The following is a 119,871-nucleotide window of genomic DNA, read 5'->3' as shown; positions in this document are numbered from 1 at the left end:
TAAGTGCTAAAGAGCTTCATTCTCTTCTGCCTATAACTTTATACATTATACACCATGACTGCCTTCAGGTTTCTTAAGCCTAGTAATCATATGGTCAAGAAATGTGCTTCAGCATGATTCAATTCTTCTAGCCCTATGAGCTTAATTTATGAAATAGTATATGCCATTTTCATTTGCTTACATTGCAATCTATGTTCAAACAGCAGTTGTGGTGGAAGTATTTAAATCTTTAACTACAATTTAAAAATAACCCATTAAAATAAAAGTCCTGCATGAAATAAAGGTATCATCAACACAAAAAAATAGAATAAAAGACTGCACATCATTATATACATTACTGCATTATAATTATTGATGCATTAACATTTCTTTCTTTCTTTCTTTCTTTCTTTCTTTCTTTCTTTCTTTCTTTCTTTCTTTCTCTCCACCACTGTCATACAGTTGCTATACATAATATAATATAATATAATATAATATAATATAATATAATATATTATAATATAATATAATAATAAAATTCATTTTAGACTCCTGGAAACAGCAGCACAAAACAATTTCAGCACATGGTCTATGTGATGATATAACATGAGCTTCAGTAGTGGAATAAATAAATAAATAAATAAATAAATAAATAAACTAAAGAAATATGGGATATCTAATATGTATATCTACAATACAGTATTCACTATATATATAGTATACTAAAATAATATAATAGCGTTTAAATGAATATTATATTATATTATATTATATTGTATATGGTGTTGTATTATATTATATTATATTATATTATATTATATTATTTTATGTTATATTATATGATATTATATTACATATATATTATTGTTTATTATAATATATTACATTATTTTATGTTATATCAAATTATATTGTTTTATATAATATATGAATATAATATTATATTATATTATATTATATTATATTATTTTATATTATATTATATTATATTATATTATATTATATTATTTTATATTATATTATATTATATTATATTATATTATATTATATTATATTATATTATGCTGTATTGTATCATATTATGTTACTAAATGAAGGTAGTATAAATATGACTGTAAGCTCTGTGATGACGTATGTTCCTCTTTACCACGTGGTGCTGATGACGCCTCCCGCCGTTGAACAAGCAGCACAACAAGGAAGTGTTCAGAGTCCAGTTCAACCCGTTTGGACGAAACGACTTTCCGAGCAAATGTCTACCCTGTAGTACAGGTAGGTAATGCTCCAAACCCGTGTTAATACTCGGTGAGAATTAATTTCTCATTCCTTCGCCAGAATAAAACACAGTTGCGATAAACTGCAGCTTCAGTGTTTAAACATGGCAACTGGTTTCACTTTCCAGTCTGGGGAAATGTATATAGCCACGTTCATGAACTACGGGATCACTGCGCAGTTAAAAATAACAGCAACAGAGCGACTGTAACTCTATTTGTGAACTGCTTAGGAAATAGATTATTGTAACAATAACACCACCGTTAAATTTAGCTCCTACAGTATAGTAGCTGTAAAAAAAAAAAACAGGCCGAGCTTCCTGTTCTCCAGCTCTGAACCTGACAGTGCTAGGTAGGCCATGATCTCTGTCACACAGGCTCATGTCCATAGTTTCTCCACGTAAATATGAATAAATACTTAAAGTGGCTTCAGACAGGGAATGTTGATGTTTTACTATTAAGTCCTAACGTTTAAACGAGCAGAACTATGACTACTACTGTAAAAAGTACGTTGTGTATGAGAAAGTATGTGTAACTAAGACTTATTCTTTCTGTGGTTATAAGAGAGAACACAGTCTGATCTTTCCCTGTTGTTTAGTGGCTGATCATATTATACTTCATAAAGATCAATGACATGTTGTAATGTATGTGAAGCAATGTTAAATTAAAGTTAATAAAAACATAATGTTTCCAATAGCAATTTTCTGTTAAACTGCCATGCATAGCGCAATTTCATTGTATAATTTATCAATTAAATTATATGTAATAAAAAAAGGTTCAAGTAGAGGACTGAGTAACGATAGTATTAGTGGTACTACTGTGAGTAGTTATCACAGTATTATCGTGTCATCAATATGTTCAGACATTATTCAAATATTACTGGACATGGTAAAAAGTTTATGGTCAATCAGACACTTGATAACTTTAATTTTACAAATGCATCTATGGCTTAGGTAATGAAGAGGTGATGAGGATGCCGTACAGTGACAGCTTTAAGTGTCATTCATGTAAACATTAGAAACTCTGAGCAATGATATGTTCATATTAGAATTTTGACATATGGTATTATATGTAGTGCTGCATTATTTACACTGGAATAAAATGTATGAATATGTCAGAAAATGGGGAATAATACTCCACATCAATTTTCCAAAACCCAAAGATGTTCAGTTTACAGTTACATGCCACAGTGCAAAATAGGGTTATGTGTAGAAGTCAGGCTACAGCTTTCCCACAGAGCCAGAAAGCTGTAAACAAATGATTTGAACCACTTTAACTAGTATGTTAAAACTGTATGTGTTTTACAGGATGTCTGTTGAAAGCGTGGAGGACAGGACGGTGGAGGTGCTGGCGCTGCCCCCAGGAGTGGATGAGGAGCTGCTCTTTCTGTACTTTGAGAATAGGCGGCGCTCTGGGGGAGGTCAACTTGTCTCTGTGGAGAAGAAGGGTGATACTGCTGTACTGGTGTTTGAAGAAGCCGTGGGTAAGTGGCAACATAGAGTGTATTTGTCTGACGTATTTTGCAAGTCTGGGCACATATTCGCACATTTTATTTGTTAGCCTTAAATTTAGCTGCTTCTAAAATCTTTAATGTGCATCGTCGAAATTACCTAAAAATAGTGTTCTTCTGATATCGATAGCCGTATTGGAAATGCCTCTAATACTGCCTAAAATGACGAATCGGTATCGGCACTTGAGTCTATGCACTGATCTGATACCTCGTAGCTATTTTCCCTGAAGAAGGATCCTAGTTAACAGACTTTTTTACAGCACAAGTAGCCGATAAACATAAAATTCATGTTAGTAGATTTGTGCTTGTTAGTATTTTTGTCTGTTTGTTCATGTTTTACAAAGGGCTTTTAAAGCCAGGCCATAAAACAATGATAGCAATCATATCCCATCTATACAGGGTTAGTAGTACACATCTGTTAAAAAATAATAATAAATGTGATGGCTTTAAAGTTAAGTTTGTTGGTTAAATAAGTTAAAGAAAGTGAGCTTACTCTATATTGGATCCGCTAACTGTCTTGTCTTCATATTTATATAAGCTTCTACAATTTTATAAAACATAAAAAAATTGCCTCCCTACAATGACCCAGATGCCCTATCAGTGTAAAAGCTTTTAAGCATACATTCTTCTTAAGCACCAAAGTAGACATTAAACATTTAACCCCTCAAATGATAAACACTACTTAAAGAAAGCATTACTGTAACAAAAATTCTCCACAAAAGCATTGAATGGAAACAGCGTAATGATTTATTATTGACATACAGAATGCTAACTTTGCCTTCACTTCTGCTCCGATCATTTTGACAGCTGCTGCCCAAGTGCTGTCTAAAGGGCACCATGTTCTGCATAATGTAGAGCTGAGTGTGAGAAAGCCTGCCTCTAAGGACCCATGTAGACTGCTGCTGAAGGGGATCCACCCCACCACCTTCACTGACATGATAGAGCTCTATGTGGAGAACATGCTGAACCTGAACGTGAATGAGTACACTCTGCATCCCTCACCGGGGAGAGATCTCATCCTCATTCACCTCAGCCAACCCCTCTCGGAAGGTACATTAAAGGCACATGTTTTCTTTTTGTCTTAAAATCACTAATGTTTTTGTTTCCAAATGTTCAACATTGTCATTTTCTTTCATGGCATTGTTTAAGATATATCTTTTGTTTTATAGATTTCCAAAACCTTAGTGCAAAAATCTCCAAGAGGAAACTTTCTGGGGCCAAGGTGACCCTTGAACAGATTGAGCAAACTGACTCCATCCTTGTGAAGAACCTGAACCCTGGCACCACTCCAGATACGCTCACATTGTACTTTGAGACCAAGGTTGGTGGGAATCCGAAGGTGAAGGAGGTCACAATGCTTTCAGAGGGTACAGCCAAGGTGTCCTTTGTCAATTATGACTGTAAGTGTTGTATTATACAACCTTTTAAACAGTTTTTTTCACGGTAGTTTTTTTTATTTAACAAAATGTCTGCATTTCTTTTACCAGCTATTGGCTCTGTCCTTGAACACCCGCACAAACTGGAAGGCGCCGATCTTGTGGTGATGCCATACTTTGATTTTCTTCAACCTATACAAAGTTTAACACCACAAGACTCTGCTGTTGGAAGCCAAGATATGGCTGAGAGCAGTTTCGAGGATTTGATTGATATGGAGACTAGTCCTGCCACGGTGGACAGTGCAAACAGCCAGTCCTCCGCTCAAACTGCCCCGGAGCCCCTCGTCGCCCCTGAGCCAATAGAGGACGTAGCAGAGGAAGTCATGGAGGATCAACCGGAGGAAGAAGATAAACTGTCAACCCATATTGCTATCACTGAGCCAGAAAAGCTTGCTTTGTTTCAGCTCGGCACCTTTCAACAGGACATGACTGAAAAGGCTCACCCAAATGTCACCATCCAAATCAAAGACAATGGCGTGTACATTGAAGGTACTGACAGACAGACATTTGAGCAGATAGAACACTCCATCTTGGACTATTTTGACAAAATGGCTGGGGCTCATTTCACCCTCGAGAAGGAAAATGCTCAGTTCCTCGCAAGAAAAGATGTAAAAGAGCGACTTCTGCAAACCATAAATCAAACAGGGTCACCTACTATGTACACTGTATCAGACTGCGACATTGTGGTAACCTCCTTATCCCAGGACTCGGCTAACCAGGCTTGTAGCTTTTTGAAATCCCAGGTGGCTCACTTCAGCATGCCGGTGGACCCGCAGTATGAAGGGATTTTTTGTTGCAGAGAATGGTCTCAGTTCCTGAAGGCTCTGGGTTTCTCCTCTGCGAAGGTGTCAGAACGAGGGGGGAATATTGATGTGTTGACTCTGAAAGGGATGGAGAGTGAGAAGCGCACTGCAATCCTGGAGTTTCTTAGCACACCTATTGAAAGGGAGACAGTCCTCTCTATGCAGCCAGGCATGCTGAAATACATCCAGATCCATTGTCATCAGCTACTGGCTGACATGGACCAAGTGTCTATCTTTCCGCTAGAAGAAGAGCATTTTTGCGGGTTAAAGGTATGTATTGCATCAGTATCACATGTAGAAGCAGAGATTATTGACTGCAGGACATTTTTCAAGCTTCTGTTTTAGTAATTTCTGCTGCCATTTTAACATTGTCTTAAAAGTTTGTAGGTCCATCAGATTGTTTTATCGTTTGTTATCTTGTTTTTAATGTACCTGATAGATCCATGGCCAGGTGGTTGCTTGTCAAATGGCTGAGGAGGTGTTGCAAGGTGTCATCTCCTCTATCTGCACCAGAACCATCACAGTGAACGCTCCAGGAGTGACCCGGTTTTTGCATGATAAGGAGTGCAAAAGCATCCTAAAAGAGATGGAGACAAAGTTTACGGTCTATATCAACCCAAAGCATGTTCCCTGGGAGCCGCTGCCGCGCCAGGTAATGATGGAACAAAGAAAGAGCTTTCTTTGTTTTCTTTGTATCCTTCTGTGTTTTTGGAGCTAGATATGCAACTTCATCCCTCTACGCTTCCTCCAAGCAGGCCATTTATATTGGTTGTCATTCATCTTGATGAGCTGTCTAACTTGAAGCCTTATCCAGCATAGCCTGAGGCTGAGTTTACCAGCATACACAACAAAGAAGTGAAACACTGGTGTTTACTGTTTCCCAGCAAGTCCTGCCTGCTAGATGTTTTAACTTCACTGTGCTTCGTTTTCTAACTGCTGCTTTATCATCCCGAGCTCAACACATATGAAATAATACTTATACTCACAAACGTCAAAACAGTTATAGAGACAGATTAATAATTTGTAACATATTGTGTTAAATTAAAAAAAACATACTTCTTTTTTTCTTACTACATTTAACTAGTTTTAACTACATTATTGCTTGCCATTTTCCAAAGCATGCCCATTTTAAAGATTGATGAATGCAATGTCTGACCCTCCAGTCACCGGTTTCAATTCATGCTTGCATGAGAATCATTTTAGTTGACTTAGTTCTGTTTCATTTCTGTCAAAATGAAGTCCTGAAATGAATCAGTTATAGTGTAAGTAGTAGCTGACTAAATGTTGAAACTCGATGAACACCACACAATGAAAATGTCACTTTGTCCTGAGCCAATTAGCAAGCTTGAGTAATGTGCCAATCGCTGCATTTTTTTCCTTGGAATAGTTTTACATTGCAGGAGATATTCTTATTTGCTGTCGTTCTGACAGAGTCACTGCGCCAGGCCGAGAAGAAATAGTTCCAGCACATAACTCTCCTTAAAACTACAACTTGTTTGGTACTTGTTGAACAAAGAAGATGTAGCATGTTATTTAGTGAACTTGAGAGGTGGCTGAGGGTGGATTTTGTTTTCCTTTAGGACAGAGTAAGGCTAGCTGTATTGACCCGCTTCCAGTTTTTCTGCTAAGCTATGCTATTTGGCCATTTGCTCCATATTTTTGGGACAGATTTGAGTGGTATTGATCTCATCTAACTCTCTGCAAGAAAACAGATAAGCATTTCAGCATTTTCCTTTAATGGCAGTGTGTGTTTATAAAGCCTAATCCCTTTCCGGTCCTTTGCATGCTGTGAGTTATTGCACTTCAGGCGCCCTAACTGATTAAAATGCGTTGTCACACTATGTTGAAACACATCCTAACTGAGGATACCTTATGAATGAACAGCATTCTGCAGTATTAATGAAAAATCATCATCTTCAAATGTGAAGTAAATCAGGCTACTCTGCTGCAGAAACATTTTGTCTTCACAGAAACATTCTGTTTATTATTTCAGGACATTTTTGAAGCTGCATGGATGATGATGTCACACAAAAACTTCCAGAGAGTGTCTTTGGATGATTCTGCACAGGAGTTAAATTCAGATTCAATGCAAACTGATCAGAATGGAGCTTCGGGCGGAGGTAATCAATAATTTCAATTATAACTGAAAACATTTCTCATATATCCCTGATTACAAAAAAGTTGGGAAGCTGTGTAAAACATGAAAAACCCGGAATGTGAAGATTTTGCTCTTCGTTTTTTGAAGATGGGTCAGAGATTGGGAAAGTTTAGGGATGCTCATAATACACCTGTTTGGAACATTCCTCAGGCAAACTGCTTAATTGTTAACAGGGGATAGTATCATGATCGGGTATGAAAGGGGCAACCTCGAAAAGGCTCAGTCGTTCACAAGCAAGTATGGGGCGAGGTTCACCTGATTGTATAAAGGATATTACTACATGGGCTCAGGAACAATTAATAAAACCATTGTTGGTGAACACAGTTAATTTGCAAGTAATTGAACTCTGTTTTACACAGTGTCCCAACTGTTTCAGGATTGGGGTTATATTTCTGTGCAGTTTCAAACAATCTGTGTTGTCTCTTTGTAGGCCTTTTAGAGGAGGCGAAGAAAATTGTCTCAGCCGTTAATGAGGAGGATGTGTCTGCTCCAGACCAACTTGATGACATGGATAACCTGGACCTGTACACAGCAGATGAACCAGCCAGCCAGACAGACCAGGGCTCGGATGGATTAACTGACGATGCTTCAGAGCCCTTAAATTTCGTGGAAACTACGAGTGGGTTAATGGTGTTGAAGGATGGATTTCTGTTCCTCCCTCCCGGTCCCAAACAGCCTTCCAAAAAAACCCAACCTTCCTGTAGAGACCTTGAAGAAGACGCCCAACTTTCTCTAGCCATCCAGTACTCTATGGAGTCGGGCCCTTGGTCCCTCGAGGATGAGGAGGAACAGTTGCAAAAAGCCTTGGAGCTGTCCAAGAAAATGATGCAATGTGAAGAATCTTCTGGTAGTACTGACAAGGGCACAAGAACGGAACAGCCGAAAAAGGGCATCAATATGTCTTTACAGGACACCATCAAGGCAGCCAACACCCTACAGCTGTTTGTGTTTGCAGGTTATAGTTGTGACCTGATTCGGGTGGACATAGCCTTCGGGAAGAAGGTCAGCCAGAGGCAGGTGGAAGAGAAACTGGAGCACAGGACTGTGAAGAACTTGTCCGAGTACCACAGGAATTGTCTGGAGTTGATCAAGAGGAAGCACGCAGTCGAGATTCAGATTCAGGGCACCATAATCACAGTTTCTGGCTTCAAGGACTTTGTGACCGAAGCACTGTGTGATGTAAAGCTCCTGCTGGAGAAAATGTCCAATGGTGTATCTGACAAGGAGATCCTGAGAGCTGTCCAGTGGGTGTTTCATGACCCGGTCACTTCAGATACGACCCCGTATTCACCTGATGCTACAGTGTTCATCGAGAATGTTTGGAGGTTGAAGCTGAAAAAGATGGATATCTTGTTAGACAATCAGCCCCACACCATAAACTTTGAGAAGATGCAAGAACACAACATAGCTTCAGGGAAATCTGTGAAAATTGCCAGGAAGTTGGTTAATTTAGAGGATTTGGTCGAGGGTGTACCAGGTAAAGTGGACTTTATAGTGTTCTTGTGTTTTCTGTAGAATGATCTGCTTATAAAGCCCAAAATCAACTAAATGTAGTGAAAGATTGTCAGACAAGTCAGGATTATAATTGAATGCACCATTTTAGGCAACATCCAAATGTTGGAAGAAGTTGGCTAACTAATGCAGACACAAAGCTTCTATCTTGATAACATCAACTTTTTTCTCGAATGCATGTCTTTTGTCTTTGTTAGAAACCAAAACGGAAAAGCTATTGGACTTCATTGTCTTGAGTTTAATGTTCACTCTCGAATTAAATGTCAAACTAAACTTAAAGCTTCCAGTTTCCATTAGCTAGCTATATTTGTTCGGCCTGGATTACACTCTGAATGCGTACATTGACAACTGTGGACATCCGACCCAGTCGTCAGAATACATAATGCTAGTACATTCCTGCTAAATCACACATAAGCTAAAACTTAACGTTTCTTTATATTAGAAATTTAGGCAAAATGTATCTTGCCACAACACTGTTCTTATGCTCTGGTGGGTTTAGGCGTTTGGAAAATGTAATGTTTGGAAGTATCTATGGTTTGCAGAAACACTAACTGCTGAACCATAAATGGTAAAAGGACTATAGTGTTTTTCCAGTCCACTAACAGCTCAAAGCGCTTTACAAGACTTGTCACATTCACCCATTCACACCCGCTCCATGGGAACATTTCACAGATGCACAGATGTATTCAGTAGCCTGTTGTAGAGGAGTAGAGGTACATGGTTTTATGTACAGACCCGATGTGTACACCCTCTGATGAAGACATTTATCATATTTACAGAGTATAATTATTACTACGATTACTAAAATTGTACTCCATTTTACTAATTTTGATAACAGTTGTTTTTGTGAACAGTTATATCGATGACCCATCTGATCGTCTGTTACCGACTGAAAACTGAATCCTTTGTTTACAGAAGAGGAATTCTCTCTGCTGTCAAACCTGCCTGAAGCATCCAAAGTGGACGAGGAATCTGATGAATTTCAGAATGTGGTGAAGAGCTTCTATGAGACCATACAGGAGTACCACAGCAAAATCAGAATCATACAGGTGAAAAAATGAGCTATATATATTTCAAACAAATTATTTGGCGTGTCTGTATTAACACAGTTTTTTCTCCAGGTGGAGAAGCTGATGAATCGACTGCTGTACAATCAGTACAAGTTGAAGAAGGCGAGCGTACTGCAGCGCGCCACGTATCCGGTAATCGAACAGACTCTCTACCATGGCACAAGCGAGTCGAGTGTGAAGGAGATCTGCGTTCATGGATTCAACAGAAGCTTCTGTGGAAAGAATGGTATGTTTTTAATACTTACGTTCTCTCGCCTGACTCAATTTGTCTCATCTTGGGTATTCATTTCTGACATCTTGTTTTCTCCACACAGCCACCGTCTATGGTCAGGGGGTGTATTTTGCTGTGAACTCTGCGCTGTCTGTCCAGGATCAGTATTCACCCCCAAACACAGACGGATACAAGTATATTTTTGTGTCAAAGGTTCTAACGGGAGACTACACTAAAGGCTGCCATTCGATGAAGACGGCCCCGCTGAAGGAGACTGGTGACATTCCCCTCAGATATGACAGCGTGACTGATGACATCACTAAGCCGACAATGTTTGTCATCTTCAATGACACACAGGCTTTTCCTGAGTATCTCATAACATGTCAGAGAATCCACCGCTGAGAGAGAGAAAGGATTACTGGTCAGATCATAATCATCATAGTTTCTGCCTTGATTAAAAGTGTATTTGATTTATAAAGGGCTGATGTGTTGTAGTGCACAGTTGATATTTTGACTTTCCCGATCATCATGACCATTCAAACACCTTCTTCAGTTTAGTGAAGTTTGATCAAGAGAAACTCAAACAGCTAAACCCAATAAGGCTCATCGTGCCACATCTTTAAATAGGTGTTACTCAGCAGTTATTGCATGGCAGTTATTTGATCTCTATAAAGAGATATCTTCATATGAATGCATCTGAGTAGTATTGACAAGTCGCATTTGAGCCACATTGGTTGGTGGCTTCTTATTAGCTTTTTAAAACGTTCATCTGCATTCATATGCAGATATTTGTAATAAAGATGAGCTAAATTGGTGTCAGCAGTAGCTGATGAAATCCTAGATTGCTAATCGGACTGTAAACAATGACAAGCACACTGAGGAGGAACTCTTGGCCCACACATCCGTTATCTGGATATCTGCTAGCCTCAGGCAGCAGATAGGCCTCAGAACATTGGCCGTTGCACTGAGGGGTTGACTGGGGATTTGCTCACACACTTCAGCGTTTATTGTCCTTGCTTAAACTTGCAAGCATCCAAAATATGTTGAATTTATGACTTTAAAACACATATTGCACATATTTCTTGATATCCCTCAACTCATGTAATTGTATTGATATGAATGTAACTGTTTTGATTTGCAATTCTTTAGCTCGCCGACAATGCTAAATACTCTGATGTCCAACTATAGTTACCACAAACTATACACATAGATTTGAAATGAGAATATGGCCTAAAGTATATATATTTATTTGCTTTTGGGTTCAGCTTTTTGAATTTCCCTGACCTGTGGTCCACTGATCTACCCTGAAGAAAATGTTATTGAGAAGATGATCACCATGTTTACAAAAGAAGTAAAACTTAGGCCTAGATTGAAAATAAGCGTAATTATACTTAATCCTAATACAACTAATTCAGATTTTTTTTATGATCTATAATCCATTGTAAATTTGGCGCCTTGTGCATCAATCCCATTTAGTACGCACTTTAAAGAATGTGTATTATTATTTTAATAAATTAAAATCCGTGAGTTAACCTTTGTGTATCGTGTACAGAACATGATGGGTCTTGATAGCCACCTTCCAGTTGCCCTCACTTAGTGCGATAACACGAAGTGTAGTGTTTGTGGACATCATGATTGACCGACAGTGCCTGTTTGGGTGTTTTTTTTTTTCATTAATGAAGTACTTTGATTGCAGATCTTTGGGTTTCCTTATGTTTGTGATTTGTGCCCAGAAATGTTTTTACCAAAGATCTCATTTTTTTGTTTTGTTTGTTTTTGTTATTATAAAACATTAAGAATTTGCAGTCGCAAGAAAGAGCATCATTATTTTTAAGAAAAATAAAGCTTCTTAAAATGAAAAACCATTAGGAGTTTCTTGGGAGTGTTTTTTTTGGGATCAGCCATTGGTGAGCTGCATTTTAAAGGCTCGTGCTCTTGGTCATCTAAAAATGTCTGGCCTACCATATGGAATATTTGCTTAGATTGTATGATGAAATTATTGCACACAGCAAGCCACCAAAAGTGGAAAAAGAGTAACGGATTATTCAACTGCTAGTTTACACTTCTGTATTGCAGAAGTATAATTCTGCATAAATGTAAAGCTGCATTGTGCCTTTTGTTTCACTACTGTTATGAGTTAATAACTTTAACATTTTTGCCACAGTAAAACATTTTTACCAGGTTGAAAATGTGCAATTATTAATTAATTAATTAATTAATTATTGTGTCACTTGTGTGCAATGCGTGTCAAGGTCAACACAAAGACAACACTTTTTTAGTGCACCACACTTCAGTAGTTTTCTATAGAAATGCAACTGAATTTAAAGGAATTGTAACAGAACAGAGACGTCGATCATTTAAAGATTAGTTTATGTTGGCCTATATTTTGTCCTTGCTAAATTTCTCCAAATAAACTGAGACAAAATTATCCTGACTCTTTCGAGGGACCTCTGAACTCAAGAGAAACTGATGGTTCTGGCCCATCACATAATAAAGCCAAGAAAAGGCAAATAAATAAATAAAAAAATAAAATGGCCAAGTGTGATCAAACTAGTTGACTTCAGCTTCCAGCAAGATTTTAAACTGTAGGGGGCAGCAGCAGACCTTCGAGTAACTAGTCCGCCGGAAATAGAAAAGGCGAAGAAGACTGGAGCTCCCATAACACAACACGGCAACTAACTGCTAGCTTACCTAGCTATTGCATAGCTATCTTAAGTTAGTAACCCACACAACATGACACCTTAAATGTACAAAGAGGAAGGAACAATAAAGCTGCAGACTCTGATAACGTGTTTCATATAGGTACGTTCACAAGTTTAATTGACAATTTGCACAAATATGCCATAAAACTATCAGGTGCAGGCGCTGTGCCATGCCAGCTAACATGCTAGCTACTAATAGGAACGTTAGAGTGTTGCTAAGATAGCTAACGTTACCGGCTTTAGCATACGCTCGTTTTCTGAAGCTAACAGCTAACAGAGACGCACACTGATCATAACAACATGACTGAATGGCTACTGCTACATACATTATATTGTGTTTTTAAATATACGCTAGCTAAAAGCGAGAATATTGATTATGTGGCTAACTAGTTGCCAAGGCTCAAACTCCAACGTTATCTTTGGTAAATTACAAGCTAGTTAGCATTTGTTTATTATGGAAACAATTTGGAATTCAGTAATAATATGTGGCTATAAAGTAAAGCTAAACTTTTTCTGAATGATGATGCTTTTGCACTGAGTAACTTCATCTTTGGTTAGCATTGTTTCCCGCTGCTAGCCAGTTGACTTACCACTAGCCGAGTTTACTCTTGAGGAAGAAGAACAACGTCTGGTTAAGTGTTTGGTTAATTCTGTGAATCTTAATCAAGCAGCAGCTCTCAACATGAAATCAGTAGATGTTGACATGAATGGTCTCACCTGTCAGATGCTCAGGGGAACCTTCCAGGATGTATGCAGTGTACAGACAAGCACACACCCCCACTGCAGTGGAGTTTTCTGTCTACTGCAACTTCATATCCAGCAAGGAGAAGAACTTGGTCGTTGCTGGAACATCTCAGCTGTTTGTCTACAGGATTATCCACGATGTGGAGGTAACCATAAGTCTCCATATTTCATTGTGTCAAGTTTTGAAATACAACCATTAAAAGCTTTTCATGATATGTATATTTCTGTCATAATTTCAGAGTACGTCAAAGGCTGACAAGTCTTCAGGTACATCCAGACTTCATACTCAAAGTACTGTTAAAGAATGATATTAATTTAATGTCAGAGTGAATTTGCGATCTGACTTCACTCTTTCCTCCTTCAGATTCCAAATCTCGTAAGGAGAAGCTGGAGCAGGTGGCCTCCTTCTCTCTCTTTGGCAATGTCATGTCCATGGCCAGTGTGCAGCTTGTTGGAGCCAGCAGAGATGCGCTCCTTCTCAGTTTCAAAGATGCCAAGGTATCATTGTTCAAGCCGTGCACTGCCTAACTGCATTTTTAACAGCCTGAAATTATGTTTGACTGACCTCTGGGTGTGTTTGTCCTCTCTCCAGTTGTCTGTAGTGGAGTACGACCCTGGGACACATGACCTCAAGACGCTGTCTCTTCATTTCTTTGAGGAGCCAGAGCTCAGAGTATGTACAGTAGAAACAAGAACACAGTAAATATCTGAAAACTCAAACTAGATGTTGACGTGCTCAAGTGAATGAATTGCTTAACTGATTTGGCCTCTTTTCTACATTTTCAGGATGGTTTTGTACAGAATGTACATATTCCCATTGTCCGTGTAGATCCAGAGAATCGCTGTGCTGTGATGCTTGTATATGGCACCCAGCTGGTGGTGTTGCCATTCAGGAAGGACACTCTAACTGATGAACAGGAGGGTGGAGTTGGAGAAGGGTAAGCCTGCAGTTCACTCTGCGTTCTGCTTATTAATGTCTTTTAGTGGCCTCACTGAACCATAAATACTTACATGTTGATTCCCCAGTTGGACTGAAAACTTATCTTGAATATGTTGGAGTCAAATGTTTATATTGTAGTAGCACTATGTTTATCCATGGTTCGAAGAATAAAACAAAACGATGGAACATGCCACTTTATTAAAATGTTCGACTACTTTCTGACGACGAAAAGAACAGACTCCAGGCATGTACGTGTAATTGTCTAATTTTGAGCATCTCTTGTCTCTGTATTGCATCTACAGACCTAAATCCAGCTTCCTGCCCAGCTACATCATTGACGTCCGCGAGCTGGATGAGAAGCTGCTCAACATCATCGACATGAAGTTCCTCCACGGCTATTATGAGCCCACGTTGCTCATCCTTTTTGAGCCCAACCAGACATGGCCTGGGTCAGTCCACATTATCAGCTATAACCACAACCTTTTTTTGTTTCATTCAAACAAAAGATATATTGACAAGGTTGTCTTGAACACATGGTTTTGGTTTGCCACAAATAAATCTAACTTTACGTTTCTAAGTATGCCAGATTTGATTTCATGTTTAACTTGTGTTTTTGGATCACTCTGCCAGGCGTGTGGCCGTGCGTCAGGACACCTGCAGCATCGTCGCCATCTCCCTCAACATAATGCAGAAGGTTCACCCTGTCATCTGGTCCCTCAGTAATCTGCCTTTTGACTGTACGCAGGTCATGGCTGTTCCCAAGCCTATCGGTGAGCTCAGTCAATTCTCTCTTCTGTCACTATTTATGTACAGTGTGGTCACTAAAGCTCTCAGTTCTCCGTAGAGATCTTTTCTGATTGAAAAGGGTGGATATGAATATACACTATGATGAAGTGTGTTGTGCTGTTGCTCCTCTGATCACATACCAAATCTTTTTAGGTGGTGTGGTGGTGTTTGCTGTGAATTCATTGCTGTATCTGAACCAGAGTGTTCCACCATATGGAGTTTCTCTCAATTCTCAGACGAATGGGACGACAGCCTTCCCTCTGCGTAAGTGTGATCGTCTGCAATTCTATCTGGACACCTGGACTTAACATACCTTTCATATTTTGTGATGCTCATCACTGGATGACATATTTTGGCTACCCAGGTGTACAGGAAGAAGTGAAGATCACACTCGACTGTTCCCAGTCTGACTTTATTGCCTATGACAAGATGGTCATCTCTTTGAAAGGAGGAGAAATGTAAGTCATTGTTAATACCACCAGGATGTACATGAGCGATGCTGGCAGTTTATGATTCTTCACTAGCTGTTGTTGTCTTGCAGTTACGTGTTGACCCTCATTACTGACGGCATGAGAAGCGTACGGGCTTTCCATTTCGACAAAGCTGCTGCCAGCGTCCTGACAACCTGTGTAAGTAGCAACAGGGTCTGATGAGACAGGAAGTCGCTATCTCAAAGGGGCAGTTAACTCCAAAATCAAAAGTACAGGTTTTTTTCTCTTACCGGTAGTGTTATTAATCCATCCAGATTGTTTTGGTGTAGGTGGTAGAGCTTTGGAGGTATCAGCCAAAGAGATGTCTGCCTTCTCTCCAATATAATGGAACTAGATGGCAGATCTCAGCTTGTTGTGCTCAAGGCTCCAAAAAAATGTCCCATTCAAAAAAATACCCTTTTTTTCTTTCTGTTCCTGTGAACAAACAGAAAATGCTGGAGGGGTTGAGGATGAGGTTTTGAAAGCTAATGCCAGCACTTTTTAAAGCAGCAGAATGCCATAGAAATGTCCATTTTTACACCAAAAGTATATTAGCAGGGCGATGATCAGACTTCACTCAAAACCTGTAGGTAGTTTCTTATATCTGGCGGACCTTTTGGGGTATTCAGTAAATACTGAATATATACGAAGTCCGTCAGCTTTTGGAGGATTTAGAACAGACAGTCTGTCACAGTAATGCCTCACACTCTGGGCTCTCCTCCAGATGGTTACCATGGAGCCCGGCTACCTTTTCTTGGGCTCCCGCCTCGGAAACTCTCTGCTGCTCAAATACACCGAGAAACTTCAGGAGACGCCACCTGAGGAGGGCAAAGAAAAGCTGGACAAAGAAAAAGAGAAGGAGAAGGATAAAGATAAACCGGTACGTTAGTGATTTTGTTGTGAAACAACATTGAAATCCATCTTTATTTTCCCTTTCTCTTGTGTGGTTGCAGCCATTAATTTTGATACTGAGCTTGACAGCTTTTCAGAGTAAATGTCAGAAGGAATACCATCTTGTTTGACAGCTTGTCTGCCAATAAAACTAAATCATCATCTCTAATGAATTCCAGGAAGAACCACCAAGCAAAAAGAAGCGAGTAGAATCTTCCACCAACTGGACGGGTATGGTCAGATTTTATTTATGACATGTTCCAGAAATGTGTGTGTGATCTGCCAATCTGTGTTTTCACTCTACTTCTTTGTTTTGCCAGATGAGGTGGATGAGATAGAAGTGTACGGAAGTGAGGCCCAGTCAGGCACTCAGCTGGCCACCTACTCCTTTGAGGTTAAAAAATAAATAAATAGCAAAAGCTTAGTTGCCTTTTATGTCTTTGTGTGAAACTGACCCAGGGTCTTCTGTGTTTTCATCCAGGTGTGTGACAGCATACTCAACATTGGACCTTGTGCAATGGCCTCCATGGGTGAACCTGCTTTCTTGTCTGAAGAGGTACACACAGTAAAACTTCCTAATGTCTGTTACCGAGCATTTATTCTCTCAACAATTGTATTTTAAGGTTTCTGACTTCTTCTTCCCCACAGTTCCAGAGCAACCCCGAGCCCGACCTGGAGGTCGTTGTGTGCTCTGGCTTTGGCAAGAACGGTGCACTGTCTGTGCTTCAGGTAATTCCCCCCACTGATGTTATTTGTTGTTGTAATGCATGTGTAGCTGGTTTGATATGTGCATGATAAATGTAACTGCACCATCCTAAAACCTGTGGTCGCGAGGGCCGTCTGCCACAGGTCCAGTGATGGTGCTACAGTGAAGTCTGGGTCTACCAGGGCTGCCTCAGAGATCGACGGAGTAGCCTGTAAACACCCCAGACACAAGCTGACTTGCTCACAGTTCAAATACTCTTGGGATTTGTAACACTAGCATGTTGTGGGGTATAAATACAAGAGTCTAAAACCTGGAAATGTGCTTTGATTGGTTTCCATTCTGTTCTCAGAGAAGCATCCGACCCCAAGTAGTCACCACGTTTGAGTTGCCAGGCTGCCACGACATGTGGACAGTCATCTCAAGTGAAGTCAAGGAAGACAAAAAAGTACTGTGGAAGCTTCATGATTTCCCTCTAATGAATGTTCACTATGTTCATTCCTATGGTAGCACCTTTTCTTTGCAGTAAGATCTTTGTTGATCCTTTCCCAGGCTGTAAAAAGCGATGATTCAGAGGACGGGGCAGAGACAGAGACCGGCGAGGATGGTGAAGAGGGAGAGAAAGACAAAGAGGAGAAGGAGAAAGAGGTGGAGGAGAAGACAGAGCCTCAGCTGGAGGATGATACGAAGAAGCACGGCTTTCTCATTCTGAGCAGAGAGGATTCAACCATGGTAAAAACACACATCAATGCACATCTTAGCTCAACAATCAACAATTTTGATTGTTGAGCTGTTTAATTCTCGGGAAAACAAACCTACTAAACCAAATCTATTATATCATTTGGATGTTTTCTAATGGAACCAAACTGATTGTGTGTTGTTGTGTAGATCCTTCAGACAGGTCAGGAGATCATGGAGCTGGACACCAGTGGTTTTGCCACCCAGGGACCAACTGTGTTTGCCGGAAACATCGGTGACAACAAGTACATCATCCAAGTGTCCCCCATGGGTATCCGGCTGCTGGAAGGAGGTAAAATAGTATAAATAATATAAATATTTTACATTTGCTTGTTGCATTAGCAAACAATAAGGGAGTAAAGGAGAATACATGTATAATATTAAAGCTAATTTAAAGGTATTAGATATAGTAACAGTCTGTTTCTCTTTTCTCTTTCTCAGTGACACAGCTCCACTTCATCCCCGTGGACCTGGGCTCTCCCATAGTGCATTGCTCTGTGGCAGACCCTTACGTGGTCATCATGACAGCAGAGGGTGTGGTCACCATGTTTGTGCTGAAGACTGATTCCTACATGGGGAAGACACATCGGCTGGCCCTGCAGAAACCACAGATCCCCACTGTGAGTGAACCATCAGCACAGTACTCCTTTTTCTTTACCAAATCTGCCCCCTGCTGGCCAAACTGAAGCTTTGAACTAGAGTAGCTGGTCCTGTTGTTCAGTCCTGAGCTTCAGTAATGGCAACACACAAATGCACAGCATCATTAAACTCCCTCATTCAGAAACTAGATTCACAACATTCACTTAATAGCTTGTATCAGTAATTACCTTGTTTAAAACTGCCTCTCATTCAACAGCAATCCCGTGTGATCGCACTGTGTGCGTACAGAGATGTCAGTGGGATGTTCACCACAGAAAACAAAGCTAACTCCTCTGTTAAAGAGGACACCATCATTAGGAGTCAGTCTGAAGCAGAGACCATCATCCAGGACCTCAGGTGAGAGCATCACCTCCATCCTGAAACATGCAACCATTCCCAACATGTCCTGATTATTGATTGATGGACTGATTGTTGTTAAATCGGTGTGCAGTAACGCAGTGGATGATGAGGAGGAAATGCTGTACGGAGACTCAAACGCCAGTGCGGCGCCTTCGAAGGATGAATTCGGCCGCAGCTACATGGGAGCAGGGGCTTTTGGGAGTGACGGAAGCTCGAGCAAAGCAGAGCCCAGCCACTGGTGCATGATCACCAGGGAGAATGGTGTAATGGAGGTATGAACTATATGTTATATCAGAGGATTATATGAACTATGATAATCACTATCAAAGTGCTGTTTCCATACTTCCTTTTTTCACACTCCTTTGTTTTAATTTGATCAGATTTACCAGCTCCCAGACTGGCGACTGGTGTTCCTGGTGAAGAACTTCCCAGTTGGTCAGAGAGTGCTGGTGGACAGTTCGTCTGGCCAATCGGCAACACAAGGGGAAGGTAAAAAAGAGGAAGTGACACGTCAAGGAGAGATCCCACTGGTCAAAGAGGTGTCTTTGGTTTCACTCGGTTACAATCACAGCAGACCATATTTACTGGTGAGTGTTTTAGTGCTTCATACAGAGAAAATCAAAAGAAACTGACATTGAATGAAAGCCGTGTATGACAAAATGTTTTCTTGTTCTAGGTCCACGTTGAACAGGAGCTTCTGATCTATGAAGCGTTCCCGTATGATCAGCAGCAGCCACAGAACAACCTGAAAGTGCGCTTCAAAAAAGTAAGAGCTCAGACCAATGAACATACACTAAATCAAGACAAGTTTGAACGAAGTGAGTCTTTACTGTGCTACTTTCCTCTGCTCAGGTGCCCCACAACATTAACTTCAGAGAGAAGAAATCAAAGCTGAAGAAAGATAAGAAAGCAGAGAGCGGGGCCACAGAGGAGAGCTCAGCTGCCAAAAGTCGGATCGCCAGATTCAGATACTTTGAGGACATCTCTGGATACTCAGGGGTAAGGAACGGGTTTTTTTAATACAGATATCAGAACTTAATAATGCTCTTTGATTTGCCAAATGACTGTCCACATTTCCTCGTTGTCCCAGGTGTTTATCTGTGGTCCGTCTCCTCACTGGATGCTGGTCACGTCACGTGGAGCTATGAGGCTTCACCCCATGAGCATTGATGGCTCCATCGAGTCTTTCTCACCCTTCCATAACATCAACTGTCCCAAAGGTTTCCTCTACTTCAACAAACAGGTACACAGAGGACACACTGTCACCTTGGTATTGGTAGAGTAGGTATTCTTATGTCACTCTAAAGGGAAACAAAAATACAACTTAGATCTGTTATTAAATGATCAAATGATTATTATTATTTGTAGTCGTAGTCGTAATATCTTGGACTTTAGTAGACTTATTTGGTTTTCTGGGGCTTTTAAAGCCTGGCAGGAATAAGAATGTAGAGACACTGAAACAAATAATCTATAAACACTGACCACTTTTTGTGCAGTGTTGAAAGTAATTAGTGGCCTCAAATTACATACTACAGATCACTTCAAAAATGCTAGTATTTTGTTACCTTTCGTAAACCCTTATAAATTGAACTCCAAATGGGAAGAAAAGATACAATTTAATTAAAAATAAACTTTAATGATATAATCATATTAAAGTAACAATCCTAGTTTTATGTTCAGGGCTTTAGTATGAAGTGTTTCAACTGGATCTGTCTGTGAGATGGTCAACCAGCATTCCACTTAGAGGATGAGCTGGTCGCCATAGCTAGATAAAACCAACGACTAGCAGCACGTAATAATGGACACACACCTCACCCTGACATGCTATCTAGCTCTGAAACACCGTTAGACTCAGGTAGAAGCCCGGTAAAACACGAAAACATCGACCTGAACCAGCAAAGAATAAACTAAAATTAGATTTTCCAAAATCCTCCACGCTTGGTGACTACCTTGCAGCTGCATCAGAGAGCAGATAAATGAAAATCCAGACTTCAGGCTATTTGAGGAACTCAAATTAATAATAATTTTCACAGGGAAGAAAGCAAGAATGTTACATAGGGCACCAGGGGTGTTTGTAAAGGGCTGGCCCATGCAACTCAATATGTTTGGTCTGCCTCCTGACAGACATGGTGTTATTGGAGCTTCTATTATTGGTCACGCTTCCCATAGTGAGATAGTGAGTGAGATTTGAAAGAGAACATGTTTTGTGACCGACAGTGAGTTGATTCTGCTATGGATAAAGATGAAGCCAGAGACACAAATCAGAGCTTCAGCAAATTAAAAAAGCAACAGTTATCTGTAATTTCTTATTCCTCAGGCAGTCTTCAGTGTGTGTGTCTGTGTGTATTTCCCACAGGGCGAGCTGAGGATCAGCGTCCTGCCCACCTACCTGTCCTACGATGCCCCTTGGCCTGTCCGAAAGATCCCACTGAGGTGCACCGTCCACTACGTCTCCTACCACGTCGAGTCCAAGGCAAGGCTCCTCTCACTCAGCCCACACAGCACCAGGGGCACCAGAGCAGCGACGTGACACAAATTCAAGCTGAAACACATTCCCTGGACACACACACACACACCTCCACTTGCATAACGCGATGCAAAATAAAAGCGCATCGATCAAGAGGCTTTGAAAAAGTTTGAGATGAAAGCCCTCTGGCCTGAAAGTTTTTCGTACTGCTAGAGAAAAAAAATCAATGAGGGTGACTTTGAAGGGATTAGCCTTTGATGTAAAGTTTTCTGTGTGATTTTGGCTTCTTCCCTGTTAGGTGTATGCTGTGTGCACCAGTGTGAAAGAGCTCTGCACACGCATCCCCAGGATGACTGGAGAGGAGAAGGAGTACGAAACCATAGAACGAGGTCAGACATGAACACACACAGACGCACATGCGCGCACACATACATACTCACAGCCCTGTCAGGTGAACTGAAGTACTTGTTCAACAAGACCACCTGCCACGAATATAAAAACAGAATTAAAATAAAATACTGAAATTAATTTTCCGACCGTTTGTTGTTTCATAGTTATATATATTATATTTGTTTCACTATTTCAACTGTTTCTTTCTTCTAGCTAACCATTTGAACTGTTTATTAATTACTTACAGCCACCTTTAAACCTCTTAACCATGAGTTTTAGGTACTATTTTAACCATTTAATGTATTACTTTTAGCTATTTCAACTATTTGTTTCTTTTAGCTCGCTCTTTCAAGAATTTATCAATTTCTTTTATCTCATTATTTCAACTATATGCTTTCTTTAGCTACGTACTTCAACCATTTATGCATTGCTCTTATATTTTCCTAAGCTAGCTATTTTAACCATTTATTCATTCTGTTATCTGACTATATTACAGCTGTTTGTTTCCTTTAGCTGCCTATTTCAACAATTTTATCAATGTATTTTAATTAATTATTTCAGTACTTGTTTCCTTTAGCCATTTCAACCTTTTATCCAGCTCTTTTAGAGAACTATTTCAAGTATTTATTTCTTTCATATTCATATTCATATTCAATATTAATTTATTTTCTTTATTATTTCAATTATTCGTTTCCTTTAGCTTAATATTTGTTTCTTTTAGCTATTTGTAACCATATCCGACTGTTTCCCACTTGAACACAAATATGTGTATATATTACTGATGTTTCTCTTCTGTCGCCCTGCAGATGAACGTTACATTAATCCTCAGCAGGAGAAGTTCTCCATCCAGCTCATCTCTCCAGTCAGCTGGGAGGCCATTCCAAACACGCGGTAAAAGCTGTTTTCTTTATATATCTCACCCCTTTGCAAAACAAGAGTGCTCCTTGCAAAATCAATAAGAAAGTCTTGTTTTAATAGACATTAGGCACCTATGAATAAAGAGGTCCACACTTTTGTTTTCTCATTTTCTCTGCACTGGCTCATCTCAGTGGAGGCTTTGTGCAGCTTCTAAAGAATTGCTGGGATTAATTGAAAATCCTGGGTCATTTATCCTGAGTTGTAGACAATTAGTGTAGTCTCACATGGCTGCCTTCCCTCATTTCAGGAGGGTCAGTTGGAAATGTCAGGTCATTTGTACAAGTCCCTGGTCATTTAGTTTCTCCGCATAATCGTTCCACCACCACTGTGAGGCTTTTCTGCAAGGAGCCAAAGCACTAAAGTCAGTCTGGCTTGCAGAATTCCAGCATAATACTGTATGTAAACTAAATGAGGTACTGTAGTCTCTGTTTCACTATCTTAACTCTAACTTAGCCTTTCTTCTTACTGAGATGTATTATTAAGCTGAGACAGCAAAGGCTTGGCACTTGTAAACAGAGTGAATTTGAGTCACCTACTTTGCTAACTGGAGCATCCTGTTGGTTCTTAAGCCTGTAAAAACACAGAGCCTCTTAAATATGACGTCCACACTCAAGCATCCATTTTTTTCCTTCAATATTTCCTGTTACGCTTTCAGCACCACCCGACCAATAAAGGCAAAATGCAGAAGAGGAGGGCTTCTTCTCTACCACTGCTTTTTTCCTTGCTTGTTGTCGTCCTGCAGTGTCAGCAACCCTTGTACTGTGTAATGCCCCTCTTTTATTGTGATGAGTCATAATGAGGTCACCTTAAAAATAACGCAGGATGCAGCACTTTTTCCACACAGATGCTTGTGTTTGCCCTTTGTCCATATTTGTTTTTCCACATTCATTTTATGAATTCATTTTAATAAATTTTCAGTATGCAATAAACTGTTAACTGAAGAAATTCAAGGTCAAATCAATATGAAACTCAACAAAATATATATAATAGTGTACAGCCTATCCTCACTGACTTAAAATAATAGAAACAACAGTTCAACAGCCCCACAAACTGCCTACCCCAAGCAGATAAAAAAATACAATTAAAAAAGTGTGAGAAATTGAAGATTATGGGGTCAAGCCCCCCAAGCAGGTTTTGCTCTTGATATATTATCAAACTAACATTATGCCCCCATTGATGTGAATGCACTACCATCTTGAAACAACTGATCCTATCGACTGTACATGTTTTTTAGTGCTCTGACGCCATTCATTTGTCTTTCAAATTTTAGCTTGTCTGCTTTAAAAGTGGGAATGTGTCATGTTTAAGTTGACACCTCCTGTTTGTGATCACCTTCGGCCTACGTTCGAGCAAATATATGAATTGTTTTCTAAAATTGTGTTCATGGTTAAGGACTAACAGAATTTAAAGAAAACAAAAGACTTTCTTCTACAACAGTCTGACAAACATTGACTGCTTTTTACAAAGCGGCACTGATTTTATCAGTTCTCCTGCAAAGCATCCGGATCAGCTGGTCAGCTTACTGTTACCAGATGTACAGTATGTTTGATTATGTGTTTAAAACAATGTATCATAACAGATTTCAGTAAAATTCACCATTTGTGAAGGAGACAAACTTAATAAGCTGTCCCCTCTCTGTCTGCATAAGGTTTGACCTGGAGGAGTGGGAACATGTGACCTGTATGAAGACGGTGGCTCTGAGGAGTCAGGAGACGGTGTCTGGACTGAAGGGCTACATCGCAGCAGGGACCTGCCTGATGCAGGGGGAGGAGGTCACCTGCAGGGGCCGGGTGAGCAGCACATAGCAACAATTTCACTACCGAACTAACTTCTTTCTTTGTAAGAAATGGTGACAATAAGAGACGGAAACATCTGCTGATGGCTTGACGTTTGATTCTTGTGTTCAGATTGTGATCCTGGATGTGATTGAGGTGGTGCCAGAGCCAGGCCAGCCGCTCACCAAGAACAAGTTCAAAGTGCTGTATGAGAAGGAACAGAAGGGACCGGTGACGGCTATGTGCCACTGCAACGGATACCTGGTGTCGGCCATCGGACAGAAGGTATCTCAGCATAACTCGCAGAATTCACAGAACTGGAATCAGAAAAACACCTTGAAATTAACTTAAACATTAAATTCTTTCATTTCTGCCCTAAACTGATAACAAAACTTGGACGAAATTTTGACTTAAAACTAAAGACAAATCAACTGATGCCGCTTTTCCACCAAAAATAAGCAGGTCTACACAGGATTTTAAACGCGGGTCAACCCGCAAAAATGTGCCCTCAAATTTGACCCCAAATACGTCAGAATTTAGCGTGTTCACCTGGGTCTTACGTTTACATCAAAGCTGATCCGAGCCGAGGTGATTAAAAAAAACCTGTGTCTACTGCCGAGTCAATTGACCCGGGTCTAAATGCAGAGTTTACACATGCCCATATCACACAAGAGCCCTATCTTAGCGGGTTTAAGTGGGATTTTTGACCAGTGGAAAGGGGTATTAATGTTGCGGGTAAATATGTAGAAATGAGGTGTAACTTCCTCGATGTCCCTGCAGATCTTCCTGTGGGTCTTGAAGGACAACGACCTGACGGGTATGGCCTTCATCGACACTCAGCTCTACATCCACCAGATGTTCAGCATCAAGAACTTCATCTTGGCCGCAGATCTGATGAAGAGCATCTCGCTGCTCCGCTACCAGGAGGAGAGCAAGACGCTGTCGCTCGTCAGCAGGGTGAGGAAATGACACCACTGAAACAGTCATTTTCTGTATCATTATTACAAAAGGGATCGTTTTGTTGATGAACATATTTTCTTCAGTATCAAAGACAGTTTTCAATTATAGCAGACATTTAAGTGTACCCTTTTCCAGTTAGAAGTTTGGACCCAAACAATCAGGTTTCAGTGTTGTATTTACTTACTATAACGTGCGGCGTGCAGAAAACCTAGTGGAGTATTATTGGTTAAGATGTACAAGTAAGTGTTGATGGTGTGTCTCCTGCCTGTGGGTGTTTGGATTCAGTTGTGTCTCAGGGACTGTATCTGTCTGTAATTGTTTTCTCATTGTTTTGCTGACAGGATGCAAAGCCCCTGGAGGTTTACAGCATTGAATTCATGGTGGATAACAACCAGCTTGGCTTCCTGGGTAATGTTTGTTAAGCCTTTACGACTAAATTCAATACAATTCTGCAAACCCTTGTTCTCATGACCCTTTATTTTTTTTTCCTTTTAGTGTCCGATCGGGACAAGAACCTCTATGTTTACATGTATTTACCTGAAGGTATGTGATAATGTTGGTACATGCGATGCAAATGTCATGTAACTCTGCATCAAACGGAATCCACTCATGTAATGTGTTGTCTGCGTTTGCAGCTAAGGAGAGCTTTGGAGGAATGCGCCTGCTGAGGCGAGCTGACTTCAACGCTGGAGCCAACATTAACACTTTCTGGCGGATGCCGTGCAGAGGAACCCTGGACACGGGCAGCAAAAAGTCTCTGACCTGGGACAACAAGCACATAACGTGGTTTGGTACGTGTCACGTCTTAGCTAACAGTTTTATTAGAGTCGAGTGAGTTGCGTCTCGACATGACCATTTGTGATTGAATCTCACTTCCCAACTCTATATGCAAAAAAAAACCATGTAGATCTCTGGGACGAGTGATCCGATGGATTCTTGCACAAAGAAAGAAAGAACTTGTATAACATTTGCAGAATTTACAAGAAATCCCCCCAAAACTAAGAGCTTGTCAGACAGCATTTAATTGCTGAATTAAGGCAATGATAAACATGGACACATTTTGTATTTCCAGTTAGCCTTGAATCATTGAGTTAGGCAGAAGTGTATAAAGTGATATCTTGATATGATCATATCATCACATCAATACACTTCCACTAAGATGAGATAAGATAATATTGAATTATTGCTTATTCCTATTGGACACACATTTAGTTGGTGATTACAGAATTTGGAACACAGTCTGGTTCATTGGGGAAAGATATTATATAATGTGTATTTCAAGAAATGTGTTCGTCATGCTTTGAAAGATCAAATTTTCTAGTTTAATCAGGCTTTTCTAAATCACGTGGAAATGAGAAGATTGGAGTTTTCATGTTAGATATTTATTTGGGATTATAAGCACAGTTGGCAGGAAGGAAGTGGTGAATTAAAACCAGATACACCTACAGCCGATAATTAGAGTAACATTATTTATGATATCTTCAGGCTGGAACAAATGACCTTTTCTATTCAACTGCAACAGAACAAGTGTATGAAAACATGGGAAAGTTGGATTGTGTACATTAATCTAATACAACCGTCATTTGTTTAATTTGAATTAGTTATAATTTCCTGTAAAGTGATTTGACTGTGCTGAAGGCGTGCCCCAGCAGTTTAGTTCTCTTTATTAAGTTTGGTTTTTGATTTTGTATTTGATTTTCTATGTTGTACCTGTATTTTTATTTACTTTATTGATCCTTATCTGCTTCTTTCATTCTGTTGTTTTACCCTCTGTTACAACTGTATCTTACAGAAGGTACTTACAAGATATTGAGTCCTATAGAAATGATTGCATTGTTTGGACCTTGGTTCAACTCAATAAAAAGATAATAAAAAAAAAGGAAATTCGAGAATTGGAAAGAAATCTTGAAATTCAGCTTCAAATTCCCAAATGTTAAATGTAGACTAAACCTGTTTTTTTGTGTCCTTTCCCCCTCAGCAACCCTAGACGGAGGCATGGGCTTGCTCCTCCCCATGCAGGAGAAGACTTATCGCCGTCTGCTGATGTTGCAAAATGCTCTCAACACTATGCTGCCTCATCACGCTGGTCTGAACCCAAAGGCCTTCAGGTATATATCTACGTTCAGTAGGCTACTTGTCACATATTAGTGGCCACTATTGGGATCATGTATCACACGTAATTTAGTATGAGTGACAGATTGTGTAATTTTATAGTCGATATAACTGACTCTTTGTCTTTGGTCCAGAATGATGCACTCTGACAGACGATGCCTGCAGAACGCTGTGAGAAACATCCTGGATGGAGAACTCCTCAACAAGTACTTGTACCTCAGCACGATGGAGCGCAGTGAGCTGGCCAAGAAGATCGGTACCACTCAGGACATAGTAAGTACACAGACAGAGGAGAGGATGCAGTGAAGTCAGTCCTCTTACTCTGATGTCCCTCTCATTTTACCCTCCTTTCATCACCAGATCCTGGACGACCTCCTGGAGATGGACAGAGTCACAGCTCACTTCTGAGAGCCACATTCCCACGTCTCGTCCACTGAACGCTCTTTTTATACCGAAAGGAGAAATGTTTTTTCTTTGTGCAAACCTGATTTGTTTTTCTTACTTGTTCGATGAAAAAAGAGGGCAGCCATGTTTTCTTAGGATATTTTGTATAAAACAAAAATCAGTAAAAAGTAATTTACACAAGTCTTGTGTGTGTGTGTGTTTATTGAGCTTGAAGTGAATAAGACAGGAATAATTCAGAAAAGGAGGTAGAACATTTTATTAATATCGTTAAATTAACTTAAAAACATTTGTTGAGGTGGCACTGGACCTGAAAGGAGTGTACTCCTGCTCAACTCAGGAGACAAAAACACTGACAGGGTAGCTTTCATCCAATTAACACTCAACAGAAAGAGTTAATCCAACACAAACATCCATTCTTGTATCACAGACTGATTAACATGTATCTAGAATCTACTGCTGTCATTAAAGCTGCAGTGTAGTTTCAGACCAACCCATAAAACAGTTATATTGTAGTTTCTTTTTTTTTCTTTACAGCTGAGGTGCAGTTATTACACATTACTCCTGAATACATCGGCTGTTTGATTTATTGCTCAGCCAGAATGCTGCAGCTGCTACAAATAATCGTCTCCCGGAATAAATGTCACCATTTTTTATTTTTTTTAAAACAAACTGCAGCTTAAAATATCTCATTAGAATTTCAAAACAATTTGCTGTACTAAAATTACACTAAAAAAAAGTTATAATAATTTAATTAAAATGACAGGAAGTTTACTCCGGAGTGGGTTTGGTGCTTTACAGTCCTGCAGTTCAGTTCTAAAGAAGTCTGACACCAGAGATCACGGTGATTTGGTTTGGAAACGCGCCCACACTGGAGCAGCACCATTACTGACAGCTTTCTGAGCTGCTACAGTACTGAAAGGCTCCCTGCTGACAGATTGCATGAACTTCTGCTACTCTGATCCTTCAGAGTGCGACATGTGTGCGCTATCTCAGGTACTCGTACATCTCTGCGTCCAAAGATATGAAGCCAAAGTACGACAGCATGCTCAGGAAAGAGCGCGTCACACTCATGGATGCCATCTCCCACCTGTAAACGAGTCGTGCCGTTAATATTCTGAGGCTCCAACCACAAAACATGATTTGTATGACTGATGCAAACTGAGTCTTTACCTCAGGGCCAGTTCAAACTTGAGGCTCTCCCACGTCGTCCTCACCCAGCTGAAGACCCAGAGCTGGGGCAGCATCCCTGTCCGCTCTGCCTGGATCCTCCCCCAGCCTCGCACCGCACTAAATGACAGGAGGGACATCGGCTCTGTATTCAAGATTCCTTACTGCAGTGCCACATCAACATAACTGATTGAAATTTGTCTTGGTGAGCTCAAACACAGAAAAGCTACACATTCATAAAATACATTAAAAGAGTATGAACAGATAAGAAATACAATCAAAGTCATAAATAAAGCACCTGCAGGGTGATTAACCTACAGGTGCTTGTGTGTTGAGTGTAACAGGCGGCTGCACTCACCTCTTGGCCATGACGAAGTAGCGGTCCACCGGAGCTCCCAGAGAGATGTTGATGCTTCGGACCGTGTTGATGTTGCGGAAGACGAGCAGCATGGGCCGAGGCATCGACTTGAGCACCTGCATGATGCTGTCGAAGCGGTGGCTGGCCATCTGGCGCATGTAGGCCGTCTCCTCTCGACTCAGGATGTTGGACAGACCCAGCTGCCGCATGTTGATGGGGCGCTGCAGCAGCATCTCGCAGAACAGGAAGTACTCTGCAGAGCGAATTAGGAGAAGTCTGATTATTGTTTTATTGTGAGACGGCAACACCGAGTAGATAACTGATGACATACTGTACGGGTCACTGTCCTCACCTTTGACACCGAGTGCATTGGAGTACTTTTCCATTGCTGCCTCATCTCTCAGGACTATGGACCTCCACAGTTTACAAAGGGCCACTCTGTCACTGGAGTAAAAGGTCACAGTTAGAGCTCCTAGCACAGCATTCTTAGATGTTTTTTACTAAACAGACTAAACCTCAGTCTTACCGTTGACTGAGGTATTCATACAAGCCGTGGTCCAGGAGCACCAGCTCTGCCTTGTTATCAGGACCTCGTCTCACTAGAACTGCCAACAAAAAGAAACTGTTAGCATGGAACGACCTGATGGATCAAGTCAGACTTGCAGAATCAGCATCCTCTTTTAATCGCTTCTGATAGCTTACTTTATATATCATTATATAGAGGGAGAGAGATGGGATTGTCACTGATGCTCAATACTAATAATGACTTTCTGTCACACCCACCATTTCCAGGGTGAGGATCAGCGTGGATGAAACCAGTGTAGAATATTTGTTCAGCGAATGTTCGGATCAGTTTATCTGCAGTCTGAAAAACAAATATTTGATGAGGTGTTTGAGACAGCATTTCTATAACAACACTCCAGTCTGAGCGTGTTGTGTAGAGTGCATCAACTCACATCTTTCAAACTTAATCCTTGTCTTTTGATTTCTTCCACATTGTTGATTTTGCAACCGTTGCAGAACTCTGCTGTCAACACTCTCTTTGAAAAGAAGAGAAAATAATGGCAAAGCTTTAGCCAAGAACAGGATGAAGTCTCTTTATGTGGTACTATTAACAATAACATCCTCACCTTACTTGTCAGCTCCCAGAAGACTTTGGGAACAGTAACAAAGCTGAAGTGTTTCAGCTCCTCTGCACACCTCTCAGAATTCTTGCCCTCGTTCTCAAAGTCCAGCTCTTGAGCCAACGTACCCTTCAAGTCCTACAGAAAGTCCAAAAAATCCTATTATTGACTTTGTCTACACGCAGTCATTTAGCTTAACATCTTCACCCCGTACTTTTACAGTAGGTTAGTCAAGAAACACAACTATTTCCCGACCTTAAGCACCCATCTGAATCCAAAGCTGGGGTGCATGAATTTGACAATATCCAGGAGGATCTCCAATGTTCTGATATCACCATCAAACCGATCCCTGAGGTCGATGTACTGCACCTGTGGGGACCCGAAGTGAACACAGCAGGCTGTTAAATGATTGTGTTGAACATTTTGGTCAGTCCACAGTCTAAAAGCAAAACGATTCATGACTAGACTTTTTTCATGCAACTTTAAGATTCCCCCCTACTGAAAGTGAGAAACACGGCAACTTTTTCAAGGTTGGTTGGTACTAAAAACTAGCATCAGTGTGATTTAAAACTTGCATTGAGTCCTGGATTTGTGTAAACTATTCAATATGATCCATCGCTTTAGAGTTCTGTAACAGAGTGGCCGAGCCAAAACAATGGCGAAAATGGAACTACAGGGATTCAGCAGGTTAAGATCCATTTCACGTCCTGGCAAAAGAAAACAAAATCAGCCCCCGCCCCATTACTTGTAATGTAAATTCATTTATTCATATTCAACTGTACATGACTGCACAGAACTGAGTCCATGCAACTTTAATGCTTTCATACCCAGTTCCTAATCTGAGTATTTTCTTGCACAAGCAGACTTCAAGTTAATTATTTTTAACAGGCTTCCGCCAAACACTAAAATACAGTCTTCTCAAGCTCCATCTTGTTGAACTTGCACCTACACATATTAGTTGAAAGTAATACTGACAGAAACCATTTTAACTTATTACTTCTAAAGGTAGCCTCTTCTATTTCATCACATTGAGACAAAATAACTGGGTGTGGCCCGCCCGATACATTTGTGGTTACCAGCCCAGACAGTGTCGCCAGGTGATATTTTTCACCTTGTGAGTCTGAGTGCACAATGAGTCATCATGGCTAAATGTTTTCCTTGAGATACCTATTGTAGCAGGAATTAACACAGATGTGGTTTTGAGGTCTTTGCCAGGTGTTTATGTCTGTCCGTCTGTCCGTTGACAGATTTTTGTGAAATGAAATGAAGCCCGAGGTAGAAGATGGGCGCAGTCTGTACCATCAGGTCCGACTACTGAAGTAATAATGAAGTGATACATCTACTTAGTACTCATGGTCACAATGTGAACATGTAGACCATCTCGCAGCTGGAAAATATAACCCCAAAACACATTTAAAAGTTAATCTTAAAGGGGCAATATGTAAGATTTTTTGTTGAAAAATTAACTAGGATTATCATCAGAATGTGAGTAAATAGCAGTTTCTGACATTATGATGTCTGTATTGTTTTGCAGAGATATCTACTGAAGTAAGCATGCTAACCAGCTAGCTCCTGCCCATCCTGGTCCAAAGCCCACATGGGTGCGGTGTGAACATGAACACTCCCCTGGTCCCTAAGCTTCCAGTCTAAACTGCTAGCTGCAGGGCTAACTGAGCTAACTAGCTAAGGGCAGCTAGAGTTAGCAGCAGTAGTTCAGCAGTTACTCTGGTGATATGCTGCCCCCCACTTGTGTGGAGTATGAATTTGACAGGTGGCCAATTCATAAATATTGCACTTTTAAGTTAATGCAACTTCGTAAAGGTAAAGTTTACTGCATATTCCAGTCAATCTTTGAGACCACCATGGCCACCAAAATCCATTTAAGACACTTTAAGGCCTAAAATTTTGATTATTTTTGCAGAAACCCTGAAATAAGTTGTGGTCTCAGAATCAGTGCTCACCTTCACAGCGACAGGAGTCCCGTCAAACAGTTCTGCTTTATGAACCTGAGCCAGGCTGGCAGCAGCGATGGGCTCATGGTCAAATGTTTTAAAAAGCTGCTCTGGAGTTTTGTTGAAGTCTTCTTGGAAGAGAGCGTCCACCTATCACAGAGACAAACACAGTCCTGAGAAAATTCAAACAGTCCAAGGTCCATGAACCTTGTGCCTTGTTTGTATTGCGGTTCTCACCTCTTTGTACCTCCTGTTCAAGGCCTTGTCTTCTAGTATTTGCAGGGTGCGGATGTACTCGGGGGGTAGGAGGTGGTTGAAGGAACACAGACCTTGGCCAAGCTTGATGTATATTCCTCCGTTCCTTATGGCTCCTTCCACCATGCACTCTGCTGCCCTCTGATGGCAGGCTGACATCTCAGCCAAGTAGGATGGGCTGCTCTAGCAGGGGAGGACAGCAGTAAGACAAGATTGTACAGAAGCAGCAGTAAACCTGTGGTGTTGTTCTTTATTTCTGGGTGCACACGAGATGTGGAAGGAAATGAACTGGGGACGTGTTATGACACTTAGATCCCAAAGACACACAAAAATATGTGTGTTAATCATTGAAAGTAAGTACACTTCGTCTCTTCCTGGAGTTGCAACATCTTGGGAGACGATCCCAGCTGACATTGGGCGAGCGGTGGGGTACACCCTAGATAGGTCGCCAGTTCATCACAGGGCTGACATACAGGGACAAACAACCATTCACACTCACATTAACACCTACGGACAATTTACAGTAACCGATTAACCTAACTTTTTGCATGAGAGAATGCAACTAACTGTGATTACTGATTGTTCTGTCTGACAACAGAAAATGTATAAAACAGAGAAAAAACAGATAGTCACATCTGAGAAGCAGGAACTTAAAATGTTCAGTAATATTGCAATTGTTGTCAATTAATTTCCTGTCAGTCAACTAATCAGACAATTATAATGCAGCTAAAAACATAGTAATTGACTGATCATTTCAACATCAACTGATTTAGGGTTCCACATGTGTCCCAGGATCTTTCGCTGAATCTAAACAGAAAATCTAAAAAAGATTCTCAATAGCAGAGAATCTCCAGAACCCAGCTCCTCAAATGCCTCATCATCCACCCAAATTCAACTAATATCGCACCAGTGATAAGAAAGGCATGAAATTGCTTGTGTTTTTTTTTTAAATGCCATTTGAAGCAATCAGCAAGTGCCTAAAAACAATGGAACGATTTATCATCCTTCCATGTCCAGCAGGAGCGTGACATCTACAAACAAACTGATTAAACCTTCCTCCAACCATTTTCATGACATGGAACTTACCTCATCCAGGCCCCGAACAGCCACATTGGTGGTCCACCAGTAATCCACAGAGATAAAGATTCCCACAGAGAGAGATCTGAGGACGCACAGATAAGAGGCTCGCTGTGACTTCAAAAGGGTTTCACTTGTGACGTGACATGAACAGGAATGTGAGCGATTCACAACACTACCCACCAGTCCGGTTTCACACACTCGAATGGTGGTCACACAAATCATGTTTTTATCTAAAAATGAATCTCACAGATTCATCTCATAACTGACTGACTGACTGCAATATACCTGTAACTCATATTGTAATGTGGCTAATGTGATCTAACTTTAAACAGAGCCACTGATATTACTGAGTCACTTCACTGTTACAATTGCTTGATAAATGTTAAAACATTAGTGTAACTCGTAGACGGGGTTGTTGCTGTACTGCCAAAGGTACATGGTCTTACTTTAAAGTGCGTGTAAAGCAGCAAAAAAAATGTGTTATGAGTTTGTCACACCACAGTTACATGCATCATTGACCACTGAGCCAAATTTGAAAGATTAAAAAAATTGCTAAGTATATAAAATTAGGTCTCAAAATCATGGAAAAACAAGCACTTCTCTCTGCTGTGAAACGCTGGGGGCGTGTCAGTTAGAGGCACTGAAACCACGCCCACCGCGGGAGGGGAGCCCTCTGTGTACTGCACAAGGACGTAGCCTAGCAACAATGGAAGCTAGTGCTAGCAGCATCGTCTGAAGGACCCAGCACTACCTGTTTGAGCCATCAGAGCCAGAAACTGACTCTGAGTCCGACACTGATAGTGCTCAGCCTCATTCCTCACAGGCTCCATCAGAATGGTAATTTATTTCCCAGTAATTTAAACCCCAGTCTACATATAATTCCTTGTCATAGCTATATTGGTGCACATAAAATATTACCTGTGGATTATCATTGTGCTGTCAGATGGACTCGCTCAGGGAATCAGGCCAAATCATGTCATGATTAAATGCAATAACATTTGCTAACATTACATGGGCACGATGTAAAATCACTTTCAGGATTTGCACCTTCAGCAAAATGCATTTAATTAAACGAATACAATATTTATAACATAAGCACACACTTACACTGGCGGGCACGTAATGCCGGTGGCGGAGATGAGAGCACCTACTTTCGGCGGGACAGAGAGGATCGGTGGCGGGCAACACTATGTGCCCGCCACCGATCCTCTCTGTCCCCGGCTTGCATCCTCCCGTCCCGCCGAAAGCGGCTGCTACCATCACGGCCACCGGCATTATGTGCCCGCCACCGGAGATGAGAGCACCTGCCGTCGGTGGCGGGCACGTAGTGCCGGTGGCGTGATGGTAGCAGCCGCTGTCGGCGGGACTGAGGGAATCGGTGGCGGGCACGTAGTGCCGGTGGCCGTGATGGTAGCAGCCGCTGTCGGCAGGACGGGAGGATGCAAGCCGGGACGGAGAAGATCGTGGCGGGCATGTAATGCCGGTGGCGGAGATGAGAGCACCTGCTGTCAGCGGGACAGAGAGGATCGGTGGCGGGCACATCCTCTCCGTCCGCCGACAGCGGCTGCTACCATCACGGCCACCGGCATTACGTGCCCGCCACCGACAGCAGGTGCTCTCTCTCCGGTGGCCGTGATGGTAGCAGCCGCTGTCGGCGGACGGAGAGGCTCGGTGGCGGGCACGTAATGCCGGTGGCCGTGCTGTAACTATCGGGGGTAATGTGGACACTGCAGAGACTGGTGTTGGTGGTGATTTTGAACTCTCCACAGTAGCTCCTCTTGACAACATCGATCCACCATTTCCTTACGTTGTCTCGGTAGGAGACTTAAATAGGCTAACTGAGCCGTTACCCTGGCCTGCACACTGTGGCATCCAGGAAAGATGCATGAGCTACGTGGAGGAGACATGACTGGTTAGCTAGCTGCAAACTATCATAAGCGATGCTATCCGAGACTCGAGAGCTAGCGGAAAACCACCGAAGCTAATGCACTGAACGTATTTATACTGCTTCCGCAGCAGGGCGGGGTTTATGCTAATCATAGCCGCGTTACGATTTCTGACCCGCCCATTAAATCCTGAACACAGAAATGTTGAAATACAGTTTGGCAGCCTAGCTCCATAACTAAATTATAAATGGCTGAATGGCTTTTTACATGTTTTAAGGAAATACATTTATAACCTATTTAATGTGTTTAGAAGAAAATGGCTGAATTTGCTTTACACGGACTTTAAGTATGTGAATGGATGGAAGGATTTCATAAAGTCATCAGAGTAACAGGCAGCCTTATACTGCATAAATGATGACAAAGATACAGACTAACCTGCACAGGCGACCAAATCCTTCAATGACAATCCTCATCTTCCTCCTCTTTCTTGGTTCTGACACTGCGTACTGGACACCCACTGCCACAGGTACACCGACAGAGAGGCCAACAAGTGTCTTCCATAACAGCCCTCTGCGCTTACCTTCCCTGGAGGCAGGAGACAGTCCCATTCATCAAGACTGCAACATCATTACGGGGAAGTTAATCTGTGATCGCGGTTTGTCGCTATTTGGTACCTGAGTGAACTGAAGGATCTGACTGGTCGCAGCGGGGAGCCGGGAAGCGGGTATCTTCGGAGCAGAGCCATGTGATGCAGACACAACCTTAACTACAGAGGGAAACAAGGGCTGTATGAAATATGACTGTGACTGTTGCATTGTTTACAATTCGTCACCAATGGACGAGCCACTTGAAGTAGCTTGTCCGATCAGCATAGCCATCTAGTTGGCTATATTACTCTATTGGTTTGGTCACGTAGAGAAAGTATGGAAACAGAAGGAAAGGGACGTGAAATACTGTAATCTCTACTGTTCAATCTTGATTCAGCTGAAAAGGTAGATTGTGGACCCAGATCGCCCATCCCTACTCTCAGTCTGACACCATATTAACCAGAAACCTGTGGACACATTACAAGGTTTCGGACAGACAGTGAACCCTGGCTCTACCACTCTCATAGTGTTGGCTTATTTTTTAACAGAAACATCTCCTATGTAAACTACTTTTACACCCTGTCATGCTCTGGAGGACATCATGTTCACCACACCGAGTCCAAGAATGTAAAAACCCTGCAAACTTCAACAGTTGTTGCTTTTCCAGTCAGTCACATAAAAGAGCTTAAAAAGAGGCTTGTCACTTAGCAATTGGCCATGAACATTAACATTAAAACAACACTGCATGCAGTGTTTTTACAGCCGCAGAGTGACAACACCATTGTTTCTATGAAAAGTGTGCTAACTGTGCTGTAATGAGCAGGCAGCAATAAAACACATTCATGTTCCCATTTACAAGAGCTGCAAATTTCCTGCTGGGCTTGTCAGCAGCAACTGTGTTTCACTAAAGAGTATTACTGTTATTACGATCTGGATCACACACTGTTATTCATTAAAATAAAATGCTCTTGTTTGGAGAACAGGGTTGTTGGCAATCAATCCCCTTCCCATAATTCTCACTTACAGAGTCTATTTACTCCGATTAGCCCACTGATGTGTCTCACACTGCACTTAGCCCCAGGCTAAAGGAGCTAATAGCCCTGCAGAGACTCAGCCCAGGGCTAAGAGTTGACCCTGGGATAACCAACCCAGGGTTAACCTTAGCCCAGGGCTTTATGATTCATAATGCAATTCTACTCAACCTGGGTTAAAAGTCTGTTGGAACACGCAGCTAATGTTAACATTCAAGAAGTTGTGTGATTACTCCGTTTACTGAAGCCGTTTCACACTGGCAGCCTGTGTTAGCTGATTTTCAGGGAATAACCCCACAAACTCGAGGCTAACTAGCCAGTGAGCCCTGGGCTAAAGTCGGGGTTAGCCACCTTTGGAAGGTGCCAGGACTGTGCCAGTGTGAACACTTTCTTAGCCTGGCCCTAACCCCAGCGCCAGGATAAGGGAGCTGTTAACCCCAAGCTAAGAAAGCTTGTGATTCCAGTCAGTGTGAAACGGAGCTTAAGTAACCAGAGTAGTCACACGACATTTTGAATGTTATCATTAGCTGCGTTTAACCCAGGGCTAGTATAAAAGCAGTGTGAATCGTATAGCCCTGGGCTTAGGTTAACCTTGTTGACATTATTACTTTCTCCATTTTATGTTTTAGAATAGTTTGTGTTTATTCCAAAGTCTTGTGCTTGTTCTGATTGCTTCTCCCTGCAGGATCCAAATCTTTCTGGTGCTGCTGTGATGGTTTCCCCACAATTAGAGTGGAACTATTGATCATTTCAATTATTGATTAATCTGAAAGTTATTTTCTTGACCAATCACTTGATGTTGATTGTATGGTCAATACAAATGATAAAAAGTTGAAAAAAACTCTTAGTTTTTTAAACTTCGTATCACTTATTTTATCTGACCAACAGTCCAAAACCCAAAGAGCATCATTGCAGAATTATATAAAACAGAGAAAAGCAGCAATTGCTCACAATCGGGACTAATAGGCCTATTATTTTCATAAATAATCCATTCATTATTTAGTCCATAAAATGTGTTTGCACACAGTCACGTCTTCAAATGACTTATTTTGTCAAGCCAACAGTCCGAAACTCAAAGACTCTTCATTCACTGTCACAAATGTTGAATGTGAATTGTTGCAGCTCTACATGTAACATGTCAAAGTGTCTTTTTAAACCTTTGGTTGGACACAAGCTCATGGATGTTTGGTAAATCCTTCGACTGCCAAAATGCGACCGTCACCTTCTTTTGACAGATTTTTCAATCTGATTTCTCAAGATCTGAGGCAAATCAAATCAAAATCAGGCCCAGTAGTGTTGAGTAACAGCAGGAAAAAGTGAGTGTGTGTGTGTGTGTGTGTGTGTGTGTGTGTGTGCGTGTGTGTGTGTGTGTGTGTGGGTTGGGGTGGTCCTAGATCAAGGCCAATATGACAGGCCGGGGTACTTTGTTGTTTTCGTTCGCTGTCTGCATCTGAGGGACAAAATGTCTCCAGTGTTGACAAATTGATGTACAGATAGCAGTGATGTCAGGGACCAGAGCACTGACATATCAAACAAACTCTGTGTCACTCACACACTGAGAAAAACAAGTCTGAAGCGTGTTTCCCATCACCACGGTGAATAACACAACAGTGAACAGGAGCAAAAGTCAGCTGATATTTGGTCTAATCCCATTCACACTCATATTGTGGGAGCGTGTGACTGATTGTTGCTGTTAAACTAAGTTCCAGTTCCCAACTGTAATGTGAAATACAGCTGTGTAACCTTGACAAATATACTCCTTTAAATATTCCAGTTCGTCTTTTACACAAAATAGCTCACAGCATTATCTCTGTGCCCTTGCAACAGTCCACTGGTATCTACTGCTAACATGACCGGCTAATTACAGTTATCGTAGCTAGCTGCTGGTCAAGCCGCTAACTTAAGCTAACGCTACTATCAAACTAATCGGAAATTATATAGAAATGTCGTTTATTTACCACTCTGTTCGTCTCCCCTGTCATGTTTCCTGGGATAGTACCAAGGTTCCTCTCACTGTGATGAATTGGTGTCCAGAGTGTCCTTCCTGTTGAGATTGTAGCCGTCTAGTGGAGCCACCTCCTTCATTAATCAGCACATAGCCACGAGCATTAGCCAAAGACTACGAGAGCGAGAGGGTGCGCTCCCAACTTCTTACTTCCGCTTTCGTTTAAATCTTGTTATTTAGTCAAAATACTTTTTCGGGGGTCATTGAGAGCTTCATTTGTCTACAGGTCTGTTTGTTTTCTCTGTAGAGACACTCAAATACATGGAGCATGGAGTGTACAATCGTTAAAATCAGCATCAACAGTTTATTAATTGTTCATTATAATTATGAGTTTGAGTTATTCTTTGAAAAAATAAAAATAGGCTAGTGGTGAGTTAGTGAATATATTTTATTAGTGTAGTTGAAAACTACTGGTAAAATAGTTGTTAAGGCATTGTTGAATGTGGTTCTATTTCATTATTCTGCTTTTAAATGGAAAATTAATTGATGAATTATTACATGGATTCTATCTGAAAGTTTATTTCTCTTTTGTGATCACTTAAAGATCTCCTGTAGACATTCTAAGGCATATAAAGTACTAAATAATAATAACAATAATAGATATTTTTTGTTTTATATGGTATAGCCACAAAAAAAGTTCATTTACCAACTTCAAGTCTTTAAACCACATCTAATCCTTCTCCCGTACTGAAAAAAAAAGTACAGAAAAACTGGTAGTTACATGATGTGCACTGGACATCACACTTGTGTAATTTTGATACATATTACATATGCATATTACATTAAATGCATAGGCTACTGATACAATATTGGCTTCCAAAATAGTTGGGATGTGACAAAAGTTGTGCTCATGTTAATATCTTCATCTCATAATTAAGGCAAGCACAGAAAAACTCCCCTCTGGAGCAGATGCATTTAAAACTTCACAGCGAAGCTTCACAATGACACTTCAAAGTGAAGTAACAACAAGCAACGCTCACTGTTCGAAACAAACAAACAAAAAGCATTTTTTTAAATAACATTTAGTGAGACTAATTAAAGAAAGTCCAACCCGACCGAGGGGTAAATGCCCCTGACAGAGTGGGTGAAATTTAAAGTGAAGTTTGTTAGGTGGGCAGAGATGCATCTTGGTGGAGGACTCTCTGGTAGGAGGTGCCTAATGATGCGTCATTGGTTATACGGAGTGGTTCGAGGCATGCCCTTGTACTTTTTATTGTACCTAATTGTTTAAAATGTATCCCCCCCAAAAATGATATGACCTTGAAGAGTCAGTAATGTAGGCTGTAACAAGAGTGCCATTGCTTATAATAATGACGCACCTAGTGAGCCTGTTACCACCAAAGATGCCACATGAGATATGCTGAAGTATTATTTCTAAGTTTCATCATCTTACATCACTTAGGTCTCTGTGGGCTCCACAGTCCTCATCTCAAGCTTTATGGAAAGTAGTTATACCAGGTTGTTTTTTCTTTGCTACTAGAGTCGATTTTAAGAGTTCATTCATAGAGATCATTATGACCAGATTTTGTTTCTCGTGTTAAAAGACAATACATTATTACCAAATGTAAAAATGTTTTTTTGCGGCTGTCGCAAGTGCATCGCTGTCAGTGTGTACAGAATAACAGCGTATCAAATGACACAGATTCAGCCAGCACGAAACCGGAAACATGAATCGGCCTTCAAAATAAAGGTTGAAAAATAGTTCACTCGCACCCAACAGATATAGTAACTGATCATAACAACAAGCATTCGGACTCAAATCAACCAATGGGATGATTAGATAACGTATGTGAAACTGTAGTTGTAAAAAAGGAAAAAGAAAAAAAAAGAAAACGTGTTAATAAACCACATGGCTCAAGTATTTCACGAAGGCTTTTATTTTGAAAGCAGAGTGGACGGTGTGTTTTGCTGTAGCAGGCTGCATGGTCCACCGGATGCAGTGGCGACCCGTGTCGCTGCAGTGTTGCGCTTTCCTGTTTACGGGCGGGAAGAGCGAACGTAGCTGACTGTGGAAGCTACTGGGTTTAAATTGGCAGCACATTTGTTTTAATTTTCCTCCATGCTAATGGTTTGCACGTTTTAATGATACACGGGGCACTGCGAGCTCTTGTGGATACCTTTTAGGCGGGCCGTTGCTGAAAACTAGAGGGATTTTTTGAGAGTGCGGGGCAGATGGAGGATCCTCCTGCAGATTCTGGCGGTGGTGGCGGCGGTGCAGCAGCGGAGGGCCCCGCGGTGCAGGTGGCAGATATCTGCTGGCCGACCGGGGCTCTCCCTCTACGGCTCCTAGAGTGGAAAGTCAAACCCGGGTCTCTAATTAACGTGGACTCCGTGCTAGCACTGTGCGCTCCCATACCTCAGGAGAAGGGGGCAGAGGCTGCCAGGCTGCCAGAGAAGAAGGTGAAATCGGACCGTGCTGGAGTAGTCAAGGAGCTATGCTGTCAACTTGGACAAGTCATACCCCCGGGGTGAGTCACTCTGCTTGCTATAGCTAACTATGTTCACTGACCCAACCATTGCCGGGAAAGGCTACAGGCAGCATGTCAGCTGTAGTTTTGGTACCGCTTTGCCAGCTTCAGACTTAACCCGCAGTGCAACGTTAGCTAGCTAACGAGCTAACATTGCTACATATAGGTGCTAAGTTAACGTTAGCTTGTTTGCTAGCTGTACTCAAATCACCCACGGCACTTGCTCGTGTCAAGTCAGTCAAAACAAACAAGGAGACTTTGGGCCAGAGCTTTCAAAATAAAAGTGTATTTAGTTAGATAGTCTGTTTCTGGACCTTTTCGGATTTGCAAACGTGTTGGAAATGAAAACCAGTCGCAAGCAGAGATTAAGTAAACATTATATGATGTCTTGAACTGTCACTTGAATGTACGTGCAGTCAAGTTTACAGGCTTAACATTATTTTACGCTTTTATTTTGAAGGCAAAATCACGTGAAGCGCCGTCTCGTTGTGTTTGCCTTGACGCAGCCGCTCCTCGCGTGCACGGAGTGTGTACATGCTGTGTAGGTTGACAGGTGGAGGACTGGCCCGAGTCTCCCGATGTCCCAGTGAATCTAACACGGCCGTCGTTCCCTCCTGCTTCCTCCTCACCGCCTTTTATTTCAGAGCGACAGTAGATGTGTTTTACAACAGCTGCGTAGGAACAAACGAGCACATATTTTAATTATCACTACTTGGCGTCACTTGTCTTTTTTTGCTTTTGGTCTTAAAATTGCTAGTCAGTGAAGTGTACCTAATATAAAATACGTTGTATATTTGTATGTAAAATTTGAGTTTTTGATTAACATTTAAACACCTCTGATTTCAAAGTTAAAATGATTTGCTGCCATACCGCTGAGAGAAGGGCTTGTGCTGCCTTCAGGTGCGGCTTGTAAAACTCCTACACCTCAGTTTGAAAACCCATCATGCTTGTTGCGATTGTAAAGTGCCCTCAGACTGAAATAATATCAAAATAGGCCATGTTTCAAAAGCTTCTGCTTTTAAAAATCAGTTGGAATTTGGTCTGGCAAGCAACAAAGCAATTACACACAACAGAGAGTGATTAGCTATTGTAATGTTTTTAAAAAGGGCATTATCAACTGTGTGGATTACAAAACAAAGCGACCGACTGCATTATGTCAAGCTATTTATTAAAGTACAGTCATGCTTGCTGGATTTACAACTTGTTCTCAAAGTAATAACTCAGTAATAGCATTTGTCAGTTGGCAAATTGCTACTATAAAGATTCAAGGCTCACACCTTATCTGTGAGGTACAAATGCTAAAACATGAGACATCAAATCAACTTATACCTAGCCCTTGCATGCCACAAAGCAAGCAAGTGAGCAGAAAGATGGAACCACTGTACTATTGCTGGTTTACAGAAAAGTATTTACACTAATGTTTCTTGTCTTTTTTTTCCAGGGGTGTCATCGTCAGAATAGAAGAATGCAGCCATCCAATAGTTATGAAGGGTTTATGTGCTGAATGTGGCCAGGACCTGACTCAGTAAGGAAATGCAAACACTTCTAACTTTTTTTTATTACACTTACTCATGATGTGTTGGACACTTTTGCTCACACATTGACCCTGACACTGCGCTGATTGCAGAACACCCAAACCAAAAGAATGTAAAAGTAGATGCTTACAATATCACACTGTCATTTAGTAAACAAAACAATTTAGAGCTGATTAGACTTTGTCTTTGTAAGCATGTTACATTCCTGTGACAGACAAAATATGTCTGACCCAAAGTATTTGTGGTGGATCCTGTATTATTTAACACCATCAGGGGGCACCAGATATCATACAGGGAGAGCTGAGTAAAACTCAGGTCATAAATCAAGCGCTCCCCCTCTGCACTGTCTCTGCTGTCAGTTTGATAGAGATGTAAAATTTACAGCTGTCAGTTAGACTCCAAGACATGCTGAATTTATCACAGATTTTACATAAAGAAACATAGTTCCTGACCGTGCATTATTATTGTGAGGGAAATGTGTGGCTGCTATTAAAAATGATTGCCTATTACTGAAATAGTAAACAGCATGTTATTTTATTACATGATTTATGTATTGATAGACCAAACGGTGAGTCTGAAAGAGCTTAAAACTGCCAACAATCAGACTAATCACTTGCTCACTGGAGTACATTTTGGGCTCACTAAGAATGTTTTCTCAAATCAAACCACTATCAGCTGCTGTTTGACAAAATTTGATTTGCATGTTTGTGAAAGCTGCTTTTCTTCTCAGTCACAATGTGTTCAAGGACTAAGAGATACACATACCACAAAATTCATGACTCCCACTCTTCTTCTTTTTTTTCCCTTCTCAGGCTGCAGAGCACAAATGGGAACCAGCAAACTCCCATCTCCACAGCAACGGTCTCCATGGTGCACAGTGTTCCCGAGCTGATGGTCAGCTCAGAGGTGAGTCTCATGCAGGAGATACCTGGAAGACTGGGTTAGTGGGGCAGATATACCTTACATGCATCCCATTATAAGACCTGTGTGTGCATGTGCATTGCTCTTGAAGCTCAGTGCATTTGGTCTTTATAATGCATTTCCAAGATATTATATATAAACTGTTTTTGATTGTTCAGATATTTTGTATCATCAAATGCAATACATTTTCATGCAGAAAAATGTAACAAATACTCACTGTTTCCTGGGGAATTGTAGGTATTTCAGGGTTAATCAGCTTAAAAAGCATTAGCCACAGCAGAAGCACGTAACTTTCAGATTAAAACAAATGATAATAATAAAGTTGTGCATAAGAAAAGTTTAGGTCAAGGTTTCCATAGACAACTAAATTAAATTAAGCAGCAAATGTGTAATCATATATTGCAAATTCTGTATTTTACCATATCAAAGGTGGATGTAAATGATGTGTCTTATTCCCTCCAAAATCAAGGCCAGGGCAACAGCTGACCCCGTAACTTACTTGCATCCATGAACTAGTTAAATTCAATCCAGTTAGATACAACTTTATAACCCTGTTAGCCCTGGCAGTGCCCTACCAAGGAATACCCATGCACCCAAAATGGGGGGGAAACCATTAATAACATAGCTAAAAGGGACCAAAAGATGTAAGCTTAAAACCATAATCGAAATTCTAGTGATAAATACTTTAGTAATAAATAATTATGTAAAAAGCACTGTGTTGTTGCTCACTTTTTCTGACAGTCTGTTCGTTATCTTTATTCGCTCCAACAGCAAGCAGAACAGCTGGGCAGAGAAGACCAGCAGAGACTCCACCGGAACAAAAAGCTGGTCCTGATGGTAGATCTGGACCAGACGCTGATCCACACCACTGAACAGCACTGCCAGCGTATGTCTAATAAGGTATTATCCCATCACATCACTCCTCTGTACTGTCATCACTGTGATGAAGAGGCGCATTCAGTGTCTCACCTCAAACCGGATTTTATGCATCAAGAATAAATGTTTAACATCAAGCTGTACAGATTTGAGGCTTTGTATTGACATGAATAAACCTGTCTGAGAGGAACCTAAGGGTGAGTCCTGGAGGTATCTTGTCAACAAACAAACAACAGTTTTTATATTCATTGCAGGCCTAACATGTACAGCAAATGCACAATTATTTCCTCTTAAAATATTTGTAAGGCTGAATATTAAAAATGTTTTAAGACGTGAAGGATTGTTAAGTAGTTTGGTGCATTGCTACATTTATTAGCATGTTACCATCAGCAACTGTCAATGAGTGCTATAGGGTGAAATAAACATCAAGATGTAAATTGCACCGCCTACATCCTCATGCATATTCACGATACAAACATTGCTCTGAAGTGCTACTAGTAGTGAAAACCTTAATCTTAATCTGTAAATTGCATGAGGTAAAATGTATGTACTTGTGTTAGCCTGATACCAGTCTAACATGCAGCCTTGATGTTGGCAACACGCTGCTAGTAAGTGTGAAAGTGTGTATTATAAGTTTGCGTCTCCCCTCTCTCTATGGCAGTTGGCTTTTCACCCCACCTTTGAATGGCCATTCATGATAACTATAATCCCTTTTGGTTTCTGATGAGCATAATAGAGCTGTCTGAGTTTCTGACACACAGGAGGTGGATGGATTCAGAATTATTATTCTGTGCTAGATCAGAGGGCTGTCTGCCAGTATAATGGCAAAGCTTCAGTAGAAGTGACAATGTGTTAAGAACACGCTGTAATCTCCCCCCAGGGTCACTCCATTTATCATTAGAATAAGGTCTAGTTGTAATTCCGTAAAAGCACAGAACAGTTATTAAACCAAAGCTCTTATTCAAAGTCGTCCTTTAAGAGCAGATGTTGACGACAAAATCTGCTTATTAACTGTTTGTCACAGTTAACACTCTTGTTGTTTCCTCCAGGGCATTTTCCACTTCCAGCTCGGGCGAGGAGAGCCAATGCTCCACACACGACTACGCCCACACTGCAAGGAATTCCTGGAGAAAATCGCCAAACTCTATGAGTTACACGTCTTCACATTCGGGAGCCGCCTTTACGCACACACCATTGCCGGTAATGGACTCATTGTTTTACATTTTACAGCACGTTTCCCACATTATAGGCCCTGATTACACAAACCCAAACAGTTTTATTGAAATTAAAATGCCATAGAATGAAAACTATTTCAAGTTTGAATTTAGGGAAACTCTTGGTCTGCTACTTGTACTGCCTGTTTGTGTCCATAAGAGGGAAGTATCTGCTCATGTTCTGGGTTCAGCTGATGTTATGTTGGTTCACTGGTGTATATCTAATGTCTCCTGGTATCATTTGCAAGCAGCAGGGATGCTAAAATTTAAAATGCATGTAAAGCCAGTTAATGTTGTGCATTAACATTTTGGATGCTCTCCTGCTAAATGTGCAGCTTTACAACACAATCGTCAAATTCCAGCTTAGTTTTGCAGCATTTGTAGGAGCTGACTGATGAAAATATTTCAGTTTATGATTCAAGGCTGGATTATATTGAAGTGTAGATAGTGTGTTTATAGGCTGTCTCTTTGGTATGCAGGCTGCAATTTTTCATCATACTGTATATAATAGCAGCAGCAGCAGCCCCTGTCCAGCACCGTTCTGCCTCCATATGATGAATGTTTAATGCATTTTGAATTGGATTTTACTACTGGCCCTGATTCAGGGAGGTCGGCAGGTTTCAGAGCAGCGCTCAAGTTATTGACGTCTTCTGTTGTGGGTAAAGGAGACTCTGGCCAGGCTGTCTTGTTCTATCTTTGTCCAAGTTTTCATCAAACTGTTTATTTCTTTTCAGGCATAGTAAGAAAGCCAGAGAAAGTTAGGTTTTTCAATCTTGATTCCATGAGAAAATACTGGAGAGAAAGTAGTGAAGATGTTTTAAAATAGAAGAAAGTGCTCATTTCTTTGGAGGTGGATCATTTTGTTAATGTGGCGCAGAAATAGTGTAGAAATGAAACGGCATATTTGAATGCAAGTGCTGTAGTAGATTGTACTACATACATTCCTTCTGCAGCCTTAGAGAGGTACTTTATGATTTCTCATTTAGCATTCAAATATGCATCTCTTTTTCCTCATTTTACCCTGTTCTCTTTTTCAGGCTTCCTGGATCCTGAAAAGAAGCTTTTCTCTCATCGGATCCTTTCTCGAGACGAATGCATTGATCCTTTCTCCAAGACGGGGAATCTTAGGTGGGAATTGCCTTCTGCTAAAGATGACAACTAGATCGATCGTTGGCAGTTTAGTCTGTGGTGACCCTGCACCTGTCCACTTTCTAGACATTATTTCAGTCTTTTTTTACTTTTCTAAGCTTGTGTAACCATCTGTCTATGTCGTCAGTGACTGCAGATGAACACAAAGAGAGAGAGATCTATTATTCTCTTTCAGTGTCACTTTGAAAGGTTGTCTTTGACATCTCCTTGCAAATAAAAAAAAATTGGATGGATGATGTAAGAAATTGATGCGCCCCTTATTTTTATTCATAGCTAAACACACAATCTGTCACTGCAACGTCACCACAGCCAAAGAAGCATGAATAATGTCCTCAAAGTGTTTATCTGTAAAAGTTCGGACATCTGTCAAAAAGCTCCTCAGTCTTACTGGTGTCTTCTGCATAATTCTCCTGACAGGAATCTTTTCCCTTGTGGTGACTCGATGGTCTGCATTATCGATGACCGAGAGGATGTGTGGAAGTTTGCACCGAACCTCATCACTGTGAAGAAATACATCTACTTCCAGGGCACGGGGGACATCAACGCTCCTCCTGGATCACGGGAAGCTCAGATGGCAAAGAAAGGTACAGTGGACACACATCTTTGATAACAAACTGCCTGTTTATGCAACGCTGAGGGTCAAATGGACAACAACGACTGCGCTGTCCAATGAGTCGTTTCCAGTACTGTGCACATTCCCCCGAGAGACACTTTTAGCTAAGGTTAACAAGCAAGTCAGTCACTGAGCTAGGGCTGCTCTCATAGTTCACAGTGCTAATGCTGAATGTTTCAGTCATTTATTCTGTTTAGTTGGAAATGGTGTCAGAGGTCCGTGTCAGTGAGGAACAGGACAGTAAACTCTGCGCCTCGAGGTGAATTGCAAGTAGCTTTAACTGAATCAGACATAGTATTTTTTTTGTACATTTATTTACGTACAAAATATTTTTTTCAAATGTCTGTCAGTTGAACATACACGGTTTTGTTAGTTAATTTTGTTTTATAACATGGCCACTGAGAATGCCTTATACTGATTGGCTGGCAGGTGAATACTGCTAATCATACAGTATAACCATATACAAATGATCTATCTTGTTCTTTGATTAATGTGCCAGTAATTAACAAAAAATAATACAGCAGCATCACTGCCTGGTCTGAGTAGCGCATGCGTAAGGGCGTCATCGCCATATTGAACAGCTGTGTACAGCAACACCTTGGACAAATCACATGCAGAACTTCATTCAAATTTGTGATTTTTTTAGTTCTGATTACATGTGCAAATAATAATTTTGGGTTGCATGGTTGCCTGTCATAGCATCGTATTTATTTCAATTTTCATGTCACTTTTATTGTGCACTGTCCAAATATATCGACGAATTGTGCTGTGATGCTTTGGCAATATGGGTTCTGAAACTTCCATGTCAATAGAGCTCCTTTGAATAGAATTGAATTAAATTGTATTAAAAAAATGCTATGCTACACCAGGCAACCATGCTCCGCTGTCCAATTTAATCATAAGCAAATGTTATCGTGATCATAAACTCACTCAACAAATTTCTGATTATGTTGCTGTTCAATGTGTGGCTTGTTCAAGGGGTGTTGCCATACCTGACTCTCCAAGGTGGCAGACAAACTGGCGCATGCCTTACCTTAAATGATGCAACTACTCAGATCTGGGAAGTGACAAGCAGCTGTGAGGTTTGGCTAAATAGCTTAGAGTGAAGGTGAATACTTGTGAAACCAATGAACTACAATAAACAAATACTGTAGTTCCTAAACAAATTTCTTTTAAAATACGTTTTATGATTGTGTGAATCCTAACATCTGAATAAATTAGCAGTAGGAGGAAGAAAAAGATGGTTTTAAACATTTAACAGTGGATCTTAGAGCTGCAGGGGAAATGGATAATAAATAAATAACATACTATTTACATTTATATTAGGTATTAGGTAAATGATTGCTTTATTAGGGTATTCATTTATCATTTATTATTGAGAGCCACTCAGGATCCAGACAGTATATAATACCCATCAACGCTGCATTGATGTGCAGCCGACATCCTGAGTTCACATGATGAGCCTACACACCACTATGCACAAAGCTCTTTATGAGTTAAATGTACCTATCAATGGACAAGGATACCGTCTTATAGGCTTCCTATACTTTCACCTTTGTATGTCCTCCTGTGTTGTACTCACAAGGGAATCCTCTCAAAGACACACTGTTGTTCCCTTCATTATTATAGCAGGAAACAAGCTGCGTGGAGCCAGCCAGTGTGTCTCCTTTGGGACTGTTGCAGGACCCCCCTCATTTACACCCACTCCCGGTTGTCACATCAATTAATGATAACTCCTGGTTGTACTGATCCCATGTTACAACAGCTGCCAGGCTCACTAATGGCCCTTGTGTTGTTGATAAATACAAAGATAGAATAGAGTTGTCGAAACACAAGCTTCAATTTGCCTAAGGCAGATTTGGTCCAATGCAAATTCAGATCTTGATATATGACATTGTTTTGCCTAGGGCAGCTCTCTTGCTGCTTTGCAAGGCAAATAGATACAATTATCTGTACATGTTCCAGTAATCTCTATCACATGAACAACAAGCAGACATTTACATATGGGATTTGACTAAATCAGAAGTTCTCTTGGTGGCTGCCTGTGTGATTTGTATTACTACTATTTACAGTTGCACCTGTTTATCTGAATCATAAACTGTATACAGTATGTAAATTTCATTTATCTAGGAAGTCACATTGAGATTCTCTTACGAGTGCCGCCTAGCCAACACAGGGTCAAATAGCAGCAACTAACGCATGACAGGACTACATCAAATCTTATCAACAAACAATAATACATTTCAAAATAAAGTGCATAAACAAGGCAACATTAACTAGTCATATGTGAAGCAACTGCAGCCAGCAGTGACCCCTTAACACAAATATGTTATGAAATACATAGATATTTTTATTCGTAACATGTGGAGCCATGAAATGAATATGGAATAGATATTTTGAAATGAGAATAATTTTCATTGGTGGTCAAGACAAAACTAACAATTGTACTGTTGTCCTACTAAGTTGGGAAGAGAAGCATCACTCAACGACACAATGTAGCGACTTGACTCTAAAGCTAGTTTAATTTGACTAGCTTAACATGACAAGCTAAACGTGAGCTAGAATCATTCATAACTGCATGGAAAGGTCTGCTAATAAGGCTAGAATTCAAGAAGGCACGTGTACGGCTTGTTTATCATTGCCACAGTGGAGCAGCACAAGAAGCTGAGGGTTGAGGGCCATTAAAACCAAAACAATGAGCTGAGTGGCACTAAAACGCTCCATAGAGCTGAGAAAACGTTGAGACTTTGGTGATAACTCTTTGTGGGTTAATCCCTGTCACATCACACACTGTCATTTGGTGTGTTGTTATTAGAAAATTTCGAAACAAAAAAATAATTGCAGCTTTAAGCACACTTAAAAACGGTAAATTCTATGTGCCACTACTATATTTTTGAATGCAGAGGGGGCTTGTTGACAACTTTCACTAAGACCATTTGAATCATTATGTGCTGTTGAATATTATATCACTCAATGTATCAATCCATAAGCTGAGCCACTGCACTGTAGACGGTCGACACTTCTTGATATTGAGATCCTGCAAAAATGTAAGTCTTAAAAGGGAACTTTGTTTTTGAGAATGTATTAAACGCTGTAGAAAAGTTTTGCCCACAGTCTAATTCGCTGCTTTCTTGTTCTGAAGGCTGGTGTCCACTGGCCCGTGTCTGCCCTAGCGTGCTGTGCCTGCTCAGATTATTTAGCTGCCCTCTCTTGTTCGTCTAGCCCTGTGCTTCTGTGTGATGCAGAGTTTACAGTACATCTTTCTATATCATTCAGAAATGACAGGATACTTTGCCTCCAAAACACAATTCTTATTTGTCAAGTTTGACTTTCTCAGAATCAGTACCACTGTCATGTGGATTATTCTGTGTTGTTGACACGTTATCGCTCGATTGTATTTCATGCTCAAATAGAGTCACTTGCACTGGAGTGACTCAGTGTACCAAGATCACTCTGATTTGCCTTAGAAGAAGATTTTACACGAAGAGGTGTGTGCCAACAGGGGCCGCCAGACCAGCTCCTTGGGTTATCCCCTGGGTGAAATGTACTAGTGTGAAATGTTAGGAAGGTCATTGCCAAGAGATTAATAATCACAGGGTCACAGACCTTCCAGAAAGCATTAACGCTCAGTTCATGATGAAATGGGCCATCATCATCACTGCTGATGAGGTTATATGGTCTTGATAGATCGTGGTAGTCATGATAGAGCATTTAAAAGATGAGTTTGTTGAAGTTTGCTTGCTAGAAATGTGGGTCCTAAATTTTACTTGAATGTATCAAAATCGGTTTTATATTATCACGGTGAGTCATAGGTGGTGAGTTAAGGTTAAGTTTGAACAAAATGTAGTGAAAGGTTATCAGAGAAGTCGAAATTATAACTGAATACATAAAAGGAGTGATCAAGGAAATAAATAGCTTTATTCTTTTCCCTCTAACATCCTATTGCTTAAAAAACAACAAATAAAAAATCAAAAGCCAGGGCAGATACTAAAATTTAAATCATCCATACACTGTTTACTATGTTGCTTCACTCTCAATATAAAATTAATAATCACATGAACAAACTGTGTAAAATATATAAATGAGCCAACTTGTGAAATAATAATAATAATAATAATAATAATAATAATAATGATAATAATGATAAATAAGAAATTATTAAATTTAACTCATTTTAATCCTTTAATCTATAGCAGCTCTTGCTGTCACCTCACCTATTGATTCTGATGCATGTGTCCTTGAATACTGTGTGATCACCTTGTCTTGTTCCAGCAGGAGGCCCGTCGAGTCGATCAGCAGAGAGCACAGAACCAGTAGGGACACTTGGTGCCGATGAGCAAAATAATGGCCCCAGGAAAAGGGCGAAAGACATTTCTGGAAAGGAAGAGTCTACAGCATCTCAATCTTCTCAGGGAGTACCAACAAATGAACGGACACATCCAACAGGGGTTGTGGAAGATGAATCGGGGAAAGGTAAAAGCTCGCAGACTGAGGTGGAGTCTGGGGCGAGGTCGAGGGAAACTCAGGTGGGTGACGGAACAAATGTCAAGGAAGATGATAGTAACAGGACACTGGTGACACAAGAGGCACAGGGCAGTGCAAACTCATCAGCACCGGGACATGAGTCCAATAACTTGGACTTTGACCTTTCCAGTGACAGCGACAATGATTCCATTACAGAAAAGCCTCCGTCATCAGAGAGTGATAGTGAAGGCAAGTCTTGCCAGGCAAAGAAATCTGGGCAGGATGGAGTCACGCAAGAGCATGGAGATGGGGCAAGGGAGGGGGACGGTAAAGGTCGAAGTGACGGTGAACCCAGCTCTGATGCAGCAGAACCTTCAGGAGTTCTTCTCCCTGACCCTGAGCTGGGTAATGGCTGTTCTGATAGGAGAGAGCCAGAAACAGAGTCTCAGAATAGTGAACAATCTGGGGTCACTATGGGGGAGGAGCTGCTGGACCAGAGTATGGAGGAGGAGGAGGAGGAGGAGGAAGAGGAAGCTGATATCGACCAGGACGATCACCTGATCTACCTGGAGGAAGTGCTGGAAAGGATCCATGCAGAGTACTACGCACGTTACGAGACCTACCTGAGGAAGGAGGCCTCTGAAACGCCGGACATCCGCAAGATTGTCCCGGAGCTGAAAAGCAAGACACTGGAGGGCACAATGATAGTGTTCAGTGGCCTGTACCCAACAAATTACCCCATGGAGAGAACCCGGGAGTCCTACCATGCCAAAGCACTGGGGGCTAAGATTGGCAAGAGTCTGATTCTGAGCTCCCAAGATCCCATTCGGACGACGCATCTCATCGCAGCAAGAGCTGGTATGTAGAAATGTATGTATGCTGTTGACCAAGCATACAGCAGTAGCCGTAATAAGGTCAAATCTGACATTGAATTGGTCTTTCCAAACTTTCATGCTATTTTTCTCAAACATAGTTTTTAACCACAATTCCTATTCAGAGCATGTTTGTTCCTTTTGCAGAATATATTTGAGGTATTTTTGTTGCCGTGTGCCAGAATCACTCAACTGATGCAAAGAAAGGTCTGCTAATGAGGCTTGAATTCAAGAAGAGTCATGTACAGCTCATTTAAATGCCAGGCTTACTGACACATTGGCAGATTTGTGTTAAGTGAGCCTTGTCAGAACTTTGGTCGAGCCGAGATAATTGAGATTTAATACACTGTCATCACAATTACTGCATCTCGTAGGTCTGCAGTTCTAGGAAAATGCTGGTGTGATGAGCTCTGGTTAACATATGACAATAATGCTGTAGGAATATACCACTGCAGACACCTTGGCTAAATTCATAGCACCAGCAGCAACAGCAGTTGGAAAAAATCGATTTTCTAAATGTTCATTAACAGCATGATGTTGACAGAATTAAAAAGGCCAAACTCAACTGCAAGGGCAGAGCAGCACCCGGACAATTTACAGTGCGCACATGCTAAAGCTATCTTGTAGTTCATCTTCAAAAAAGGGGTTTAAGGACACCAGTGAATGGTTGAGCACACAGTAAACTGGAGCAAGGGACTAAAAATACTGCCCCCTAATCTATTCATCCACCCACAAATCGATGCCAAATCAAAAATCGATTCTGAATTTAATCGTACAGGCAAGAAATTGAATCTGCCAAAGATTCTCACCCCCTCAAAAGTGAGGATGATATCAATGAGATACATTTGAGCATAATTGCATCTGAGAATCATCTCCTGTGAGTCTGTCATTTAGGTCGGCAGCATGAATCCAGCACAGGAATGCACAATAATGTTTATTGTGTAATGGTAGTATTGTGTATTTATCAGTTTATTTATTTGTTTACAGAATGTAAATACATTGAATGGCTATTGCAGAAAATTACATAAGTATTATTAAAAATGGGGGGTGGTTTCATAGAAGTCTGAGGTATTATAACTTCTGTGACAACTTCTGTATGTTAACATATTTGTAAGAAAAATGTATTTTTGAGTCTCACTCCTAAGTCGTCAAAACAGACGCTTTGGGATGGCAGCCAGCCCATCCTACAATCCCAAAGCGTTCTGACAAGTTGGAAAACCCAGAGCTTCATTATTTGATGAGTTGGAAATGAGACTCAGAAATCAGCTTTTCTTACAAATAGGGGCTTTAAGGTTGTATTGTATTGTTGCCGGGTGCCCCAGCTGTGGATCTGGACCTTGCTGCTACTTACCGGTCAGCTTGTTTTGAAGTTATCCTGTGAACTAATAGCCTAAATTGATTCATGCAGCTGTAAATAATTATGCTTCAAATTGATTTAGGTATAGTTCCTTGAGACAGCTCCTTTTCTGTAATTAGGCCCACTTGATTGAGGGGAACACAGTTCACTGCACTCTGACATTAGAGAACCATGTGAATGCTGGTGGCAGTGTTTGTGAAAAATGGATAACTTGAGGGCTAGTTTGTTGAGCTGATTATAATGAGGCTGAAAATAATGTACTGCCTTGACAGTCATGTGCCCAACCCATCATGTGTAAACCTGTTGTTTGTAAAATGTCCTGTTTTGCTTTGAGTGCTGATGAGGCCAGTTGTTTATTAAGCACCCTTCATACATTCTTGTCATCAACTAATAGTGCTGTCGTGTCGGCAGAGACGTGCATCATGCTTTCATACATTTTCTGGTAGTTGACGAGATACGAACAATACAGCTTCTGCTCAGCTTAGAAAATGGTTATTCTATCTGAAGAGCACCAAAGACTGCATTCACTCCTCTATTGTTGCTTGTCCCGTTTACCTTCTGAAAACAAACACAGGAAGTGGCACCGTTGCCTTGGGAGCCATCCCGGCTGAGAGCAGCACTTGGCAATCACTCATGTTGTACATCAGAAGGAGAGAAAAATCAGCCAAAGATGAAATCAGGACAATATAAGCAGCATGGCTCTTAGTCTGGAAAGAGCTGCTAAAAATGTCCATTGTGTTGTCAGAACAGCACATTTGACAGGTTTTTATCAGGTCCATGTCACAAAAGTATCATGTGCATATGTTTGTGCTATGTTTCACATTGTGTTCACTCAATGAGTGGCTACAGATACACAGTAACGAAGCTTTTTCAACAACATGCTTTGCATTTCGGTGGGATCCATTTTCTTTCTTGTGGACAGAATTATGAGTTGTGGCAGCCAAAAAGTTACTGTTCACGGATTCAGATGGGCACACAAGTCATCATTCTGTTTTTAATACACAGACTGATCTTAGAAATTATTTTTCTTTATTTTTTGTTGATAAACCACATTTTTCCCCTTAGTTATTTTTTTGCCATGCTAGTGGAATATCTCGGTCAAACACTTTGTTCCAGGCTGAAATATCTCAACCAACTGAACAGGACATGTGCACAAGCACTGGGTGTCAATATGTGAACAGTATGCCATCGTTAGCCATGCATGACCAAAATAACCTGGGGTTAATGAGCTTCTAGACTTTCTTTGTGTCAAACATCAATAGGTCTTACTCAAGCACAAACATTGCACTCACCCAAAACAACATAAAAAACACTGAGTTGGCAGAAAAGTGTAAGGACAGTGACTCAACTGACATTTTAGTTTTTATCTTTCTAATAATATTGACCAAGCAATTATTTCCTCTGTTTTCTTCCAGCAAAGACAGCCTCATCATTGATCTCAATTATTCACCAGTGCCTGTGTTTGTGTATTTGGTTAATAGCTTTTGACCACGAGGTCGAAGCCTGTTCCTAATTTTGACCTTTTTCCTTGCTCATTCCTGTCACCCAGGCACCGAGAAGGTTCGCCAGGCACAAGGCTGCAAGCACCTCCATGTTGTCAACCCTGACTGGCTGTGGAGCTGTCTGGAGCGCTGGGAGAGGGTGGAGGAGCAGCTGTACCCACTGAAGGAGGACTACTCCAAAACGCCACGGTAAAGGAGCAGTTGTCTTAAAAGCCAACCCAAACCTTGTAGATGTGAACCTAATGTATGAACTGCAATACATCAAAACCTTTCTTGAAGATAATTCCAAGTCTGACATCTTTTTCTTGCCTGTTATAGGAGCAACAGTCCTGCAGCATTCCTTGACCATCTAGGCTCCCTGCAGAAGCCTATTTTCCATCCAGCTGCCATCCACCACAGACCTCCACCTCCAGCGCCTGAGGTTCGGACCTACGACCCCGTCACAGGGAAGCTGATCCGAAGGGGCCCTCAGGTTTCACGGCCACCGCCCTACTCCCAGCCATCAGGGTCCTTGTTGCTGTCTGATAAGAGAGAGCAAACTTGTCTCAGGTAACAGCAGAAGTGGAGCAGTGTATTATAATGATAAAATATTGTTCAACAGCCACACTACTTCACTGTACATCAGCCGTAAGCTAGCAAGCAATGGCACACACTGACGGTGTGTGTGTGTCTGTGTGTTTGAATACAATCCAGCCCCTCACTAAACTCAGCACTCCCCAGAAACCCTTTCCCCCTCTCCTCTCTGTAATGCCATTTGTGGAATAAAGTACATTTCCCCTCCAGCTCAAGCAATCAACAATACAGTACATAAACACCCGACAATGGAGGTCGTCTGCAAATCAATGCTGTAGTCAGGTTGATAAATGGGAGTGAAGATAAATCCGCTTTTTTAATCCCAAAATTTAAAAAGTGATCTCTGAGCTATTTTGCCGTCGTCAAATGACTCCGGATCAGAGGCAGAATCTGATGAGACTCCGGCTGTTTAGTCCTTCAGAAGGTCTGACTCTGCACCTGAATCTCTCCTCCAGAGCTGGCTGGCTCTGAGAAGCTGACACACACCTGAATTTTTTGCTGAAAATGGATTATTTTCGACTCTTGGTGTTGGTGTCATTTGCGTTGCATCATGATGTTGATATCTCCGATCACAAAGCTCATCTAGAGCCACAAAAGACATTACATGTGACATTGCAGTTTCCACGAGTTGTACTGCTTAGTCATGGCTAAACTGATAATCAGTTGGAATTACAACCATAAAGTTAATTTTCTATCGTCAAAAAAATCGTGACGTTACTATTGCATTTTCTCTTCTTCACTTTCAACTTTTGTTGCTGACAGAAATAGCAGGCATCCCATTGCACTGTATCCAGAAAAAACCCTGTGGCTCCTGCAGAACTATAGCATGTAAAATCGTGAGAGTTATGCTATCGACGTTTCTCTGTTTAGTACTGACTGCAGAATCGCTCATAACAGATCTTAAATGTATGGATCTTTCCTCTGGGCCTCATTTCCATCCCTCCCTTCTCTGTAAACTAAAACAGCTGTTGGTGTGGTGTAACACTGCTTTGAATTGACAGGAATTACCCTCAACGGAGACATGCAGCAGCTTCAAATATCAACTGAGGCACAATAAAGCCCCCAACAAAGCTTTTATTGTATGGATTGTTTATAGCATTTGGTGACGAGGGAAACCTGTCAACCCGGAGTGCGTAGTGTAGCTCCCAGACGAGCCTCCAAGCTTGGGTTGTGTTATTTTTATCTGCATGCTGGGCCATAAATAAAGGCACAATAAAATTCAGGGTAGTTTATACAACAAGGGATGAATTCTCTTCAGCAGTGTGAAATACTAACCTTAAAATACGTTTCATACTCATTCAGTCATATAAATATTAGATTTTCCAGCCATGTTCTCATTTAATTTCCACCAACAGTTTGATGTGACAGGTGAAAGAAAAGCTTCACACTTCCTCAAAGTCACCTCTGTGCTCTTTCACTCCAGTCGTCATTCGTCAGTCAGTCACAGATGCAAATGAAGAGTGTATATTTGTTTGTCATTGGAGCTGTGGCCACACTGTTCCTCACTTAACACCAGAGTAATAAAAGCTTACTTTAGGCATCGTTTTACTAGACAGTCACGGTGGCTTCAAATGTTTTGAAATGTCTATGATGATACTCTAATTAATAATCACAAGCATAAAATTGGCCCACATAATTAATGGATTGGAGGCAGCGTGCAGTTTTCTGGGAGTTGCGTGAACTTGGATTAAATCATCAAAGAAGATCTGTTCAATTAAGCACTGCCAAGTGAAAGTGTGGAAACTTCCTCTTCGCACTTGCATAAGATTTACATTTAAAGGGCCCTCGTTAGAGAGAGTAAGCCTTTGCACGTCTCATCGTTGGTTCCCAGCCACAACTTTCACTCTCACCGTGTTCTCTACATCCACAAATTGTCTGTGTTGTGAATAATGTGCTGATTACAGTATGCAAAACGTTGGCGAATGAGCACTGTTTCCTTTCGGTTCCTGTGAACTGTAACACTAGAATGCATATAGAAATAGAACAAGCAAAGCAGCAGGGAAACAATGTACTCTGCTGTTATCTTGACTGTAAAAAATAAACAAAACAAAAGCAAGTGATTATTATTCTTTGTCAGACTATGTGAGGATCGATCAATTTTCAGATACATAGGCACGTTTCTTTATTGACTTTGTTAATAATTTGTCAGTTTAAATCATTTAAAAAAAAGATTTTTAACGAACATCAAGAAACTTTTAGCTAGTAATAAAAGAGTCTCTATTTACTACTGATGCTACATGGCCTTCATAGGTAAACAGGACAAGCACTGAGATCACTTGGTTGGATAAGTCATAAAATGAAAACTATTTTTTATGATGCTGAATTGAGGTATCTCGCAGCCTGAGGAAAGAAGCTATTGTGCTGCCTGGTGGTACGGTACACTGCTTAAAGTTGACTCCATATTATTATCTTACATAACCAGAAATAGATGCAGTAGTAGATGCAACAGTCCCCTTTAATTCAATCAAGGCTAATCCTCTCTGTATCACTCTAAATTTTAAACCACCCCAACCGCTTAAGCATAATTTGAGCTCACCAGATCTAGTATCCACATCAAACTGTAGTCCCTCATAGGTAACAGCCACCTAAATATGCCAGATTTTTCATCCATATCCATGTATCATTGAGATTTAACGAATATATCAAGAAACACCCCATCTTGCAATGTTAAAGTGAGAAAAAATCCCTGGATTCCGCCTCTTTATCTGGATCGGCACCAAAAGTTAATGGGCACTATTCTGGTCCAAGATCCATCCTCAGTCCAAGTTTTGGTGGAAATCCGTTCAGTAGTTTTTCTGTAATCCTGCTGACAAACCAACCAACAAACGGACAAGGGTGAAAACATAACCTCCTTTAGTGGAGGTAATATGGCAACTGATATAAAATCATATAAATACTAACTTAGGAGGATTATTACAGTATCAAATAGGAATACGAAGATAGGAGTATGAAGACAAGTCTAAACAACTCTTGAGCTACTAATTATATTGACACAATAGATCAAAATCTGCCATCCTTATCTTTCTGTCTACTTGGGTAACTAGCTAGCTAGTCCACCTATTTGACTGCACCGAGGGAGTTTACACTCATGGTGTTTTATGCTCATGTATTTGTTATTGTACAACAGGGGAACTTCAAAGAGTCAGCAAGATGACGCAGCAGGGTCGAGCCAAGATGACGAGCAGCCTGGACCGTCTCGTCGGAAACGACAGCTGAGCATGTCAGAAACTATGCCTCTGTACACGCTTTGCAAGGAGGACCTGGAGAGTATGGACAAAGAGGTAAGGAGGGCGGGAGTGACCATTACTGCTACAAAAAGAAAAGAATGAGAAGAAATGTCCAGAAAGGTTTGGACATCAATTAGTTAGTGAGTCTTATATGTTGATAAGGTTAACGGCTCATTTATTTGTCACCAGGGATGCAAAACAAAAGAGTTTAAGTCTGTTTATGCTACATAAGAGAAACAAAACAAACTATTTTATGGAGTGGAGTGTGGGTGATGAATTGAGTCTCACAGCCTGAGGAAATAAGCTGCTCAGTAGTCTGGCTGAATTTCTTGTGGTAATTTGCCCACAGTGGCAGATATTATGTGGCCAAAAATGAGGCACTCAGCAGAGACTGTATATACAGTTAGTGAGGAATTCAAGTACTCTTGTCTCAGCGGTGAGTCTGTGCTCTTAGATTTCCCTTGCAACCTCACAGCAGGGGATAAGTGCATTCACCTGCAACATTATTGCTCTGCATTGGGGGGCCAAACTGTGCACAATCAAACAAGCTTTGTCGATGCCGCATTAAACATCTTGATTTTCAGAAGTCTTGCTGTGTTGCGTGTGTAGATTCAAAGCTCCTGCATAAATTTTCCTTTTCAGTTGAACTCCTCTTTCGCTCTTTCGTTCCTGTTCTTAACTTTGTCTGATTTGAAAGCTTTCCAATCTGCCTTCTTTTGTTGTGCTGGTGAGGCTGTAATGAAGTATTTATTTACCAACTCAGCACTTACTACTCGCTTATTCCACAATAAAAATCTGTCACTGTACAAACCGCTGGCACTTTTATTAGTAAGCGGTTGCATGGCGTGTTGACCAAGGTTAGTGGTCAGTTGCTATACATCGACACTTACTTCATAAGAAAAGTGTTGGGGGTATTTGTGGTGCTGTGTCGGGTTGACTGCTATCCTGTGCCTGTGTTTTTCACATTATCCCATCTTGTCATTTGTAAGTGCAACTTATTGATAGGTTGGAGAACTTTTTTTGAGAGATTGGCTCTCCCTGCATTGTCATTTATGGATGAGATGGTGTAGAGGGATGAAATGAAATCGCAGTTGAATACAATTTATCAGGCAGCTTTAGGTAAATGTTAATGACGGATAGGTGTATGCTGAGATCCATAAACATCAATGAAACCATGAGAGCAACACATCATTTAATGCTGCTTCCTTACATTTCCAGCCACCGCCACCCAGGCAGATTTAAAGCCTTATGCTGCCATGTCATTTTCTATTTTTTGCCATCTTTGCAAGGCAGGTGACGTGGTGACTAACGTCTGAAAGCTCTGAACCTCCTGCTTGGATAATACTCTATAATGGAGTCTGAGTTCTGCTAATGCTTCAGCGGGGGGAAAGTGGAGTCTTGAAATCTGTCAAGAGCCTCTCAGCAGGTTATTATTCTAAAAAAAAAAAAAGCTTTGTGGCTTGTTCACGTGGGACATGACATGTGACAAGCCATGTTTGAAGTGAGGTCACGTTTTGGCTAGTGGTTATTTTCATAGGTCTCTTCGTTGTATTTTTAGGGAGTATCTCATTGGAACTCTTGTGTTGGTCTCCACCCAGGTGCTTTTATTTCTCACCTTAAAATCACCTAAAAAAAGTTAGGCTGATTGTATGCAGTAGTCTGTATTAAAAAGTATACATACTGTAAATAGTAGTGTATGCAATTTTGACTCTGTTTTGCCTAATATTATAGCCATCTTAAAGCTGCACAATTAGCAATTAATGAAATGACAATATGTGTGAAAAAGGGTTTGCTAGAAGTAACAAACCCACAGAGAATGTTTATCATCTGTGGTTCTGCACATTGTTTTGGTTTTTAGGCAAGCAACTCTTCTGTCTCGCTCACAGCTCTCATTTACCCTGGTTTCCTGGCGAACCACACGAATTACTGTGGTGTTTATTGGTAGGGGAAAATAGCTTTGAGCAACGTATACGCAGTTTGTTTGTTTTATTGTTTGTTTTTTAAGATAAGTAACTGTGTTGTCCCTTTTTCTGGTTTATGTATTGAACCCATTGGTTCAGCATGAGTACATTTACTGCATAGGGGTGTTGTGCTTAATGACATTTGATGGAGCTAATGTGCTGCAAACTGTTGAGTCAAGCAATGCGCCAGTAAAGAGGCAGAGAAAGTTTCCAAAAAGAGTCTTTGCCTTATAAGTGTGCTTTGCCCATAATGACTTTTAGTGAGAAACGATGGATATAAAGAAAGAGACAATAGAGAAAAGGATACTTGTTAAAAGTAGCTTTGTGGCCTTCTCTCCTTAAACCTCAGGGTATAGATCCTACAAGGAAATGGGACTTTGTTTAGTTAAATAGAATGATCTTGATGTCAGTGTGATTGGTTATGCTTTAAATGAAGACTGACTCCTGCTACTGGGATGCAAATCAGTCTGCCCAGTTATTAATTTTGTTGAATTCCGAGTTAAGCGCAGCACTGTAGCTGCAGGTGACAGCTCCATCTGGGAAGTGCTGTGCCATGACTTTCTGGAATAGATTTTCTTCTCCTTTTTTCATCTACACTTATGTGTTTAAAGAAGATGCAGGGCTGCCACCTATAATCTCTAAAAAATATTGAACTGGAGAAATGCCAAAGCCGACACTATTAACATTTCTCTTTTAATTTTCTATCCATATCTCCGAGCTTTCACATTCAGATTAATGTTTATTGTCATTATACTCAGGTACCACAAAACATTTTTGCTTCTCTCTGTTAAAGCAACATTATGAAGGGTTGGTAGGTTGATGGTTTGGCAACGCTACAGTTTCTGAGTGCAGGACCACTGTCTGAACTACAAATCCCAGATTTCTGTAACAACTTGTCAGTTATCAATTCATAAATTCATAGGTAGATTAAAACTTTTTCTTCTACAGCTGCAACTGATGATACCTGTAGCTAGCTCGCTTATTGAGCTAACATAAGCTTCATCTGTTGATTAAAAGTTTGGTCTCTGTTTGACCTTTTATCTGTTTCCACCTGACTCGTCTTAAAACGAGAATCTTGTCTTAAAGGATAACTACTGTTTTTTACAACCTGGACCTTATTTCTAGCAAAAAAATATGATCATTTACTCACCCAGATAACTTTGGTGTCATTTGAAGTCGTTCGGACGAAATTAGATCCAGTGTAGTGCCGCTAACGCGCTAATGCGAGTGACGGGGTACTGACACACAGCCTCTATATAACGCATTATCTGCCACGAAACTAGTTCATTTCACCAATATTTTGTTACGATACGCTAGCGCTATTCCCCTCTGAGTCCGGGCTTGTCTGTTATCAACATCCGGCACTAGCAGTAGCAGCTACAGGTAAACTAACCGGCTGTCGCGGGTGTGCGCGCAGCTCAGAGATGACATCTTCCAGGTCAGAGGTAGTAGGTCAACCTACTGACCCCGGATGTTGACAACAGACAAGCCTGGACTCAGAGGGGAATAGCACTAGCGTATCGTAACAAAATATTGGTGAAATGAACTAGTTTCGCGGCAGATAATGCTCATAAAGGGCTGCTCTTCGGTGCCCGGATCACTCGCATTATATGGATATACGCGGTGCTCCACTGGATCTAATTTCGCCCAAGTGACGCCAAATGACACCAAAGTTAGCTGGGTGAGTAAATGATCATATTTTTGCTAGAAATAAGGTCCAGGTTGTAAAAAAAACGGTAGTTATCCTTTAAGTGTCTTAAATTCACACTTGATGGCTACATATCATAATTTTTATTATTATATAATTGAACATCTAAGAGGAAAGGAAGCATCTTCACCAGTTAATAATCTTTGTAAAAAAAGACTGTAATGTTGCCTAAGGCATGTTCACATTACAGCAGAATAACAAGGGTGTTGAGCTGCACGCTGCTGGCAGACGTCAGCTTCATTACAGAGACTCAAACAGTGCTTTTGTATCAAACCAAGTAGCTGCCTCTGCATGTTTGTATTTTGCCAAGGGAGTATCTTTTTTATCTGGTCTTATCATTAATCAATCTGTTTGTTATTGTATTGTTCTGATAATATGGAAACGTATCTAATGAGTCCATGTTTCGGTTCATACAATGGTCGGGAGTCTTTGGCTGTGTCCACAAAGGTCAAGGCAGCTCAGGTCAAAGTCAGCTAGTTAGCAGATCCTGCTTACTTTTACAATTTATGTTAGAGCAGATTCATTCATTCCAATTCTATCCATTATCCATCCCTCGTACTTTTGCTCCTGTGTGTTTGTAGTGTAGGGAAAAAAATACCACCCACCCAAATTCTTTAAATGCTGGGTGAGGCTTTCTGAGAAACCCAAAGCTTGACAGGCCTGCCATGCTTAGTGTCAGTAGGTAATCTATAATTGGACAACTGCAAATTGAAAGACCAGTGTAGTGAATAATCAACTGATAACTTAAAGAAAAAAATCTAATTTTTTTTAGCTAAATGACACAAAAGATTTAATGGTATTTGAACCCAATCATCCTCCCTGTCTCGTCTGGAGATAAAACTGTCATTCTTATGGTAATTGTTCCTGATATACAGCAGCGATGGCAAAAGTATGACACGTTTTCAAAGATCACATCTGTGTTTGTGCCTATTAGACATCATGATGACTGCAGCAGGAAGCAACCTGGAAATTGTGTTTCTATTATTAATCTGGAAATGGTACATTATGTCAGGGGTTGGGTCAGGCCTTTTGTATCATTGAGTCTGAGCCAAGGTAGTTAGAAATGTTCTCTGTCTCTGCTTCATCGGAGAATGTGGGGTAATTTAAAAGGAGAGAACGTGGTGTTTGAAAAGCATATTCTTCATTACCATCTAGATAAATTTAAGTGTTAACAATATAATGTGAACTTTGGAATGGTCTGGTTTTTCATCAGAGAGGATCTTGAGTAGAAGTGGTCTTGCACTTAGAATGATGGATCTCAGATGGCTATGTTCCCACCTATAACATGTGCTGTTTTGTCAAAATTATGAAGGTCTCTTTAACTGTATTAAAAGTTGCTTCACTCTTATGAAGATGTGCTCGATCATTCTGATAGTTAATCATCTTCTGTGAATTCCCACAATGACGAGATCAATCCAGTCTCAGTCAACACTCTTGGAATGTTTAAAAAGTTGCCAGAACTGCTTCATTTATTTCAGGTGCACTGTGCTTTAAGGCTTTCGTTGTAATCAATACCATTGTGCAAGCATTGTTATGGTAGCATGGACCTAACATTTATTTTATTAAAGGCCAGCCTCTCAGTAATGTAGCTTTGTCATAGTTGAAGATCAAGTTGGTTAATTAGATGTTCAGTGCTCACAGTGGGCATCGTTCCAAGAACACCAACAGCACTTATTGTGTAAATGTGACATTTAGAAGGCTTGAGCATAAAGCTGAGTGAAGTTCACCGGTGAGCGGGGAAGATTTTATCATGTTTTTTCCCATGTGGTTGCTTTTGTTTTCTAAAAGGCACTGTCCCCACAATTGGTTTAGGGAAAAGCTCATCTTGTTCTTTCAATGTTATAATGTATTCAAAATGAAAATGTCAGGCATATATTCAGGCGCTAATATTAAAAATGTTAATTGTTACTAAAAGTTGTGAACTTAACATGTACCTGCATCTTTAAGACCCAACCCAAATGAGCGAACCTGATACTGGGCTATACATTTGTGATTTAAGATGCTTAACACCACCAAGGCTCAAGTAATTCTGTCAGGCGTCATCCTAATTTGGAAGTAGGACTATTAACTTCTTGGAACCATAATTAAATCTTTGTCCAACATCTTTTGTACTTCAGGAAAAGTAAAGAAATTGACTCAAAAGAAAGATCTTTTGTGGATGCACTGCATTTCAAATGTCATCCTCCTTAGACTGCCTTCGCTAAAGGGCAGTCTTTGACGTTCTTAAACGCAGTAGATCTTCAGGGCAAAAGGAGAGAATCAGGTTTAATTGGCTGGAGCAAGGTACACATCTGAGTCAGGTAGACAGCCTTACATTTAAATGTCACCAATGGTTACATGGTGGTATGTGTCAATTTACCATGAGCAACATGTGCAGAGTCGCCCAGCTATGAATCACAGCAGTGTACCAACTGGGTGACCTTTCTTTGAAATTGCTGTTCCCTTGTTGGCTGTGTGATGACTGGGTTTGGCTGGATTCTTGGTCCTCTGCCACTTCCAGTAATACGATAATGCATCACATGGACTATTAGTGCTTTACTCGATAATATTAGTCAGGAAAAGTGGTCTTGTGTAATGCAAATTCCATTCAGAACGTAACCCACATTGTCTCATTCAACACTAAGTGTTGTCTTGAGTGACAAGAAAACTTGACGAACAGTTGCATGTCATAAAGCTGGCACGAGGCCGTACCTTTATCCTCACATGTGCTTGAATCCAAAATGATGGCTCATTTTCGCCATTTAGTGTTACCAAACAGAACAAAAATAGCATTTTTTATTGACAGGTAGGGTTGGCTAGGCATTCGGTTTTGCCAGTCCAGTCCGATTGTACAAGCTTAAACTGGTTTGATTTTATGTGAACTAACTGAACCAGCTTTTGGCAGGTGTAAGTGGAAAGAGCCGGCAGCATGTGGCTTGTTAGCAGGAGCCCCAGGGCAGCAAAGTATCTCAGCACCTCAGGGTGGTCTGCCTTTTTTTTTTTGTGATGTACTAAAGTTGAGCATTTTGTGCGCAGTTCCACTATACTACTCTGACTGACATCCACAAGAGAGAACTGTCATGAGTAACGACTTGGTGCTGGTGATGCTATGTCACACACTACAACACTTTATCACAAAGCCTCGTTTTAACCCAGACCAGTTTGCCATTTTAAATGTATTAGCGTTACACTGTTAAATGAAACTGAACACTTCCTAGAATACAATACCTTTATTGTCATTGTACATGTACAACGAGAATCAGTGTGCCGTACCAAGCTACAAGAAGGAATAGATAACAGAAATAGAAATATAAAATATAAGCATGGATATAAATGTAAACATGAAGTGTTATGAATAGGTATAGTTGTAAAATAGGCATAAAAAGTAACTGGCATTGTGCATATTGTGAGTCTTAGATGTCGCTCTATGTTAGACTGAAGTTGGCAGTTGTGAGAAACATTAGCAGCTATTCCGATATATAATGTGCAATTAGTGCACAGTATATGTATCAGTTTCAGATTTAAAGCGTTTCAGTGGAAAGAAACCCTTAATTTCTCATCAAGGCTTTTATTGTGAATGTACTGTAGACATTTTATTGACTTGCAAGGATCCCAGAAGCAATTAAAATGTGGCTACTGCCACCATTTCTAAAGTTGCACTCTGCCAGTTATTTTGATGTTAGACATCAGAAGAAGAAAATTTAAGTTGGATGGTTGTTGTGACAAATAAAAATATGAAGTGTGACAGTAGTCCTGATTGATAGAGGTGCTCCACTAACACTCTCACCCATGGGCTCCCATCGTGTTCTACTTGGGAGTGGCTGAGTCACATCAGCCCCAATCTCATTGACAGGATAACATTGAACAATGGGTCATACAGGCATTGTTAATATTTAACCATGCTTACAATCTACTTAACCTTAACCACCCTTTTTAGTGGCCTATTTTTAACTTTACCTCAGTTATACAGAAGTCACAGTGCACATGAAATCTGACAACTTTGAAGTCGACACTCAGCTATGGGAAAAATAATCAACTAAACACAGCTAAGGTCTCCTGAATTAGATGAATGTTGCCAGTGGGATTAGCAGTGCTAGCAACCTTTGCACATTAGAGGGAGTCATTTGATGAAATGTTATCTATATACATATATATATATATATAATATCAAAAGTACTGCCTGAGGATGCTTTTGAAGAAATCTCTTGGGTTTTAGAAGTGAATTATGTAAGATCAGCAGCTTCCTATATGTCACTCTCATATACTCTTACAGTTTAACCTCGGATGATCTATGATCAGTCTTACTTAAGACAGTTTTGCCTTGCGGGTGTATTTCGTTTTAGGCAATAGCTTCTTGAATGACGTATTTCTCCCTCTGTACTTATATTTAACACAAGCATCAAAGGATCTGTTGAAACAAATGAAAAGTTGTACACTTGTTTAAGGTGGCCGTTGAAAAAAAGATATTGTTCTCAAACTCTGTAATAGCAATCATAAAAAAAATAAGAAAACTAGCCCACCAGAAGGCTGTGCTAAATATATGCTGATTAACCTGTGACTCTGCAGGTTCCTGCAGGACGCTGTAATGTCAGAGCTGGGCTAGACTTGTAATGTTTGCATATTGATTACTGTGTAAATCTTTTAAAATTCAAATATTCACTCCCCTTGTAGCGCTATTTTGGTCTCCGCCACCTCCTGAGGTGAATTATGCTTTAAAGCTGTGGGCCATAAAACCAGAAGTCATTAAAATGCTCCAGAGAATTGAGGGAAACTGCAAAGTCTGTGTTCATTAGTGCAACTAACTCCTTTTATGTTCCAGTCACTTGACCCCATTGTTCATGCAATAATATTGTTAAGGGCAGAATTATGAGTTTCCCAGTCACTGGTGTTCCTGCAGCATAAAAAATGTTTTTCTAGTAGAACCATGTGCAGTCTGAGCGGTCCAGACAGGGCTGTCTGCTGTCTCCATCTTGATTTGTAGTATTGTCAGAACTGCCTAAATTAACTATTTACCATTTATTAAAAGTTGTCCTTCGCTCACATTTAATCATTTTCTAGATTTCTGTTCTTTGTTATGATTAAAAGGATAATAGCCATTTTCACAGCAGACATTTTGACATTTGTTCTAGAAATAAAGCACAGTTGATACAAATTTAGTTAATGATGGATCAGTTCCATTAAGTGTCCCATTAAGCCAATATGCACAACACCAAGACCCTGGAAATTGATCACCTAAATAGAATGCAGTCGTATATAATGTTGTTAATTACGCCTGTGCTGTTTCTGCCCTAGCATGCCAACATTTCTGCTAAATAAATGGTCTATTGAGTAATATGAATTTGACTGGCTCTCCATCCCTCTAGTCTGCATTCTCTGCCAGTACAGCATTGAGTCAGTACACAGTGTTTGATATAATCTGTGTTAGGCTCTTCAGATATGAAATATAAAATATGTAAATAACTAAGAATTTATTTTTCCTATCCAATATTGATTTCTTGCACCATTACAGTTTTAAAACAGAGCATTTAAACAGAATTTCTTAGGAGTTAAAACACAAGTCACTATTAATAGAGCCGAATGTGAATGTTAAATTGGCTGGATTTGAGTTCCTGCTGGAGTTAATATTGAAACTTCCTTCATTTCTGTCAGGAAGTGGATTTATTATCATCATCATCTATTAACTGTTCTGGCTCACAAAAAGAACATGAAATTTAAATCCTGATGAGTGTAGGCTACAGGGGTGAACTGGATGTAAATGATTATTATACAGGTGAGGATTTAGAAACGTGTTGGTGTGGCACGTGTGACGCCATCGGGGCCCTCAGAGACATGGCTCATTAAGCCTGGGATCATAGGAGATCTAACACAGTCATCAGTCACAGTGATCTTCGCTCTCCCTCTGCCTGCAGGTATTGATCTCCCACATCCTTGGTGAGATATAATCCTTGGGAGTTACTGGGGAGGACAAGTTTTCTGCATGAGTCTGCAGAATATAGAGGCTTATTAGGAAGATGTTTGTATTACACACATTGTTAGTCTTCATCTATTTGCTAGTATCTTGCCCAACAATGACAAAAAAATCTTTTGTAGGTAAGATATAGCCAGGCAAGTTTGCAATGTCTTCAAAGTTTTTTTTTCTTTTTGTCTAACAAGTAAACAAAATAGACTCACAACATGTCAAGAAAGGAAATTTTTGATTGCTATTTTTCATACTCGACAGAAAAATACAACTGTATGCCTTTTGAATTCAATTTTCTTACCTAAGCAAGATTTAAAATCGACCAACAAAATAGTAGAGGTTTGTATTCTGACATTTTATGGACCTAAAGCATATAATCTCAAAGATTTACCCAGTTTCCTGATGGACAGATAGCTTTCCTTGTTGCTATAGCATCCTTTAACTGCTGCTAATGGTAGCTGCTGTTTGCTACTTAGCATGGTTTGCTGTGCAGCTAGTGCTCCTATTAGCTGATTCAGCTGTGGGTTGCTAGGATCCAAAACTGACAGGAAAACCACATCATCACTATATTCCCTGTCATAAATATTCCTTTATTCCCTGTCTGACAATGTTCATGGGAACGTTAGCATGGGTAAAGCAACGCAGATCACCTATGTCTGTGTTAACATTCTACCTAGCGCTTAGCTCAGTAGTGTTTTGCAACAATTTTCATTTTTCCGTTAGGTGATGGCCAAGTACTCCTTCAGCTTATTCCCTTTAAAATATTCTAAAAAGACAGAGAAATGTTGTTGTATGACTATATAAGCGTAAGTTAAAACATCTGAGAAGACTAGACTTTACGACCAGGCCTGATGATGTGTTTGTAGTCTGTTGGGTCCCAGGACTGTGTTTTGCCTGGTCCACCCTGCCATGGCCAATATGAACTAAACGAGTCAAGTAATCCAGTATGCAGTACGTATTATACAGAATGAAAGGCTTTATTACTCTGGGGCTGCCGACTTGTAATTACAGCTTCAGTGTGAAGAGTTGAAGCAGTCCCAACAGAGCTTCCACAGATATAAAATGGTTTCAAGGATTTGACTCAGCTGATGAAGAGGTTTCTGTTGATTTAAAAGCCTCATTTATTCTTCTCTTTGCAATAAAGTCCCATGTTTACTCTCGTGTGAAGCTCCTTCTCAGCTGGCCATGCTGCCACGGTCTGATAGTCTTGTCAAGTTGACATTTCACAGACAGTATCAACACAAAGGCCCAGGCTCTGATAAGATGTGAGTGCTGTGGAATAAAGAAATACTATGGTTATGATTTCACTTGTTTGGCGTGCAGTCCACAGAGATTAAACATGGCAACTGCTGCTTTTTATAGGCCTTGTGGAGCAGATGTTATTAGCATTTATGATGTGACCATGTCATGTCATTTTGACTCTCTGATCAGATGGTGTCAAATGTTTATTTCCATCAATATTGATGTTAACAGTGGGACTGAAATCACATTAATCAAGTAGAACTTTTTAATGTTACCTCAGGCTGCTATTTAGGGCTCAAACAATAAGTTGATTAATTGGCTTAGGTGGTACACAACAGACTAGAACTGCACCTAATTATGTCATTTATCATCATATTATTTTTTCGATAAATAATTTGGTCTTTAAAAGTAATGCAAAAAGAGCATCACAATTTTCCCGAAGCCCACAGTGACATTCTTAATTTATTTATTGTCTGACAAGAAATCCGACACACACATACATGTTCAGTTTACTACATACTGTAAGACAAAGAAATGCAACTGATTGTCCCATTTGAGTTGTTGGACAAAGTCAACTTTATTTACATAGTCCAAATTACTTTGCCTCCGTGGGTTTTACAATCTGTACAGTGTACGGCACCCTCTGTACTCAGATTACCGACTCAAGAAGAAAAAACAACGTATTGTTAAACGTATTGAAAAATGACTTGAAATGCTCAATAGTAGACAATTTCCTGGTGATAAACTAACCGAAGGTCGTTAACCAGCCATTTTGACTTTCTCTCATTTACATGATGCAACAAATAACATTATTAATTGCTACAATTTCATTGCAGTTATTACTGAAATTAGTTCCCCTTGTAGCAAGGTCCATGAATCTAATTCATTAGTGAACAACAAAGACAAAACAAATGTTATGCTTTGAAGATCAAAGTTGGGAAGATTAAAGTTGAGAAGATTTATTCAAAAATAGGATTGGGGCAATATGAACATTTTAGGTCATGATTATCCGGGCCAATATAATTGCGATTCACTATTACCCCAAGGCAGATGCCTTCCTAAAGCAGGTTCTGTCTGTGGGCACCTCATATCCCTGTTGTTAGTTTTGAAGCTGTAGCATTTCCACGCATTTGATTTGTACTTTTTTGTGGAGGATACTTCAGCCATGGTGACAGGTGTAGGATTTTGGAGTGACTAGAAAGATGCAGGCTCCCCCTTAGGACTTTTCACGGTTATCCTGGTAAATTCACCAAGATCAACTTATCCTCAGTGGTTTTTATCACAATCCATAATAAAGTCTTGCATATGTCCCATCCCTATTCAGAATAAAGATGACGTTTTCTTTTTTAATTCACATTTAACAGAAACTAAGGAACATGCATGAAAAGAAACATGTAGTTTATTTTCTTAATAATCATTACTTCACTTGAACTTTTTGCTACTATTTTTTTCTGTATTTTTCTGGCCCATAAAATGTCCGAATTTAATTAGAAAATCCTACACCAAACTTCCTAAAGTGACATATTCAGATTTCTTGTTTTGTCCAAAACCATTGTTTTTAAAACCAAAAAAATATTGAGATAAAGATTTTTTAAATATACTAATATCCCAAAATGCAACAGTTAAGATGAAATCGGTCTGTTGCCCTGAGCTGAGTCTGTGGTGCTGTCCATGGTCCTGAAAATGTTCATGCATTTCACTGAGTTTTACAGCCGCAGTTTAGAAAGCAGCGAGTTTTAAGATATCAGATCAGCGCTACAGGGTCAAATGCAGTCAACCATCATGCCCACACAACCAGCAAATTGCTGCTCCCAGACAAGCCTCTCCATCATCCAAACCAGACTCAATCCTCTGTCCCTAAACCTGGACCGCTGTGAATATTCCCTCTCTTCCACTTTCCATTTGGATACAGTCCTTGGCAGCCTTACAGAAATCTCTTCAGTCATCTGACTGTGACAACATGTCCAGTTTTGCTCCTTTCTTATCCATTCAATGAGGAGTAAATTGGTAGGAAATTCTTTCTGAACCATACAGATTCAGAAAAGCACATCATTGATATAAAAGCCCCCTGAAATCTGAAGTCTCTGAATGAACTCTGAAGTATTTCATGTCTGAGGCTGTTCCATTCCAAAGTAATGTTTTCAGTTCAGCCTTATGTAACTAGCCTTGCCTAACCTCAGCTGCAGTGTAGCACATCTTTCTGAGATGATGGTGAAAAGAAGCCAATATCTTCCTGTTTGCAGAGGCGCCTTGCTCTGAAAAGATGGTTGTATTCTCTGCATATGAGTGCTTCCTTCATGTAGGAGTAGGCAGAGGTGGAGTGAAGATGAGAACTCTTGTTTACGATTGTTCTCATCAGAATGGGGCTTGTCCTTGACTCTATGGCCGTATGGCTTTTGGCGTTTGTGACCTTAATGAACAACTCAGGTTGAATACAGTCATGAGCAGGAGGTGGTTGAAGTCTTTGTTCTCCTGTTTCACTGGTTCCAACAATTTTTAATTCATAACTTGACTTTTGTAGGTTTGCCAGTGATGCTTCATATCCTCACGTCTACCTCTCCTTGTATACATTTGCATTAATTTCCTTCTCCCATTGGCCTCAGGTGAGCTCTCCTCTACATACAAAGCCCTTCTTTTCCTTCCCACACGCATAAAATGACCCGTCAACGGTCTTACTCCACTCAGCAATCAAATGTCTGCCCTATTACCACCTCTGACTACCTCTCACTACATCTCACAGATGGATTCAATAATTTTGGGAGGGAATAAAGCTTGTTACAAACCCCCTTCAGTGGGAATTGGCTATGAAAATTTCTCCCTGTGCAGTCCTCAGCCTTGAACAATAACCCAGCGCAAACAGAAATTGGTCAGGACAATGAGAGACGATTGACTGACTGCACGGAAATGTGTTGAGCGCTCACTGTGAGCTCCTGCTTCACATATTCTGCTGCTGATTTTTACTGGCAGGTATACTATTGTCTCTTCTGAGTTATGTTAATGTACTGAGACACTGATATTTTTCTTTTAAAGCCAGACCTGAGGTTGTGAACCTGTGCTATTCAAAAACTTGAAAGAACAACTCCTTTGTGAACATGAAAGTTTTTGCTTGGACAACTTCAGTGCATGTGAAGCTCTGCTGTGTTGCTGAATGCAGCTAAAGGCCATCTCAGCTGCCAATACCTAGTGTGTTTCACTCATCATACATAATTCATAACAATGTTCAATGTTTTTTTTGTTTATTGGTATAAATCCCCTGTTTCATCACGATGTGATATTATGTTGATTCTTTGGAAAACTATGTGATATTTGCTGATTTCACTGCACGTCTGCCACGATACGAAATCAGTTCAATTCAGGGGCCTGCTTTGAGAGACTATCATTTGCCCATTTAACACAGTCAGTTACTGAAGAAGTTTCCACCCTTTACTTCTAATTGTAAATAAATGTAAGCAGTTAAGTTCAGTAAAAATGTACTTGAAAAATGGGCCTCAATAACCGGAACAATTAACAAGAGTATAAGATTTGGCTCAATATTAACTGTCAAGGAGACAAAACCATCGTTTTTCTTTTTTGCTAGTCACTATTAATAGCTTAAGCCTATGGCCTTTGGCTGAATATGTGCACAGCATTTTTTTTCTGTACACATATCTTATAAAATTATATGCTTTATTTAAAGTTTTTCATACACTCCGCTGGTCGAAGTCACTGCATATCCCCTCAAAACACCACTGCTGAATTTTAGCCTGCATGCCCGATTATTCAGCCTGACCTCGTTAAAACTGAGCAGCTAATAATGCCATAGTGAGAGCAACAAGTTAGTGGATTGCCGAGTGAGATGCTCTGTTTGTTTGTTGGTCCTGTCTTTTCTCCAGAATCCAAAATATCCAAGATTCATTCCTGAGAGGAGAATAAATATCCTCATTGTCTTGTCCATCTTCCTCTTGCCATGTTTGAATGATGAGGAAGGAGGTGTGCTTGGACGGCCAATTTCACACAGACGGTCAAACTAAAGGCATATCTTAAAGATAATGATATGTCTAGATGTTTTTACTTTTCATTGATCACATTGGATTATTGATCACTGAATCGATATATTGATCCTGTTTCATGGATTGTTACACTCCTAGTACCTTCTCACCTTGCTGCCCTGAGGTAGACGTGCTCTCCAGGGTGTGTCAGTACACTGGGACATCACTTCTGACCACATCCAAACACACCTATCAGTGACCCTGGTTGTGGTTAAAGATAAAACAGGATTTAACAGTCAGAGAGGGCAGTGAAACAATAGTTTCCAGGCTTGTGTTACTCTTTAACATTAGCTTACATTTATACAAATGTTGGTGGACTGACCTCCATATTTATATCTTTTGTCCAGGATGTTTTGTTGCAGCTTCTTGTCTTCTCAGTGAGACCGTAGATGTTTGTATGGCGCATTAACGCTGTCATCATGCAAGAGCGACACTGACGTGACAACTACCGTCTAGACATGGGGTTAGCTACAGCCTTATCCTGTACTCTTGTATCTGAAGTAAGATCCCTTTGAAAAGGCAACAAAAACATTTAATTTTGGCACATGTATGGCAATAAATCAGGATCAAATTACATCATCAATAAACCTTAAGGCTCCAACCTGTCTAGATCTAAAATATATTGCCGTAGCAACTTAATCAAAGCCCTGTGCAATGGCTGCTAATTTTCGTTAAGTTGGCCTCAGCACTAGCTTAAGCTCATTGCTGTGGGCAACAGCAGTTCACTACTCCCACAGTAACAGCTACTCTAAATTGCCAGCTTTCATTTAAAATGAATGACTGTCGGCCGCTTTTGCTGCTCATGAATCTTTTAGTTTGAGTAACACCTCAGGCCAGGTTTGAGTCTGGAGTTAAAAAACCCATGTCCGGAAGTTAGTAATGAAATCTAAATACCTTTGCTGGACAGGAAACATCTAATCTTCCTTAACTGCAATTGATGTATGTTTTTATTTGTCAGCCCCATTATATTCTGTTTTTTTGTGTTGAAACCAGTCAATGTCCTCTTGTGTGCACAAAAAAGTGTGCTCTATGTCATGTTTGCTATTTTGTCCTCCACATCAGTACATCTTCCTCGCAACGGATAAATCATCACAGGAGACAACAGGGTAGTCACAAACTGTGCCAAACACAATAGTGCAGCCACTGAAACACTCAGCCAAAAATAAAATCTCTGCCCTGGAATAACACTTGTACGAAGCTATATTTGCAGCTTGCAGTGATGAGACCAGCAGCCTTACTGCAAACTAGCTTTGGGGGGATGCCGTGCTGTGCTTTGAAAAGTTTCATGGTGCGCTCTTTGCTTGGCCTTTGATTACAGCCAGGAAAAAGATGCTGTGGGAAGTTGACCATGCCGTTTGTGAGAGATTGTTAATGCTTCCATTTTTGCGAAGGTTATAAGACCCCTCCTGACACAGTGAACTGTAGATTGGTTTTTAAATGGCTGTGATCTGAAGCAGACACAGCTGCACTGGCCATTTACTGTACAGTGCCTCAGAGCTATTTGTCAGTGGTAGATAAGAACTTCTCTGATCCACACAGAGAAAGTCTTTGCCCTTAAATTTTCATATGTTTGCCCTTATTGGTGTTGGAGAAATGGACCAAAACGACTTCTTATCCTTCTCCTATTTCTGCTTGAAGTTTGGCCTTGTTTGCTCAGAAGTTTGTCAAAGTTTGTTCTTATATTTTTTCCAAAATTTTTAGTGCCAACAATGTCAAAGCTTCAGACCTCTGACTGGCTCGGCTCCAGACTAATTTTTCACACTGGTTACACTGGTGCACCTGTCTTTTTCATTTAGGTGCACCAGCACAGAATTGAGGTGCATTTTAAATTAATTAACATTTAATGTAAATGATGGTAAACATGTTTTTTCTTTTTTATTTGAATTACAAGCAGCAGGTTTGCGATGACCTTAACTGGTAAAAAATAAACTGTTACATTTCAGGTTCACTGCTGCAGTGAAAGTCACACCAATCTTAGAATGGGCATTTTCCATCAGTTCACTGACATTTGTGAGCCAGGGTTGTTAGGAGTATGGTGCATTACTGACTGAAGTCCACACAGTGCATCTTATGTACATTAGTATTTTCAGTGTTCCTTTATAACATTCAGTATTTTCCACTGCCACTGGAAGCTAGCATGCAAGGCTAAGTAGCTTTCACTTGCAAAATGTTGTTCGGTAAAGGGAAAGCTAGTTAGTCCAGCTTGAATATGTTAGCACTGATTCCCACTAAACATTACATTTTATGATTATATACTCATCTGCTGAGTCATGGACAGCTTATACAAAGGAGGGGGTCTGGCAAGCGTTAGCTGTCTCTGCTACATGGTTGCAGTTGTGGAGATGGTCACATCACTTTGTGATAAGAATTACTGGAATGACACAGTGAGTTAAAAAGTGAGTGTTTAAAGCTTAAAACTCTGGCCCCCAGCTAGTTGTGTTGCGTAGCCATCAGAATTAAGGTGTTATTTCTCATCCACACGGATATTGCATTAATCAAATTACTGTAGCGATGGTGTCCAAAATCAACATTTTCATGAATAAAATGCTTGATTCGTACCACGCACCTACTTATTTATAAATGTTAACCTGCTAATATTTGTTTTACTCAGCTGAAATGTCTTTCTTTCTGTTTTTATAAATATCTGAGTGTTATTATATGAACTTTTAGCGTATACTTTTTCTGTCAGCCAATCTGCTGTCTGAAAGTCAACCTGTGGCCTTCTTACATCTGTCTATATTCAGCTCTCTGTATTTCACTGTATTGACTGGAAAATACACCTCTTTTTAAATCTTTAGCAGCTGTCACAAAGGCAAGGCCAAACAAATTGTCGCAGCTGGCGCTCGTGAGAGCTAGTGATGGGGAAAATGCCATGAGAGGAGAAACATTTTAGTGGAGACAAAAAAATCTGTTTGTGTTGGGATGAAATCTTAAATTGTCTGTTGACGACAGTGAGGGAACAAACAAAACCCCTTTCTCATTTGTGCCCTACCCAGTAATTTGTTGGTGCCCTGCTGGGTCACTCTCAATTAAAATTTGATGCAGCAGTTAGAAATGGAGGACAACCAAGTTTCTCTTTCATTTTTTTCCCCTCCAGAGCAGCCCTGCCTCAGGCACTGTTACCTTCTACTTTCACCAGGGCTCTCTGTGGTTGTCCAAATAACCAACAACAAGGCTTTAATTAGACTGGCTTGATGCCAGTAATGATCCTGACTCCAGCCCCAAGAGAGTGTCCTCCTGCATTCATCCCAGTTTTCCCTCAGCCACGTGCTGCTAATGAGGCAGTGGACGGGATGCTTGCTGTGGTAATATTCACCTCTGATTTCCATTGATCTAATGGTTGTCAATTAGCTAACCTGCTGTAAATGGTCAGTAACCTTGGGGCATGATAAATTATGAGCTGCTCGAGGAATCAAACATTGATGAGCTGGTGGAGTTGACAATTTCTCTTTCTATGGCTGGCAGCATATCCCGCTGGATAGATTAACTTTGTTTATTCGGCTCCAGATTGTTTCCTCATGGTAGAAATTTGATGTGATGAGTTTATCACTCTACCTCAAATATTATTCCATCTGCAGGAGGATGGACTACACCAATCCAACCCTGTTAAATGTATTATCCATTACTATAACAACTAATTAAGACACTTTTTTTGACTTTTAAAAATATTTGGTTTTATATATGAAAGAGAAGTTAAAAAACTGATGTGATTTTTGATCTATAGTTTTTCTTTTTTCACAGCCAATATTGGCTTATGGATAAATCTTTAATAATCAAAGTTCAAGAAATAGTTAGACATTTTAACTAATGGCTTCCTTGATGAGACGGATGATTGACAACGCTCATGTCTGGCGTTAAATATGATACTACTGCCAGCAGCCGGTTAGCTTAGCAAAAAAAAGTATAAAAATTACAGGTTGTGGTTTTTCTGTATGTCCTTGCTGGTAGTTGGATTTTTTCTTTTTTTCCACTTTCGGTTGAACAGGCTGCTCACTGTAGCCATATTACTGTACAGATATGAGATCTAAGAATGGTTTCAATTTTGCCACTTAACTCGTAAGGAAGTGTGTATTTCCCAAATGTTCAAACTATTTCGTTAAGGGATCCACATCAAACAGTTTCATTTTATGCAGTTGTGTAAAAAAGCATATATATATTGGCTTTAAACTCTCAAACATAGTACAGTATCGGCATTAAAAAAAATACTTTATCGGCCAGTCTCTGTTCCTTAAATGAGACTCTTAACTGTTGGCCTCAAGTTTAATCACCTTCCAAGGTTACAGTACAGTATGTAGCCTAATTATTTCTAGAAGGAAAACCACTTTCCAGATATAATAAGATGCATAATTGGAATCTGCAGTGCGTCAAGGGAATGGACTAACGCACATGGTTCCTCTTCATGACACTTTAAGCAGAGATTATTAATTGAACAGAAATTTGATCACCTACAAATAAGTTATTCCCTGAAATTTGTGAGCTATGTTAGTGGATATCTTATACAAAATCATGAAAGGCCAAACTAATTGGTATTCAGTGAAAGGAGAGACAGTAATTAATCTTTTGTGCGTGTAATGCACAGTAATCCATATGCAAAGTGCTCAGATATTTTTGGTAGTATCTACACGCTATATATGCATTTTGAAATATTGATATGTAAACTCAAAACAAAACTGAAAGTAGAAAGAGGATTTGTCTGAGGCTGTAGTGACGCATAAATTCCATGACCTCGTTCTGTCCAAAGCTTAAAACAACATCTCACAAAAGCTCCTTTATTTTCAAAATAGGTGGATGACATCTTAGGCGAGGAGAGCGACAACGAAAGTGAGGGCAGAGGGAAGGAGAAGCCCGGTAATGAAGAGGTGGAGGATGATGAGGAGGAGCAGCAGCCGCAGCAGCAGCAGCAGCAGCAGCAGCAGCAGACAGGAGCTGGACAGATTGCAGGAGGAGGGCCCGGCCCTCAGGCGCTGGAGGAGAGGATGCAGACATCACCCAGTGAGGCCAGTCTGCCGGATAGTGTGCCAAGGTGAGACACTGAACTTCATTGCCAATTTCACCTTCATATCTCGTCATTTAGTGTTGCTTTTTTTCAGTATTCCCACCTCACTGACCCTTTTTTTTGTGCCCTGACTCTTTCCGCTGCAGCATCCCCTCTTACGTAAAATGTTGAACATGGACAACTGTCTTTCCTCTGTCTCTCTTCAGCCCAAATATTTAAAATTACATGTTTCCTTTCTCATCACTCTTGGCACTCTCCTCTTTCACTGTCGCTCCTCTGCATCTTGCATAAACACCTGCAGGCGAGAAGGATGCTTCACTTAAATTGCAGTTGGCAAGAATCTAAATCCGTTGAGAACCCGTACAAATGCATTGTATATTTTATAGATCCTACTTCTCCAATGACTATTATCATAACACACCACTTAATCAGCGCTACCATGCTGAAGCCAGACAGCCTGGTCGGTTGCCATGGAGACAAATTTCAAACAGACAGCAGGCAGTCGAACATTTCTGAACATATAAGAGGCTCTTATTGCTGAGAGACAGGCCTGAGTTGAGCCGAGCTGTTAGATTTGCTCTCTCCTGGCAGATGATTTTGTTGACTTATTTACATCCTCAGCATTGTGATATTGCTGTAGAGAATTCATTTGAAGTTTTCCATAAATAGAAGCTTGTGCAGTTTATTTCAAAGTTCAGTAACAAATCTCTTCACATTGAAAACATCAACATGGGAAAGAGCATGAAATAAACCCAGAAACAGAGTAAAAGTAAAGTGAAATTCAGTACAGTTGTCTGTTGCTACGTTTACTTTCTCTTTTCTCTCATTGCTCATTCTTCCGACACAAATAATGTGCATTTCTACAGTTACTGTAACTTGCATGCATAATACTGTAGGATCTGTTAAGTCCCATAGTTAAATGACTTTGGCCTATGACCTTTGGAAACCTCCTCTGGTGCTGTTATGTTTGTATCAGCACTATGTGGTGATTTTAAACATGACACACCTGACACCTGTGGTGGCTTTATAGTGGATGGATCTTTATCTGTGCTCTCTTTATCTGTTTCATTTTATCTAGACAGGCGAGGTAATGCAGTGTTGCTCTCTGATGACAAGTGGAACACAAAGTGGGTTGTTCATCAGGAAAAAAACTTTCCATTTCCTATTATTATAAGTACAATAACACAGGGAACACCTGAATATGTGACAAGTGCATCAGAGGAAAGCGCAACCGGGATAAGCAATGAGAATCTTCTAGCACACTGTCGCGCTTACTGCTGGTATATTTTATTGATTACGTTCTGGTCTGTTTGGCCTTCATTGGATATGTTGGCAAGCATCATAACAGTTCTATATAGTATATGCACATAGAAGCTGCCTCAGATATCCAATAAATTAGTTTGACTGGTGAGCAAAGCACCTTGAGCAAATACATATGCAAATACAAAAACCATCCAGGCTAGTCAGTGAAAAAAAACCCATAGTAACGATCAGAAAATACCAATTCATACATTCTACAGTGCTTTCATGCGTAAGACAATAAATAAATAAACATTCATATAGCACCAAACTAACCAAAGGTCAAACATCAAAAGGTTTCCAAGCTTATTTTGTCACAGCCCAATTTTGAAAGTGGAAAAACTAAACGATTAACGCAAAAAATAACATTATCAAGAGCATAAGCTGCATTATTGAATGTTTCTGTAGTTACTCTACCTTCTAGTTTGTGGTGTGCAAATGAAAAATGCAAATCAAACTTTTGCTACCACCAAATATGTTCCACATACAGTAAAGACACAAGGTGCTCCCCTGCTGTTTGAAAGTGAACTCAAGAGTAAGATGTGCTTCTTTAAATCCTGGAATTGACCAGTACGTGCTTGATGACAAACATCAGTTTCTCCCTTCTTCAGTGGGAATACTCAGTCTTTGGCTTCATGTTATTTTTCTAACCTCAATTGTGATAGTCGTCCCAGCATCAGAATACTCTTGTTTTCTTTATTGTTCCTGAATGAATCAGATTCCGAAGATGTGTTCACTTCACTTATCCCTTTCCCTATGAAGTAGTCGCTCAATTATTTACTCTGTAAATGCATGGAAATATGATTTCAGACTTATGCTTTGCGCTCAGACTTTTTGTCTAGTTGTTGGAATCTCTGACACGAGGTCATAGTGCATATGTTTCACATAACAAATTTGTACACGTCATGTACTGTTTATAGCAGTAAAGACACAGGTGGATCTAATAACATAAATGCACCTTTATAGCAACTATTGCAATGCAGCAGTTGATAATGTTATTAGTTACACCTGTTATTAACAAGTCCAAATGTCCCCAGGGAAAATATCTATACAAGCCCAAATTTCATTGGCTAGATGGAGAAATAAGAGCCATTACGCCTCGGCTGACCAAACAAAAATTTATAGCCTGTACTCTTGAGCTCCTCGATAATAGCCCTAATGTTGGGAGCTTTTTTACACCAGTAACACTCTCAAAAACCTTTTTTTGTTTAATGGTCTTGGTTGTGCCTCGGTATCCATGGCTACCCAGGCCTCAGCAGGCATCGGCATAATGATTTATGATGATGATCCTTTGCCTACCTCTTTTGAATACATCAGTCTGTCTGTCACCATTGGTTGCTGCTAATTAGCCAACCCTGAAATACACCGTCTGCTGTGTTGATTACTTATTGCTGAAAACCTCTGGAAGTCCAGCTCCAGTCAGCAGCAGCACAGGCCTGACACACAAGGGGAGGAGTGTATGTTTGATTCTGAGAGCACTGTCCACTCAAATTGGTAGGTAGGTCTTTGGTCCTTCCACATAAAGATACCAGAGAGATGGTCTATTTATATTACAGCTTACCTGGTGCTGAAATGCTCTGAGCCCTGTGTCCCTCTACCTCTTTGTCTTTTGTCTATATTTTTAACTACGATGATGCCATGACAACTCTTTCTCTTCACCAGAATGTGCTTCTGATATCACTTTTTAACACCAATAAACTGCTTTTGGTTCAGTTTTTTGTTTTTGAGCAACATGAACTAACATACACTTCTATCCTCTGCCTTGGCTCTGCTCTCACACTACTATAGGAGTCCTGTATGAATAAAAGAACTGCGAAAGAACTGATGTCCTTGCGTGCTATTAGAGCAACATAAAAATGAAAGATTTAAAAGAAGGAAAGACATGCTTGCATGCCATCTTGTACAATTATACAGTTTATTCTGAACCACAATGTTGCCTTAAAGGAATACTCATTCTAAAAATATAGTTTCTTCATCAATTACACATTCGCAATAGCCTGGAATGACAACAAAGTTTGTACTACATTCCCTTAAGCTACATAGAGATGCAAAAGTGCTGTACTTCCATAAAGTTGGAGGACTCACAAGAAAATGATTAAAAGAATAGTCAAGCTCCAGAAATACTGGACCCTATGACCTTGATTTCAAAGAAGCTGGGAAGCTGAATAAATCATAAATAAAATTGTTGATCCCTCAGGCGGCATTGCATTAAAAACTGACATGATTGGATAAAGGATATTACTACATGGGCACCGGAACACTTCCGAAAACCATTGCCTGTCAACACAGTTTTGTTGCTGCATTTACAAATGCAAGTTAAAACTCAGCCTTGCAAAGCAAAGGTATATATCTACAGCCTTCAGAAACACTGTTGATTTCTCTTGGCCTGAACTCATCTGAGATTGACTGATGGAAAGTGGAACATTCTGCTTTAGTCTGACGAGTCCACATCTCAAATTATTTTTGGAAATCAGGGACATTTATCGTCCAGGTTGGAGAGGATCCAGATTGTCACTGAAGTCCTTTTAGGCAAGTCTTTCCACTCAGCAGTCATCTTGGCAATGCCCCTGGACATTTATTTCCTGCTAACAAGACCAGAACCCTATTTAAATAAAATAGACGATAGCCGTAACTTCATTTTCAGTGGTCACTGGGACATAACAAACTACATGTGTAGAATCACCAGAATCACCTATCAAATCTGATGAAACAACTCTTAACAAGTTTGGTGACTTTGTCCCAAACTCAGATTTAAAACCCTTTTTTTCCCACTACGCACAATGTTTATCAGTTTGAACAGTACATAGCTTGTAATTCAACTATATTCAATTGAATACAGATCGAAGAGGGTTTGCAAATTAATGCAGTCTATTTTTATTTTTGTTTTATACAGTGTTACAACTTTTTGGGAATTGGGTTGTAAATTTCCCATAATGCCATTTATTGGTATCTTCCTTTAGACCCCCACTTGCCTCCTGTAGGCCTCTTTCTTAAAAAACCCCACACCACCAGAATGTAACGAAGGCTCCCTATTAAAAATTGCATATCTCTAGACTAGGCGACAATAACCCTGAGGACATCATCAGAGTTAAAGTCCTATTGCTAATTACGAAATGTGATAAATTGGTGCACTGCCACTTTTAACAAAACTGATATTACAATGTCGTAAAAATCAGAGGTGAGACTAGCTTAATCTTACCCACAGATATCCATTTGCATGTTTAAAAGATTTGTAAACACATTCACCTTCACTACAACATAAGTGCCAAATAACCACTTCACATCAGAACATTTATCAGACTATCTACTGAGACTCAACCTTGATTTTTATTTTCAACAGCATGAATAACAGGTGTACACACTATATTTTGCAAGGAATAGGAATAGGAAGAAGTCTGACATCCACCTTTAACTGTCTTCCAGGCTGCTTTAATGTAATTCTCCTGTCTAACAGAGAAAAGAATTTGACTGTATTGTTGCCCAGTAGGCCATTAGAGGCATTTTAAGATTCATACAAGACGTCGTATAGCTGCTTCCTGATTCAGACAAGACTCTGTGGGACCTCCACTCCCCCAGGAGCTGGCTTAATAGTTGTCATTCTGTCAGTCTCCATCCCTGGCCTTACCACCTTCTCATATTTAGCACAAAATAGACATACATCTGTTGCTAAGATACTGTAGTGATGTGAATGTCTCTGTTTTGTTCTCATTCACTATCTGCTCCTGCCTTTCTTTATTGTTTCCCTCTAAAGTAAAACAACGTTGCTCTTATTTCTGTTCATTCTGCTCTAATCCAATTTTTTGAACACAAAGGTAACACTGGAAATGCAGCCATATCCACATTAACAGGATTTATTTGTTACCTATTTCGGCTACATTTAGACTAAATGCATGCAAATAATGTCCTGCCTAATATTAAGCATGGAGGAATTTACACCCACAAAGCTTGTTTAAAGCAAGTTGCAATCTGGTTTTGTTGAAAATAAGCCGTACTATAGGTATCAAGGACCAGTGTTTGCAACCACTGCTTTAGGAAAATTAAATTAATTAGCCTTAACAAAGGTGATCCAAAGATGTTTTATTTCCCTGCACATTTTGAAAAGGATAAGTCATACTCACACAGCTCTTAGCTTCTTTAACATCATTGCATGGTCGTGCATAAGCTTTTAAAATCTTTTCACATGGATAATTACATGCTCTCTTTTTCAAATCCATGAATGCATAATGGGCTAATAAGAATCTGCATCGGGCTGATTCTGCTTTTTTGTTTGTCGGTTTCAAGTTCTTTATTTTAGTGAATCAATTTTCTGCCACATTGCTCACTCCAGGCACAAATCATGTGGCACATACCAGCGTATCTGCAGACCCTCAAAGTCTTAATACGTCTCAAGCAGGGATCTATTGAAGTCCAGAGTATTTCGATCTCTCAGGTACAATCAAGCACAATTTGAATTGTATTAAAGGTGGAGTAAGCAATTCTGGGGAAAAATACACCAACAAGCAACAACATTAAAACCACTGACAGGTGAAGTGATTAACATTTATTTGCAAAAACTGCTAAGGAATAGGCAGGCCCAGGGAACATGAAAAAGAGTTCAAGGCATCAAACTGGCCTCTAGATTTCCCCAGATCCCAATCCCTAGTCCCTAGACCCTAGAGGTCCCACCTCATAACCCACAGGACTCAAAAGATCCACTGCCTGTGCACCACAGGATGCCCTTAGAGGTCCTGTGTCTATGTCTCAATGGGTCAGATCCAAGTCCAATCCACACTTGTTCCGTTGCATCCCACAGGTGCTTGATCAGATTGAGATCTGGGGAATTTTGAAGCCAATTTAACACCTTGAGCCCTTTGTCACTTACTTCGGACAATTCCTGAACAGTTTTTGTGGTGTCCCAGGGTGCATCCTCCTACTGGGAGGGCCACTGCCATGAGGAAGTGTACTTGGTCACAGTTTTTGGGTGGGTGTCAAGTTGCATCCATATGAATGCCAGGATCCAAGGTTTCATTGCAACAAGATGATCAATGTTATTCACTTTACCTGTCATTGGTTTTAATGTTGTGGCTTATCAGTGTAAATAAGTGTTGATTCTCATTCCCAGGTCTTTTGGTTGGCCAGCATCCCGATGGGCAACCCAAAGCTTCAGTATTTGATGACCTGGGAATGAGACTCACTAATCAAATATCTTTCTCTAGAATTGTCTACCTCAGCTTTGAGTCACTGCATCTCTCTTTAAAACGCTACAGTTGAAATTCAGCCTGCATGCGCATTTTTTCAGCCTAACATTGTTGAAAGAGCAGCTAATATTGCTGTAGCGAGAGCAACAAGTTAGTGGACTGCTGAGTGAGATGCCTTGTTAGTCTGTTGACCCGCCTTTTCTTCAGAATACAAAATATCTTCATACTGATTTATTCCTGAGAGGGTATACTCATTGTGTGGTTCTTGGTTGATCAAAATTACCTGCCTGGTGCTTGCACTGTTTAGAGTTAAGGAAGGAGGTGCACTTGGATGGACAAGGTGACACAGATGTGCCTTGGGAATTTCAAAATAAAGGCGTATTTTAAAGATGACAATGTGGATTGGTTTTCACGTTACATTGATTATTTTGGACCCTTTACCATTGACTTGATATATCAGTCCAATGATAGACTCCAACTTCAACAGTGTGCAGAAACCCTGACATACCATAAACTAGATTGCATTTTAGAATTCAGTTAGTCAGTTCGACATTGTCATGCAATGATAGCCTCACAGACAATTGATGAAATTTGCCATGATGCGTATGTAAGAATTTAGCTGTGTCAGCTTTGGCATACAGTCAGTACTGAGCAAATATCCTACTTTAAGATCCCTGAGCTTAAAACCTGTTTCTACCGAATTAACCACTCTGTTCTTCTTCTTGGGTCTTCGAGCATTTATGATATATATACATATCAAAGAATTGAATAATAGTTATTATTTGTAATATTTTTTATGTTTGGTTGTTTCTTGAGTAGATACATAAGGGTCCTGTAGTCCACAAAGCTCCCCTTGCATGACTGGCACATCAAAACAATGAGTGTACTGGGGAATCAAGTGTGATGCAGGAAAGAGTCATTGCTAATGCGTTTTGAGCATACACCCTTCCATTACCATCTCCTCTAATTAGCTGCTGAGCTAAAGGAAGAGTTTACTGACCTTGTGCAATCAAAGTCATCCTTGAACTGGCTTAGCCCCAACCGTCTTAACTCTCTGTCTTTTGTGCTCCTGTCTGGGCTCCTTGATATTGAAGTGCTTTAATGCAAGTTGGATGCATCTCTATAACTCAGAAATGAGGAAGGTTTCCAGCAAGCTGTTATTTCAGCCCACTTGTGGATGTGTTGGCAGTCATTAGCTGTTAGTGCAGATTGATGTGAATGATTTATGGTGAGCACTGGCACTTAGGGCTCTAACAGATTTAAGATTTAACAAGGAGGTTGCAGGGTTGATATAAAAGGTGAATGAACTTTCCTTTCCCACAGGCTCACAGAAACTGTTGTCACATCCTGGTTAACGCAGTGCTGCCCCAGTTTCAGTCCAGACATATAGTACACAGTTTTATATTTTTACATGTGTCTTCACATGTTCACACATTATGTTTCTCATACACCAGGGATCGGTCAGTGGAATTATTAGGCTGTAAATTTCAGCCTTCAAGTAGAAGGTTTCTCAAATTAGGTTATTCTTAAAGTAATATGAACAGTATGAATAATTGATAGTCCTCCCTGCTAGGAACTGCAACAATGAATGGTACAGCCAACAGGGCACATGTAGGCTTTTAATGAAGGCTGAATGACCTTGGGTTTCCTCTCAGACTTGTTTCTTGTTTCTCTTACCCAGTATCACATAAAGGCCTGCTAACATCTTTTCCATTCCAAACCATGTTGCAGATGTGTTATATTAATTTGGCATATGGCGCTTCTTGCCGAAAATGTACATGCATTTGGAAAAATCTTGTATTCAGTGGCAGATTTAAGGTTCGTCTTACTAAAGTTGACAGGAGAGAAAAACAGATTTTAGTTTCAATTCTTGCCATATGATTTTTTGACTGCTCACTCATTCTCTATTATACCAATGCAACTGATTTCAGTTGCACATTATGTGCAATTCATTATGGGGAATACTAGGGATCAGCCGATATTCAGCATCTTTCCGATTATTGGTATCAGTGTTTTTTTTGGTCAGATTGCTGATAAAATAAATGAATTTAAAGATGTGCTACTTTGGCTCTGATGCAACATGCTATCACATAAGATCTTTGCCCACTACACTATCTGTATGGTAACACATTAAAAGTCTATAAACACTATAATGATAACAATCTGCAAAGTCACTTAAAACCAAGTTTAGTGGAGAGGAAGTATAAAGTAGCAGAAAAAAGAAATACTGAAGTAAAGTACCTCAAATTTGTACCTAGGTACAGTACTTTCGCTGACCAACCAACCTCCAAACGGAAACGGCTTCAAACATAACCTCCTTGACGGAGGTAATAAGGAAATGGGTTTTATCAAGTAAAAGTGCAATGGGCTGGAGAGAAGTATAGTCGATACACAGCATTGGAGAAAAATTATGTTGCCACAGAATGTTTAAGTGCTTTCACTTTACAACTTTCAAACCACCATCCACAACTCATATGCAAGGTTTGAGCCAGAGCAAGCCATTGCGAAAATGACGCCCTTAAAACATAAAATGTCCCATCACTGCAACCTCCGTGCACCCATAAATTGTCGGCCATAAAAGCAAGGGTAGAATCAATGCCGTTAGCAGGCTTGGTATATATCATTTAGATGATATCTGATAACTTGAGCTTTAACTATCCCCTTACTCTCAGTTACCCTAAGTAGACAAATACTAGGGGTGTGAATCTTTGGGTGTCTCACGATTCGATTCGATTTCGATTCTTAGGGTCACAATTCGATTCAGAATCGATTCTCGATTCAACCGATTCTCGATTCAAACGATTCTCGATTCAAAAATTGATACAGTGCATAGTGTGTTAAGGCAAATTATGGCATCAAAACAATACAGTTTGTATAAGATAATGTGATTTTTAAACAAACTGATTCCAATGATGTAATTACACAAAGGCAAACATTAAAAAAAGGTAACATTTATTCATGCTAAACAAATAAAAACTTACTTACTGTACAAGAAATAACTTGCATAAATAAAATTGCCTAAATAAAAGCTAAGGCCAGCTGCGCTTTTCTCCCAGGAGTTACAAAAATAAACTGTACACAAATAACACAAATTGGTGTTTTGTGTGATTTTTCAAAATAGAAAAAAAATAAAATAATAAAAATCGATTTTTGAAGTTTATGAATCGATTCAGAATCGTGGATGATTAGAATCGCGATTCTTATGTGAATCGATTTTTTCCCCCCACCCCTAACAAATACATAGCCATAACTATTAAAAACAAAAGCAGCTCTGTGTCTCTTAGAATATGCTGAATAATAATAAATGTAGCACTCACTAATGCACAGTTTCCATAGGACCGTTTATTGTCGACCTTGGAGGAGAAGTAACCCCTAGAATAAGTACTAAGAGCCCATTCTGGCCCCCTTCCAGACAGCCCTGGCTCATACACTACTTATGGTGTCCATGTTAAGTGCTTTAAAATGTCACTTTAGATGGGGTCCTAGTTGAGGTGGATCACTGATCACCTCTTGAGCCATTTATAGAGTGATTATGCTTATGTATTTATTGCATTGGCTTAGGTTCTGGTTGCTCCCATTTGTCTTTGGGTATGCTCTATAAAAAGTAGTTTTACATTATGAGGGATTGAACAGCACTCTGCTCAGTTTATTAGGAGGAATTCTGAGACTGCATACTGCAGACTGATTATGGAGCTGAAGCCAAACAACAAGCAGGCTTTCAACTGAGGATTAGTGTGTATGTGTGGAACTCTTGGTGCCAAGTAATGCACAGCTCAGGGATTTACTCATCAGTACTGCCACACTTTTACGACCAAGATGATAACATTTGAACGTGTCCATGCATGTGTTTACAGTTAGACACTTGGTATATGTGGCAGTTAGTGTCATAGTCAAGAGATTCAACTGATGAGAGATTTTTTTTCCTCAGTGATAAAGACTGTACTTAAAAAAGGACAGGAAGTAAGTACATTCTTCAGGAGTCATTTTAAATAATTGGCCAAGCTTTAGTCTTTTGAATAAAATTAAGGTCACTGATTAACTAGGTAGCTTCCCATCTCTCACCATTATCTTTTCCATTCAATTCGATCTATTACATCACAGACTTTCTGCCATGACTTCTACAGCAATAAAGACCCAGCAATTAGACCCATTCACCACTCCAACACATCGGCTGTTATCAGCTCTCCTCACTTTTAATTTCCTGTGTCTCTGGGTGATAGGCTTTCATTCAGATGCTCCATCACTCCTCTTTTCTACACCGTGTACCTCTGGAGTGTATTTATGTCAGAGTGAAAATGAAAGTGTGAAAGTTGTCAGCTTGAGTGAGCATGTTATTATAACATCATCAGAGCAGAGGTGATGGAGGAGGCAAATGGGTTGTAAAGTTTTCCATTCAGGTTGTCAGGCAGCAGAGTGTGAAATTCAGAATGTATTTCATCCTCTTTGACGCTCTTTGTTGGATGTCTGAACCTGAGGTTGCCTGATTTGCTGTTTCCTGCAGTTCACGTATGATCAATTCAAACCCGTATTTTGTATGTGTAAAGTTGTTTGTACAGCACCCAAACGTATACGTGGACGGACAAACCTATGCTCAAAGTGTCAGTCTGGTTAGAGTGACAAAAATGACGGTTCTAGGAAATGATGCCTGTTCCTTACACAGGGCAGGTTCCTGAAACTTCTACTCTTGGAGAAAAAATTTCAATGGCACCATTCAAGAAGGTAACTAAGGACAGTGCTCCTGCACAGACAGACAGTTTACTCAGCTAAGCCTGAGAACTGGTTCAAGTGACTAAATTGTGCCCCCTCATTAATCAAAGAAAAGATCTACAGCCAGGCAGAAGAGCATGAAGTCACGTCTTCTTTTGACCGCACCCACTGTGTGATATCAAAGAGGTGCTTTGGTCTGAGAGTCGATTAAACATGAATGAAACACAGAGCACCGGACCTACCAAGATGCTTACACTATTTTTTTCGTCCATTTTTCCTGTTGCTTGACTGTAGCTTAAACCTTTTGACCCCAGTGAAGAATAGAAGCTGATGATACTCTACTTTTCTTACATTTTATAAGATTTATAGTCCCGATCCCAATTTAACCATCCTACTCGTGAAAAGTTTAAAGTTTTTCTGGGAAATCCTAGAGGGGTGTCTGCTTATAGTTCAACTGGGACTGAGGCTATGGATAGCCAGATGTTAAAAAGAGGATTTTATCCTGTACTATTTTATCCTTAAATCATTAACAGCATAGTCACAGACATTTAGGCTCTTGGACAAGCTTTTTTGAAGGCTTTTGATAATGAAGCAAACCATCTCCGCATACTCCAGTTTAGATGACCCAGAGCAGTTGCTGCCTGTTGGATATCTCTCTCATTCTCTGTCGTTAGCTGCCGCAATGCCCCAGATTCCCCTTAGGGATTAATAAAGTTAATTTGGCCTAAAATATTCCCTCACATTCTTCTGCATTAGCAGAATAAGAACTGATTTGAAGGATTGGGATACAACTAATGCTTGTTAATGTTAACAATCAATACTTTTTTTTTTTTAGTTGATCAATTGTTTGTCTATGAAATACTTCCCACATTTTTCATCTTCAAGCTAGTCACTATCCGACAAATCCCAAAGATGTTCTATTTACAGTGTTATAAAACAAAATACAGCAGGTCCGCACATTTTTGAACCAGGAACCACCTCCTACAGCTCTTTCAGAAATTATTCTATAAGTTAACTTGTATTACAATTGAAAGTGGCAAATTCAGACCTGGCGTGAAATAAAAAATCACTGATAACTCTCACGCACTCAAGCATTCACATTAATTTGTCACAGCTGACACAGCTGCCCTGCTTGCATATTACTTTACTACCTAGTTTCTCCCCTCAGTGGGCTGTAATAAATGGTTATTGTTTGACACTCATCAGTATTAATATGTAATTCTCATAAATCTGATTCAGGCCGAGGTTTCTGCTTCGTAAATGAAAAAGAAAGCTTTTCTGCAGAGACCACAGTTCTGAGTGACCTTACAGTATGTACCAGCCACTCTTGTAAATGTGTTCCGACAAGTTTCGTCAGCTTGTGCTTCTGCAAGAACGTACTGTACACGTGATGGCTGTTCTTAAATAACATGATGTTTGCGAGTAAGAGGCACCCTGGGAAATGTTTCACATAATGACGCATGTCCACTTTTTCCTCAATGGACGCTGTTGGTTCCACAGCAATAAACCTGAGACACATTTTAAAAATGGGTTCAAACAAATGGGCCACTGCTGTGTAAAGGTAAGGAATCACAGCACAGCATGGGATGTATCCTGCCTCCAGCACCATAACAGGTTCTGAGCAGCACTACTGTATTTGCCATTTGTGCTGATTTAGCAGTATTTGTTATACTGTAGGTTTGAATGAATTATTATCAAAGCTTTTACATCAGTGTTTCTACATAAGGGATTCCCCAGTGTATTCCCACTGTATGTAGTCATGAGATTTATGATGGCCTCACACTCTCGAAGGTGCAGTGCTGTTACTTTTTCAAACGGCTTGGAAGTCAGAGCAAAGCTCTCCATTTTTATTTTGTGTCCATTGTTTTAATATGTGGATCTTGTACTTTTTCTCTGTTCAAAGGTTAGAATAGGTGTCATCAGACATCCCCAAAGGTGTGTGTATAGGATAAATGCATTACTGTATAAAATAATATTGTGTCCACACTACTTGAAAAACAGGCAAGATTTCTGCCATAAAAATCATAGCAGCAGGCGTGTAGACTGAAAATAGAACTCCAGTAAAATAAAAATACATTTAGTAATACAGTAACTGCGTATTTCTTCTGTCTCGCAATCGGAGTCTTCCTGACTGATTAGCGACAGCGAGTCACACACTAGAAGATCACATGACACGAGAATGACGCTGTCCAAACAGTCAAAGTTATTTTTGTGCCAAAGAGGAAGAAAAAAAGAATATAGTTGCGAGGATGGGTTTGGATGCTCAGACAGCAAGGACTAATGTTGCACAGACATGAAACTGCCTGCTCATATTGTGGTTCAGCAAGGGTGACATTGTTACAAAGACTGAGCAGCTCGAGTATATATATTCTGAGAGAAACTATGGGCTATTAATGTGCTCAGTCCATATACATAGATGCACGATTAGACAGAGTACTCTCTGGGTACAGAGAGCTCCCACAAATGAGAGTACAGGAGAGAGCGTGTAGCTCATTCATGGCTCCTCGACCTGTGTGCGACTCAACCAGATATTTACCTGCTAGATTTCCAGCGGGCGTCGGCGAGCTGTCCCTGAGCAACTGAGTCGTATCTTTGAACAGTTCACATATACTGTTCGTCATTCACAGGAGCGTGCACCGATCTGCCTCTGATCTGGGGCTTTTTGTCGGTAATCTCCAAAAAACATCTGCAAGTGGGAGATCAGGGCTTAAATCTTCTTGTGTGAATTTAGGTAAAGTGTGACCGGTGTGTTAGTTGGACTGAGTGCTGTAGAATCACTGAAGGCTGTTGCACCATATTCATAACCCAAGACTCATGTAAATTTTGGCGCTGCTTCTAATGTCAATTGGTGGTAACCCTTAATACTCCTACAGGTCTCTAAGTTGTATGGAGTCCATATGTGGTTGCAACAGGTGTGCCTTTGTGCGCACATGGGCTGGCGAGTATATAGTAGGCTGTGTAATGCAGCACACCTCGATGAATGGAGTCCATGGTTTGAGAGCTGTTTTTCTATTCTGTGTCTATAACCGCTCTCTCCCACCAGTTTCATTTGTCATCTCTCATGCTGGCATCATTACTAAATTTCTTGGGAAGCGTGTATTTCCTGCAGCAAGTACAGCCTGTTGTTCTTGGCATCCGAGATTCATTAGAGTAAAATTGCTTGTAACATTGGGCAGTTTGTCAGGAGCATCAAGAAAATTACACTGATTAGTGCAGAAATAATTTATTTTGCGTGTAGTACATGGAAGCTACTGTTGCTCACCGAGGCATTAGTCGCTTGATGAATCAGTTCATTGTTTGTTTTTCTGGAGGATGACACCTGATGTCTGGGCCTCTCTCTTTCTCGTGGCCATTAGCTGAAAGCCAGGCAGTCAAATCAAAGCCCCCAAGACAAACAGAAAACCCACTGCCTCCTCACACTGAAACTCATTTTGAACCAAATCCACCTTATCCCCCCATTTCTGCAGTGCTTTCAGATGTCCCTCGGCTCCAAAGGAGAGCCAGTTCATTTTCCAGACATCACTTGGCACCGCTTTTTTGTTCTTTCTTTGAGAAAGCTCAGCTTTCCTTCCAGGGGAAAGTGTTTCAGCCCTATATTCTCTTGACTGCTCAGGACATCCAGCCCACACACCTCCACCCTGCCAAAGCTTTAGACCGGGGCTGATGAAACTGTTCGGGCTGATTGCACCATTGTCTCGTCTGGTCATTTCAGTACAGGACCCACAAAATTGATTTGCAGAGTTTTAAACTGGCAACTCCAAGTGGTACCCAGAACTCTTTGATAAAGTTTAACTTCATTTCCAGAAATCATCCAACGTGACGTCAGTAAGCTGGATACAGCAAGCTCATGTCTGCCAACCCAGCCAGTCTGTGATGCCTTATGCAAAAGAGCCACAGGGAGAAAGGAGGCATAACATCTTACAGTCTAACTGGACAGAGCTCTTTCTTGTTTACTGCTCAGTGGAAGCTTGTATTTCACTCTTGAGACTGTTATTCTCTACATGGGGTGTAGACTGATTTCTGGACAAATAAGGTAAATCTACAGGGCCTCAGGTATAAGATGAAACTGATATTTCAAAGACGTTTAAAGAGTGATGTTCTTACATCAAATCTAGGTCAACTCTTGTCTTATGCAGCTTTATCAAAGTGCTGCTTCAACTGTCTCCTTCACCAGCTACACTCCAGAAACTTAAAGTTACTCTTCTGTAACCTGTGTTCTCTGATAACGTTTGTATCCATGAATACTAAGCTAGCCTGGCAGATAAAGCAGCATAGATAATTCAGAATGAATGGTTGCTGCTCACGGCACGTATCAAACACACCTTAGAAGTGTCCATAATGATAGGTATTGTTTGGTAGTGATTTGCTGTCTGCCAAAGGATAAAGATAAAGGCTAGTTCCTAACAGGTTATGGAAGCTCGGCATAGATAGCTTAAGTGAGGGAGACAGGAAAGATTAGCAATGCTTTATTAGGGCTTGGGTGGTTAGGCTACATGAACATAGCCTTGGTGGCTGTTGGCAGTAGCTAACACTGTTTGTTTGGTCAACTAGAAGCGGTCTGTTAGTTTAATGGAAACGGCTAATACTCTTTCTCAAAAAAGCTTGCTCTTTGGTAATGAATAAGTTAAGTGACAGATAAACGGTGTTCGTGTTGGCGTCTGGTGACAAAATGCTAGCGTGCTCTATTGGACTACTAAGCTAGGTACTCACATTAGCTATACATGTATACATACATTATAACAATAATTCATTGCTGGATATCGTTGCAAAGGCAGCTGATTCCTACTCAATTTTACCAGCTGTGACAGCACTGGCTGATTATGTTTTCAGTTACCTTGTAAGTCTGGTTTTTTTTTTTTGTTATTTTGTCATCATGACAAAATGTGGGGCTGAAGGCACCATTTTTTAGTGGGAACTACCACAGAAGCAGTTTTGAGTAATTGGCCAGTTGTTTATATTTCTGTCTAGACGGATTTTGTCAGTGTGATAGAATCATAACAAAATGAAAATGCAGTCAGGAAACCTTACAGGTGTGTAGTTGAGGTCCGACCCACGAGTGCTAAGTTCTAAATTAATATTGTAGTAATGACTACTGAGTGCTCATGGGTCTAAATGTGAACATGTTGACAGGCACTGCAGCTGGTGTGATCCCATCGCAAGATGGTCTGTTGCTTTGTTTTTTGGCAGGGCCAATATATTTCATTAAGGTGTAATCAGTAGTATAATTGGCTTTATTAAAAAGGCAACTTCAAAGCCTCTTTCACACTATAATAATGATATAACAGCGGTGCCATCAGTTCCTTGGGGCAGTTTTGTCTTCAGTTCTCTTCTTGCAGTTTCATGGAATTATGCAAAACAGGACTAAATGTGAATCTCAAATTATGTCCCAGTCAATTTGGGACATTTGAAATAACACTTTAAATCAATTTGTTAAAACATGCTTCTCTGCAACTGATAAAACTGTTTTCAAACAGTTGGCGTTACAAGATTATATAACACTTTCCACACTACCCTGTAACATGTATAAATGCCTTTTTGATGCCATAAAGCTAAACGTCAGTGCAACTAACAATATATCAGTCTTCAAACCCACTTTTCGTATCTCACTGCCATCTTGCTGACTGTAAATGGTCTGTCAGTGATGGTGTGTTTGTTTGCAGTGAACCCTGACCACCCACCAGAACTGCGAATTGCCTAATTAAATAATAGATGCTTTCACAACATAGAAGTTCCCCAGAGTCAACTTTTCTCAGTAAACAGTTTGTGCAGCTACAGTAAATTACCATATTCGACATTCATCACCTCATCAAATTGCGATGCAACTGCCCCCTCACTGCTTAGCCAACACGACTTCTGCTGATTTAGTCGTGGCCTGAACTTAAGTGGCACTTAGAACAAATAAGACTAAATGAGCTTTTTAGATTCAGTGCGAGATTTGTTGTTTGAGGATTTGTTTGAAAAAGACAAGTAGGACACAAACACACTGGTGGTGATGCATTCATGGTGTTTACAGCTGCTTTGCCTTGTAAAGACACCTCAGTCTTGGTAATGGCATGGTTACATAAAATGAGATTCAGTTGGTTAATTTTTCACTCCACATCTATAAGTAAATATTCACAAGGTACAGAAAATTCTGATCAAAAAAAAATATATTTATTAAAGGGAAAATAAACTTCATCGTGAGTTTAAAGTGCAGCTCTGCTACTGTGTTTTAATAAAACACTGTCGAACCAAACCTGGTTATCTAAATCCCACTGCTGATCCTCCTCCTCACCAAACACCGGAGCACAAACCACATGGTCGGCCTGGTTGGTCTCATCAGCATTTGCCGCCTTTTGTTCAGTGTGTGCGCTGACCGAGATGAAAGGTAAAAATAAAAATACAACCCGTCTTGGCGTTCTGTGAATTGGACTCTCGCTTTCTTCCTCACACTCTCCATCTTGCCTTGCTCTCTTCTCCCACCCCAGTAGGTTTTCGTTCCTCATATCCAGGCTATAGTTGTGCGTGGAGCTGGCTGTAGTCTGGCACTCTGCCCTTCCTTATACTGGAAATTAACAGAGAGCCTCATATATGGACTACACAGTCTCATGAAACGTCTGTCCTTGTTCTAGGCCTTTTAATCATTCAGTGTGAATTCTCAATTCCTTCACAGAGCCTGTTATGTAATTATTGCTAGTCTTAATTATTCCTGTCCTGTTCGACTTATTTGTGGTCATTACTCTTTAAGCAGTTTAACACTAATTATCTGTTCACAGCATGAAAGCTTAAACAAATTTTAATGTCCTAAATATTGTAATTATTAGCTTTCTATGCAAGGTGTTATTGTCTTCCTACTGAGTGGATTTAGCAAAACCATTAGAGAAATCGTGCAACAACCTACACATCCAGTCTTACGTATTTTGTGACACATGAGTAAGAGATGCAATTTTCCAAAGGCCAGTAAAACCTTCTTCCAACAGTGACTGCTCCATTAAATTTAACTGTGCATGCAGATCAACAGTGAGGTTTTCTGCCAGTAAACATTGCAGCTAATATGCATCTTCTTTCTTTGCTTTCTGTGAGGGTTTTCCTCTGTCTCAATGTGTTTTGGCCTGAGCACAATATACACTAATTTTTAGTGTAGAAATCAGCCCAAACAAACTTGATTCACAATGGTTCCTCCCATGTAGTTTTATAGTTTTCAAATATCTGGCTTTATAGACTCTACTCGGTATTGCTCCATAGCGCCACTCGTGGTCAAAATGTCCTCATGGTGTGTAAGAAATTTAAGTAGTCTCAGCACATTAATTATACAGTAATTTATATACATGTAGGTTTTTTTTTTGTTTGTTTGTTTTTTGTATTGTTTTTTTGACTGCCATTATTAATGAAAACATGTACAGTATATTTATCTATACTACAGGCTAGGCAATATGGCCTGAAATTATTGACACCACTCTTAATATAGCCACTCCTTGTCAAGAACATGTCTGATAAAAAGTTTCAAATGGCACTGGTGAAGGGCGGAGGTGAAACTGCAGTGAGCGAAGTCATGGATACTACAGTAACGGACTCAAAGGGCTTTTCTTTTCATTTGTCTTTCTCTTCTCATGCACTGATTCGCTTAACTGAACAGCCAATCAGAGGGATTTCTCTCACCAACAGGCCCACAGCCGATTGTACGTACCCAATCGACCATAAAGATGTCAACGAATTAGTGCTAACTGTGCAGGTCACAACACAACAACCAAGGACAGAAACGCTTACCAACGGCCACGTCATCGGCCGACACCTGACCTTCTGCCTGGTGTGTCAGGGCCCTAATGCTGAATACTGTTGGGTCTTTGAGATCACTGTTTAGGCATTCAGCACATAAACCTTGTTAATGTGGTGAAATGTAACAGAATTGCTACTTAACACTGAGCTTCATCATGATGTTGATTAAATTTGAGTAGCTGGTGTTTGTGAATGTCTCACTCACATTTTCTACCAGAGAAGATGATTGGAGTGTAAATGGGAAAATCAGGCTGTTATCTCCATGCCTGTATTGTAAGTTAGACTCCATGAGCTTTCCAATTAGAACATCTGCACCCGAGGGCCCTGTTGTGGGTAATTGTTTTTAAGGATTGGCTAATACCCTGAAGACTGCTGTAATGGCACTGTATCTCACCAGCATGAGCTCAAATTATTCTATTTACATTTATGGAAGCTGTTGTGTTGAGCTCAGAGATAAACGTTGTTTGTTGTACCAGAAATGCTTTTTTTTTTTTTTTTCCTCTGAAGGCAAAGCTTTTATATCTGTCCTCTGTCGCAGGGCACGTTGATGCTTGCTGCAGATTAATTAAATGTCTACCATTACAGCTGGAATTTATACGAGTGTCTGACATTCACGTTGAGACTGAAATAAACATCCTAATTGAATTTAGCTCGTCACTTGCAACAGTTTTTCCTCTGCACCTGATTCATATCTAAAAACAGCTGGCTGCAGTGATTCTGTTCATTTTCTTGCGACACGTAGTCAGAGCTGCTTCTGTTGGACCGGCCTCTGTGATTATGTGATTTGTCAGGTACAAACACTCCTTGGCAGCTGTAGCCAGCACAGTTGATTCAGGGAACAAAGCCTCTGTTTCCTTCTGCCTTGCTGTCTAGAATTTGTTTTCAGACAAACTGTTTCCTGAAACGTGAGTAACAGTGTGTTTGAGTTGCTAAAAGGTCAGCTGTCCGATGAGTTGAACAGGTAAGGTGTGAGTGTGCACAGTGGGTCCCCTTGACATGTATTGTTACAGGATTGTAAAGGGGTTTTGGGTGCCAAATGGTAAAAACCTGTAACTCTGTGCTACTGCAGCTTTTTCCCCAAATGTGCTTACCTATAAATCTACTTCTTTCTGTTCCCACAAAAGTTCCTGCTGACCTGTATTATCCAACTGTTTTAATTTATCACAGATGGATATGTATTGTCATTAATGATGGCCAATAGGTAACAACAAATGTATGTGTAAAACTGTTTGAGGTTATTTAAAAGTGATTACACATTACATAGTTGACAAAATCGACTTACCATTTCATCATTGATTGCATAGTTTATCCACCAAAGAGAAATAACAAGTTTATTTTTCACTCAGTCACAACTCTTCCATGACCATTGTCTTTGGATTTTATAGACTCTCACATATTGATATCAGTACAAGCCTCAAAAATCCCATATCAGTGGTCAGTAACAGTGTAGGGGTCACATTGTGTTGTTGTTGGCAGGTGGCCCCTGGGCAGCAACTAACGATTATTTTCATTTTTGATTCATTTACATATCATATTCGTGATTAATCAATTAATTGTTTAGTCTGTAACCTTGCTTGGTCTTCAACAGAGACTGCAAGTGGGCCACCAAATTATTGTATGGTAATATTTTTTGAAGTTTAAGTTCTGTCAAAAATTATAATGTGTGTGAAAATACACACTAGCATGAATCCAATATATTATAAGCAAAGATATGTTATTTTAAAATAAAAATGTTTTACAGCAGAGTGATCGTCGTAAAATGGGGAACTAGCCAGCAAATCATGTATTATTTAACCATATTGGCTGTATTATTAAGTGTACGGACATTCTTGTGAACCGCAATGGATTGTTTTGCACCTCATCGAGCAAGAGAATCTGACATACCCTCCACCTCAGAAACCACCAGAGAAAGTGCAGAGTGTAAGGGCTGACACACCTAACATTAGCCACGCTGCAACTGCTGCTGACTTGTTTAAACATGGCACTATAGGCAACCCTGCACATTATTGTAGGCCCAGTTTATTATGCAACAGAATTTCATACAATATTCATATGTAGTAGTGGGTCGCTGCTCCGTCCCTTTAAAAAAATAATAATAATAAAATAGAGGCCCTTTGCTTGAATAACCTTGAAAACCCTATGTTTATAAAATGTAAAATAATAAAATATAGTTGATATGGACAATTCACATAACCCAGACTCCAAAATGACTTCTTCAAATTGCTTTATTCTTTTGTTACGACTCTTTTTTTTTTTACTATAAACGTCAAGGAAAAGCAGATCCTTGCATTTGAGAAGCCAGAACCAGCAGATGTTTGACATTTTTGCTTGGAAAACAAAAAGATTAATCGATTGTCATCATAGTTGGCAAAAAACATAAGCTTGATTTACTGATCGATTAATCGACTGATCATTGCAGTCCTAGTAGGGACTAGGGTTCAGGCATTCGCAATATGATAGCTCTTCACCATATAATGAAGTACTGTAAGAGAAACACAGATATATTACTTTATCTGTGTAATGAAAGGAAGAAAAATATGTACATCCCCAGAGGTCTACCCAGAATTTCTGGCAGCCCTGGAAGAGCAGCATGTGCCCCTCCCTCATTATCTCCACTGAGATGCCCTTGAGCAAGGCTCATAATACGCAACTACACCAGTGTAGCAAATAGATGATATCATAGATAATAAGATTAATACAAAATGCCAGAGTTACAAAGTGCTTGACAATACGTCATGTTTAGATAAGACTGTGAACGGAGTGAGTGTGATAAGGGAATTCGTACAAAAAGAGAAAATTAGTTTTAGTGAACCCTCCCAGAGTACAAAAGCTTTTTAAAAATGGTGCTATTTTGCTGACCAGTCCTAAATGCCTTATTGCAAAAATAAAGCTGAGCGTGATCGCTGACTACTTTCCTGCAGTGGTAACAAACCTTAATAGTGATGTACTGTACCCTGTTCATATCAAGACACCCTACAGTAGAAATCCATAAGTATAAGGTCTTGTTCCAAGGGTCCTTACATGGTCAGAAATGTCATGACATCATTATTTTTCTTGAGAAGTGTACTCTGGACAAATAGTGTTGCTGTAAAGTTATTTTCTCTCAATTTGTTCAATGCTTCAACATTATTGGCCTGACACTGTTCTTTCTGTGCCTCGGCTATTGTTTCCTGCTCTGCTGTTATGTTTTCCTGACAGTTTCCAGAGATCTTAGTCCCATAAAACACAACAATAAGTGACAGTCCATTAACACAGGTGACCATATTCTTATTTCATTGCAAGGTTTAGCCATGGGTCAGTATTTAACAGTGGTTGTCTTCTATACATGTTTACTCAGAAGCCTGGAGTGCCCAAAACTAAAAGCCATGGAGATATTCACAAGTATAGTTATACAACACTGTGTGAATGTGTTGTGAGAAGTAATTTTAAAGCCTGGTCTCGCCTCATGGAGTCGATCAGATCCATCAGTCTGGCTCATGGGACATTTTGTCTAGTGACACCCAGCTGTCCTGTTAGTCTGACAATGAAGCCTGACACCTGAATCCCAAAGGTGCTTTGAAAGGTGTCACATGCAGCAAGGGAGGATTATGAATGTAACGCAGGTTTAAAAGACATTGACAGCAGTCCGCCTTGCCCGGCTGCCCCTTGTGAGCACACTGAATCCAGGAGTGTGTGTTTCTCAGCGGAGCAGTGTGGAGAAACGACGCGATGATCCCCGTGCTCCCTGTCCCTGACAAACACAGCCCAGCAGTGCGAGAGAGAGGGCAGGCTGTGAGGAATAGGATTGCTTACTCAGGCTTTTCACATATATGAAAAGAGGAGGAAGGAGGAATACGTAAGTAGGAAAAAAAAACTGCAAGTAATCTGACCCATTTTTTTCCCGCTGGCTCGTGGCTCCGAGCTGGTGATGCAAGCAGTTTTTCTATTTATGCTCTCTGCTTCGGATTGATCTCACTATGTGGCAACGAGATGCATCTCAGGGGAAGGCTGGCTTGTTAATAGCCATTGTTTATCAGCACCCATACTCGCATGCATAAGCTTTTTTTTCCTTACACAGTAAAGTGCATATAGTATTTTTATCTGCATAGGAAAAATTGCTTTTGCAATGCCCTTGAGGACCATCTGTAGATTTATTATCTTCATTCTCCAACTTTATCTCCAACTTTATCTCTTCCACTGTTAGATTTTGCCAGGTTGTTATGTCCAGAGCATGTTGAGATTATTTTCCGAGAAAATGTTGAATGTATTTTTGTGGTATATGCACTTTGTCAGCCTGCCTCACATATGATTGACAGTATACCCAGAATAACGTTAAGCGTCCTCAGATAACCTGTTACTGTCAGCTGAACATTTTTTGGCTATGTGGAAAAAGAAAAGCCGAAGACATCCAAAGTTTTGATCTAAAAGTGTGACGTTTCAAGGCAACTAGGCCTGCTTTGGGTCCTTGAAGGTGTTTTGCCTCTTATCCAAAAGGCTCCCGACTGAGCTAGTCCCTGGCCTACGTATGAATGTCTGCACAGACATACCCCAAATTCTTAGCAGTGCTGCAATGTGGACCATTGATCTTGAGTCCAGAAAGAGAAGGGTCTGAGGTTTAATGTCAGTGGGCGTTCAGACTGAAAATAGAAGTCTGTTAAAGCAACACAAGGGGGCTGCGTTGGTGTGGGCCGGTTCTTCAGGTACCAAGCAGAATATGAAATGTGATACAGGTAGTACACTTTGAGTTATACTTCCTTGTTGCTGCTATTTTAACATTCAGATTATTGGACTTGTTCAAATAATAAAAGAAGAATAAGCCACGCCAGAATCAAAACAAAATAAACCTTCCTTGTTTTTATAAAAATGCATACGTTTCCATGCTTCACCCACAGCTGACTGAAGAGCCTGAGTGTGGTCTTTGCATTGGGCTGAATATTGAGAAATAGATTACCATTAGGTTTGTTCCTGGACAGCTGCCAACAATGGAGGTATGAAGAGAAGAGTACCTCATTAGGAGCCACCTCGTCATAGTGGGGCAATTAGTCGGCTTGGGAGAAAATGCTTTGAGCTCAGACGCTGCTCAGTGCTCTCCACCCACTGCATGGACTGATGAGGAGAACAGGGGTGGTGGGAAGGTGGGAGTATCAAAGTAGTCATGGTTTTATGGCAGCTTTGTTGTAAAACCTTCATGTTAACGTTCAGAAATCATTTTCACTTCAACCATGATTTTATCCACAAATTTTCTTTGAACACCAATATCTTAGTTGCTGCTAGTGTTCGTAGTACCATATAAACATCATTTTAATTAGCCTCTGTAATGTATACCTTATTCAAGATCATTCCCCTTATTGTCTTTCACCACCGCCTCTCTTACATAATCTCTTAGATGAGAGGTTTCAAATTCTGTTTCATTCATGTCCAATCAAACAATATCCATCTGAGCTTTCTGCCTCAGCAGGTATCCTGCTTCAGAGTCGAGCAGATCTGAGCATTTGAGCTGTAAATCACCGTCATAATTACCTCAGACCCAAAGTATGAATTGATGGAAGACCTTGAAGAGACAATAGGTATACACTACCTCTCTGACCAAGATGTGAACATTGTTGTTCTTAAAGAAATGACCTTAGTCCTTCAGATTTAAGTGGACAGCAGAGTCTCGACCTGAGGAGTTGGCCCATTCTTCTTCCCTGTTTTTTCGCACACATGCTCCTATTTACACTTTTACCCATTTGTAATTCTGACAGTAGTGTCTGAAGTGAGTAGAGATTGATTTTGGACACAGTTTAGTTCCCATAGGAAATTAGAATATGTCGTAAACTGTTTTTTTAGATGGGGTACTCATACTCATGAATCAAAGAGTCCTATTTCACCTGTCAGAACAGTTGTATATTCTCTCAGGCTAAGGAGAAGCTTTCTAAAGTCTGAAAAGATTGCCTTGAATGTGTCATTAAGATCAATGGGAAATGCACTTAAAGACAGCCACTCAGCAGGTGAGAATGGTCCAAATGGTTTAGAACAAAGGGTGCTGTTGAGTTTCATTGTGGGAAATGTAGGATTATATGTTTTTGACAGCTTGATGTACATCTGATGCCAACAGTCAGGACATCTTAAGATCTGCTGCTTCAGTTTGATGATCAATTCTTAAATATATTACTTGTAAGTCACTGAGCATTATATAAACACAGTAATGAATTGCTGGAGTGCACCTCTAAACATCCCCCTCACACAATGTATTCACAAACTCCTTTCAACATGTCCAGCCTTCTTCTGCCAGGCACACTTCCCATTGTTTTGGTGACTTGATTCTCAACACCTCGCAGTTACATAGATTAACATTTTAACTCTACGCTTTTCCAATTGACTGGACTGAACATATGAACACAGAGTCACTCCCCCAGTGAGAGAACAATCGATGAATCAAGTGAAGTGTTCTGTTTCTGCCAGTGCGCTTTGATTACTTTGTGTGACATTCGCATTTGCGTGCCGGGGTTTGAGTTTCGTCGCTATCAAAGGCACTCATGTAAAAAAAAAAATCTCAGAGCTGTTTGAGCTCCGCATAGTCGCATTAAATTTTCCTCTCTACTATTTTGAATTTTATTCCTCGGCCCAGCTTGCATGTGTCACCTGCCATTGTGGGCTTGCTCGATTAGGTTTTAATATTTGGGAGATATGAGAAAGAACGCAGACAGCAGGGGCAACAGAGTTGTTTGCAAAGCTCTGCTAGAGTGTAGAAACGAATAACCCCAAAGCAAAAACTCATCTCAAATATTTTATGAGCAGGGACCCTCTGAGCTGATAAATGAATTAAGCAGCTTTGGAACTGGTCCAAAGAGAACTTCCTTTAAAAAAAACTTTAAACCTTACCATTGAAAGTCAAAACAATTTGTCTTCTCCACCCTTTCTCAAGGACAGTGTGAACATTTTATGGTTGTTTATTGGCACACTGAGTGTGGATCAAGCCTGAGGCCTCTTCTTTATGGGAAAGTGCCTTTAACTAATGTCCCACCTTGCCGGTCTGTAAAAAAAAATGGCGGCATATACTTTTTGTTCCCCTACTCTTTGAACCAACTCCAGAGTTCTGAGTCCAAATTTGTCTCAAGCGCCTGTGAAAAAGATCCCTGCAGCCTTGTCAAAACCAGTGATGCCAGTAAGCAGACAGAGAAAAGCAGTATCTCCTATGAAAGGATGCCTGGGGGCTTTAATCTGATTCTGCTGCCTGTGGCTGAGCCAGAGATTAGGTTGGTTTGATGCAGACATGGGAGACTGGGGAGATATAAATGACACTGACAGTGAATCACCCAGTTGACATGCTGCATCATACCTTTGTCACACTCTAGGATGCTGCTGTTAGCAAGGCTTTTTCTTCTGTGTATCGTCTATGGTCTAATAAACCTGTCACATTAATTTACCTTTGTTTTATGTGAAAAGTCTGTTCACTGTTTTACTCTCTGATAGAGCAGGTATCAAACCCAGCTGTATATCAATTTTACATTCACAGTTTATAGCGATTATATCAAGGCCACAATTCAGGCAAAAACAAATCTCTAGGTAACCTCAACACAATTGCTAGTTTTAGTCTCAGGAATAGTAAATCTATGTATGACAACCATGTTACTGTGGAAAGCCATTTGTAGTCCATAAAGTTCTTACCCTTGAATTAAACACAAGCCACACAGGTTTAAGCCTAGCGTTTGAAAAATGGTCATGACCATTAAAGTTGCATGAGATAGACCTTTCTATTATTCCTTTATGAGCCACACAATGCAGCCAACATCAAATACAGGTTAGTGGCCAAAGGAATAAAACAAACAGTTTTCTTGTATGGTACGACCAACAGCATTGAGTGTTTACATGTGTTTTTGAGTAGAGTGTCTTGAGTGTTTTAAAGTTCTTTGTTTTGGTTTACAGCCTACAGCTTGTTCCTCTACCCCCAGGTGGCCAACAAAAATCAAGCAAATCTGCTTTATTTTGGGGCATAGACGGGGCTTAGCTGGGGAGGAAACTGGATTCGCAAGGTCACGTGATCATGTGATCTTGCGCCTGTGGCCGAACGCACAATTGTTAAACCAAACAGTGTCCCACAAGCTGATTATTCAGTGTTTAATGACCAGCAAGAGATGTGACTGTTGCTATAGCATCAGTTACATCAGAATTGGAGAATATATTGAATTGAAAGAAGAGCAAAGAACAGCAATGAAGGCTTTTCTCGATGGAAATGCATGCAGTTTGATTGACCCGCTGGCTCTGCTGGTGGTGGAGCTCTCCTACTGTTGATCTGATTTGTTGAAGTTAGCCTGTGATAGATGGATGGGTTCGTCCAATCACCTGCCAACTGTTATTTGAAAGTGCCTGCCCTTTTCCAAACAGTTTCTAGTGGCTCCTTTCCAGGTGGTTCTCTGCAATAAACCATCTGGGGCATCAGGTTAAGCTAGGGCTGCAAACCCAAAGAACATGTCAAGTTCATAAAATTAGATTTTTTATTGAATATGTGAGTATTGTTTTAAGACTAAAAGACAGATAATGAAATTAGTGAAATTATCCTTAAAGTAGCTGGCCATATACTGTAGCCCAAGTAGGGCAAAGCAACAATTAACCAGCTCTTCCACATATCCAGAGCTGCTGAAGATCTGTGATTTACAGCAGTGCACAACGCTGCTCCCATGCAAACTGAATCTTTCCACCATGAACATCCTGCCTAAAATATTTGTCACAAGTGAAACTTAAAAGCAGGCAACCTCAAAAAACTTCTCAGTCATTGTTTGAGGGCTTTATTGTTGCACCATCATGCATCTCTGTCTCCCTTTTCCCTGCAACACGGCTGAAAGTCAGAGAGTTTTTGAAACGTTGCTAAGCAAAACTGACACGTCCCTCATAAATCCTCCTCTCCCCCACAACAGCGCCTGTCTCTTTTATCCTCCTGTTTGTCAGTTTTCATAGTAAGATAATATAACGAGGGGCAGGGAAAGATAATTCCTGTATAAAAACAATCATTTAACTGCAGCGCTTATCAGCTCACTGCATATGGAGCTGTTGAATGCATGAGGGACGGGGGTGATTATATCTCGCCATCTGCATTTGACACATCTGCTGTAAATGATATTGGATTGTGGGGGAAGGATCTGTTATGATACAGGACAGTGATGACCAGCATTGCTGAGTTGCAAACGTGCTTGTTGGGCTTCTTTTCAAAGCAATAACTCAGTAACTGTAAAGATCAGGCCCACATTTGGAGTCGGCTAATACAGAGTCCGTAGATGTTTTTGTAACTAATTGACCCGTATGGATGGAAGCTATTGAAGAGTGTGGAAGGATACATCATAAATCTAAGTCATGGTCAGTTATTCGGATCGTTGTCTCTCAGGAAAAGACCTGTCAATGTCGATCCTCCTACACACACCGGAGGAAACTTGGTCTGAGTCCTAAAAGTTGTGAGTTCATTATCGAGTTCATTAGCTCACTGTTCTGTATTCCGTGCTCTGTTTCCTCCTCTTTCACACTTAATTTCCTCCATTTGCCCTTTTGCTGCCTCTTTCCCCTCACTCCCCTCCTTCCTCTTTGCTGTGAGCAGAGTTGTCAGAGGCATTTGAAGTCTTTGCTTTTACTTCCTCCTCTCCCCATTTTTCTCTGCTTCCTTCCTCACCAATCCTAGATTAGGATGCCTTGGGTAGAGTTTGCAGCCTTGGACTTAAGTAAGAGCTTACTTCTTTTTAAGCAGTAATAGTTTCTCTGCATCACAAGATTAAACTGTAGTCCTGGCCGTTCTGTAAATTCTTTCTGCGACTTTGCCTTTCTGATTTCTCCCTTGGGTGGCATTAGGTCCACAGTGCCTATAAATGTATCTCAGTTCAGAGCAGATGCAGTTTTCCTGACTTGTACGAGACATTTTATGTTTCTAATGCATCTCTAATGATGTGTTGAGGCAGGTGTAGCTGCAGGCTGTTTGTTCACCAGCAGGCACTCTGTAGCATGTCCTCTTGACATCCCTAATGCAATCATCCTCCCATAGTACACAGAGATAATAACATCTCAATGTAATGACCTCAACATCTGTGTCTATAATAATAGACACATTTTCACCATTTGCACTCTCATAACTGACATTTGTTGCTTTTTGTGAGACACAGCATTTTGTTCCATGCACAAATTTAATTTCGTAAACCATCTGGAGAGCTTATAATGCAAGATTTCAGTAATAAATCTGTTTTTTGTTTTTGTTTTGGCCGCAGTTTTCACCCAAATCGAGGTCCCTAATCGTTGCATGAATAACCAGAGCTCCACCTGATGTTTTCTACCTGTGGGGTCAGGGCTTCATCTGTCATTGATAGCAGCTTGATTTTAAGTGCTCCCTCAGGGCTAAGGTTCTGTCTCAGTCTTGGGCAAATTTATTTAACTGTCAACATTTTAGAACTATTGGACAAGGCAGTTTTTCTTGATTGTATACTGTCTCTCACTGAGAAATATAACCAAGTCAAAAGTTCCTCTTGACACATAAAAGTACACTTTTTTGCGACTGCCCTGCGAAGTTGTGATAGTTGATTGGATTATGCTCAGTCTTTGATTTTTCCTAAGGAGTCACTTAAAACAATAGGACTGTACTCCTTTGAGAGAGAGTGGGGTGTTGGACTATACTGAGAGCTTCAAAGGGCAAATTTGTCAAAACCACAAACCCCTCAGGCCTTCGGAAAGGTTAAATGGTAATGATTACAGTTCTTTATATTTTAGATTTGATCGTGTGTTCGATGATATTGGCAAAGAAGAAGTGCCTGCATCCTCGGGGCACCACGCGTGCAGTTTTCATGAGAATATTTGTATTCAAATGGGAATTTTATCAGATCGAAAAGAATAATGTGTCCTTGAGTTGTTTGTCCTTGAGGAATAATTTCAGTACTGACATAAATCATTTCCTGCTATGCTACTGGTGTGGCTCTAGGGATGTCGGTGTCAGTTCAGTCCACCATTTTTGTCCAGACTGAAATATCTGAACTACAGTTGGATAGATTGCCATTAAATTTGATGGAGACATTTATGGCTCCCAGAAGATGAAGTCTACCAACTTTGGTGATACCTTTACTTTCCCTCTAGCACCACCATGACAACTATGGGATGGATTGCCATGAAATTTGATATTGATAGTCAAGGCGCCCAGATGTTGAATCACAATGACTTTCCAGACTTTTCCTTCAGCTCTGTGAGCAGATAGACATTTGGGGTTCAGAGTGAAATGTCTCTACAACTGTTGGATGGATTACAATACGATTCGGTGTAGCTGTAGAGTCGTGCACAAAGAAGTATATAAAAACATCCAAAACACCAAGCCAAAAATTTACCTTAAGGTACATGTGATGGGAATTTCATTAGCTCATAATGTCCATGCATACTGTATTTGACTCTACGTACACTCGCTGCACAGAAATATAAAGACATCCGATGCCTTGTTCGATAATACAAAGAAAGAACTCATATTACTCGTTGTCAGATGGTAAGTGTGGAATTCATCCCAAAGCAAAAACCTACAATATGTTTAGAACTGTGTTCACATCCATAATTCTACGATTCAGCATCAGTGTCCATTTCGGAGAGTATCTGGTCTCTTTGTTCCTCGGTTTGCCGCCAGATCCTGTGAATGGCTTCGACACAGTGCCAAGAGAACACAGAAGATTGGCAAATGGTCTGGGTTTTCCAGATGTCACTACAAAATGCCCAAACCTGATACATGTGTCAGGGCATGGTTCGCACAACCACAACTGTGATGCTCAGACATAAAAAAAGGTCAACACTGAAGTTGAAGACGCTTCTCACATGTGATCCACTGATCTTACCTTTTTGTCTTCCATTACCAATTCAGATACCTAAACTCAGGCAAGCAACAGATACAGATTTTTGATCCAGTTCTAGTACCCTTGGCTCTGCATGGATCTCATTCAGATCATTGATATGTAAAGTTAGAGACAGAGATTGCTATGTGGGGTCCCACCAAATTTTATAATTACATTGATGTATGCAGCGAGGATCATCAGCCTCAATACCAATCCTGCTATTTGGATCAGTGCATCCCTGATTCTTACCAGAATTGAAATTATACATCTTCTGTGAAACATCCAACTTCATCGATCCTTTGTTAAGCCTTTTTCCGAGCATTGTTGCTTTCCAGATTATGCATAATGCCTGAAGCATTGCTATTTAAAATCAAAATTAAAATGAAATTTGTAAAATTCCAAATTAAGTCTGGACAAGACCATTTGTTATTGATTACTCTACCTGTAAGTGTTGACTTCAGGAACCCCCCCTTCGTAACAGTGCACTTTAACAGCATGTGAAAGCAGCAAAAAATCTAATAAAAGTGGATTTACAACTGAAGCCCGCTTCGGAGCTGACACGAGTGAACATGGTGAGTCTGCCTCGTGTACGTCTGTGGGTGGTTGGATTAATAGACGAAGAGAATTTAGATTGGATGTAATGATGCAAAGCAGAATGCAATGAAAGAACGCGCCCCCCTCACCCCCGCTGTCTCAACTGTTAATATTTGGAAATGGGAGAGAGATGGTGGGGTATGGGTGTAAAATCACACACCAAGTTTTTACTCATCCTCACAATGTGTATATATACACACACACACACTCAACTGCAGTGACTCATACATTGTCACCCAGCAGCCCAGGTAGCAGGAACAGTATCACTGATTGTGGTATATTGGCTCATTTTCTCACATTGTTGCCAAATAAATAATCATTAATCGCTCGTCTCATTACAGCTCAGCCTCACATTAACCCTCTGACCACTGAGCCACCATGTTGTGGCTCTGAAAATTGAACTTCTTGTCAATTTGGAGGATCAGAGCTGTGCTGTTGTAACACAAACACTCCCACACTAACCACACAGTCCACAGGGGTCCAGTGTAACGTCCACATGTCATAGAGCCTCTCTGCTGATATTAGCCGACATCTGACCTTTAATGAACACACAACCAGAGCCCCGCTGTTGTGGGAATGTTAGCGAGGCTGTCTGACAGCAGTGTGGTCTAATGAGAGGGGCCCTCTCAGCAGAGGCGGTGTCAGTCCTCCACAATATCCATACAGAAGCCCTCCACACCTCATTAGCATCATGCTAATAAGCCACTCTGCAGACGTTGTCATGGAGAAGCTAAAATGGAGTGGAAAGAGGGATGGCATGTTTACAGCCATAGCGAAGAATTCGTCGGCCACTTAGGAATTTGTGCTTTTATTTCTTTTTTTTCTCTGGGTTCATCTTGAATCCACTTGAGTGCCATGTTTACAGAAACATGTAAGATTCGTTCCATTTGAAACTTTAATGACCATGTGTCTCCAGCATACACATCTAAAACTGATAAATGTTTTAGTCCCCGTAGTCAACATATAGCCTAGGGCTGGGTATCAAACCTCAGTACCTTTTTTGGTTGTGTGTGTGCGATGTTTCCATAGCACAGACTATCGAGAAATGTCAAGTATTAAAGCAGGAACCAAATGCTGCTCAGCTCCCTACTGTTCTTAACATTTTATCTGATTTTATTTTATTTTGGCACAGTTTTGTTATTGCTTTGTATGTCCTCTTTGAGAGTGTGGTGGGAGATTGATGCAATATCATGGCTGTTTTTTAGGTAAAGGTTAAATCGTACACAGAAAGAAATGTTAAGGTAAAAGTTTGTGATTGATTTTTGAAATTCAAACCTCACTTCTGCTCAAACGTGCCACTGCTTTTTTCCACTGATGCACCACAGTCCAGAGAGCCACAGCCTTCCAGAACCTGTCTGGCTGTTTCTTCATGCCTCCACTCTTCAAGCTAAGCTACGCTAACCTTGTCCAGACTTAATACTGAACACACGAGAGAGATATAAACCTTTTCATGTCACTCCCAGAAAGAAAGCACCTACGCATATTTTCTATAAATGTTTACTGTTTCTTTAAAATTTGTGAACTTTGGAGAGCTTTTGTTGATAACTCATTGTTTTTGTATGCGTTTCTCAGATAGCCTACTACAGCTCATGTTTGATTTGCAGTGTCTTCTTTATTGGAAGGTTATTTTTGTTTCTGTATTTATTTAGTTAATTGAGACACAGTGTCTTCATTTTGATTTTAATGTGACCATCTCCATAGTGGTTTGGATCTTTGCAGCACCCTGGGCCTCATTTGCACTTAAATTTTATGAGATTTAGCTTTTACCCCCCCAATTCGCTTTCTTTTCCCAAAGGTTTTTCCTTCTAATCTCGTCCTCTTTGCTTTTCCTAACAATCTTTACCTCTCCCCTCCTGCTGTCTCTCTTTTCATGTCTCCTCCATCTCCGAGTCCCTGCTTTCCTGATTGTTCTGAATCCCTCATCACCACAGTTCTGTTTTGTTCTTTAATGTTGGAGGGCCTTCACATCTCCTAGCAGCTCCTGTCAGTCCTTTGTGAATGTCTTCAGCTTGTGAGGAGTTCGGCTGTGCACCGGATACAGACTGTGTGTAGAACAAGCCCTTGTTAATTGCATTGTGATATTCTCAAGGGGACATGCTGTGCTGAACAAGCATCCCAGCGAATGATTCCCTTTTCTTTATACGTTCTCTTTTTTTAAATGCAGTATACTGTATTTCTTCCATATTCCAGGAAAAACACCTTGTCTTTTATTTAATTTTTTATTCATTATGAAATGCTATTCATTGACTACATCTCGAGAGCTCACTTTCCTAGCTGGAAAACATCCACTTGAGACTTCATTCAGATATGCCCATGACCACTTCTCAAATGTTTAGGTAATGACGCCCCCACAAACTCTTGAATAACTCTTGAAACTAGGCTAGCTTTTTATCTTGCCTGGCATTAATTCAGAAGCAGATTTTGATGGTTGGTTTATAAAACCATATATTTCTAGAACAGCGGCCTTGTGTTTTTACTTAGAAAATTGAAAGCAAAAAGCAACATCAGCTGGTAGAGTTGCAGTCTGAATCAGGTGTGGGGGAGGATGCCTTTCTCTGTGAGAAATTTGGTATTTTTTCACTTTGGCTTCAAAACTGTGTCCATTCCGACTAATGGGCCATGCTAATGTTGCCCTCACCGTCTCTGTTGTCATATCGAGGCATATTGAGGCAGCCTGCACAAGCTTCTTAGAGCTTTTAAAATAAACTTCCATTTTACATAAATCATTTCAAACGCTTGTTTCAGAGTCCAAACAAAAGTAAACATGGAAAGTAGACCACTGGATTAGCATGTGTAGCTAAGTACATGGGGTCTACTTCTGGGGCAACTTGCTGGCTAACCAACCTAGCCATTTAGTTAGCCAGCTAGCATACGACCATGTCATCAGTTTATCTAATCCCATAAAATGTGAAATGGGTTTGTTAGGCTAAACCTGTGACTGTATAGAGGTCTGCAGACTAGTTTTTCACATTGGTTGCACTGGTGCTCTTAACTTTTTCATTTGGGTGCACCAGCACAGAAATGAGGTGCATTTTAATTTAATTTCTTAAAACATGATGTAAATGATTGTAAACGGGAAAAAAGGTGCAAATACATTTCAATAATCTCAATTGTTTAAAAAAAAAAAACTGCAAAATTGCACACATGACACTTGTACGAGTGCAGTCCATGGTTTTGTAATTATTTTCAAATTTCACTTTCAGCTTTTCTCTGGTTGCATTTTATCTTGTAATAAAAACTACAGAGACATTCATATTTTGATATACTGTAAATCCTCTTTTAGGCAGCCGCAGAGAAGTCCCTCAGGTTAAAGGTTGACAGTTCTCTTTCTAAATCATATTTTCTTATTTCTACAGGGGACACAAACGAAAGCATGATGAAGCCAAGGAGGAGGAGGACGACGAGAAGAAGGAGGCGGCAGAGGAATCTGCTGACGAGTCTTCTAAAGACTCCAACGAGGAAGAAGGCGGCAGCAGCTCAGAGGCGGACGAGATGGCCGCTGCCTTGGAGGCGGAGCTCAATGACTTTATGTGACTTGGAAAATGAAGGGACTCAGTCACAGGAAGAGGACAACAAAAAAATCAGCCCCAGTCGCCCCTACAAGTGGTACCTAAAAATCCTATTTTTCTGCTTTGGAATCGGTGTGTACTTAGGATGTATGAGCCATGAGTGTGTGCTGTAATAAAAATGAATGTCCTGTACAGAAACGACTTGTTGCGGTGTAAATAAAGGCTTAGATTTTTTTTGTAGCATTGATATATGGCCCTTTTTGGCATAAAACACTTTGATGTTAACATTTTATTGTAAGATAACAAACCATAGGAGACATGAATTTGATACCTTTTTTTGTTTTACTTTTTTCTATTTCAATTTTTATATTGATGATGAAAAGATAAATGAAATTATAAACCGTACATTTTCCTGGTCGTACATGCCAAAGAGTTTGGAATAGGTTTGCCAAGGCGTGCAGCTAAACATTTTACTCTGGACTTCCAGTTTTACTTTTCTTTTGGCCTCAACAGTTTTTTAGGGTCATAAATGCAACCAGCGGATCTAGACATTTGAATGTGTTTTTCTTGAGTCATTTCTTCCTCCTCATGGTGTTTGTACTTTTGATAGCATAACAGTAAGGTCAGTTTCTCAGTCTTTGTGAAAACCAGCCCCTCGGTGCATTAACAGTGTGAACCTATTCTTCTAACTCAACTCCCAGTTTATTATCATGTGTTTCATAAGTGTTTGTTCACCTGTCCCTTGGCGACCCACTTCTACAGTACTATCGATATTGTACAGTTGAGAAGGACAGGCACTCTCACCAGACCTCTGCTTGTGTACACTGGAGCTTATTGCTTGTGAAGCCCTGAAGGGTAAGTTCACCCAAATTACAAAAAAATCAACATATTCTACCTTTAGTGTTATCCAGCTATGCAGATAGTTTTTTTGGGGGGGGTGGGCGCTTCAGCATTTACACCTTCACAGTAGTATGGAGGGCCCAGGGGGTTCATATTGTAGAAAATATATGTATATTGATGTGGAAATCTTCAGAACTAAAACTAAACTGAGTGAATGGATGGTGATTCATTTATGAGGCTAACGTGTTGTCACTGTTTTGGCCTACTTAGTAGAACTGTAATCGCGAGCTGGATGATTTTCAGAGGCAACGTGTAAATCAAGCACTGCATTTATGTACGACAAAGGAGCGAGCCGCAGGTGGTCATCGGGGTGGATGGCGGGTATGGTTTAGTGCCACAACAACACTTTAGTTGAGGTTTGGAAAAGATTGTGGATTTAAAAATCTTCTTGTTTCAAGCCACTTTGGACTTTTTGTATCAACTCAAAGCAAAACTGGGAAAGCAATCACCCTCAGATCTTTACTAAGTGCTGCTTGTGCCCAAACATAACCTTAACATTTTTACTAATGCCTGTGCCGCTGAGCAGATATTGCTCTGTAAGATTGGATATTTTGTCAGAAAACAAATTAAAAATAGGTTTGTAACTGACTTGCTGGTTATATTATGAGCAACATTTCAACAACCTAGGCAGCTTCAGTGCCGCCATTAGTGTGAAAGTGTGAATGGGTAGATGAGAGACAAATTGCTCTTTGGACAAAAGTGCCATATAAATACAGCAATTTCCCCATTATTTAAAAAAAAAAAAAGAAAAACAAGTGAAGAAAAGTTTCCTTCAAAGCAAATTAGTTGTATATAAACAGCATTTCTATGAGGCAACCAAAAACAGCCCTGTGTTTAAAAAATGGATCAGCTGTGGCTGCATTGGTGAAGGTGTGTTGGTGTCAGTACTAGTGGGAGAATGAAATACGATTCATAAAGTTTCATTTCAGTGACAGAAGGTTATAACTGTGACATCTTTATTCATGTATTGTGAAGTAAATAGATTATATATAATGTGAGCGCTGCATTTCTAACAGGAATGTTAGCTTGCACACAGTTGTTTGGCCAACACACCATCCTGTCAGGTGGTGTTAGGTGGCGTTGATGCAAAAGTTCAGTCAGATTCATTATATTTTGACTGAGTCCTCTGTGTGAGGATTTACAGGCCAGTATCTTTTCTTACCATATGAACTCCGAGGGTCTTAATACAGCTTTGTGGTGCTTGTATCATTTAAAAGATTCAAGTTATCACCTTTCTACAGAATAATTGTCCCTGTTGATTCAGTCCAATGAGCGCTGTCAACTATTTTTATACAAGCTCACGAATAAGCTGAAAGTGGCTCCAGAAACAGAACTTTCACAAGGACATTGATTCTGGAGAGATATGTGACTCTTGAATTTTTCAGAATCTTCTTTTTTTAATGATGAGAACGCCCGGAACAAATTCAATTCACCTCTGTGGTACTGGGGTGCAGCAGAAATCTCAGAGACAAAAATATCTGCATGTTAGATACCACTAGAGGTAGGTTAGATAACATGTTTTGGGTTAAGTTGGGTTAACAGACTCTTTAAACCTAAAAGAAAGAGGATAAAAATGTAAAGTTCTTGTCTGTCCAAAGGAAGCAGTAAACTCACAGATAGTGGCAGAGAGAGCAGGACTCACCAGCATCTCATCCCTTTGCTGTCCTTTGGTTCAAACCAGCCTGGTTGGTAAATGTGCACTTTACTAACATTGCAGGATTTCTGCGTATTGTAGATCGAACGCTTCCATTTTCACTGTGTTTTTCACCACCGTTGTGTAAAGTTGCCTCGTTTGACTCTAACGGAACATACATGTTGTACCAAGGTTGCTTACATTTACTGTTGATGTTCTTTAAAACCCACAGCACTGACTTTTTTTTGTCTCGTTCAGGAGTTTAAACAGTGAAAGATCTTCCTTCTTCTGCATTTCGGCTGTATAAATAAATAACTGTCATGAGAGCAGATGTCTGTTTGAATCTCTGCCAATAAATTATTCACCTTCAAAAAAATATCACAGTGTTCCTTTCACAGTGACAGTCATCCCCTTTTGTTTGGTTCGTGTTCGTGGTGGTTTTATGATTCTCAATCAAACAACTGACATGTAAAGTATTTGTAAAGTCTATTTCCTACTTGACCCTGACAGAAAAGATACTTTCATTAAATAAAGATGTTTCTAAGTAACGCCACTGGATCCAGAGTTGTTCTTTTTTCTGCATCCCAAAGAGGATGGCGTGCAGGAAATTCTCTCCGTGTCCCCAAATCACTAAATCGTACAAAGACAAAGCCCATTAGCTTTTTTTTTTTTGCAGCCTCTTCTTTAGAATCATGATGTGTGTGGGGCTATGAGACTCCCTCCAGGGCTCACCACTCAGTTAAATGGGCTCTGTGACATGAACACCACACCAGAACCATTAGGCCTCCTTCCATCTTGCCGCCTGGGTTGATACGTGTGTAGCAAATGTGTTTCAACCTGCGACAGACCCGTTTTCCTTCTTATTACACCGAGACAAGTGGCCTCATCATTGGACAGACGGCACGAGTCATCAGTTTGCAATTTTAGACGCAGGAAGGTGAAAAGAAAGAAGGCCAAAAGAATAATATGTGGTGGGTGAGAGTATGACATTTTATTCTCTTACAAATAAATACAACAGGATCAGGTGTAACCCAAACCAAATAAAAACCAGAAATTCATCCTTGTGTGATGTTGACTACACAGTACAGAGCAGAAGAAGTCAAGCTCATAAAGCCTATTAAAAGCATGACGCTGTAGCGGCTCTGTTATGGTGCTCGGTGCTCTTTCCCGGAGCGGCTGATGATCCACTGCCTCCAAGCCCAAAGCAAACAGCAATAAACAGAGAGCTGTTTATCCTGTGATAAGGCAGTATTTTCCTCCAGGGTGTTTTTTTTCTCTCACAGAGCCACAGTGGTCAGTGCTGTCCACATTTGAATGTAAATAAATGCCATCTCGTGTTGTGTTTATGATCCATGAAGGTGATTAAAGGAGACATATTATGCTCATTTTCACGGTTTTTATTTTTGGTTACTAGAACAGGTTAACATGCTTTACGCTCAAAAAACAAATCAGTTTTTCTCATACTGTCCAGTTCTGCAGCTCTGTATTCCCCCTCTGTCTGAAACTCTGTTATAGCTCCTGTCTCTTTAAGGCCCTCCCTCCTGAATACCCAGTCTGCTCTGATTGGTCAGCTCATACATGCCTGACCCCAACAACAGGGCAGCTGTGCTAAATAAATTAGCCAAACTAGCCACTAGGCATAAATTATGCAAATGTGTGACATGGTGGCATAGTGTGATGTCACACAGTCACAAATTTTAAGGCAGGACTACTGACGAGGCGTTTCAGGAGCAGTGTTTTCTGTGGGAGAGAGGAGCTTCTGTTAGTGTGGACCTTTTTAACTTTCAAGAACGTATACAAGACACTAAAGGAAAAGAAAACGAAAAAGCATAATAGGTCTATTAAACCTAAATAAGATGGTCTTAACATGGCTTATGGTTGAAGATACAATCTAAAGCAAGTGACCTATGTAAAATCATAAAATGAGCAACCCATAAACCTTAAGTGATGTTATTTTTCTGGGCTACATTTTCACAGGCGTCACTGGGCGAAGCAACAACAGGAGCATGCTGGGAATAAATACTATGACACCTGCGTAGTTACTATGAGTGATAACTATTTAGTGGCTCAGCACAAAAAGATAAAAGCACCACCTACCAACAGAATTTCCTAAAAGCATGCATCAGAACGCATTATTGATTGTATTGTGCACTTAAATGTCCAATCAGCCCCGGATAAAAAACAGACAAAGTAAAACAGAGCGCTCAACAATCTTACAAAAGAATCAAAGGAAAGTGAAATGCTCGTGTTATGAATCTGTAAGTGGCTGACTACTGATGTCAAGGAAGAGAATGAACTTGTGCTTTGAGTTTTGGTTTTAATACAGAGACGCAAATGGCTAAAATTTTCCTCCCTCAGTTACAGAAGAGTTCAAAATCACACAGTACTTCATAATCCACTGGCATCCCGCCATTTGAAACAAAGCTGCTAAGCATCGCAGACTTGGTGTTACATGGTTTCAACCTT

The 119,871-nt window shown here is 40.3% G+C and overlaps 4 protein-coding genes across 7 annotated transcripts; 3 read left to right on the top strand and 1 right to left on the bottom strand.

Annotated features, from left to right (window-relative positions):
* Nucleotides 1-1,158: 1,158 nt before the first annotated feature.
* Nucleotides 1,159-11,812, top strand: parp10 (poly(ADP-ribose) polymerase family member 10). The gene is made up of 11 exons (XM_084379882.1): nt 1,159-1,248; nt 2,555-2,730; nt 3,565-3,807; nt 3,927-4,157; nt 4,245-5,266; nt 5,436-5,648; nt 6,990-7,116; nt 7,585-8,631; nt 9,582-9,715; nt 9,788-9,962; nt 10,051-11,812. Exons 2-11 carry the CDS (start codon nt 2,556-2,558, stop codon nt 10,347-10,349), a joined length of 3,666 nt encoding a protein of 1,221 aa, XP_084236008.1. The 5' UTR covers nt 1,159-1,248; nt 2,555; the 3' UTR covers nt 10,350-11,812.
* A 782-nt stretch (nt 11,813-12,594) lies between these two features.
* On the top strand, nt 12,595-28,127 carry cpsf1 (cleavage and polyadenylation specific factor 1). Its single transcript, XM_084379880.1, has 38 exons — nt 12,595-12,749; nt 13,374-13,539; nt 13,633-13,660; nt 13,758-13,891; nt 13,986-14,066; nt 14,180-14,331; nt 14,636-14,782; nt 14,964-15,103; nt 15,273-15,383; nt 15,484-15,577; nt 15,661-15,748; nt 16,314-16,469; nt 16,660-16,711; nt 16,801-16,874; nt 16,962-17,036; nt 17,129-17,209; nt 17,536-17,631; nt 17,736-17,915; nt 18,072-18,213; nt 18,363-18,541; nt 18,778-18,917; nt 19,012-19,192; nt 19,301-19,507; nt 19,597-19,686; nt 19,773-19,919; nt 20,011-20,163; nt 21,277-21,393; nt 21,686-21,776; nt 22,584-22,668; nt 24,344-24,485; nt 24,603-24,755; nt 25,251-25,427; nt 25,772-25,838; nt 25,926-25,973; nt 26,066-26,221; nt 27,409-27,538; nt 27,677-27,815; nt 27,903-28,127. Exons 2-38 carry the CDS (start codon nt 13,396-13,398, stop codon nt 27,948-27,950), a joined length of 4,425 nt encoding a protein of 1,474 aa, XP_084236006.1. The 5' UTR covers nt 12,595-12,749; nt 13,374-13,395; the 3' UTR covers nt 27,951-28,127.
* A 52-nt stretch (nt 28,128-28,179) lies between these two features.
* On the bottom strand, nt 28,180-39,487 carry adck5 (aarF domain containing kinase 5). Of its 3 annotated transcripts, XM_084379624.1 has the most exons (15): nt 39,346-39,487; nt 36,444-36,535; nt 36,205-36,354; nt 33,890-33,965; nt 32,786-32,986; nt 32,558-32,698; nt 30,852-30,965; nt 30,603-30,734; nt 30,429-30,512; nt 30,256-30,337; nt 29,999-30,077; nt 29,825-29,916; nt 29,473-29,725; nt 29,118-29,234; nt 28,180-29,034 (listed from the first exon to the last, which is right to left on the bottom strand). In XM_084379624.1, the coding sequence occupies exons 1-15, from the start codon at nt 39,367-39,369 to the stop codon at nt 28,932-28,934; spliced, it is 1,740 nt and encodes a 579-aa protein (XP_084235750.1). In that variant the 5' UTR covers nt 39,370-39,487; the 3' UTR covers nt 28,180-28,931. The 3 variants fall into 3 exon arrangements, with proteins under 3 accessions (XP_084235750.1, XP_084235749.1, XP_084235751.1); XM_084379623.1 differs by having other exon boundaries at nt 29,473-29,916; XM_084379625.1 differs by lacking the exons at nt 36,444-36,535; nt 39,346-39,487 and having other exon boundaries at nt 32,786-32,981; nt 36,205-36,341.
* Nucleotides 39,488-41,324: 1,837 nt separating this feature from the next.
* ctdp1 (CTD (carboxy-terminal domain, RNA polymerase II, polypeptide A) phosphatase, subunit 1) lies at nt 41,325-117,953 on the top strand. 2 transcript variants are annotated; one of them, XM_084379734.1, is made up of 13 exons: nt 41,325-41,860; nt 43,302-43,385; nt 44,208-44,301; nt 45,088-45,216; nt 46,242-46,392; nt 47,444-47,534; nt 47,973-48,139; nt 52,441-53,490; nt 56,411-56,552; nt 56,682-56,912; nt 60,064-60,217; nt 79,825-80,063; nt 114,720-117,953. In XM_084379734.1, the coding sequence occupies exons 1-13, from the start codon at nt 41,565-41,567 to the stop codon at nt 114,895-114,897; spliced, it is 3,006 nt and encodes a 1,001-aa protein (XP_084235860.1). In that variant the 5' UTR covers nt 41,325-41,564; the 3' UTR covers nt 114,898-117,953. The 2 variants fall into 2 exon arrangements, with proteins under 2 accessions (XP_084235860.1, XP_084235861.1); XM_084379735.1 differs by having other exon boundaries at nt 41,326-41,860; nt 52,444-53,490.
* Nucleotides 117,954-119,871: the final 1,918 nt, after the last annotated feature.

The sequence above is a fragment of the Pagrus pagrus genome (genome assembly GCF_965226575.1).
Source record: "Pagrus pagrus genome assembly, chromosome: 17".
NCBI classification, from domain to species: domain Eukaryota; kingdom Metazoa; phylum Chordata; class Actinopteri; order Spariformes; family Sparidae; genus Pagrus; species Pagrus pagrus.
Note: the sequence above shows the minus strand (reverse complement) of the source record. Positions and strands in the feature narration are given on the sequence as shown.

What these genes read in the sequence shown, in the direction of transcription:
- parp10 (XM_084379882.1), top strand. Translation starts at nt 2,556, where the DNA reads ATGTCTGTTGAAAGCGTGGAGGACAGGACGGTGGAGGTGCTGGCGCTG. An exon ending in GGGAGCCGCTGCCGCGCCAG is followed by an intron (nt 5,649 to 6,989) that starts GTAATGATGGAA and finishes TTATTATTTCAG; the next exon opens with GACATTTTTGAAGCTGCATG. An exon ending in TTTGGTCGAGGGTGTACCAG is followed by an intron (nt 8,632 to 9,581) that starts GTAAAGTGGACT and finishes CTTTGTTTACAG; the next exon opens with AAGAGGAATTCTCTCTGCTG.
- adck5 (XM_084379623.1), bottom strand. Translation starts at nt 39,369, where the DNA reads ATGACAGGGGAGACGAACAGAGTG. An exon ending in AGATCCTTCAGTTCACTCAG is followed by an intron (nt 36,355 to 36,443) that starts GTACCAAATAGC and finishes TCCTGCCTCCAG; the next exon opens with GGAAGGTAAGCGCAGAGGGC. An exon ending in TATGAATACCTCAGTCAACG is followed by an intron (nt 29,917 to 29,998) that starts GTAAGACTGAGG and finishes CTTTTACTCCAG; the next exon opens with TGACAGAGTGGCCCTTTGTA.
- ctdp1 (XM_084379734.1), top strand. Translation starts at nt 41,565, where the DNA reads ATGGAGGATCCTCCTGCAGATTCTGGCGGTGGTGGCGGCGGTGCAGCA. An exon ending in TGTGGCCAGGACCTGACTCA is followed by an intron (nt 43,386 to 44,207) that starts GTAAGGAAATGC and finishes TTCCCTTCTCAG; the next exon opens with GCTGCAGAGCACAAATGGGA. An exon ending in CTGCCGGATAGTGTGCCAAG is followed by an intron (nt 80,064 to 114,719) that starts GTGAGACACTGA and finishes TTATTTCTACAG; the next exon opens with GGGACACAAACGAAAGCATG.
- cpsf1 (XM_084379880.1), top strand. Translation starts at nt 13,396, where the DNA reads ATGTATGCAGTGTACAGACAAGCACACACCCCCACTGCAGTGGAGTTT. An exon ending in CCTACCACGTCGAGTCCAAG is followed by an intron (nt 21,394 to 21,685) that starts GCAAGGCTCCTC and finishes CTTCCCTGTTAG; the next exon opens with GTGTATGCTGTGTGCACCAG. An exon ending in GAGGCCATTCCAAACACGCG is followed by an intron (nt 22,669 to 24,343) that starts GTAAAAGCTGTT and finishes TGTCTGCATAAG; the next exon opens with GTTTGACCTGGAGGAGTGGG.